Source organism: Pan paniscus, chromosome 1 (assembly GCF_029289425.2).
Source record: "Pan paniscus chromosome 1, NHGRI_mPanPan1-v2.0_pri, whole genome shotgun sequence".
NCBI lineage: Eukaryota > Metazoa > Chordata > Mammalia > Primates > Hominidae > Pan > Pan paniscus.
The window spans coordinates 99,358,184-99,480,231 of NC_073249.2; the positions used below are offsets into that span (position 1 = coordinate 99,358,184).

The following is a 122,048-nucleotide window of genomic DNA, read 5'->3' on the forward strand; positions in this document are numbered from 1 at the left end:
ACTTTGAAAACAAACCCTTGGGCTCACCTAAAATCTCTACTAAGATTTCCCTTCCCAGAACATCTCTTGGGGCTGTAGAAGAAAAACAAGCAGACACTCCCAGCCCAGCTCTTACACAACTGATATGTCAGGTCAGGGCAAAAAGAGGAGATCCGCCAAACACAGGAGCTAGTCTAGGTAGGGATGTGTCCATTTAGGTTCCACGCTAAAGTAAAAAACAAAGGGAAGGACAAAGTACTCTAAAAGAAGGTCCTAGATAACATCTGTAGAAGGAAATACAGGTTGAGTATCCTTATTTGAAATATTTGGGACCAGAAGTGTCTGATTTTGAATCTTTTCAGATTTTGGAATATTTGCATTATACTTACTGCTTGAGCATCCCTAATCTGAAAATCCGAAATCCTCCAATGAGCATTTCCTTTGAGTGTCATTTTCGTGCTCAGATTTTGGACTTTGGATTTGGGATGCTCAACCTGCATACAACTGAGGCCCACTTCTAAATAATAAAGATTTCAAATCATTTCCTAATCACTATTGCCCTTGGCAATGATTGACTATCTTCAGTGTTGTCTCATGTAGGTGCAAAGGACTGTTAGCCAGGGAGGAGGGAGAAACAGAGGAAAGGGATGCTGTCGGTCTCCTTTCTACCCATTCCAACTGAAACACCCCAAGAAAAATGTAGCAAGTTTCAAGTCCTTTTCTCTCCTCTCCCACAAATTATGTGGCAAAGGATATGAGTAATTCTCAAAAATAAGGGGACACAATGGGGATGAGGAAGATTGCTGGAATATCCAATTTACCATGACCCTGAACATGTCCAGGGTAGACTGGTTTAGCCAACTCTCAAGTCAAACACAAAAACCTGCAACCTGCATTTGTGTTTTCCTTTTGAGACGGCGTCTCACTCTGTCACCCAGGCTGGAGTGCAATGGCACAATCTTGGCTCACTGCAACCTCTGCTTCCCGGGTTCAAGCGATTCTCCTGCCTCAGCCTCCCAAGTAGCTGGGATTACAGGTGCGTGCCACCATGCCCAGCTAATGTCCCCCCCTCCCCCTACTCCGAGACAGAGTCTTGCTCTGTCACCCAGGCTGGAATGCAGTGGTGCAATCTTGGCTCACTGCAACCTCCGCCTCCCAGGTTTAGGCGATTCTCCTGCCTCAGCCTCCTGAGTAGCTGGGATTACAGGCACGTGCCACCACGCCCAGCTAATTTTTGTATTTTTAGTAGAGATGGGGTTTCACCATATTGGCCAGGCTGGTCTCAAACTCCTGACCTCGTGATCCGCCTGCCTTGGCCTCCCAAAGTGCTGGGATTACAGGCGTGAGCCACCACGCCTGGCCCTAATTTTTGTATTTTTAGTAGACAGGGCTTTGTCATATTGTCCAGGTTGGTCTTGAACTCCTGATCTCAAGTGATCTGCCCGCCTTAGCCTCCCTAAGTGCTGGGATTACAAGCGTGAGCCACCACGCCTAGTCTGTATTTGTGTTTCCTCAGTTGGCACTGAAGAATTCACTAGCCCCTCCACCCATATCTGTATTCTCAATTTTTGATTCTTCCCTAGGTGTGAACAAAGGATAGAAAAACGTAACATTTAAAAAAGGAAATGTACAGTTGGCTCTGTCTGGGGGTTCTGCATCTATGGATTCAACCAACCACAAAAGTATTCAGGAAAAGGTAATAAACAAATTAAAAGTAACACAAATTTCAAAACATACTGTATACAACTATGTACATAGCACTCACATTGTATTAGGTATTAGTAATCTAGAGATGATTTAAAATTTACTGGATGATGTGTGTAGGTTATATGCAAATACTATGCCATTGTATGTAGGGGACTTGAGCATCTGTGGATTTTGGTATCCATGGGGGTCCTGGAACCTGGTATCCTTCATGGATACCGAGGAGGGTTGACTGTAACTGCAATGATCAACTTTTACATAGATGTTGGCCTTCTTATCCTCTTCCCCTCAAACTTGTAACTAAGCAAAGCCTTCTCCTTTCCCCAGCAATTAATTAAAAGTAACTGATATTTAGTTTTACACTGCACTTGCTTCTTTGCTTTAGAGTGCTTCTATTTCCTTCTACATGGGGAAGACAGAACAGGATGTTTACTTAAGGGCCAATCTCTCTTACCGATGACCCTCTCGTAGCCTTGCCTATGCAGCCTCAGTGAGTTATTACTTAGCAATTGTGAACAGCAGCTGACCGGACTTGTCCATACAGTTACTCATAAACAAGTATGAGAAACGCCCCAATACCCCAAAACCCATTCTGATTGTGTTTGCATTGCTACGTCTACATACATGAAGGAATAACTCATCCCTGCTACACAAGATTGGCTTACATTAAAAAAAAAAATTAGGCAGAGGAAATTATGAATAACATGCCCAGAAAACCTAATGAGGAAGTCTCAAAGCTGTTGCTTCTTTAGGGGTAGATATAGAAATCAGGTGGGCAAGTCAAGGTCCCAAGAGACAAGGAAAAAAGGGTGAGCCAGATTCCAGTACAGTGGTACACCCTACCTGCTGGGTGTGTTCCCAGGCCACTGCTATTTAAGTGTCTGGTGACACATGTACGTACCTTCACATAAGCAAGGCTGCTATTTAGAGCCTTCTACCCTGCCACTGACCCAGGCCTGGCCCAGATGCAGTGACTATCCCTCTTTACCCCTTACAGCCAGCATTCCAACCCAGCCTCACTGGGTTATGAACAAGGGATGGGGTAAGACAGAAGGGTTAAGTGTGGCTTCTGCACAACAGATTGCCAATATGCAGGAAGGGCAGATGTGGGCAAATAATTGGCCAGAAGGATCCCTGCTACCACCCCAAACCCCCAATTCTATGCTTGCTTTAAAAATGCTTCTTGGCTCACAGTTGCACAACCTTTTGAAGACATGCACAAAAAATTATTAATACAGTATATCCCACTTCACCAACCACTCCCTGAACATCTAGAACTCACCTGACCCATTATCCCTTTCCAAAATTCAATTACACAAAGGATCAAACAGAAAACCCACAAGGCCATAAAGATCTTAAGAGGCTCAGATTGCCTTCAGTGACATTAAGTGCAGAAGTCAAAGGGGACATCTGGAAAAGATCAACATGAGGGGAAAAGTCAACCACACAACAAAGGAAACCATACTTTATTAAACTGGAAAACAAAATATTGGGGACAAAGGGATTAAAAAAAAAGGAACATCTGGAAGAGAGTAAAGTGCAAGTGGTCACGAAGTGGGTGGTCTGTGGTATCTCTGTGTATGCCTGAGAAATGTGTGGGCGCACACACCACTACTCCCACCCCCATACCCTTGGACCAAAAGCCAATACAACCATATCTTCTGGGATATATCCAGGCTTTTCCTTCTGCATTCTCTAGTTGGTTTCACCTTCGGCCCTGGACAGTCAGGTTGGGTCTTTGCTAGAGAAAACTTAGGTTTTCCAACCACAGGCCTGCTCCACAAAGCAGCGGTTTCAGCTCTGAGAAGTTCCCTCCTATTTGCACTCACTAGGAAGCCAGGGGCCCCTGGTCCAAGCCCGTCTCAAAGAAAAATGTCAAACCTTTCAAACTAGTTATTTTATTAAACGATATTAACACACATTTCAAAAGGATTTCATTGTTGTTGCTTCTAAAGCATGTACTTGTTTTGTTTTCCACACCGAACACGTGAGAATATCAATCCAACATATCTATTTTAGATCTTAACAGGCGCCCCCGCCCATTTAAAAAAAATAGTGGGGGAACTGGGGAAAGCAGTAATTTACAGCGGCTTCAAAACAGTAACAGCTGAAGCTCAATTCTGCAGGAACCGGTAACTTCAGGATTGAGAGTGAATATCCTGCCATTAGGAAGTTTATCGTATTCACATTATCTCGATAGGTTTGCTGGACCCATATATATCACAAACATTTTATTCCTGGTATTGGAAAGTATAAAAGTCCTATTCTCTGCTTATTTTCCCCTCCCTGGAATCAAACCAAATTCTATTTACTCTCAACTTTTGAGAGGGTAGAGGGGAGCAGGGAGAGAGCTCTCATCTAAGCTGACTGAAGAGTAAATTCTTTCAAAATATTTAAGGACCCTATTTCTGAACTGTATCACTGAACTTTAAGTGGTACTAGTGTATTCACAACCCCTACCAATTCTCTGTCTGTGATTTTACAGTGAGTACCAAGGACCTTACAACTTCTCACATTCTGCTTCCATATGAATCATGTCCTTGCTAAGACACACTATGTTATGCTTTCTTTAAAAAATATCTTGTTTATTTGTTTAAACTCAGGTTGAAATACAAAAGTCAGAGCATGGTCACGGAGTTTTAAATCACAGACACAGAAAGAATAAAACCCCTTTCTTTCATGTTATGAATACCAGAACTGTCTTTTCTGTTTCACTATATCACATATATACACATTGTCATCTTCATTTACTGATGTAAATGTAAATTTTAAGATTTCCTTAAAATTAATAGCTGACAGTCTCATACAAATCCTCACTTCCATCCTAAAACAAACATATTGAGGATTTTGTGGCTTAAAAAACAAAAAAGTACCCCACAAAAACCCAACTCCTTAAAAGCCCATCTTTGAAACTGTCCAACAAAGTCTTCCTTTCATGTATTAACCATCATACTTTTGAGGACAATTATCCCGCCCCAGCGTTCAGGAAGCCACTTTCCTGACATCCCCACATTTTCTGATAAAAATTAAATGGTCAAGAGCCTTTTCAAGTAAACACTACTTTTAGCTTAAACAAGAGCAGCAAAGAGAATTCACATTCTTTTATTCTAGAATGAAAAACATCCCATTTAATTTCTGCAAAAAAAAAAAAACCTATTTCAATTTTGAAAGTCAAATATAATTCCCCCACCTCCCACCCCATTTTCTCTTATGCTTTTCCCTAACAAATGTCTTAGGACTCAATATACTTTCTTTTCTTTGCTACACTACATACCCCATCCCACACGTAAGGTCATGGTATCATGCATTTTTGTGGGGAGAGCTACAGGGCAGAGAGGGTCGAGGAAAGAAAGAACAGTTGGCTTAAGACCAGACAGGCATTAAGAAGATGAATGACCTGCAGCATCCTAACCCCAGAACACATGGCAAGCCCAAATAAATAACAGAATAAATTACGCAAAAACTCCCAAATCATGATGTGCACCTGGTTTATGCTGCTCTTTCTCTGAAAAGTTCATTCTGAGAGAATCATTTTCTGTCACTACATTGCCCACCCTCCCCCATCTTTAATATTCTACTGGAGGAAAAAGCAACCCCATACTTCCTATAGTTAGTTCTATACTAACTTGGAAGAAAATATGAAACTTGCTAGAATTCTCTGGAAAACTAAACACATACTGTTTTACTCATCTAGCTGGAGATTATCAGTTGAGTATGCCTTGGGGTAAGACACTAAATTAAAAAAAAATGGTAGTAAAGCAACATTTACTTTTCAGTGTCCCTAGATATAAAGATATAAACACTCAAAGTACAGTGATTATCTATTTCCCAAGTACTAGATGTAGAAATACAAACAAGTCTTTCAGTCCAGGGAGAAGGAAAGCACTTATCTTGCATGTAAAACAACTAAGGGCAGAAATGGTCTTTATTTCCTATTGGGAGCGAGAGGTGGGGGTAAGACTTGAGCCTTGAAATGGGATAGACACAAGTGTATAATATAAAGGAAAATGCTACTTAATCTCCTCCTTTAAAATATCAAGAATAGGGGTGAATAACACGACTGAGGCAAGGGGAAAAGGAAGATAAAGACAAATATTTCTTTCTTTAATAGTTAACCTTTGTTGAAAACCACCAATAAATATCACTTACATTAGGGAGGCACCATGGTAAAATTAATGTCTACTTCTTATATTTAAAAATGCAGGGATAATATTTCTGTTGCACCTTTGTATCAATAGTCAACTGTAGTGACTGTCTTTCTGGCCACAGCAGAAGAAAAACTGAGGGAGATAAAGTCAAAAAAGAAAAGCAAGAGGCATGAGCTTGGTGCAAGACATGTGAAACTACCTTGAAAACATTTCCTATTCTCTTGTTTACAAAAAAACAGGCAGGTCACATCACACCATTAATGCTTCCTTTCCTTATTTTACATACTGTAGTCACTCCTTATTTTAACCTTGAGGCTGATTAAAAAAAGATTTTAGGAGAAGGGTAAAGAACTAAACTTCAACATGCCTTTAAAAACAAAACAAATAAACCTGACAGGTTCAAGGTCTCTCACATTTCCTCCCTTGCAACATCTCTTGGCTGTTAGCAGGACACAGATACACAGGGAAGGGAGCCGAGCTGGCTACAGCAGTTACTAAGCTGCCGAGAGAGGGGACGGGAATCCTTCCATTGACTACTCGATAAGCCAAGCCCAAAATAACATCCCAACATTGCACATGTGGTTATCTGTACTGATGGAAGTTTTATTTCAAATGTAATAATACTCTTCAATAGATGGGGTAAAATAAAGATTGTTTTCCTCCCCATTCCCCAACCCCCCAGCCAAATGAAGTGGCTTTGGTTGTGTTTCTTTACTTTTTTTTTTTTTTTTTTTTTTAATACAAACAACGTGGGGAAGGTAGATAAGTGCAATGGGAGGGAGGATTGAATTGAATAGTGAAACGTAAGCGTATGTGATTTCTTACTTTGGAAGAGAGGCCCTTTGTTATAATAAAAAAAAAATCGAGAAAGAGAAAACAAATAAAAACAACAACAATAAACCAAACTCCTACTTCCAATGTTCTCTAGACTGTTCAAAATGCCTTTCCCTTGGTTTCCATCAGTACCTGGGAGGGAAGAATGGGCGTTTTGGTGCAAAGAACGGAGGGCCCCTAGCAAAAGGTGGCCTGGGTCTCTTTAAACTGTGAAATGGGTCTCTGCTGAGAAAAGGTTCCCTAGGCCGAAAGTCTGGCCGGGGACTCCGTAAGATCATACCACTCCGGCTGATGGTGTCTCTGTGTGAGGGACCCAAGGGGGGGCCACTGCTGCTGTTGCTGCCTCCCCCACCTCCTCCTCCATGGGGTGGGCCCAGGTGTTCCAGAGAATGGGAGGGTAGGGTCAGGCTCTCTCGTACACGGCTAAGGCCAGGGCCGTTGAGGTCCCGTTGGGTGGGGCCCCCGTGGTCCCTGGGTCCTGGGAGTACCCCAAAATGCTCAGCCAGGGTCCCTTGAAGGAGGGAACTATGGTCCTTGGGAAATACTGCCACAGCCCCTGCCACTCCGTGCTCTGCCAGTGGTGGGGCTGGGAAGGGTACAACTCCAGAGTGGTCAACAGGGGGTGGAGGAGGGGGTGGAGTAGAAAAGGGGACACCACTCCCACCACTGCTGCTATGTTCCCCAGGAGGGGGAGGAGGAGGTGGGGTAGGGAAAGGAATTCCACTGTGCTCTCCGGGAGGAGGGGGTGGGGCAGCATGGGCCAGGGCTGCCTCCTTTGTGAAGGGGTTCGAAAGATCCACAGAGGGTAGATGAGTGGGTGCATCTCGAGAGAAGATACCACCATGATCCTTAGGAGGGACAGGTGGGGCAGATGATGGCCCCACTGGCTCTCTCTGGAAGGGTGTCCCATGTTCCAAGGGGGATGGGGGAAGATGATGCTCAAATGTTGAGTTGAAACTGTTGGAACGAAAGCTGCCGACACTCTCCTGAAATTGAGGTGCCCGTTCCTTGTATGGTGCTGTTTTAAAGCCAGTGAGGCCTCCGCTGCCCCCACCCCCAAGGGATGCCAACTCAGAGGCACTTGAAGGGCCATTGTCAAAAGAGCTACCTGATGTGCTCAGATCAAACCAACCCACCCTTGAAGCCTCACGCCCATGTCCTCTATTTCCCTTCCCAGGAACTCGGATGGACTCTACGGTCTGGATCGGCTCCCCTGACATCCTCCTATTGGATGCACTGTGATAACCCAAGGTTTCTATAGGGGCCCCCTTTTCTTCTGTGCTATCAGGCAAGTCTAAGCAGGAGGAGGAGACGCGGGTTTCTATACGGTAGTGCTCTTCTTGTTGCTGCTGATCAGTGGTGGTCAAGCTGGGTTGGGTGAGGTTTGAGAGACTGACACCATCACTTGGAGTGCCCTTGCTGGGAGCCTGGCCAAAATGCTTATCATCTGAGGGCTTACGTGAGGCGTTTTTAAGCATATTCTTAAATTCAATCGTCGACGTGGTGGAAATGGTGGAGGCCAGGACTTTCTCCACGCCTGACGTGGGTGGGTGACCCGTGGGAGCGGCAAGGGTGTTCTGCGGAGAGAAAAGGGAACGATGTGGGACTGGGTGAGGAGAGTCTGGGTACTGCTTCTGTGGCAAACTGAGATGCCCAGTGGTAGATTGAGACAAGCTATTGTGGTTGGAGTCAGGGGTGAAAAATGAATCATTCTTACTCGGTGATGGTGACCGGTCAGACCCAGGTTCATTCCCTCTTACGCTGAAGGCACCAAATAGCCCAGGGGAAGATGAGAGACGGTCACAGTTCTCACTAGAGTCCAGGAGGGCCCTTACAGATGGAGGGAAGGCAGACTTTACCCCAAATTCTTGGGCTCTGTGGCTATAACTGGACAGAATTGGCTGGTACTCGGTGGTATCAGACAGCTTGCTTGATTTCAGGATAGATTTGGCTGGTTTCTTCTCTAGGTTCATCATGGCAGAGGGTGGAGGCCCTGAATACTCAAAATCTCGGTAATCCTCATCTTCTTGGAAAGAAGTATCTGGGTAGAACTTTTCCTGTGAAGAGTCCATCAGGGAAGATGGTCTCTCCATTCCATCAGAAGGCTGCTTATAGGGAGATTCACTGCCCAGACCAAAGGGTCGATATGTAGATACAGAATTGGAGAGCTCTCGGGGGTAGCTTTCATCTCTCCCAGGGGGTGGTGATCTTGTACTGCTGGGTGTTGAGGAACCAGGGCTAATGATCTTAGAAAGCAGGGACATAGTATCTACACTGCTGGATGTGGGCTTGTCCATCATCTCATCCTGGGTGGGTGTCCCACTCCGTTCATCCCGTACAGGGGTTCCATCAATGTTGTCGATTGAGGTGCTAGTAGGGCCACGCTGGAAGTCTGAGGGATGGCTCTCTGATGGGGCGCTGGACCCCAAACTGCTCAGGATTGGGATGTTTAAGTTTAAGCCACTGAAACCAGGATTACCTTTTAAGAAGTTGTGAATCTTCATTTCCAGGCTTGGGGAGGTGGACTCTGACTCCAGCTTTGGCTTGGAGACCTCTGAAGATTGGCAGATGGTAACTTCAGTAGGTGGGGCAGCAGGGCTAGTATTGTGGGTAGCTGTAAACCCCAAAGAGTTGGAAGGTAGTTTAAAAGTAGTGCTTGGGAGCCCTGGGCTTTGCCCAATTGAGGCCTTGCTGGCTGAAGTTGAAGAGACTTCAGAAGTTGATGAGTTAGGAGAATAGTTGAAGCTTTTGGGAATAAAAGGTTGGGCACTGGAGGGCAGATTTCTTCCCTTTATGGTAGAGACTGTGGTGTTGGCAGGGGAGGCTGAAGTGCTCTGTGAGGCAGCTTCACTGGCTGGAACTGGGTTCCCAGTAACACTCTGAAGTAAAGATGACAGGCCTGTAGAAACAAAGATTAGAGGGGTTAAAAAGAACAACTCCCTATCATACAATGCAAACAATGTAGGCTAATCAGATACTCTCATTCATTTTGGTGGGAACCAGATAGACAAAGTGTAAGGCCAAAAGGAATCCAGACCAAACAAGCAATGGCTAAATGTCACAGAAAATACAGGGCCTATTTTATCAATAAAGAGCAAATCACTGAAATGTTTCCAGTACAGTCCAGAAATCAGCCCAACATGGCACAATAAAAGGCAACAGGAAGGGGGAGATTTTAATGTCAGAATCATTCATAGTTTAAGTTAGGCAAAGCAGGAAAAGAAAGGAGGCAAAGTTATTCTTAAAACAACACTTTAAGCCAGTATTTCTTAATGTTTGATCTGTGGAAGTGTTTCTCTAAATGCAAACAGATCTGTTCTACCTTTCCTGTCCAACCTTCAAACCAACCTTCAACCTTCAAACTTATTATCTCTAGTAAGTTAATATACATTGTTATTTTCAAGTGGGAGACAGGCAAATGCAAATTTCAGAAACTTATCTGAACAGCAAACACCTTTTTCAAGAAGCACCTCTTGGTAGACTGTTGTTACTTTTTGAAAAACAATGCTTTCAACCATCCGTTTTGGTTGTAAAATGTAGCTATAACAAACATACACCACAAAGACTTACAAAGACAGACCACCAGGGACACTGGTCCTTTCACAAGAAAACACACAATCCCCATTTTATAGTGTGGAAAATCCAAGGATTATTTAGTCCAGATTGACAATGATGGAATTTAACTGTGTTCACTGACAGTCAAAACTTTCTCAGAAGCACTGAGAAAGAATTCTTTGGGGCAAAGGCTGAAGTTCAACAAAGCAAACTGCTCCTGTAGAAAATTTTTTAGAAAAATATTTGACAAAAAGATAACAGAAGGTTCTATAAATTCAATCATATTTTTAAAAATTTACCCAATTTCTGGTCACAAATGAAAACTTTTGGCTGGGCATGGTGGCTCATGCCTGTAATCCTAGCATTTTGGGCAGCAGAGGCAGGAGGATGGCTTGAGGCCAGGAGTTTGAGACCAGCCTGGGCAACACAGTGAGACTCTGTCTCTAAAAAAAATTTAAAAATCAGCTGGGCATGATGGTGCATGCCTGTAGTCCTAGCTACTCAGGAGGCTGAGGCTGGAGAATCACTTGTGCCCAGTTCAAGGTTACAGTAAACTAACTATGACTCTGCCACTGCACTCCAGCCTGGGTGGCAAAGTGAGTCTCTGTATTTAAAAATAAATTAATTAAAAAAAATTTTAATATACATTTCACCCAAATTTATAGCTTTTAGTCACTGAATACACTAACATTGTTCCTTAGTAATTATATGATTAAAGAAAATATTTCATGTGATACTTCAATTAACGTTTCTTCAAAATTTCAATTTTAACCCATATTCTAACAGATTTGGCCTAAAGAATTTCAAGTCCCCTCCATCCTTGTAACATTTTAAAGCCATTTATTTCTAAATAATGTTGGATGGTCTTTATTGTTATCCAATATTCAATAATATCCAAACAACTGAAATAATGTTTACTTTAGTTATGATCCTTCTGAAGAAAAAAAAAATCCATGTTTCATTCCAAAAAAAGTTCCCTAGCCACATAATTCATCCCTCCTAATAGTTTCCTTTTTTTTTTTTTTCTTTTTTTAAGAGACAGGCTCTTGCTCTGTCACCCAGGCTGGAGTGCAGTGGTGCGATCATAGCTCACTGTAACCTCAACCTCTTGGGCTCAAAAGATTTATCTGCCTTAGCTTCCTGAGTAGCTGGGACCACAGGTGTACATCACTATGCCCAGCTAACTTTTTTATTTTTAGTAGAGACAAGGTCTCACCATGTTGCGCAGGCTGATCTCAAAATCTTGGGCTCAAGTGATTGTCCCACTTCAGCCTCCCAAAGTGCTGAGATTACAGGCGTGAGCCACCATGCCCAGCCTGATTTAATTCTTAGTAATCACTGTTCTCACAAAACCCAGAAGTCCTCAAACACTAGAATGTGATATATAATAATGTAATATGATTTTTAGAAGATATTTCAGCATATTTTTCAGATATTTTGGGATAACTTCTTCAAAAGAACATCTTTTTAAGATAGATATACTACTCAGATTTCTGGTAATAGGTAAAATTGTCTCTCACCACTAAATATTACTGTTCTCCAATCTTTTTTTTTTTAATTATTTTTAAAAATTCTTAAAAACAATAGAGATAGGGGTTTTGCTATATTGACCAGGCTGGTCTCAAACTCCTGGCCTCAAGTGATCCTCCCATCGTGGCCTCCCAAAGTGTTAGGATTATAGGCATGAGCCACTGCGCCCAGCCAAAAGTTTGCACATTAATCATAACAAGTCATACTCTGCTCCTTTGCCCACTGAAGTTTCTCTTTTTTTTGAGACGGAGTTTTGCTCGTCGCCCAGGCTGGCTCACTGCAATCACTGCCTTCCGGGTTCAAGCGATTCTCCTACCTCAGCCTCCCAAGTAGTTGGGGTTACAGCTGTGAGCCACCACGCCCAGCTAATTTTTTTGTATTTTTTTTTGGAAAGACAGGTTTACCCTGTTGGCCAGGCTGGTCTTGAACTCCTGACCTCAGGTGATCCACCTGTCCCCAAAGTGCTGGAATTACAGGTGTGACCCACCACACCGGGCCTGAAGTCTCTCTTTTGTGTTATAAATCTGTCAATACCTAGGGCTGTGGATGACACAATCAGAACAAAGTTCTGGGATTTTGTTAACAGTCTTCGAGGAAATACACCTATTTAAGTTGCTAGATACAATCCTTTTAAAAGTCAAAGAGAATTCCACATTCCATAAGGAACCTAGTTCTGTTCAAATTTTGCCTCATCAGAAATTCCACATCGGCCAGGCACGGTTGGTTCACACCTGTAATCCCAGCACTTTGGGAGGCCGAGACAGGCAGATCACCTGATGTCAAGAGTTCAAGACCAGCCTGGCCAACATGGTGAAACCCCGTCTCTAATTGCTTGAACCGGAAGGCGGAGGTTGCAGTGAGCTGAGATTGCACCACTGTACTCTAGCATGGGTGAGAAAAGCGAGACTCTGTCTCAAAAAAAAAAAGAAGGCCAGGCGAGGTGGCTCATGCCTGTAATCCCAGCACTTTGGGAGGTCGAGGCAGGTGGATCACGTGAGGTCAGGAGTTCGAGACCAGCCTGGCCAACATGGCGAAACCCCATGTCTACTAAAAATACAAAAATTAGCCGGGCATGGTGGTGTAAGCCTGTAATACCAGCTACTCGAGAGGCTGAGGCAAGAGAATCACTTGAACCCGAGAGGCAGAGGTTGCAGTGAGCCGAGATCACACCACTGCACTCCAGCCTGGGCAACAGAGCAAGCCCCCGTCTCAAAAACAAACAAACAAATAAAAATAAAAAGGGAGAAAGCATAAACATGTCAAACTCTCAAATTGTCCCTGATATTAGTAGTACAACATGTGCTGCAGTCATCATCAATTCTTTATTGCTGATGCCAATAGATAGGGGCTGTGGATTATTACTTAATACTATTTAGTTCTGTGTAACAAAATTCTTCTGCACCTCCAGACAAACTTCACTATAATATGCTTGAATGATCCACTTACATAACAGTTTAGGAAACTGTTTTACACCACTCCTTTGATAGAGAGCAGGGTTTCTCAACCTCAGCACTACTGACACTTTGGGCTAGATAATTCTTTATTGTTGGGGCTGTCTCACACATTGTAGGATATTTAGGAGCATCCTCCTGGCCTCTACTCACTAGAGGCAGTAGCACCCCTACCATTACCCCAGTTGAGACAACTAAAAAGGTCTCCAAATATTGCCAAGTGTCCTCCCTGGAGGCCTTTGGTTGAGACTACTGATATAGAGTAAATCACTACACTGAATATATTGCCCTGGTATTTGTAATTCATTTCATAATTATACTATGGTACTTAAAAAGGATTTCATTGGTATCTGGAGCATAAGAGAGTAGAGAGTAGGAAGGATTTATGAAAAAAGGTTAGAAACAGGCAGCGTCATGCACAAAACATAATTAGTAAAGCTGAACAGAAAGGGTCAAATGAGAGAGATTATAGGTAGGTGAAAACAAAAATACTACATCTAAGACTCTAATAAAATAATAAATAAAATAATAAATAATGAAGCCTCTATAAAACATTAGGACAAAAAAAGATATATTCATGTCTCAGAAAATTTCTTTTTTTTTTTTTTTGAGGCAGGGTCTCATTCTGTCACTTAGGTTGGAGTACAGTGGGGTGACCACAGCGTACTGCAGCCTTGAACTCCCGGGCTCAAGTGATCCTCCTGCCTTAGCCCCCTGAGTAGCTGGAACTACAGGCATGCACCACTATGCCCAGCTAATTTTTTTTTTTTTTTTTTTGAGACAGAGTCTTGCTCTTTTGCCCAGGCTGGAGTGTAGTGGGGCAATCTTGGCTCACTGCAACCTCCGCCTCCTGGGTTCACACCATTCTCCTGCCTCAGCCTTCCAAGAAGCCAAGACTACAGGTGCCCGCCACCACGCCCGGCTAATTTTTTGTATTTTTAGTAGAGTCGGGGTTTCACTGTGTTAGCCAGGATGGTATCGATCTCCTGAACTCATGATCCGCCTGCCTCAGCCTCCCAAAGTGCTGGGATTACAGGCGTGAGCCACCGCGCCCGGCGCTAATTTTTAATTCCGTTGTAGAGACAGGGTTTCACTATGTTCCTGAAGCGTCATAAAAAAATTTTTTTTTTTTTTTTTTGGACTGAGTCTTGCTCTGTCGTCCAGGCTGGAGTGCAGTAGCGTGATTCCGGCTTACTGTGATCTCAGCACACTACAGGTGTGTGTCACCACACCCGGCTAATTTTCATATTTTTAGTAGAGATGGTATTTCACCATGTTGGCCAGGCTGGTCTTGAACTGCTGACCTTAGGTGATCTGCCCGCCGCAGCCTCCCAAAGTGCCAGGATTACAGGCGTGAGCGACTGCACCTGGCCATATTTTTTGATAATAAATGGACCCTTCCTACTGTCTTTAGCTTTGGTTAACATTGAAATTAATACAACTCAACATATATAAACCTGTATTAAAAGCTGGGACTAATGCAGCCCCTAGGGTGTCATGGTGTAGGTGAAAGAATATTGAACTCCAGTCAAGAAATCTGGCTTTCAGTCTTGGCTCATACTGAATAGATAGATAGGTATGTGACCATAAGCAGATCTTTTCACCTTACTGAGCCTTAGTTTCCTTACCTGAAAAGTAAGGGATTAGACTAGATAATACTTAGTCTCTTTCAGCTTTGACATTTTATAATTCTTCAGATGTCAGCTCATAGATGATAAATATAAAAAAAATAGGAGGGGTGCAGTGGCTCACGCCTGTAATCCTAGCACTTTGGGAGGCTGAGGTGGGTGGACTGCCTGAGGTCAGGAGTTCAAGACCAGCCTGGCCAACATAGCAAAACTCCGTCTCTACTAAAAATACAAAAATTAGCTGGATGTGGTGGTGGGCACCTGTAATCCTAGCTACTTGGGAGGCGGAGGTTGCAGTGAGCTGAGATTGGGCCACTGCACTCCAGCCTGGGCGACAAGAGTGAAATTCTGTCTAAAATTAAAAAAAGGATAATGACGACCAGGCATGGTGGCTCATGCCTATAATCCCAGCACTTTGGGAGGCCAGGAGTTTGAGACCAGCCTGGCCAACATGGAGAAACCCCATCTCTACTAAAAATACAAAAATTAGCCAGACATGGTGGTGTGGGCCTGTAATCCCAGCTGCTAGGGAGGCTGAGGCAGAAGAATCACTTGAACCAGGAGGCAGAGGTTGTAGTGAGCCGAGATCACTCCACTGCACACCAACTAGGCAACAGAGTGAGACTCCATCTCAAAAAATTTAAATAAATAAATAAATAAATAAATAAGAATAATGAATTAACTGTGTTATACATTTTATGGCTCTGGATTCATCAGAAATGGAATCCAGGATTAATTTAAGCCAGAGACAAACATTCACAATTCGAGTCCCTCTGGCACATGTCAGTTACCTTGCAGTGCAGGGGCTGACTGTGTCTGGGTTTTGGAAAGTGCAGACAGAATGCTCTCTGGGGTGATCTCCACCTTGGAGAGGATATTTGCCAGAGGGTTGTGAGATGTTGTCGTGGCAGGTGCAGGTGTTTTCAGGCCACTGGTGAGGTTGCTGGGGCTGGTGGGCATTCCTGGAGAAGGTCTTGATGCAGGACTGACCCCTGGTGGCAGAAAGATGAACTCAAGAAAATGCAATTCAAAATGACTTCAATTTCCGATACTTCCCCTCACTTCAATGAGTTTGATATATTTAACAGGAATTCTTCTGTGGTTGATCCACAAATGGTCCATCATAACATGACATGTACAAAAAAAAAAAAAAAACCCTGAAAAGATTATCTCCTTTTACTTGGAACACCATTAAAACAAACAAGTATTGGCCGGGCGAGGTGGCTCACACCTGTAATCCCAGCACTTTGGGAGGCCGAGGCAGGCGGATCACCTGAGGTCAGGAGTTCGAGACCAGCCTGACCAACATGGGGAAACCCTGTCCCTACCAAAAATAAAAAATTAGCCGGGTATGGTGGCAGGCACCTGTAATCCCAGCTACTCGGGAGGCTGAGGCAGGAGAATCATTTGAACCCAGGAGGTGGAGGTTGCAGTGAGACAAGAGTTGAGACACAGTGAGACTCCGTCTCGAAAAAAACAAACAAGTATTAAGTGATTTTCATAGTTTTGAGAGCCCCAATATTTCTTATTTATTTTTAAAAAATAGAGACAGGGTCTTGCTACATTGCCCAGGGTGGTCTTCAACTCTTGACCTCCAGTGATCCTCCCAGCTTGGCTTTTCAAAGTGCTGGGAATTACAGGCATGTACCACCACACCTGGACAATCTTTTTTCTCCACCAAATGGCACCTACAGTTCAGAGCCCTGTAGGTGCTCAATAAATACTGCTGGCTGACTGGATGCTGAAAGCCACTGCAGTTGTATAACTCAGCCACTGCATAATTTCATGTGACTGGTAAGTTATATGCTTTTGAAATAGCTTTTAAAATGAGATTATTTAAGAAATTTCCTTTATATTTTTACATTTAAAAACACTGGGTTGATCTTTAACACAGGAAATAAAATATATAAAGAGAAAAACATTTGTTATTTTAAAAAAGATAAATATGAACAGATATTTCACAAAGAAACAAGTGAGAAGCAAAGGAAAAAAATTTTTAACATCTTTCATAGAAGAAATGGAAATTAAACAACTTTTTAAGGCTGGATTTGTAGACTGCACAAGGCAAGTAACTGGAGAAGGTAAGGAACAACAGAAGCTTTCATATATTAGTCATATAAAATAGCACTTTTTTGGATATCAATTTAGTTATATATTAAAATACTTTATTTATTTTTATTTAGTTTTTGAGATATGGTCTCACTGGGTTGCTCAGGCTGGAGTGCAGTGGACATTCACAGGCGTGATCACAGTGAACTACACATCCTGGAATTCCTGGCTTCAAGTGATCCTCCTGCATTTGCCTCCCGAGTAGCTGGGACTACATGGTATCCCACCTTGCCTGGCAAAATTTATTTAAAAAATTTCGGGCTGGGTGCAGTGGCTCATGATTGTAATCCCAACATTTTAGGAGGCCAAGATGGGAGGAACACTTGAGCCCAGGAGTTCAAGATCAGCCTGGGCAACATAGTAAGACACTGTCTCTACCAAAAAACCCACAAAACTTAGCCAGATGTGGTGGTGCACACATGTGATCTCAGCCACTCAAAGGCTCAGGTGGGAGGATCACTTGAACCCAGAAGTTTGAGGTTACAGTGAGCCATGACTGCACCCCTGCACTCCAGCCTGGGTGATGGAGTGAGACCTTGTCTCAAAATAAATAAATAAATGGCCGGGTGCGGTGGCTCACGCCTGTAATCCCAGCACTTTGGGAGGCCAAGGCGAGCAGATCACGAGGTCAGGAGCTCGAGACCATCCTGGCTAATATGGTGAAAGCCCGTCTCTACCAAAAATACAAAAAATTAGCTGGGCGTGGTGGCAGGCACCTGTAGTCCCAGCTACTCAGGAGGCTGAGGCAGGAGAATGGCGTGACCTGGGAGGCGGAGCTTGCAGTGAGCTGAGATCGCGCCACTGCACTCCAGCAGCCTGGGGGACAGAGTGAGACTGTCTCAAAATAAATAAATAAATAAATAAATAAAAATAAAAAAAATTCCATTAAAAAGGTTTTATATACTTAACCCTTGCAAAGGGTTATTCATAAAATTTTTATAATTTACAGGTTTTTTTTTTGTTTTTTGTTTTTTTTTGAGACAAGAGTCTCGCTCTGTCAACCAGGCTGGAGTGCAGTGGCTTGATCCTGGATCACTGCAACCTCTGCCTTCTGGGTTCAAATGATACTTACGCCTCAGCCTTACGAGTAGCTGGGATTACAGGTACGTGCCACCACAGCTGGCTAATTTTTTCTTTTTTTGAGACGGAGTCTTGCTCTGTTGCCCAGGCTGAAGTGCAGTGGCGTGATCTTGGCTCACTGCAACCCCCACCTCCCAGGTTCAAGCGATTGTCCTGCCTCAGCCTCCCAAGTAGCTGGGACTACAGATGCATGCCACCATGCCCAGCTAATTTTTGTATTTTTAGTAGACAGGGTTTCACCAAGTTGGCCAGGCTGGTCTTGAACTCCTGACTTCAGGTGATCCGCCTGCCTTGGCCTCCCAAAGTGCTGGAAATACAGGCGTGAGCCACCAAACCTGGCCTAATTTTTGTTTTTTGTTTTTTTTTTTGAGACGGAGTATTGCTCTGTCGCCCAGGCTGTGCAGTGGCGCGATCCTGGCTCACTGCAAGCTCCGCCTCCCGGGTTCAGGCCATTCTCCTGCCTTAGCCTCCCGAGCAGCTGGGACTACAGGCGCCCGCCACCATGCCCGGCTATTTTTTTGTATTTTTAGTAGAGACGGGGTTTTACCATGTTGGCCAGGATGGTCTCGATCTCTTGACCTCGTGATCCACCCGCCTCGGCCTCCCAAAGTGCTGGGATTACAGGTGTGAGCCACCACGCTCGGCCATAATTTTTGTTTTTTTAAGTAGAGATGGGATTTCGCCATGTTGTCCAGGTTGGTCTCCAACTCCTGGCCTCAAGTGATCAACCTGTCTCCACCTCCCAAAGTGGTGGGATTGCAGGCGTGAGCCACCACACCTGGCCCTATAGTATTCTTCATAACAGTAAAAAACTGGAAACATACTAAGTGCCTAATAATAAAGGATTAGATAAGTTACCACATGCTATGCAGCTATTAAAAATGATGTAGAGAAATATTTAATGATTCATAAAAACATTTAAGATATGTAATTAACTTTTAAATAGCTAGTTTTGAAACAGTATATGCAATACACTTAATTACTTTTTAAAAAATTGTTATACATATTTAATTCTCCAAAACATTCATATACAGATATACTTTTAAGGGTAAACACAAGTGGTTTCCTTTGGGGTAATAGGATTATAGATATTTATTAAAAAATTTTTTTCATTTAAAATTTTTTATTTAGAGATAGGGTCTCACTATATTGCCAAGGCTGGTCTTGAACTCCTGGCCTCAGGCAATCTACCATCTCAGCCTCCCAAAGTGCTGGGATTACAGGCATGAGCCACCATGCCTGGCCTAGATATTTATTTCATTCTCTTTGCTTATTTTCTAATTTTTCTATAATGACCCATTATTGGATTATTTTTTAATTTAACAATTAATTTAGCTGGGTGCGCTGGCTCACGCCTGTAATCCCAGCACTTTGGGAGGCCAAGATGGGTGGATCACCTGAGGTCAGGAGTTTGAGACCAGCCTGACCAACATGGTGAAACCCTGTCTCTACCAAAAATACAAAATTAGCCGGGCATGGTGGCACATGCCTGTAGTCCCAGCTATTTGGGAGGCTAAGGCAGAATTGCTTGAACTTGGGAGATGGAGGCTGCAGTGAGTGAAGTTTGCACCATTGCACTCCAGCCTAGGTAACATGACTGAAACTCCATCTCAGAAAAAAAAAAAAAAAAAATCATTAATTTAAAAAAATCAACAACAGACTGGGCACGGTGACTCACACCTATAATCCCAGCACTTTGGGAGGCCGAGGTGTGTGTATCACCTGAGGTCAGAAGTTCAAGACCAGCCTGGCCAACATGGTGAAACCCCATCTCTACTAAAAATACAAAAATTAGCCGGGCGTGGTAGCAGGTGCCTGTAATCCCAGCTACTTGGGAGGCTGAAGCAGCAGAACACTTGAACCCGGGAGGCAGAGGTTGCAGTGAGCCAAGATTGCACCACTGCACTCCTGCCTGGGAGACAGAGCGAGACTCTGTCTAAACAACAACAACAACCCCCCCAAAAACAGATTAATGATTCAATTTAAAAAGATGGAAATTAACTTTTTATCCTCCTTACTGGGCTTACTTACCAGTATTTTTCATGACTGATGTTAAACTGCTAAGGATGGAACTGATCTTTGCCAGATCCACATTAGCCAGGTTTGGCAAAGCCAATGCTGGGGAAGGGGAAAGAGAAGTATTCACAGGCTTTGGAAGAGGTGGAGTTGCTGTCATGGTCACAGGCACTGGGGTACATGAAGAGGCCTTTGAGATATTTTCTGTTGGCTTTGTAGGTACAGAAGTGGATACAGCTGACTTCTCTGCAGGTTTTTCCTTCCTGTCCTCGACTGTTTCAACAAAGAAAAGAGATATTACATCCTACTACTTTCCAGACTTTCCTTCCTATATGAAATAACATGTCCTAATATTTCCGGACTTGGGGGAAAAGGCACTACTTTAGAGAAAACAACGACTCAAGCTTCATGCTTTTTTGAAAAAGTCATACTCTTCATAATTTATGATAATTCCCACCTTTAATATCTGCTTAAAAGCAATTTCCAGCTGGGGACAATGGCTCATGTGAGGTCAGGATTTCGAGATCAGCCCGGTCAACATGGTGAAATCCTGCCTCCACAAAAAATACAAAAAATTAGCTGGGTGTGGTGGCAGGTGTCTATAATCCCAGCTACTACAGAGGCTGAGACACGAGAATCGCTTGAACCCAGGAGGCAGAGGTTGCAATGAGCCGAGATTGTGCCACTGCATTCCAGCCTGGGCAACAAAGCGAGACTCCCGTCTCAAAAAAAAAAAAAAGCAAGCAATTTCCAGAATTTATCTTGTATCTTACTTTTCAATGATTCCTTTGCATTTTCTTAGTATTTGTGTATTAAATCTATACAATTCAAGAAGCATGTTATTATTTGGTACACATTTGTGTTCTGTCTTTTGGAAATGATATTTTTCATAAATTGTCCTGTGTTTTTCTTTTCCATTAACCTGAGAACTTTCTAAGAACTTCTGTTCTTAGAAACAGAACCTCTATAGTGTTCATTGTATTTTCCCCTGGCTTCCTGAAATTGCCCTATTGGGGGGTGCAATCAGGCACTAACTAATTTGAAACTACAATGTTTTAACTCTCGATCACCTTGAATAATTATTTTTAATGTTTTAAGGGCTGTATCAATAGTGCATTGAATTCAACAGGAGTCAAACTATCTAATAAGATTTATAAAGGCTGGGGATATAAGAGAAACAATTCACCAGATCAGGTTATTTCTGAAAGTGTGATTAACAAACTGACTTTGGAATTCTTGATGGTCAAAAGTGACAGAGAGTAAGGAATTCCAGTATAAGTGACCCCTCATCCCAAAACAGTGCTATTTAACATGAATACAATTTAAGCCACATATGCCACATATGTAAGTTTAAATTTTCTAGCAGCCAAATTAAAAAAAAAAGAATCAGGGCCGGGCATGGTGGCTCAAGCCCACCTCCCAGCACTTTGAGAGGCCGAGGCAGGCGGATCACTTGAGGTCAGGAGATCGAGACCAGCCTGCCCAACATGGTGAAACTCCGTCTCTAATAAACATACAAAAAATAGCCGGGTGTGGTGGTATGCACCTACAATCAATCCTAGCTACTCAGGAGGCTGAGGCAGGAGAATTGTTTGAACCCAGGAGATGGAGGATGCAGTGAGCCAAGACTGCGCAACTGCACTCCAGCCTGGGCGACAGAGGGAAACTCTCTTTTTCTCTCAAAAACAAACAAATAAAAAGAAACAGACACATGTAATTTAAAAATTCTATTTTATTCATCCTAATATATCCCAAATATTTTCATTTCAGTGTTATAAATATAAAAATTATTAATGAGATATTTTAACTCTTTGGGAGAGTTTCTGCCACCATGCTCGGCCTAGTTTCTGGACTCCAATGTGTCTGTTTTTTTTTTTTTTGGAGAGAGGGTCTCCCTCTGTCATCTAGGCTGGAGTGCAGTGACATGGTCTTGGCTCACTGCAACCTCCGCCTCCCAGGCTCAAGTGATTCTCCTGCCTCAGCCTTTCCAGCAGCTGGGACTACAGACGCATGCCACCACGCTGACTAATTTTTATATTTTTTGTAGAGACGGGGTTTCACTATGTTGCCCAGGCTGGTCTCAAAGTCCTGGGCTCAAGCAATCTGCCCGCCTCAGCCTCACAAAGTGCTGAGATTACAGGCATGAGCCACTGCAACTGGCCTCAATGTGTATTTTATACTTATAGCACATCTCAAGTTGGACAAGCTTCATTTCAAATGCTTAGCCACAGGTAGCTAGTAGCTACTTTCCCCCGACCGTCCCCCCAAGACGGAGTCTCGCTCTGTCTCCCAGACTGGAGTGCAGTGGCATGATCTCAGCTCACTGCAACCTCTCTCTCAGGTTCAAGCGATTCTCTTGCCTCAGCCTCCCGGGTAGCTGGAATTACAGGTACCTGCCACCATACCCGGATAAGTTTTGTATTTTTAGTAGAGACAGGGTTACACCATGTTGGCTAGGGTGGTCTCGAACTCCTGACCTCAGGTGATCCACCTGCCTTGGCCTCCCAAAGTGCTGGGATTACAGGCATGAGCCACCGCCCATGGCCTAGTAGCTAGCATTTTAACAGTGCAGATACTGAGCAATGATTCTTAACACATTTGGCATATCAAATCCTCAACAACTGCTCTAGAGATTATAATGCTACCTTGGTGTTCTATCTTTTAAGAAATGAACTATCTTTCAATACCTGCCTGTGATGTATTCATTGCTGAGAAGGCAAAACAGATAAGGAATAAGTTGTCTATTAATCACATAAAGACATACCAATGATTTTTGACCCATCATCTTCCACATCTGAGAGTTCCATGTCTTCCACATCACGATTATCTGTCACAGGTTCAGGTGTGGCAGATTTCTCACTCTCCATGGTTGGTGACTGGGATTCCTCACCTCCCATTCCCTGAAAAGGAGACTCAGAACCAGTTGGGGAGGGAGCGTCCATGCTTGGGGAAGGAACTGGTGATTCTTCAGGATCTGGAAGGGTTGACTTCAATTGATCCAACTTCTTCTTTAAATTGTTTACTCGGTTAGCAAAGGTTTTATATGCCTAAAAGAGAAAAAAGGAGTTTACTCCTTGGAAAAAGACCAGAAAGTTAACATTTTTTCTTTTTGAGGCAGAGTCCTCACTTTGTCACCCAGGCTAGAGTGTAGTGGCACGATCTCGGTTCACTGCAACCTCTGCCTCCTGGGTTGAAGTGATCCTTCTACCTCAGCCTTCCAAGTAGCTGGATCCACAGGAACACATCACCATGCCTGGCTAATTTTTGTATTTTTAATAGAGATGGGGTTTCACCATGCCTCCCAAAGTGCTGGGATTATAGGCATGAGCCACCAAACCCAGCCTCTTCTTTTTTTTTTTTGAGAAGGAATTTCGCTCTTGTTGCCCAGGCTGCAGTGCAGTGGCATGATCATAGCTCACCGCAACCTCTGCCTCCTGGGTTCAAGTGATTCTCCTGCCTCGGCCTCCCGAGTAGCTGGAATTATAGGCGTGCACCACCACACCCGGCTAACTTTTGAATTTTTAGTAGAGACGGGGTTTCACCATGTTGGCCAGGCTGGTCTTGAACTCCTGATGTCAGGTAATCCATGCACCTCGGCCTCCCAAAGTGCTGGGATTACAGGCTTGAGCCACCGTGCTCGACTGCTTTTTTTTTTTTTTTTTAATAAAATTTTATTTTCTTAAATGAGAGATGAGGTCCTGCTATGTTATCCAGGCTAGTCTTGAACTCCTCGGCTCAAGTGATCCTCCCACCTCAGCCTCCCAAAATGCTAGGATTGCAGGCATACACCATCATCCCTGGCCACCCGTTTTGACTCTGATTAGATTTTCTATTATTAACCACGTACATTGCTGGCACAAAACAAGATAATATATCATCTGTCAAGCATGCAGTAGTTTCTAGTTTCTGCTTTTTATACTCCCTAAGTGAATATTACCATCCACACAGTTGCCTGAGTTAGAAACCTAGCAGTTATCTGTAATTTATATTCCCTTGCTCCTGTTTATCTATCCAACCAACCAATATTTATTGAGAGACTAAATGTATCTTCTAGGTACTGGAGATACAGCAAGAAATGAGACAGACAAGAAAAAAAAAAATCAAATCCAAAAATAAAGCAAAGCCTGGGAGGTCAGATGCTATTGTTTTAAAAAACAGGGGCTGGGCCTGGTGGTTCATGTCTGTAATCTCAGCACTTTGGGAGGCTGGGGCAAGGAGGATCACTTGAAGCCAGGAGTTCAAGACCAGCCTGGGCAACATAGGGAGATACTGTCTCTACAAAAAAATATAAAAAAATTAGCTGGGCATGGTAGCATGCGCCTGTAGTCCCAGCTGCCTGTAGTGCCAGCTACTTAGGGGGCTGAGGTGGGAGGACTGCTTGAGCCCAGGTCAGGGCTGCAGTGAGCAGTGATCACACCACTGCACTCCAGCTTGGGTGACAAAGCGAGACCCTATCTCAAAACAAAAATAGTTTGTTGTAAAAGAAGTTTTAGGTGTTAGAAAATCATTGCAAAGATAGTTCCCATATACCCTATATCCAATTTTTCCTATTATTAACATCTTATATTAGTATGATACATTTGTCACATTAATGAATCAATATTCATAATTATTAACAAAAGTCCATACTTTAGATTTCCTCAGGTTTTTTTTTTTTTTTTTTTACCTAATGTCCTTTTCTAACCTAGGATCCCATCCAAGATACCACAGAACATTTAGTAGTCATGTCTTCTTTCTCCTTAGACTCCTCTTGTTTGTGACACTTTGCTGGACTTTCTTTCTTTTTTTTTTGAGATGGAGTCTCGCTGTGTCGCCCAGGATGGAGTGCAGTGGTGTGGTCTTGGCTCACTGCAACCTCTGCCTCCTGGGTTCAAGTGATTCTCCTGCCTCAGCCTCCTGAGTAGCTGGGATTACAGGCGTGCGCCCCCACACCTGGCTAATTTTTGTATTTTTAGTAGAGACGGGGTTTCACCATGTTGTCCAGGCTGGTCTTGAACTGCTGACCTCATGATCAGCCTGTCTCGGCTTCCCAAAGTGCTGGGATTACAGGCGTAAGCCATCGCGCCCGGCCTGGACTTTCACTGGTTTTGATGATCTTGACAGTTTTCAAGAGTACTGGTCAGGTATTTTGTAGACTGTCAATTGAGATTTGACTGATATTTTTCTAATGGCTAGACTGGGGTAATGAGTTTTTGGGTGGAAGGCCACAGAGGTAAACTGCTACTGCGATCACACCATATCAAGGGCACATACAATCAATACGACTTACCACTGTTGATGTTAATGTTGACCACTTGGCTTAAATCCTATTGATGTCCTGATAGTCTTAATTGCTAATGTCTTAAAGATATCTTTTGAATTTTTCATTTTTTGAGAGTCGATGACCATTAGATTGTGTTATTATTTTGTTTTGTAAATTCAAGAACCTTTATTTTATTTTATTTCAGACAGGGTCTCGTTCTATCACCCAGGCTTGAGTGTAGTGGCACGATCATAGCTCACTGCAACCTCCACCTCCCAGGTTCAAGCGATCCTCCCACCTCAGCCCTCCAAGTAGCTGGGACTACAGGCACATACCACCACTCCTGGATAATTTTTGTATTTTTTGTTGAGACAAAATTTCGCCATGTTGGCTAGGTTGATCTCGAACTCCTGACCTCAGGTGATCCGCCTGCCCCAGCCTCCCAAAGTGCTGGGATTACACGTGTGAGCCACTGTGCCCAGCCAAGAAGCATTATTTTTAAAAAGATATGAATACATTAGAATCTAGCTTTTTGCTTTTGATATAACTCAGTAGCTTATAGTAGACTAATGCTCCCATCAAGAACAAGTAGAAAAGCCAGATACACAGACACACTTGTTTGAATGTACTGGAGAGTGCTAAGGCCACCAAAAACTAAGTGGCAAATACTATCAGAGGGAAAGCATGGAGAGCTAAGCTGACATTATTTTCTCTTAGGATTCTGCTGATTCTGGGGAGCTAGGCAAGAACCTGAGAATTAAGGCAAAAAGGACAAGAGAGGGCCACTATTAAATAAAGAGAAAAAAAGCAGAGCTTTTAACAGTCTTGCTGGTCTTAACAGGCAAAAATTAGAGGACTGAAAGGCCAAGATTCTGATGAAAGAGAGAACTGGCTCAACAATTTTTCCTTCAAGATATGTGCTGAATTCTGAAGCTGCTTGAGAGGGAAGAAGCCAAGCAGAAAACCTTGGAAAAAGCAGTGGTCTCATAGTGATGAGGAAACAAGGACTAGACAGTTCAAATCATGCCATGGAGAAGGGGGCTTAGTGATCATTCCAGGCCCTCTGTGGGAAAAATCTACATTCCAGAAGCTGGAGTGAACCAGAGGTGGAACAAGGCTTGCTTAAACTGCAATTCAGCCTCAAGTCAGTTAGGTTTCAGATTTAATTAATATGACCAGCCTCAATATCTGCCTAGCAAAACAAGGGTGAACTGTCTCTAAAGGAAGAAAAATCATCCAGAGACTCCATAATCTTTTAATGTTCAGCATTTGATAAAAAATTAGCAGGCATGCTAAGAGATAGGTCCAAATGGCTAAAAAGAAAATGCAGACACTACATTAGCAGCTACCTCTGGGCACTAAACAAAACAAAACAAAAACACCAAACACCACTAACATACCCGTAACAGGTGAAGCCAATATTGGAACTATATGACAAAAACCAAACAGCTATGATTAATATGTTCATGAAAATAGTGAAAAATTTCTTTCCCTTCCTCTGTGAGCAATTTAGTCCACAACCCATTAGCTGGAGCTGAGGGAAGAAACTCAGTGGCTTAGAGAGAATGGACCCAAAAATGAGAAAAATGTCTGCATGGGAGGGAGGCATTGCAAAGGATGTTGGAGTCTAAGCAGGATAAAAAGAAAACCCATAAAGGTGGTTGGAGAGAGATGGAAGTGCTGGGAGACTGGCCACAACTGATTAAGTAAAAATACTGAGGCCAGGCGTGGTGGCTCACGCCTGTAATCCCAGCACTTTGGGAGGCCAAGGAGCGCAGATCATGAGGTCAGGAGTTCAAGACCAGCTTGACCAATATGGTGAAACCTCATCTCTACTAAAAATACAAAAATTAGCTGGGCGTGGTGGTGTGCGCCTGTAGTCCCAGCTACTCAGGAGGCTGAGGCAGGAGAATCGCTTGAACCCGGGAGACAGAGGTTGCAGTGAGCCAAGATTGTGCCACCGCGCTCCAGCCTGGGCAACAGCACGAGGCTCCATCTCCAAAAAAAAAAAAAGTAAATATATTGAAGACAAGGGAGCAAGGTTTTACACTGTTAGAAAAGTAATTAGTAGCGTAAAAAAGTGGTGCCAGTGGCTCACGCCTGTAATCTCAGCACTTTGGGAGGCAGAGGCAGGCGGATCACCTGAGGTCAGGAGTTTGAGACCAGCCTGGCCAACATGGTGAAACCCCATCACTGTTAAAAATATAAAATTAGCCAGGCGTGGTGGCGAATGCCTGTAATCCCAGCTACTTGGGAGGCTGAGGTAGGAGAATTGCTTAAACCTGGGAGGCGGAGGTTGCAGTGAGCCGAGATCGTGTCACTGCACTCCAGCCTGAGCAACAAGAGTGGAAAGTTCGTCTCAAAAAAAAAAAAAAAAAAAAGGGGGGGGATATGTCAAAAGAACACAGAAAGGAGCTCACATTGACCAAAACTTTGTCAAACTGAGCATCAAAGTAAATATTAGTAGTAATGAATTAAAACAGTGAGTAAATAGGATTCAAGTCCATTCATATAAATAAATGAATACATCGAAAGTCTGGTAAGGAACAAGATATTTACATAGTTTCAAAATACTTCCTCGCAAAACATTCATTAATTGCTATATTAGTTTCTTAGGGCAGTGGTTAATTAAGTACTACAAAATAAGTGGCTTAAAACAACAGAAATTTATTGTCTCTGAAGGCTAGTGGTCCAAAATTAAGATGTCAGCAGGCTGTGCTCTCTCTGACACTGGGCAGAATTCTTCCTTGCCATTTCCTGGTTTCTGGTGGTGGCCATCAATCCTTGATGTTTTTGGCTTGTAGCTGCATGGCTTCAATATCTGCCTATGCTGTCACATGATGTTCTCCCTGTGCTTTTGTCCAGTTTCTCAGTTTCTCTTTTTTTTTTTTTTTTTGAGACAGAGTCTTGCTCTCTTGCCCAGGCTGGAGTGCAATGGTGTGATCTCGGCTCACTGCAACCTCTGCCTCCTAGGTTCAGGCGGTTCTCCTGCCTTAGCCTCCCAAGTAGCTGGGATTACAGGCACCCGCCACCATGCCTGGCTAATTTTTCCTATTTTTAGTATAGACGGGGTTTCACCATATTGGCCAGGCTGGTCTTGAACTCCTGACCTCAAGGGATCTGCCTGCCTCAGCCTCCCAAAGTGCTGGGATTACAGGTGTGAGCCATTGCACCCAGCCAGTTTCCCTCTTCTTATATGGACACCAGTTATATTGGATGATTAAGGCCCACCCCAGTGAACTCATTTTAACTTGATTATATCAGCAAAGACCCTATTTCCAAATAAGGTCACATTCACATGTACTGAAGGTTAGGGCTTCAACACATCTTTTTGGGGTGGATGATTTTTTTTTTTTTTTTTTGAGACGGAGTCTTGCTCTGTCTCCCAGGCTGGAGTGCAGTGGCACCATCTCGGCTCCCTGCAAGCTCCGCTTCCCAGGTTCACGCCATTCTCCTGCCTCAGCCTCCCAAGTAGCTGGGACTACAGGCACCTGCCACTGCGCCCGGCTAATTTTTTGTATTTTTTAGTGGAGACGGGGTTTCACGATGTTAGCCAGGATGGTCTCGATCTCCTGACCTCGTGATCCACCTGCCTCGGCCTCCCAAAGTGCTGGGATTACAGGCTTGAGCCACTGCGCCCGGCCTGGGGTGCATAATTTAACCCATAACAATCACCAAGGGAAAACTTTATAATGGACAAGCCTGGAAGATGCCACATTAATCAGAATATCAAGGGGAACATTACAGGTAGTGAGATAAACCAAACCTGTGTGCCATCTGACAAGACGAAACATGAAGAACACAGAATCACTTCTGTGATATTCCTTCTAAAGATGCATAACCTCAATCTGATCACAAAGAAATATCAAATAAACTCAAACTGGGAAACATTATACAAAATATTTGACTTGTAATCTTCAAACACATTTAGGTCACGAAAATCAAGGAGAAAGCTAAGAAACTGTTCCAGATCAAAGGAGAATAAAGAGAGATGACAACCGAATGCAACTTGTGATTCTGGATAGGATCTTTTCCTATAAAAACTGGCCAATATGAATCGGTTCTGAGGATTAGATTATAAGTGTGTCAAAGTATCAATTAATTTCCTGATTATATAACTACACCTGGAGGGGCACGGTGGCTCACGCCTGTAATCCCAGCACCTTAAGAGGCCGAGGCAGGTGGATCACCTGAGGTCAGGAGTTTGAGACCAGTCTGGCCAATATGGCGAAACCCCATCTCTACTAAAAATACAAAAAGTGGTGGTGGGCGCCTGTAGTTCCACCTACTCGGGAGGCTGAGGCGGAAGAATCGCTTGAACCCAGGAGGCGGGGGTTGCAGTGAGCCGAGATCGCGCCACTGCACTCTAGCCTGGGTGACACAGTGAGACTCGTCTCTAAATAAATAACTTTTTTTTTTTTTTTTGAGACGGAGTCTTGCTCTGTCGCCCAGGCTGGAGTGCAGTGGCGCGATCTCGGCTCACTGCAAGCTCCGCCTCCTGGGTTCACGTCATTCTCCTGCCTCAGCCTGCAGAGTAGTGGGACTACAGGCGCCCGCCACCACGCCCACCTAATTTTTTTTTATTTTTAGTAGAGACGGGGTTTCACCGTGTTAGCCAGGATGGTCTTGATCTCCTGACCTCGTGATCCACCCACCTCGGCCTCCTAAAGTGCTGGGATTACAGGCGTGAGCCACCGCGCCCGGCTAAATAAATAAATACATACATACACCTGATGGTTATGTAGGAGAGTATGTCCAGTAGGAAATACACACTAAAACATTTTGGATAATGGGGTACAAGCAACTTATTTTCAAATAATTCAGGAAAAAAAGGTCTTCATACTGTACTTAAGATCTTTCATAATGGTGAGATTTAAAAAGATGAATAAATTTTACCAGAAAATTGAACTCTTTCTTTAAAAAAATTCAGTGGCAATTCTAGAACTGAAAAGTAAACCAACTAAGAATAGATGGGTTTGGTTTAATCATAGATAAGATTCAACAGAATAAAGTATTAATGAATTACAAGACTAGTTAGTAGAATATCTAGAAGGAAGCAGAGAAGAGAAATAAAAGATGGAAAATTCAGAAAGGATTATAAAAAAAGGCATTTGGAACACAACAATGAGATCCAATATACATACTAATGTGAGTTCCAAGAGGAGAGGAGGGAGATGAAACAGTAACAATAATTGAGATCTATAGCTGAGAATTTTTGAAAATTTATAAAAAACACGAAGCCATTTGTTATGGGTGAATTATCTATCTCTGCACCCCCTGACTCATATGTTGAAGTCCTCACTCCTAGTACCCCAGAATTATTTGAAGACAGGATTTCTACAGAGGTAATCAAGTTAAGTGAGGTCATCAGGATGGGCCCTAATCTAATATGACTGGTATCCTTATAAAAAGGTGAAATCTGGGAGATGGAAGGAGGGAGAAAGAAGGAAGGAGGGAGAGGAAAGGAGGGAGGAAGAGGGAAGGAGAAAGGAAGAGAGGAAGAGAGAGTACATGCAAGCAAAAACAGGAGACAAAACAGAAATCTAAAAATTATTTGATTAATTAAAAAAAGCAAAAAAGGAGTAACAAAGAAAAGGACACATAGGACAAATAGAAAGATGGCAGACTTAAACCCAAGCATATCAATAAGTAGACTAAACACTGCAAAGTCAAAGATTTTCAGACTAGATCAAAACATAACAATAAAACTAAAACAAGATCCAACTATATGCTCTTTGCAAAAGATATACTTAAATATAAAAACTCATGGGATGCAACTTAGAAGGAAATTTACTGTATTAAATGTATACATTTCCTAAAAGCTGAAAATCAACCTGCTTATATCCATTAGCCAATTTGGGGTTGGGCAGGGGGAGAAAATCAATGATCTAAGACATTTTAATGTACTTTTCCTTTTCTTTCTTCTTTTAATGTACAGAAGGGTCTCACAATGTTGCCCAGGCTAATCTCGAACTCCTGGCCTCAAGTGATCCTCCTACCTCAGCCTCCCAAAGTGTTGGAATTACAGGCATGAGCCACTGTGCCCAGCCTAAGACATTTCTAAATATAAGGTCAGACAAAATTTCCCTCTCACAAACACTTTTTTTTGGGAAATTACTTGAGACTGCTCCAGTACAATGATAGAAACCAAGAAAAAAAGACATGGAATCTGGAAAATAGAGGACTCAACTCAGGACAACAGTTAAGAGCTATTTTAGCCTGAGACTTAGGGAATAACCTAAACTGGGGACGGAAAATGAAAATTCAGGTAGGGAGGACCCAGGGGGAAAAGGGAATTCAGAATAGCTGGTGTGATGGAGAATTTAAAAAGGCTATGCAAGGGCAAACAATAAAAGAGAAAACAAAACTCTAGGAAAAAACAAAACTTCTAGTACAACTATAGTTACCACAAAACCTTGCAATGAACAATGTTTACAGAGTTATAATGTAAGCTTTTTGAAAAATTGTTTTTCAACCTTTAGAGTAGCAAAGAGTAATTAAGTATGATTATAGAACAGAATGTAAATATTACCAACTTTGACAATACAGAAGTAAATATAGTTGGCTGGGTGTGGGGGCTGATGCCTATGGTCCCGTCACTTTGAGAGGCTAAGGTGGGTGGATCACTTGAGGCCAGGAGTTCAAGACGAGCCTGTCCAACATGGTGAAACCCTGTCTCTACTAAAAAACCAAAAACTAGCCAGGCATGATGGCATGCACCTGTAATCCCAGCTACTCGGGAGGCTGAGACAGAAGAATCACTTGAACCCAGGAGGTGGAGGTTGCAGTGAGGCCAAGAGTGCGCCACTGCACTCCAGCCTGGGTGACAGAGCGAGACTCCATCTCAAAAAAAAAAAAACAACAAAAAAAAGTAAATATAGTTGATTGAAGCTGGAAAATTGAACGGATAGATGAAAACTAATGGGAGCAAATAGGGATGCTACTAACCAAATTTTACGAAGTAGGGAGTCTAGTGTTAATGGTCAAAAAATAGTAAATACAGTCCTTTAATTTATAGATAACAGATTTGAAACAGTTATACAACAAAACTGGGAGAAGGAGAAAGGCGGGTGAGTATAAGCTAAATCCACATCTGTCATATCAGGAAGTTAACAGCTATTTCTAAAATAGGATAAATCAAGAAAGAATAATATGGGCAAATCATTTACAAATATGGGAGCAAATGCCAGAAAAAAATAGCAAAATTCATTAAAAGGGATTGCTTCTACGAAGTAGGACTGGTGGGACCTACAGTACCATATGCTTTTACGACGATACACAGTGATTAAAACTTAAAAAAAATTCATTATGGAACAGTTAGTTTCTTTCAGAGGTCATTAGACACATGCCCATTCATCACCTCTCTCCCTTTCTTGGGGGAATAAAAAGAAGTTCCCTGGCTGGGTGTGGTGGCTCATGCCTGTAATCCCAGCACTTTGGGAGGCCGAGGTGGGCGGATCACCTGAGGTAGGGAGTTTGAGACCAGCCTGACCAACATGGAGAAACCCCATCTCTACTAAAAATATGAAATTAGCTAGGTGTGGTGGCACATGCCTGTAATCCCAGCTACTCAGGAGGCTGAGGCAGGAGAATCACTTGAACCCGGGAGGCGGAGGTTGAAGTGAGCCGAGATCACGCCATTGCACTCCAGCCTAGGCAATAAGAGGGAAACTCCGTCTCAAAAAAAAAAAAAGTTCCTTAATTCAGTCAATTTACATGAAATTTGGTAACAGGATGTTTCCATCCAGTTTTCTGGTTAAGAAAAAAAGTAAGGCCAGGGACGGTGGCTCACACCTGTAATCCCAGCACTTTGGGAGGCCAAGGTGGGCAGGAGTTCAAGACCAGCCTGACCAATATGGAGAAACCCCATCTCTACTAAAAATACAAAAATTGGGCCGGGCACGGTGGCTCCTGCCTGTAATCCCAGCACTTTGCGGGACCAAGGCAGGTGGATCACCCGAGGTCGGGAGTTTGAGACCAGCCTGACCAACATGGAGAAACCTCGTCTCTACTAAAAATACAAAATTAGCCGGGCATGGTGGTGCATGCCTGTAATCCCAGCTACTCAGCGGGGCTAAGGCAGGAGAATCGCTTGAACCCGGGAGGCGGAGGTTGCTGTGTGCTGAGATCGCACCACTGCACTCTAGCCTGGGCAACAAGAGCGACAAACTCCGTTCCAAAAAAAAAAAAAAAAAAAGACCCAGGTCTTATTCTACCACTTACTAGCTGTATTACCTTGTACAAGTTTACTAATCCTCATAATTTCTTCTTCTATTTTTTTTGAGACGGGTCTCACTCTTGTTGGCCAGGCTGGGGTGCAGTGGCGTGATCACAGCTCATTGAAGTCTGAGATCACGCCCAGATAATTTCTGTACTTTTTTGCTAGACACACGGTTTCACCATGGTGCCCAGGCTGGTCTCAAAGTCCTGGGCTCAAGCAATCCTCCTGCCTCAGCCTCCCAAAGTGCTGGGATTACAGGTGTGCACCACAGCACCTATCCCAAAAGTAATTTCATCTGCAATAAGGAGATAAAAATGCATATCCTAACAGAGTTAGATAATGCATGTTAACAATCTCTGAAATATAGTAACAAGCATTCAGTATAAGACAGCTTTAATTATTACTTACATTAGCCACCACTTTTACTTCTTTGTATTGTGCTTCATAGAAAATTCCAGCATTTTCCAGTGCTTCTGTTAATGAGGGTCCATTTTTCACCTGCTTATCTAATCCATTCACAAATTCTTCCAGCTTGGAGCTTGCCTCTTCAAATTCTTTGGAGAACTTCTTCCCACCTGTTTTATCTAAAATGACATGGGAAATATTCATTTCAGGATAAAATAAAAAATAAAAAAATTTAGTCTTTTGACTTTTGAAGAAAACCTCTCTTTGTGAACATACTCTTGCTGCCTTACTGTGCAGTACTCTAATACTCTTAGTTTCATTTTTTTTTTTTTTTTGAGACGGAGTCTCACTCTGTTGCCCAGGCTAGAGTGCAGTGGCGCGATCTCAGCTGACTGCAAGCTCCGCCTCCCGGGTTCACGCCATTCTCCTGCCTCAGCCTCCCGAGTGGCTGGGACTACAGGCGCCTGCCACCACGCCCGGCTAATTTTTTGTATTTTTAGCGGAGATGGGGTTTCACTGTGTTAGCCAGGATGGTCTCGAGCTCCTGACCTCGTGATCCGCCTGCCTGGGCCTCCCAAAGTGCTGGGATTACAGTTGTGAGCCACCGTGCCCGGCCTCACAATTTTATCTTAAACAAGTTTCTCCAAATCACAAAATCACAAAACAGATTATTAAAATTCTTTACAGAACAGACTCATGTGAACCTGCCAGAGTGAAGGCACTTGTAATTAAGGTAAAGAAAAGAAAGTTCAACTAAAAGAGTTTGTTGATTAATTATTTTCTTCACAAATTGGATTCCACACCGCTACTTACTTAGGAATAACAGAATGAAGCTCAACTGTATTCGCTTATACCATAACTTTTGCATTACAGAAGGTAGTAAGATGTTATCTCTTAAACGAGAAAAGTAACGTTCAGAAAAGTAAAAATAAAGTGACCTCTGTATGCATCACAATAAAAGTTCTTCTTTCCTATCTGAAAAATATTCGTGATAATTCAGTATATCTACTTCTTTCCCAGTGACTGGCAGAATATGGCTTTGGATATGAGTATAAAGTTTGGCTTTGCCTCTTATCAGTTGTGTAACTTGGGTAAGCTACTAATCTCCTTACAAGACCTCAGATCTCTCGTGATAAAATAGAGATTTTTAGTATGTTTTCTGTTATGAGGATTGAATTAGGTAATATATGTTAAATTGTTTGTTTTTAAAAAATTTTTCTTTAGAGACGGTCTCTTCTGTCACCCAGGCTGGAGTGCAGTGACATGATCAGAGTTCACTACAGCCTCCTGGGGTCAAACAATCTGCTTGCCTCAGCCTCCCAAGCAGCTAGGACTACAGGTGTGTGCCACCAAGCTCATTAATGTTTTAATTTTTTTGTAGAGACAGGGTCTCACTATGTTGCCCAGGCTAGTCTCAAACTCTTGGTCTCAAGCAGTCCTCCTGCCCTGGCTTCCCAAAGTGCTGAGATTACAGGCACTGTGTCTGGTCTGTTAAATTTAAAGTACGGTACAGGAATAAAATTGGTGCCAAAATTAATAGCTAGTAGTCATTTACTTATTATTTCAAAAATATTCATCAAATATCTATTATGTGCCAAGCATTGTTCTAGGTGCCAGGGTATAGCAATGAACAAATCAATATAATTTCTGCCTTCATGAGGCTTACATTATAATAAATTATTAGTATGATTTACAATTTACAATGCAAGGAAACTAGATGGTCTAACTAGATTTTATGAGGCATTAGAGTGACTTCATTAAAGAGCATACCCATACCAATTAACCATACATGTGAAATACAACTGTCTATATATAACCTAGTACACCAAGAAAGTACTAGAAATGAGAACAACAGAATTTACTTATGAAATTTATATGCATGAAATAACTACCTGGGAAACCAGAGGTGCCACAACTGCTTTCTACCCAAGGATCTCCTTATGAGGTAAACCAGTATGATTACCGGAAAAATGACACATATGGAAAGAAAATCTGACTTACTCTAAAAGGATGTAAGCATTACCTTTTAAGCATTTGAGAGTTTCTGTGCTGCACACATCCACCCTCATAGTTGACAACTGCTTTTCCTTCAGTTCTATCTGATCTTCTGAGCGCTTGTATAGCAACAGCTCTTCAATTAGGGCCTGAGACTAAACACAGACCAGAGTCATATTTCATTTACAAGATCATTCAATTATTCTCATTATCTCTCTCCTCATTTTGTAAAACAAAACAAAACAAAACAAACAAACAAAAACCCTAAAGCTTAACAAAACCCTGGGAGGAAAAAAACTTTTCACTTTTTCTCACGGTGACAGATATTAATGATCAATTATCATGTCAAAACCATGTTTAGTTATAGACTTCATTTATTTATTATTTTTTGAAATGGAGTCTCGCTCTGTTGCCCAGGTTGGAGTGCAGTGGCACGATCTCGGCTCACTGCAAGCTCCGCCTCCCGGGTTCATGCCATTCTCCTGCCTCAGCCTCCTGAGTAGCTGGGACTACAGGCGCCCGCCACCACGCCCAGCTAATTTTTTTTTTTTTTAATTTTTAGTAGAGACGGGGTTTCACCGTATTAGCCAGGATGGTCTCGATCTCCTGACCTCGTGATCCGCCCACCTCGGCCTCCCAAAGTGCTGGGATTACAGGCGTGAGCCACCGCGCCCAGCCTAGTTACAGACTTTAAAAGATCCTTTTCCTTCATTACACAAAGCTAATTTATGGATACAGAATTAAGACTAAAACAGACAAAGGTCCATTTATATAGCCTCTTTAAATTTTAATTACATAAACATAGCCTTCTGTTATTCTAAGCAAATTCTAATTTAGAAAGAGTTTCACAGGAAAATAAACTCTCTTGCTGGCATAAATTGAATATGGAACTCAGCTGATAATAGATATACTGGAAGAAGGTTATTTCTACCATTAGGGGAACAGATAAAACGCCAAGCAATCTAATCCCAATCTGGGTTCCTTTAGAACAGTTCATGCATGTTTAAAACATGACATGTGTAATTGAATACAGATAAATCTTATTGGACTATACAGGAAACTATAATACAAAAGGGGTGAATAATACTTTGCTATATTAAACAAATTCTGTAACTTACTCGAAATTCAGCAACTATCTTAGACTTGAGAGCAGCTTTTGGATTTGTAGATGCTGTTGGAATTAAACAAAAGGTCATTAAGAATACAGACACAAAAAGTTGACTAACAGGAAAAATTTTAGCTCTATAGTTGAAGATATACTCTGAACATATGGCAAACATGCACATTTAAGTCATAATTCCTAAAATAAATAATGGACTAGGAAATTTGAACATTCCTAAATGTGGTCAATGTAAAAATACGCTATTTAGACAGACCTAACCTACTTACCTCCAACAGACCCTTCAGGTCATAAAGTCCTAGAATTATTGATTTGGAGACACCGAGATACATCAAGTACCTTTTTTTCCTAGTCTGGGTGTAACAGGATCTAAATACCTCAAATTAAGAGTGTTCAGGAACAGGACATCCAATTAATCCTGAGCACTGGCTGAAGAAAATTGGTGACAAATAACTCTATTCCTATAAATTTATCCTTTGAATTTCTTTTTCTGCTGACTCAATTCATAGCAAAAATAGGCAAGGAAACTTCTAGGTATATTAATACTGTGGTTGAACTTTGGCTGAAATGACGACTCCTGTTGTTCCTAAGCATGCAACTTATGACCAAAAAGATGTCTGAGGACTCCCTTAATCATGATGGATATCATATGCTCGCTGGAGCAAAACCATCCCAAGTATCTCGTTTCACCTCCCAATTCTCACTGTCTTTTACTTTGTTCCCTCCACACCTTCAAGTCTCTCTCAATATTCCTCAGTTTGCCCACAGCAGCCTATCACATGCAGTATTCCATTCCCTTGATCTCATGCTGGGTAAATACGATAAATATAACAGGAGCTCCCATTACAGAATGAGCTTCTGGCCAGGATCTGAGGTCCATGTCTAATTTGGTAGAGTATATCCCCCAAATCTGGAGATTTCATGGTTCCCACAGAAATGCTTCTTAATGCCTAGTCTCCTCTTCAGATCTGTTGTTTAATGCCAGCTGCCTCTAACATCATATATTCTTGAACCTGAAAATTATCCTGGACACTATCAAGTATTTTTTTCTTCTTTCAATCCCCCAACTACTCTTGAATCTTCACTCAATTAAACCCTTTTCTGCATTTCCTTTGTTTTAAAGTGTAGTTTTTGTTTGCTTTTTTTTTTTTTAGAAGTATCTCCATGATGGCTTGTTTAGCATAGGTCACTGGGAGCCTCCCAGACCTGGAAAACAGGCTTGCCCATGGTTTATGCCAGGTACGATGTCAAATGGTCTACATTTTCTTCTGCTCCAAAAAGAGGAGGTAATTTTATATTAGTTGAGATTTTGTTCCTTACTTTGTGATTTCTTCCACTGCTTATTCGGTTGTTTGTTCAGATTTTCTTTCAGCTGCTTCTGAGTTTTGAAAGTGGTACCTGGAAAACATTTCAGTTTTTGCAATCTGGCATTATGGGAAGCTGTTCTGTCTGTCCACTTCAGTGCCAAAGTTGCAGCATGAAAAAAGGCAATCCGAGACTGTGTGTTGTTTCTTTCTTTCCTTTTCTTTCATTTTTATGAAAAAATAGAAATTCCTACCCGATCTAAGAAGCTGTCAAATAAACACGATTTTTATCATCAGCAAAATTACCAATTCTGAAAAGAATAGGGGAGGAGGCTTAAAAATACCAATTAACAAATTAAAATGAAGAATTTAACAGCTTCTTAGAAGATGCCATTTTTAAAGCAAATTTCTAGTAAAATGACGGTCATGGTAGCAGATTATCACAAACTTCTGTTCAATAACTTAATTACATGCATATAATACATAATTCCTTTTAACAAAACAGTACACAACTTACTGTAAATCTAAATCAAAAGACAGTCTAAAGACTGCTGATATATGCTTACTACCAAACAGCTTAGTAAGAACTGACACCCTGTGCAAAAATTCTCCAACAGTAAGGGCACAGGGCAGTATTTATTAACACAAACAATGAACCATTTGAAACACTCAACGCAAATGCAGGAAAATAACCAGATGGCTATTACCACTTAACATGCTTGACTTTTGTAGTCACTAAAAAACAAAATCCGACCCCATCCCTAAAACCAATTCTACTTACATTTTAATTCAAACAGATCTAGATTTTTCATAAATATTTAACTTTAAACAAATAGGGCTAGATTCAAAACTTAATTTTTCACTATTATACAACATGACCAGATCTATAAAATTATGTAATTGTAAAGACTGACTCAAAATTTTCTTTTGGGAGAGAAAAAGACACTTACTCAAAGCTTCTCTCAATGCCACAATCATTTCTTCTGGGTATACATTTCTATCTTCCCAGATTTTAAAGATTCGTTCTACAGACTTAGAGACAGATGGATCCCTGAAAACAAAGAAAAAGTAATACAGACTATAAAAACCTTGACTTCTACTCCAAACTAGAAATCTGAAAATAAAGTTATCAATAAAATTATTTTCCAAATTTCTTCTGATGTTTATTTCAAAACCTTTTTTCTATCCAGGACTAAAGAAATCTTAAACTTTAAGATTATTTTAACTTAAACTTAAAATAATTACCAATTCAACACTTTTATAAATGACATAGATGAAGCTACAGATGACATACTGACAGCTTTGATGGATATGAACTTGAGAGGGCTGGGAATGTGCAGACACAACTGGCATTCTAAAACACAATTACACTAGTACTGAATGAGAAGACAAGGTTTAGCAATGCTATATTTTTTCATTTTTTAAAGGTTTAGAAAAAATCATGAACCAATCACATACTGTAACATGTTTTCTAAAAAACTATTACATAATACTATGAGAATACATAGTAAGAATGAGGGAAGTAAAGGGTATTGGTTTATTCTGTTTGGTTCACAGATGAGCTTCAGGTTCAAGTTGGCTACCTAACTTTAAACAATGTTGGCTGGGCACAGTGGCTCACGCCTGTAATCCCAGTGCTTTGGGAGGCCGAAGTGGATGGATTGCCTGAGGTCAGGAGTTCGAGACCAGTCTGGCCAATTTTGGGAGGCCGTAGTGGATGGATTGCCTGAGGTCAGGAGTTTGAGACCAGTCTGGCCAATTCTGGAAGGCCGAGGTGGGAAAATCACTTGAGCTCAGAAGTTTAAGACCAGCCTGAGAAACAGAGAGAGACCTTATCTCTACTAAAAATGAAAAAATTAGCCACATGTGGTGGCACACATTTGTAGTACCCCCTACATGGGAGTCTGAGGCAAGAGGATCTGTACTGTACTGACTGGTGATCACAACACTGCAACCCAGCCTGGGCCACAAAGCAAGACCTTGTCTCAAAAAAAAAAGTGTTAAAGTAGAAGTGAATGAGAAATAATTACCAATAAAGTTAATAATTTAAGTAAAGATTTTAATTATGTCTTACGTGAAATGCAGAAGAAATAAAAAACAATGCAGGAAGGGCGTAACCATTGTCAGGGAGAGGAATCAAACTGGTGTGATCTCAGGAAGCAAAACAAGGACAAAAGTATGAAGCCGTAGAGAAAAGAAATTTTATTCTAGCAGATCTGCCAAAGAACAGAAACCATTCTAATAATTTCATAGATCTATCAAAAGACAAAACAGGAATATAACCTCTCCTTAAGTGAATCCACCAAACCATATGGAGATTGAAGACAAAAAAAAAAAAAAAAAAAAAAAGCTATGTCAAACTTAAGGCCTCTTTCAAGGATGAGAGCCTATGAATCCATAACATCATGTGTTCACAAAGAATTTTTTTCTTGCCTAAGAATGGCTTATGTAAGAAACAGAGAAAATTGTATTAAACCTTACAATTTTCTTTTTTTTTGAGACAGGGTCTCACTCAGTTGTTGAGGCTGAACTATGGTGGCGTGATCTTGGCTCACTGCAGCCTCAGCCTCCTGGGCTCAAGCGATCCACCTGCGTGTGACATGCTTTATTGCAATATTTGCTTTATTGTGGCGGTTTGGAACTGAAATCTCAATATCTCCAAGGTATGCCTGACTATGTGTGTGACTGGTTTCAAATACAATACTAACATTTATAGAAGAAAAAGACTGTAAGATAGTAATGCTGAAATTGTTATCTTGTAAATCTCCATTTGGTGAAAGTGAGTGGATTTTTCTTTATACTTTTCACAATTTTCTGTGTTCTATAATGTTTAGATACAGCCGGGTGTGGTGGCTCATGCCTGTAATCGCAGCATTTTGGGAGGCCGAGGGAGGCGGATCACAAGGTCAAGAGATCGAGACCATCCTGGCCAACATGGTGAAACCCCCGTCTCTACTAAAAATACAAAAATTAGCTGGGTGCGGTGGCACATGCCTGTAATCCCAGCTACTCGGGACGCTGAGGCAGGAGAATTGCTTGAACCAAGGAGTCGAAGGTTGCAGTGAGCTGAGATTGCGCCATTGCACTCCAGCCTGGAGACAGCGTGAGACTCCGTTTAAAAAAAAAAAAGTTTAGATATGTACTTACCATTGTTATAGCTGCCTATAGTATTCAATACAGTGACATGCAGTGCAGGTTTACAGCCGAAGAGCAATAGGCTACACAACATAGCTTCGGTTTTTAGTAGGCTATGCCATCTACGTTTATGTAAGTACACTCTAGGATGTTCAAAGGATAAAATTTCCTAATGACACATTTTTCAGAACATACTCTTTTTTTTTTTGGAGACAGAGTCTTGCTCTGTCACCCAGGCTGGAGTGCAATGGTGCGATCTCGGCTCACTGCAACTTCCGCCTCCTGGGTTCAAACGATTTTCCTGCCTCCGCCTCCGGGATAGCTGGGATTATAGGCGCCTGCCACCACGCCCAGCTAATTTTGTATTTTTTTTTAGTAGGGACGGGTTTCACCATGTTGGTTAGGCTGGTCTTGAACTCCCGACCTCAAGTGATCTGCCCGCCTTGGCCTCCCAAAGTGCTGGGATTACAGGTGTGAGCCACCGCACCTGGCCTCAGAACATATTCTTGATGTTAAGCAACGCATGACTTTTTTTCTTTTCTTTTCTTGAGATGAGTCTTGCTCTGTCGCCGGAGTGCAGTGGCACCATCTCTGCTCACTGCAACCTCCGCCTCCCAAGTTCAAGCGATTCTTCTGCCTCAGCTTCCCAAGTGGCTGGGACTACAGGCCAGTGATACCATGCCCGGCTAATTTTTGTATATATATATTTTTAGTTGAGATGGGGTTTCACCGTATTGGCCAGGCTGGTCTCAAACTCCTGACCTCATGATCTGCCTGCCTCGGCCTCCCAAAGTGCTGGGGTTACAGGTGTGAGCCACGGTTCCTGGCTCAACTTTTTTTTTTTTTTCTTAAATAATGACAGAAAGAATCTCAGCATAAAAAATATAAGAAGTGACAACAGAGTCTGTTCTTTCTGGTTAATAAACCTCTAGAAAATTGTAAGGTTTAGGCTGGGCACGGTGGCTCACGCCTGCAGTTCTAGCACTTTGGAAGGCTGAAGCTGGCGGATCACCTGAGCCCAGGAGTTTGAGACCAGCCTGGGCAACGTGGCGAAACCCCATCTCTGCAAAAAATACAAAAACTTGCCAGACGTGGTGGGGCACACCTGTAGTCCCAGCCACTTGGAGGGCTGAGGTGTGAGAATCGGTTGAGACTAGGGGTTCGAGTCTGCAGTGAGCCCTGACAACACCACTGCACTCCAGCTTGGGTGACAGAGTAAGACTCTGTCTCTAAAAACAAACCAATAAATTTTTAAAAAGTTACATTTACACTATACTATAGTCAATTAAGTGTGCAATAGCATTATGTATTAAAAACAATATCCATATGTTAGTTAAAAAAATACTTTATAGCTAAAAAACTCTTAACAATCATCTGAGTCTCCAGCAAATCATATTCTTCTTGCTGGTGGAGGGTCTTGCCTTGATGATGACTGATCATGGTAGCTGGGACTGCAGGCATGCACCACCACACCCAGCTAATATTTGTATTTTTAGTAGAGACAAGGTTTCACCATGTTGGCCAGGATGGTCTCGATCTCTTGACCTCGTGATCTGCCTGCCTCGGCCTCCAAAGTGTTGGGATTACAGGTGTTAAAAGCCACCATGCCTGGCCTTAATGTTGATATTTTGACCTCTCCCTATGAATCACAAATGTTCTTCATGCCATCTAGAATGGTGAATCCTTTCCAGAAGGTTTTCAATTTCCTTTGCCCAGATCCATAAAAGGAATCATTATTAGCAGCAACTATAGCCTTACAAAATGTCTTTCTTTCTTTTTTTAATAATAGAGACTATGTCTCGCAATGTTGCCCAGGCTGATCTCAAACTCCTGAGCTCTAGAGATCTTCCCATCTCGGACTTCCAAAGTGCTGGGATAACAGGCGTGTGCCACCGTGCCCAGCCTGTATTTTTTCTTTTTATTTGAGACGGAGTTTTGCTCTTGTTGCCCAGGCTGGAGTGCAATGGCGCGATCTCAGCTCACTGCGACCTCTGCCTCCTGGGTTCAAGCAATTGTCCTGCCTCGGCTTCCTGAGTGGCTGGTATTACAGGCGTGTGCCACCATGCCTGGCTAATTTTTATTTTTAGTAGAGACGGGGTTTCACCATGTTGGCCAGGCTGGTCTTGAACTCCTGACCTCAAGTGATCCATCCACTAGCCTTGGCCTCCCAAAGTGCTGGGATTACAGGTGTGAGCCACCATGCCCAGCCCTGTATTTCTTTTTTTTTTAATTGAGACGGAGTCTTGCTCTGTTGCCCAGGCTGGAGTGCAGTGGTGATCTTGGCTCACTGCAAGCTCCACCTCCAGGGTTCACCCCATTCTCCTGCCTCAGCCTCCTGAGTAGCTGGGACTACAGACGCCTGCCACCACGCCCAGCTAATTTTTTGTATTTTTAGTAGAGACGGGGTTTCACGGGGTTAGCCAGGATGGTCTCGATCTCCCGACCTCGTGATCTGCCTGCCTCGGCCTCCCAAAGTGCTGGGATTACAGGCATGAGCCACCATGCCCGGCCGGTTTGTATTTCTTAAACAACAAGAATTGAAAGGTCAAATTACTCCTTTAACCATGGGCAGAATAAATGTTGTGTTAGCAAGCAAGAAAATAACATCAATCTCCTTATACATCAGAGCTCTTGGGTGACTGGGTGCATTGTCAATGAACAGTAATATTTTGTAAAGAATCTGTGTTTTTTTTTTTTTTTTCCCTGAACAAGAGCAGGTCTCAACATTGGGCTTAAAATATTCAGCAAACCACACTGTAAACAGATGTGCTGTCACCTGGGCTTTGCTGTTCCATCTACAGAGCACAGACAGAATAGATTTAGCATAATTTTTAACAGCCCTAGGATTTTCAGAATTGTATATGAACACTGGCTTCAACTCAAAGTTGCCAGACAGCTGTATTAGCTCCTAACAAGAGAGTCAGCCTGTGCTTTGAAGCAAGGACTGACTTCCTTCTAGCTATGAAAGTCCTACATGTCATCTTCCAACAGAAGGCTGTTTCATCTACCTTGAAAATCTGCTGATTACTGGAGCCACCTTCATGAGTGATCCTAGCTGAAGCTCTGGACAACTTGCTGCTGCTTCTACATCAGCACTTGCTGCTTCATCTTACACTTTTGTGTTATAGAGATGACTTCTTTCCTTAAATCTCATGAACCTATTTCCACAGCTTCCTCACCTCTCTCAACCTTCATAGAATTGAGGAGAGTTAGGGCCTTGCTCTGGATTAGGCTTTGGCTTTATGTTGTATCTGGCTTGATCTTCTATCCAGGCCACTAACTTTCTCCATATTAGCAATAAAGCTATTTTGCTTTCTTATCATTCATGTGTTCACTACAGTAGCATTTTTAATTTCCTACAAGAACTTTGCATTCACAACCTGGCTAACTGGTGCAAGAGGCCTAGCTTTCAGCCTATCTTGGCTTTCAACATGCCTTACTCACTAAGCTTAATCTTTTCTAGTTTTTTATTTAAAGCGAAAGATGTGTGACTCTTCCTTTCACTTGAAAACTGAGAGGCCACTGTAGGGCTATTAATTGTTCTAATTTCAATATTGTGGTGTCTCAGGGAATAAGGAGGTCCCAGGAGATAGAAAGAGATGGGGAATGGTGGGTTAGTGCAATCAGAAAACACACGACATTTATCAATTAAGTTCACTGTCTTACATGGACGAAGTTAGGAATATGTAAAAACAATTATAATAGTAACATCGCTGATCACAGATCACCATAACAGATACAATAAAAATTTGAAATGTTGCAAATATTACCAAAATGTGACACAGAGACATGAATGAGCATATGTTGGAAAAATAGCACCAATAGGCACAGGGTTGCTACAAACCTTCAGTTTCTAAAAACAACCACATTACCTGCAATGCACAATGAAACAAAGTATGCCCTCTCTTCACACAAAAAAAATTCTATTCTATTATTTTCACTTAACAAACATTTCCCCATGTTCCAATCAACTCTTTATAACTATTCCTTTCTTTCTTTTTTATTTCTATTTTTGGAGATAGGGTCTCACTCTGTCACCCAGACTGGAGTGCAGTGGCGTGATCTTGGTTCACTGAAACCTCCACCTCCCAGGCTCAAATGATTCTTCTGCCTCAGCCTCCCGAGTAGCTAGGATTACAGATGCACACCACTACCACCTGGCTAATTTTTGTATTTTTGGTAGAGACAGGGTTTCACCACGTTGTCCAGGCTGGTCTTGAACTCCTGACCTCAAATGATCCACCCGCCTCGGCCTCCCAAAGTGTTGGGATTACAGGTGTAAGCCACAGTGCCCAGCCCTAAACATTACTTTTAATGACTACACAATACTCCATTAGTATTTATAAATTTATACTTAACGTTCCTAAACTTTATTCATAAGGGTTTCTCATATTTTCTGTTAAGGCTGTTCTTAAATATCTAAGAACAGCTTTAACTGTTCTTAAAATTCTTAAAAACCGTTTACATATATATATACATAGACAGTCTCGCTCTGCCGCCCAGGCTGGAGGGCAGTTGCACGATCTCAACTCATTGCAACCTCCGCCTCCCAGGCTCAAGCAATTTTCTTGCCTCAGCCTCCCCAGCAGCTGGGATTACAAGGCATGCACCACCATGCCCAGCTAATTTTTGTATTTTTTGGTAGAGACAGGTTTTGCCACGTTGGCCAGGCTGGTCTTGAACTCCTGGCCTCAAGTGATCTGCTCGCCTCAGCCTCCCAAAGTGCTGGGATTACAGGAATGAGCCACCATGCCTGGCCAGATATTTCATGTATTTTACTGCTAGCATGACTCACCATCCTTATTGCTAACTTCTCAGAGTAAAACTCACTTATTAAGTCTATTGATGGTTCAGTGCTTCTTCTTGGTTAAAAAACAAATTATATGCCTGTGTGTGTGTGTGTGTGTGTGTGTATACACACTATATATACATACATATATATGTATATATACACATAATATATAACTATATATAACATTATGTATATCTAACATATATATAACATATTATGTATATTACATATACATATTATATATATTGCTAACTTCCCAGTGTAAAACTTATTTAGAAGTTTGGTGATGGTTCAGTGCTTCTTGGTTAAAAAAAAAACTATGGTAATCCCAGCACTTTGGGAGGCCGAGGCAGGCGGATCACGAGGTCTGCAGATTGAGACCATCCTGGCTAACACTGTGAAACCCCATCTCTACTAAAAATACAAAAAATTAGCTGGGCGTTGTGGCGGGTGCCTGTAGTCCCAGCTACTCGGGAGGCTGAGGCAGGAGAATGGCATGAACCCGGAAGGAGGAGCTTGCAGTGAGCCGAGATTGCACCACTGCACTCCAGCATGGGTGACAGAGCGAGACTCCGTCTCAAAAAAAAAAAAAAAAAAAAAAAAAAAATTATGTCTCTGTGTGTGTGTGTGTATATATATAGTGTATATATAATATATATTATATATTATATATACAGACAGAGAGAGAGAGGGTCTGTTTGTTGATGGTAAATTTCTGTTTTTGTTTCTGTCTTTATGTTTTCCTGGTTCTTGAAAGTAGTTTTGCTTTGTATGCAAATCTACACTGACAGCTACTTTCTATCAATGCTATAAAAATATTTTTCACAACTGCCTCTGGCTTCCACTGCCGCTGCTGAGAAGTCTGTCATCAGTTTAATTGTAGTCCTTTTTAAAAATTAAAAAAAATTTTTATGGGTACATAGTAGGTATGTATCTTTTGGGGGTACATGAGATATGTTGATATAGTGTGTAATAATGACATCAGAGTATATAATAGGGTAGCCATCACCTCAAACATATATCATTTCTTTGTGTTACAATCATTCCAATTATACTTCTCCCCCAACCCCCTCACCTTGAGACAGGGTCTCACTCTGGTCCCCCAGGCTGGCGTACAGTGGTGCAATCTCGGCTCACTGCAGCCTTAATCTCCCAGGCTTAGGTGATCCTCCCACCTCAGCCTCCTGAGTAGCTGGGACTATAAACACATGCCACCACACCTGGCTAAATTTCGTGTTTTTTTAGAGACGGAATCTCACCATGTTGCCCAGGCTGGTTGCAGACTCCTTGGCTCAGGCAATCCTCCCACCTCAGCCTCCCAACTTGTCAGGATTACACGTGTGAGCCACCATGCCCAGCTCCAATTATTACTCTTTAATTGTAGTCCTTTTATACTGATCTTTTTTTTTTGGGGGGGGGGCTGCTTTTTTTTTAAATCATTTTCTTATTGTGATTAAATATATGTAACATAAAGTGTGCCATTTCAGCCATTAAATGTACAATTCGGTGGCAGTAACTACATTCACAATGTTGTGCAATTCTCACTACTATTTCCAAAATTTTTCACTACCTCCCTTAGACCTCATCACCTCCCAAAGGCTCCACCTCTTAATACTACCACATTAAGGACTAGGTTTCAACATATGAATTTCGGGGGGACATAAATATTCAGACTACAGTACTCCGTACCAATAACTCCCCCTTACCTCTTTTTCCCAGCTCCTGATAACCTTTAATCTCTCTCTATGGACCTAACAATTCTAGGTATTTTGATAAATGTAATCATACAATATTTGTCCTTTTGTGTCTGGCTTATTTCAGCATGTTTTCACGGTTCAACCATTTTGTAGCATTTATCAGACTTTTTTTTTTTTTTTTTTTTTTTTTAAGATTTAGGGTCTTGTTCCATCACCCAGAAGAAAGTGTAATGTCATTCCTTTTTTAAGGAAAACTGTGGTAAAATACACGTAAAATTTACCATCTTAACCATTTTTTTAGTGTACAGTTCAAAAGTTAAGTACATTCACACTGTTGTACAACCAAACTCCAAAACTTTATTCTCCCAAATTGGTATACTATATCCACTAAACAATAACTCCCAATTCTCCCCTTTCTCCAGCAACCATGATTCTACTTCCTGTCTCTGAATTTGACTACTGAAGGTGACTGATGTAAGTGGCATCATATAATACTTGTCCTTTTGTGACAGGTGTGTTTCACTTAGCATAATGTCATCAAAGTTCACCCATGTTGCGGCATGTATTAGAATTTCCTTCCTTTTTGGCCGGGCGCAGTGGCTCACGCCTGTAATCCCAACACTTTGGGAGGCTGACATGGGTGGGTCACCTAAGGTCAGGAGTTCAAGACCAGCCTGACCAACATGGTGAAACCCTGTCTCTACTAAAACTACAAAAATTAGCTGGGTATGGTGGCGCGCGCCTGTAATCCCAGCTACTTAGAAGGCTGAGGCAGGAGAATTGCTTGAACCCAGGAAGCGGAAGTTGCAGTGAGCCGAGATTGTGCTGTTGAACTCCAGCCAGGGCAACAAGGACAAAACCCCGTCTCAAAAAAAAAAAAAAAAATCCTTCCTTTTTAAGACTGAATAATATTCCATGTTTGTATACATCACACTGTTTATCCATTCATCCACTGACAAACATGTAGACTGTTCTTCCTTTTGACTACTGTGAATAATGCTGCTATGAACATGCCTATACAAATATCTGTTTAAGTCTCTGTTTCCATTTCTTTTGGGGTATATATCTAGAGGTAGAACTGCTGGATCATGTGGTAATGCTATGTTTAATTTTTGAGGAACCACCAAACTGTTTTCCACAGCAACTGCACCATTTTACATTACTACAAGAAATGTAAATGGGTTCCAATTTTTCCACATCCTCTCTAAGCCTTGTCATTTTCTAGTTGTTTGTTTGTTTTGAATTATAGTTACCCTAGTAGATGTAAACTCTGGATGCTTTTAAAACTGCTTGTTTTATAATTTCATTACAATAACTAGGTATAAAATTTTTATTTATGCTATTTAGTATATGTTATTGCTTCCTTTATCTTAGATTCATATTTTTCATCACTTTTAGGGTGTTCTCAGCCCGTGTTATCTTTTTTTTTTTGAGATGGAGTTTCGCTCTTGTTGGCCAAGCTGGAGTGCAATGGCGCGATCTCAGCTCACCGCAACCTCCACCTCTCGGTTCAAGCGATTTTCCCGCCTCAGCCTCCCGAGTAGCTGGATTACAGGCATGCGCCACCAGGTCTGGCTAATTTTGTATTTTTAGTACAGACGGGGTTTCTCCATGTTGGTCAGGCTGGTCTCGAACTCCCAACCTCAGGTGATCCGCCTGCCCCAGCCTCCCAAAGTGCTGGGATGACAGGCGTGAGCCACCACGCCCAGCCAGACAGTGTTATCTTCTAAAGAACTCAAAAGTTCTCTCCTTTTGTACAAAATCTCCCAGGCTCAAATGATCCTCCCGCCTCAGCCTCCTGAGTAGCTGGGACTGTAAGTACACACCACCACGCCTGCCTAATTTGTATTTTTTTTATAGAAATGAGGTCCCACTGTTGCCCAGGCTGGTCTTGAACTCCTGGGCTCAAGTGATTCTCCCACCTTGGCCTCACATGCTGGGATTATAGGTGTGAGCCACCACGGCTGGCCTTCATTTTTCATTTTCCCCACTCCTTATTTCTCCTGTTGCACTCTGATTTCTTCAGAACTACATTCTTGTGTATTCTCTTTCAAGAGTTCCTATAGATTATTTTTTTCCATCTGTCCAAATATCTTACCTGTTGTTCATTTTGTTATTCCATTTAATCTTTCTCTAACATTTCATATACATTGCTCTACACATTCTGTCTGATAATTCCAATCTCTGAAACTCATTTGGGAAGGAACTAAATCGACGGATTCTCAATTGTGGTGGTCTGTTTTTCTGTGTGTTCAGAGATCTTTCACTGTGAGCACGTTTGTTTTTAACCTATGGGATTCCTTGTGGCCTAAACAGAAAATGTGTTCATATAGAGAAACTATATCTCAGAAGCCAGGGGGAGCTAATTACACAAGAGCACATTTGCCCTTCTCCAGAGCCTAGTTTAAATGCCAAGATCACATAGTATTAATGTTATCGGCATGCTGGTTAATGTTAGCTTTGCCATTCTAATACATCCACTGTTTTTGGTTCTGCTTAAGTTTTGTCAAGGATGTAGTTATTTTATAACAAAATGACTCCTTGGAATAGATGGTTGACTATTCTGCCAGAAGTCAAATCATAATTATATACAAACAACTGTTTCTTCAACTAGACTACAGAACTTCTTCAAAACAGTGATTATAACTTATTCGTTGTTGTTTCTTTGCTGTTACTAAATAGTAGCTGAATGAATGACAACAGGATATTATTTTCTTTCTTTTTTTTTTTTTTTTTGAGAAAGGCCTCGTAGTTTGGTAGGTCGAGGTGGGAGGATCGCTTGAGGCTAGGAGTTCGAGACCAGCCTGGGCAACATGGTGAAACCTTGCCTTTACAAAAAATACAGAAATTAGCCAGGTATGGTTGTGCGTGCCTGTAGTCTCAGCTATCTGGGGAGCTGAGGTAGGAGCACTGCTTGAAACCCAGAGGTCAAGGCTGCAGTGAGCCGTGATTGTGCCACTGTACTCCAGCCTGAGAGGTTAAAAAGCCACTACTGGCTGGGTGTGGTGGCTCACACCTGTAATCCTAACACTTTGGGATCAACTGAGGTTGGGAGTTCGAGACCAGCCTGACCAACATGGAGAAACCCCATCTCTACTAAAAATACAAAATTAGTCAGGCGTGGTGGCGCATGCCTGTAATCCCAGCTACTTGGGAGACTGAGGCAGGAGAATCGCTTGAACCCGGGAAGCAAAGGTTGTGGTGAGCTGAGATCGCACCACTGCACTCCAACCTGGGCAACAAGAGCAAAACTCCATTAAAAAAAAAAAAAAGCCACTACTGACCACAATGTCAATTTTCACAGAATTTACAATCACCACAAACCATGTAACATGCTTAGTTACATAACCTTTTCTTCTTTGATTTTTAAGTTAAAAAAAAAATTGGCTGACCTTGTAGAACTGCTAGGATGTTCAACAGCGACCTTATAGAATTGCTAGGATGTTCAACAGATGCTTTCTTTGCTAATGACACCCCCCTTACTCTTGTAACAGGAAGGTACTAGCAAATTATTTTAAAGGGGAAAGTTGATAAAGTACAAGAGGAGGTGTCCAGATGTCACAGTTACATAAAACTAAACACCACAATCTTGTACCTCACTCAGAGGGGTCTCTTTCCTTTATCAATACCTCATTACTGGGAAGTCATCAGAATAATGTGCTGTCTTACAGGTCCTTAGTAACATTTGCTAATTGTCTGAATAAAAGACTAAGTAATGGGTTGACTCAGGCCAGGTAGCACACACCCCTAGCGCCAGCTACTTGGGAGGCTGACGCATGAGAATAGCTCGAGACAGGGAAAGGGAGGGAGGAAGGATCACCTCAAGAGAGAGGCAGTCAATACTTAGTCAAAAACCCTTGAAGCTGAAAAACAGTGAATGAGGATAGATTTTTTTTTTTTTTTTTTTTTTTGAGACAGAGTCTCACTCTATCACCCAGGCTGGAGTGCAGTGGCGTGCAATCTCGGCTTACTGCAACCTCTGCCTCCCAGGTTCAAGCGATTCTCCTGCCTCAGCCTCCCGAGTAGCTGGGATTACAGGCGCCCGCCACCACACCCAGCTAATTTTTTGTATTTTTAGTAGAGACAGGGTTTCACCATGTTGGTCAGGCTGCTCTCGAACTCCTGACTTCAGGTGATCCACCCACCTCGGCCTCCCAAAGTGCTGGGAGCCACCACGCCCGGCGAGGATAGATTTTCATTCTAAAAATTCAAAAATTTGCCACTCTGTATCTCCTAACATAATTCCCATTCATATAACTTAGTCTACGACAAATATCTTCCCTAATGTACCACTTTAGTTTTATGTTATCTTTTGTAATGCAGAAGTTTAATTTTTATGTAATCAAACTCAAATATTTTTATTACAGTTTTTTGTGTCTTAAGAGCCTTTATTCCCTATAATCATAAAAATATTTATATTTTCTCCAAATATTTTAAAGTTTTGTTTTACACACCAAAGTAATTCACTTGGAATATATTTCTGTGTACAGTGTAGGAAATCATTTATTTTTTCTATACAGAAAGTGTTATACCCCAGAATCCTTTATTAAAGAGTTCATATTTGGGACAGAGACTCGCTATGTCACCCAGGCTAGAGTGTAATAGCATGATTATGGCTCACTGCAGCCTTGACCTCCTGGGCTCAAGAGATCCTCCCGCCTCAGCCTCCTGAGTAGCTGGAAACACAGGCACGCACCACCATATCCAGATAATTTTTGTATTTATTGTAGGGATGGGGTCTTGCCATGTTGCTTAGGTTGGTCTCAAACTCCTGGGTTCAAGCAATCCACCCACCTTGGCCTCCCAATGTGTTCGGATTACAAGTGTGAGCCATCACGCCACACCCAGATACCTTAACATTTTCTTTTCTTTTCTTTTCTTTTTGAGATAGAGTCTCGCTCTGTTGCCCAGGCTGGAGTGCAGTGGGGCAATCTCGGCTCACTGCAATCTCTGCCTCCTGGGTTCAAGCAATTCTCCTGCCTTAGCCTCCCAAGTAGCTAGGACTACAGGCACGCGCTACCACGCTCAGCTAATTTTTGTATTTTTAGTAGAGATGGGGTTTGACCATGTTGGCCAGGATGGTCTCGATCTCCGGACCTCAAGTGATCCACCCGCCTTGGTCTCCCAAGGTGCTGGGATTACAGGCGTGAGCCACAGCACCCGGCCTTTTTCTTTTTAAAAACTTTTTATTTATTTATTTATTGAGACTCAGTCTCACTGTATCACCCAAGCTGGAGTGCAGTGGCGTGATCTCGGGTCACTGTAACCTCCACTTCCCGGGTTCAAGTGATTCTCCTGCCTCAGCCTCCCAAGAAGCTGGAACTACAGGCTACAGGCGCATGCCACCATGCCCAGCTAATTTTTGTATTTTTAGTACAGATGGGGTTTCACTATGTTGGCCAGGCTGATCTTGAACTCCTGACCTCATGATCCACTCGCCTTGGCCTCCCAAAGTGCTGGGATTACAGGCGCGAGCCATAGCACCCGGCCTATCTTAACCATTTTCAAGTGTACAATTAAATGGCATTAAGTACATTCGTATTGTGCAACCATCACCACCATCCATATCTCCAGAACTCTTCCCATCCTGCAAAACTGAAACTCTATACCCATTGAACAATAACTCCCCATTCCCTGCCCCCTACCCCAGTCCCTGGCAAACATTATTCTATTCTCTCTTACAATGAATTTGACATTGAAAGTACCTCACTGTGTATTTGTTTTTTATTTAATTAGTTTCTGCTCTTATTTTATTATATCCTTCCTTTCTTGGGCTTATTTTGCTCTTCTTTTAAAACTTCTTGAGATGGATACTTAGCTCACCGATTTTTAGAGCATTTTCATGTTCCTTTATAATGCTTTACATATATTAGCCTATTTAATCCTCACAGCATCCCTAAGAGACAAACTGTACTATTATTCTCATTTTACAGATGGGAAAACTGAAGCACAAGAAAGTTAAATAAACTACTCTACCAAGTAAGAGATCCAGGATTTAAACCCAGGCAACCTTGCAAGTTTGACTCCAAACCTTGCATTTTTAACCTCTAAGCTCTGCTGCTTCCCAAGGAGGAAGAGCTACTCCATGAAGAAAAATTCATAAGCACTTATATTAAGATACACAGTATGAGCGTTTGGCTAGAGCAATGTCTCATTACTGGGATTCAGGAGAGCTGGTGGTAAGGATGGGAAGACTGAGATTTGACTGTAGAAGGCTTTAAGTGGCATCCCTTTTTTGCTTGTTTGTTTGTTTGTTTGAGACAGGGTCTCACTCTGTCGCTCAAGGCAGAGTGCAGTGACACCACCACAGCTCACTGTAGCCTCCACCACTCAGGCTCAAGCGATCCTCCTGCTTCAGCCTTCCAAGTAGCTTGGACCACAGGCATATGCCACCACACCCAGTTAATTTAGTAGAAATGACGTCTCCCTATGTTGCCCAGGGTGGTCTCACACTCCTGGGCTTAGGTGATACTGCTGCCTTGGCCTCCCAAAGTGCTGGGATTATAGGCATGAGCCACCACACCCAGCCCTCTCTTACTTTTTAATGTTCAGTTTCCTATCTCCAAGTAGATTTATATGATTTATTTGATCATCAGTATCCTCATCTGTAAAATGAGGATAATAATCTTTGCCCCTAATTATATCATATATTTGATTTGAGAATCAAAGAAGATAATAAAGATGGAAGGAAATTTCTTTTTCTTTTTTTTTTTTTTTTTGAGACGGAGTTTTGTTCTTGTTGCCCAGGCTGGAGTGCAATGATGCAATCTCGGCTCATTGCAACCTCTGCTTCCCAGGTTCAAGCAATTCTCCTGCCTCAGCCTCCCGAGTAGCTGGGATTATAGGTATGTGCCACCACGCCTGGCTAATTTTGTATTTTTAGTAGAGACAGGGTTTCTCCATGTTGGTCAGGCTGGTCTCAAACTCCTGACCTCAGGTGATCCACCTGCCTCGGCCTCCCAAAGTCCTGGGATTACAGGCGTGAGCCACCTCACCCGGCCAGAAATTTCTTAAATCATAAAGCAATATAAAAATATATTTTAAAGGTTTTCAGAGTATGCCTTGCTAATATTAATTTGTTAATAATAATAATGGCAGTAGTAGGCACAGTCATCTTCCTCATCATAGCAGCAGCTAATATTTATTGTTTATTAAATGTCAGTTACTGTTCTAAGCCCTTTATATATATTATTAACTCTTTAGTTTCCACACTTTATGAAGTATGTACTATTACTGGATTCATTATACAGACGAGAAACTAATTTTATTTACCTAAAGTTATAGAGTTATGAGGTGGCAGAGCCAGAATTCAAATCTATGCACACTGGTTCCAGAGACTATGGTCTTAAACCATTGTATCTCTAGACATCTGTGTGTATGTAGTCTGAAGTGAATGAAAAAGGTAACACAAACCGGGAAACTAGTTAGCAGGCTATAATATTAATATAAATATATCAAACAGAGCAACAATAACAGAAAATTGAAAGGCAGAGAGAAAAGGAGGAAGAAACTTTAACAGAAGAATCAGTCCCTGGTAAGTGACTAAGAAATAAGAAAGAAAAATTAAAGATTACTAAGGTGCTGTTATAAAATGAAAAATTGTAAGTTAGATTTAGGAGGGCTATTTGGCAGAATAGAAATAATAGAGGACTGAGAGTCAGAAAAATCTGGGTTCTAGTCCCAGGACTTTTACTAAATTGTCATTTTCCTTTGGGTGGTATCTTAACTGCTCTGGACTTCAGTTTTTCTCATTTTGTAGAAAGAAATAATAAAATCTGGGCCGGGTGCGGTAGCTCATGCCTGTAATCCCAGCACTTCAGGAGGTCAAGGCAGGCGGATCATGAGGTCAGGAGTTCAAGACCAGCCTGACCAACATGGTGAAACCCTGTCTCTACTAAAAATACAAAAATTAGCTGGGCATGGTGGCGCTCGCCTGTAATCCCAGCTTCTCAAGGCTGAGGCAGGAGAATCGCTTGAACCCAGGAAGCGGAGGTTGCAGTGACCCGAGATCGTGCTGCTGCACTCCAGCCTGGGCGACAGAGTGAGACTCCATCTCAAATAAAAAGAAAAAAAAATAGAAATAATAAAATCCAATCTGCTTATCTGCAAAGTTAGTTACCATTTATATAGCAATTTTCAATTTATATTGAACATATTTTCACATAAATTGAAACTGTAGGAGTAGGACTTTACACAAAGTAAGGCATGTTAGTGTTTCAGGCATTCTGAACTGAATATGGACATATAACATTTAAGTAGAAATTCTCAACTGGCCGGGTGCTGTGGCTCACACCTGTAATCCCAGCACTCTGGGAGGCCGAGGCGGGTGGATCACCTGAGGTCAGGAGTTTGAGATCAGACTGACCAACATGGAGAAACCCCGTCTCTACTGAAAATACAAAATTAGCCAGGCGTGGTGGCGCATGCCTGTAATCCCAGCCTCTCAGGAGGCTGAGGGAGGATAACTGCTTGAACCCAGGAGGCGGAGGTTGCAGTGAGCTGAGATCGCGCTACTGCACTCCAGCCTGGGCAATAAGAGCGAAACTCTGTCTCAAAAAAAAAAATTTTTGTTTTCAGATTTCGGAATATTTGCATTATCCTTACTGGCTGAGTATCTCTAATTTGAAATCCAAGATGCTCCAATGAGCATTTTCTGTGTGCATCATGTTGGTGCTCAAAAAGCTCCAGATTTTGGAGCATTTTGCATTTCAAATTTTCAGATTATGGGTATTTAACTGGTACCAAGCTCATTATTTCCTCAAAATCTGTCATGACACCTTTTCCCAAAAAAGGTCATGCATATAATTCTCTATACACCTTTAAGAGTCAATAAAATCACATTAAGCTCTTATATAACAACTAGCATAAATTCATTTTTCAGTTCAATTAAAGATGAAAATGTATAAGCACAAATAATTGCCTTTTACGAAAACGTGGGATAGGGACAGGATTTTGGAAAGCTCTACCCACATTAAAGATATACCTACTCTTACACCACCCTGACACAATACAAGCAAACCCTCAGTTCTTAAAGGGATTCTTCTATAATCTATATATAACTTATTGAAGTCGTTGCTGGTTGCAGAGTAGTCCACAGTTTCCCAAGTGTAACTCAACTCTGACATTCATAGACACTTTTCCTGTGCTTCAAATTAGTGTTTCAACTATTCCGGTCTCATGGTGATGTATATTCAGATAAACTGGCATTTCTGTCCCTTAGCTAGGACCTCTAGGACACAAATGGCAAATACCAGGTTGGTTTAACTTTCATTTTTACCCCTCCCTCTCACATACATATTTTCCTACAATAATAACTAGTATATCTAAAATACAATCTCCAGGTTTCCAGCCCATGGAATTTCCAACCTGGGATGGAAAAGATAAACTGAAATTTAATAAAAAGAACTGAAATAACTGGATAAGTACTAGAGAAAATAGTTTCCCAACTTATCTGAAAGTCCTACTTTCCCTTATTTGGGCATCTCTTTTAACATGTGGCCGTTGAGTCCACCCCATACCAATTTTTAATCAAGTGAAATCAATAAACACCTTAAAGGCATTCAAGGAATAAAATTAATGTCCCTAATAAGTTGCCCATGGTTCAATATGATCATCAAATGTGTTTTGTCAGCAATATTATTTTTTAAATCTGACAATGTCACACATATAAAAATGGTGTGACTTCATATAAAAATCCAAATTTCTGTCCTGGTTTAAAAGCGAGAAAAGTTTGGCAGCATATGTTAATGTTGGGCTTATATTTCTTCATGGCCATCAGCCTAGGACTGAGTAACTGCTGTCCCTATTAAGTGGATTTTTTTCTCACACTCAACCTACTTCACTCATCTATATTACCTGCCAGGAACTTCTAGACATTTGCCCCCCTTGAATTAAAGGAATCAAAATAGCCTTAAGAGAAAAAAATTCAGAAAAGGAATCAGTGTATAGTAGTATTGTGAATAAGAGTTTTATTTTATTTTTTATTATTTTAATTTTATTTATTTTTTATTATTATTATTATTATTATTTATTATTATTATTTTGAGACAGAGTCTCGCTCTGTCACCCAGGCTTTAGTGGCATGCTCTCGGCTCACTGCAAGCTCTGCTTCCCGGGTTCATGCCATTCTCCTGCCTCAGCCTCCTGACTAGCTGGAACTACAGGCGCCCGCCACCACACCTGGCTAATTTTGTGTGTGTGTGTGTATGTGTGTTTTTAGTAGAGACGGGGTTTCACTGTGTTAGTCAGGAAGGATGGTCTCGATCTCCTGACCCTGTGATCCACCCTCCTTGGCCTCCCAAAGTGCTGGGATTACAGGTGTGAGTTTTAAAAGGGGAAGTGGTGGTTAGGATGGGGCTATTTAAGGAATACTTAAGTTCTGTATTTGTTTATTTAAGAGATAGCGTCTTGCTCTGTCACCCAGGCTGGAGTGTGGAGTGCCATGGTATGATTATAATTCACTTCAGTCTTGAATTCCTGGACTCAAGAGATCCTCCTGCCTTGGCCTCCTGGTAGCTAGGACTACAGGCACATGCCACCACACCTGGCTAATTTTTAATTTTTTTTGTAGAGACAGGGTCTCGCTATATTGCCCAGGCTGGTCTCAAACTCCTGGCCTCAAGTGATCCTCCCACTTCAGCCTCCTAAAAGTGCAAGGATTACAGGTGTGAGAACCATCACACCTGCCATTAAGCTCTTATTTTAATATCCTCTGATTTACCATATACTTTATAATTTATTTATTTATAAGCAAGAGTATATTCTGTTTCACTAATACAATCTGCTATTCCTGCTTCCATTATTGTTTTAAGATATATTTGATAACCGGTAGGGAATTTTAACCTTACTTTTCTTAAAAAAAATTACCTTGGATATTTATCCTTCCACAGGAAATCCTACTGAGATTTTGATTGGGATTACAGAGTATAAATAACATATTAGGAAATAAATGTATTTTTAACAATACCAAATCTTTTCCTTCAAAAAACCCTATATATCTTCATTTATCCAGATCTTCTTTAATATCCTTTAAATTTTTGAAATTTTATAAAAGCCTCACATACTTCTTATATTTATTCTTGGGTGGGGTTTTTCTTTTATTTTTTGTCTTGCAAGATAAATCTTTCTTCCTAATTACAGTTTAAAATAAGTTGCTGCTGGCATACATAGGAAAGCTACTGATTTTGTATGTTCAACTTGAATCTGGCTATTTAGCTGAGTTATCTTATTAGTTGATCATCATGACTTTCTATGTAGGCTAAGGGCTGGCAAATTATGAACCTCAGACCAAATCTGGCCTTCTGCCTATTCTTATTGGAAGATAGCCATACCCATTTGTTTCTGTACTGTTTGGTGCTTTCATGCTAGAATGGCATTGTTAAGGAGCTGTGACAGAGACACTATGGCTCAAGAAGCCTAAACTACTTAACTATCGACCCTTTACAGAAAAGGGTTGCCCCTCTGATGTAGATAATTATATTACCTGCAAGTAATGACAATTCTGTCTCTTCTAAATGCATTTTATTTATTAATTCATTCCTTTTTTCTTTTTCTTGAGACGGGGTCTTGCTGTGTCGCCCAGGCTAGAGGGCAGAGGCATGATCTCAACTCACTGCAACCTCCACCTCCCAGGTTCAAGCGATTCTTGTGCCTCAGCCTCCCGAGTAGCTGGGATTACAGGTGTGCACCACCACATCCAGCTACTTTTTGTACTTTTACTACAGATGGGGTTTCACCATGTTGGCCAGGCTGGTCTTGAACTGCTGACCTCAAGTGATCTGCCTGCCTCGGCCTCCCAAAGTGCTGGGATTATAGGCATGAGCCACTGCACCTGACCTATCTATTCATTCATTCATTTCTAAATAAATGGAACCTCCAGCATAATGATCAATAGTAATGATAAAGAAGGACTTCTGTCTTGGAATGCTTTGTTTCATCATTACGTATGATGCTTACTACAGGTTTCTGAAGACATGTTTCATTGAGTTAAAACATTCTTGGGGGCTTAAGGTTTTAATTTAAGAACTGTACTTTATTCCGAGATTATGTCCTTCTCACTTTTTTCCATGAAACAATGGTAGTAACACACAAAGTAGTTGTTTTTAAACATATCTTTACATGGTTTAAAAAAAAAAGGTTGACAACTGTATATTAATCCATGAAATAGGTCATGAAATTCAAGTCAAGGAAACACTAGGCTAAGTTATAGATACTACAGTGATATTTATAGCAGAAACTCTGGTGTATTGTTGTTCTTATTCACAATTATACTGGGTTTTATATATAAAGAGGCAGCATGGATTAGTGGTTAAGTGGCAAACAACATGGGCTTTGGATTTAGATAGCCTGAAGTGGGAATCTGGCTCTCTGCCTCCAGGCAGCTCTGAGAGCTTAGGCAATTTACCTAATCTCTCCAAGCCACAGTTTCTTCTTCCTTAAAATTAGGGTAACAAGGCCAGGTGCGTTGGCTCACTCCTGTAATCCCAGCACTTTGGGAGGCGGAGGCAGGCGGATCACCTGAGGTCAGGAGTTCGAGAGCAGCCTGACCAACATGGAGAAACCCGTCTCTACTAAAAATACAAAATTAGCTGGGCGTGGTGGTGCATGCCTGTAATCCTGGATACTCGGGAGGCTGAGGCAGGAGAATTGCCTAATTGCTTGAACCCAGGAGGCGGAGGTTGCGGTAAGCCGAGATTGTGCCACTGCACTCCAGCCTGGGCAACAAGAGCGAAACTCCATCTCAAAAAAAGAAAAAATTAAGGTAACAATAGTGCCCACGGTATAAAGTTGTTCTCAAAATTAAATGATAAAGCACTTTGTATAATATTTAGTCAATTATAAATATCCAACAAATGGTAGGTGTTATTATTTTATGCACTTATTTACTTAGTACATTCAAGTAGTACCATATTTTAATCTTTTCTAATAGCAAGGTAGACATTTTAAGTTAACAATCCTATGGAAGGAAGAGGGATCAGTCAGTTCTTTTGTTTTATTTCTTATTTTCAATATATTCCATAATTTGACAGGATCATTCAGTTCTGACTGGGTTAATACTAACAAATGGGTCAATGATAATAAATATATAATCTGAGGAAGCATTTAGCTATTATGGTTGTTCCATATAACTGTTTATATATTGTTCTATATATTGTTTATCCTGTAACTGTGTGTGCCTCTTATAGAAAACAATTTACAAATATGGATGCAACACAAAGAACACAGTATTAATACAGGGCAAAAATAAGATCAGATATAAGTTTGTACTGTATATACACCAGAATTCTCCCCGAATGTGGGGATGTTCGATAGGCATTCAAAAAGAAGGGCCCATGGTCAGAGTTTAGGAAATGCTGTGGTTTTGTTTTGTTTTGTTTTGAGACGGAGTTTCACTCTGTCGCCCAGGCTGGAGTGCAGTGGCGTGATCTCGGCTTACTGCAAGCTCTGCCTCCTGGGTTCAAGCCATTCTCCTGCCTCAGCCTCCTGAGTAGCTGGGACTACAGGTGCCTGCCACCACGCCCGGCTAATTTTTTTGTATTTTTTAGTAGAGACAGGGTTTTACCATCTCTTGATGGTCTTGATCTCCTGACCTCATGATCCACCACCCGCCTTGGCCTCCCGAAGTGCTAGGATTACAGGCGTGAGCCACCGTGCTCAGCCAGGAAATGTTTTGAAATTAGCTTTGTAAAGCTCCAAAAAGAAATAAAATTATTGATATGGTAATGTGAACTCTGAATCTTCAGGAAAGGAAAAGTAGTATGGATCATTTTCTAAACTTTTTTGAGCACAGAACCCTTCTTCCTCTGATCATTTCATAGGAATACACTGTGGGAAGTGCTGGATCCAACTACCGCTAAAAATGAAGTTAAATCAATATGGAGTTGGGAGTATGACGGTGGGAAATAATTTCCGTTTCTCTTTACAGATTTCATGGAGGGAAAAAAATTTCAGTAAGACTCAGAAAGAGGAAATGAAATGTGTTAAAACAAACAAACAAAACAGACACAGCAGTTAGAAGGAAGCACATTCAGAGATTATCACCAGGAGACATACATGGTCAAATAAGGATAAACAGGAGACCAGCTTTTGAAAACAGAAGAGAGAGCTTTTAAAAGAAAAACATGGCCAGGCACAGTGGCTCACGCCTGTAATCCCAGCACTTTGGGAGGCTGAAGCAGGTGGATCATGAGGTCAGGAGATTAAGACCATCTTGGCTAACATGGTGAAACCCCATCTCTACTAAAAATACAAAAAATTAGCCGGACATGGTAGCACGCACCTGTAGTCCCAGCTATTTGGGAGGCTGAGGCAAGAGAATTGCTTGAACCCGGGAGGCGGAGGTTGCAGCGAGCCGAGATCGCGCCACTGCACTCCAGCCTGGGCAACAGAGCGAGACTCTGTCTCAAAGAAAGAAAGAAAGAAAGAAAAGAAAGGAAGGAAAGGAAAGGAAAGAAAGAAAGAAAGAGAGAGAGAGAGAAAGAAAAGAAAAGAAAGAAAGAAAAACGTGTGTTAACAAGAAAGTAATAATCAACCATTTAGGCAAATTATCCTTAATCTTCAAGCATGTTCAATTATTACAGTTCTTAATGGGCTAAGAAACTAAAATTCTAAGTTGTCTAAGTTTAGATCCCATAGAGCAATAAAGATTTACTTACTTCACTAGAGCAGCTGCTTCAGGAAGTACATCAGCAAATGATTCACGGAATATGATTGCATTTTTCCTTTTACAGTTCTGTATGACATCATTGGCAAGGTAAAAGAGATTCAAACGGTGGGGATATGCAGCTAGAGATGACAAAAGACAATAAATAAAACCAAATGAGTCAATTTGCACTTAGTTCAACTTATTCCAAATACAGTGTTCTCAAACTGTAACTGGTTATTTTTTTTTCTTACATGGATATAAAAAGATGAATGTAATTACATGGATGGAAGGGAGGAAGGATGGATGGGTAAACCGACAAATGAACTAATGGATGGAAGGGAGGCTGGATGGATAAACTGACAAATGAACTAATGGATCAGTTTACCAAACATACTAAAAACCTTGACTACTTCACGTTAAGTTTCTGTTCAAGGTACTCCTCAAGGACATTTCTCCCTCACTTTGTAGATGTTTGGCACTAAAAAAAAAGACCCAGTAACTCTGGAGAAGCTAAAATAAAACAAAATTATAGTCTCAAACATCTGAGAAGACAAAAAAAAAAAAAATGAGTTGAACATGCTCAACTTGTTGCAGAAATACCAAGGTTAGTAGAAAGAGCATGGGCTTTGTAATCAAATCAGAATGTGACCTCAAGCAAATTGCTTAACATTTATTACAGATAGACCCTCTCCCCATCAACCAATCCAGATACTACTCAGATACGTCTTAGTCTTCCCATCTGCTGGAGGGAGGCTCTGCTGCTGCTTTCATCACTAGACGAATGTCCTGCAAAATAATATGATCCTATGTATGCATCTAGGTTAAGCTTTTCTTCTTCTTCTTTTTGTTTTTTTTTTTTTTTTTGGAGATGGAGTCTCACTCTGTCGCCCAGGCTACAGTGAAGTGGCGCAATCTCAGCTCACTGCAACCTCCGCCTCCTGGGCTCAAGCAATTCTCCTGTCTCAGCCTCCCAAGTAGATGGGACTACAGGTGTGCACTACCACGCCCAGCTAATTTTTTTGTATTTTTGGTAGAGATAGGGTTTTATTATGTTGGCCAGGCTGATCTCAAACTCCTGACTTCAGGTGATCTGCCTGCTTTGGCCTCCCCAAAGTGCTGGGATTACAGGTGTGAGCCACCACGCCCAGTCGGTTAAGTTTTTCAATGGCTCATGACAAAGCCCAATCAATGTACTATCTGGAACCCTGAGCAAAGTCACCTTAAGTTTCATTATTATGCTGGGTAATTTCAATGTCTATATGGATGATCTACCATGTTTTCTTGTCTCTCAGTTCCTTGACCTCACATTCGGTGACCTCCAAGAACCACTCCTTTGTACATTTTAAAATCTCCTTCTCTGATCACAACCTCCCACTCCTATTATACTTGTTCTTCAATTTCATCAAGATCTCAGCTTTTTATTTTCTCTAACTCTACATTCTCTTCTCAGTACTCAATTCTTCATCAATTCCAGAGTCTCTGTCCATTATTTAAACCAATATTTTATTAAAACCCTCATACTCTTGTCCTTCTCCCTAATTCAGCCTTCTATCTCATGTGCTCAACGAAATCCCAAATTTGGATCAATCTAACTGCATTTACTGCACCTTTATTTCTGCTGCTGGGTTCTAAAATCACACACAAAAAATTAAATCATACGAATTAAAAGTCTCCTTCTTCACCTGGGCCCGCAATGCTACATACAGTCCCTCCACATGTGCTTAGTCAGCATCCTCTCTCAAAGAACTATTTCAAATTTTAACCACTTGTCAGGCCCGAATCTTTACACATCTCTTCTTCTCACTCTCAGGAGATAAGCTTATATGGTGTTTCACAGAGAAGGCAAAAATCGTTAAATGGAAATTATCTTGTCACAAAAAATGTATCCACATTTAAACTCACCTAGATCAATTTACCTAGTAAAAAGCATCACTCCTATTAAAGAGTAATCCTTCCACTACGTACTGTTTCCTAGACTCTATTCACACCTTGAGAACCTTATGCTCCATTAACTATGCTTGCTTCTTTTTTTGTGTTTTTTGTTTATTTGGAGACAGGGTCTCACTCCTGTCACCTAGGCTGGGGTGCAGTGGTGCGATCACAGTTCACTGCAGCCTCCTTGGGCTCAGGTGATCCTCCCACCTCAAGCCTCTCGAGTAGCTGGGACTTCAGGCATGCCACCATGCCTGGCTAATTTTTTTTGTATTTTTAGTAGAGACAAGGGTTTGTCATGTTGCCCAGGCTGGTCCTGTACTCCTGGGCTCAAGCAATCTGCCCGCCTCAGCCTCCCAAATTGCTGGGATTACAGGCATGAACTACTGCGCCTGGCTTATCCTCGCTTCTTGTATTTTAATTTGATTCTTATTTGTATTTACTTATTAATTATTATTATTATTATTTTTGAGACAGTTTCACTCGTCGCCCAGGCTAGAGTGCAATGGCACAATCTTGGCTCACTGCAACCTCCGCCTCACGGGTTCAAGCTATTCTCCTGCCTTAGCCTCCCGAAGTAGCTGGGATTACAGGCACCTGTCACCAAGCCCAGCTAATTTTTTTGTATTTTTAGTAGAGATGGAGTTTCACTATGTTATGCTGGCAGGCTGGTCTTGAAATCCTGACTTCAGGTGATCCACAGGCCTTGGCCTCCCAAAGTGCTGGAATTACAGGCATGAGCCACCGCACCCGACCTCTTCTTTATATTTATATATTTATATTGTATTCCTTCAGGCTGTCTCTCAACATATGTATATGCAAGTCTCTCCTATCTTAAAGTTTTCTTGTGACCACCTTAGGTTACCCCTAGCCTTTCCTTCCTTGCCTAATGTTAGTTAAGACCTTTTAGGGTGAAGAGTCTGAAAGAGTTTTGTATACTCACTGTCTACACTTTTAACTCCCATTAACTCCATAATTATAGGAGCCACTCTTTTATTGCACTTAAAAAATATGCAATCTACCATGCTAAGAGCTTTTTATAAATTGTTATCTCATTTATGTTGCGAACAGTTCACTCAAACACCAATTTTCAAGGTTACTAACAAACTCCAATTTACTAAACTCAATGGAGATTTTTTTTTAATGTTATTTCTTTATAGCTTTGGCGTGCAGAATAATCTGTCACAGTACTTTCTCCTTTGGCTTCTCTCTTAACCACTCTCCTGGTTTTCATCCTACCTCTCCGGGTCCTCCTCTAGAATCATGTATAGGTAGCCAGTCTGGCCGTGATCATCCTCATTTAAATGTTGATGTTCTCCAGGATTCTCTCCTGAGCACTCTTCTCTACTCATAGCATAGTGTTTTAAGATTTCAGGCTGTAAGTCAATCTTTTCCATTTCTGGCTCTGTCACTTGTTAGCTTTGGAGTCTTTTACACTACTTAACTCTTCTCTATGTTGCTTTCCTTTGTAAAATGACAACCTTACAGGATTGTTAGAAGAACTAAATAAAACAATGTATGTAAAACAATTAAGATAGGGCTTAATACACAGCAAATGGAATGCTATCAGCATAATCACCTCCTTCCAGTTGCTTTAACTACTTCAACCTATGTATCAATGACTCCCATATCTGTAGATATCAAGCCTGGATTTCCCTTTACCAGTCAATGTACACATCCACTTCAAAGTCTCCGAGGCACCCTGAGCTTGATTTTAATTTTTTTTTTCTTCTGTCACCCAGGCTGGAATGCAGTCACAATCTTGGCTCACTGAAACCTCTGCCTCCTGGGTTCAAGTGATCCTCCCACCTCAGCCTCCCAAATAGCTGGGACTACAGTCACATGCCACCATGTCTGGCTAATTTTTTTTTTTTTTCTTTTTGAGATGGAGTTTCGCTCTTGTTGCCCAGGCTGGAGCGCAATGGCACGATCTCAGCTCACCGCAACCTCTGCCTCCTGGGTTCAAGCGATTCTCCTGCCTCAGCCTCCCGAGTAGCTGGGATTACAGGCATGCGTCACCATGCCTGGCTAATTTTGTAGTTTAAGTAGAGACGGGGTTTCTCTATGTTGGTCAGGCTGGTCTTGAACTCCTGTCCTCAAGGAATCCACCAGCCTTGGCCTCCCAAAGTGCTGAGATTACGAACATGAGCCACTGCACCTGGCTGATTTTAATATTTTATTTTATTGTAATTTATTTATTTATTGAGACAGAGTTTCACTCTTGTTGCCCAGGCTGGAGTGCAATGGCACGATCTCAGCTCACCGCAACCTCTGCCTCCCAGGTTCAAGCGATTCTCCTGCCTCAGCCTCCTGAGTAGCTGGGATTACAGGCATGCGCCACCGCACCCAGCTAATTTTTTTGTATTTTTAGTAGAGCTGGGGTTTCTTCATGTTGGCCAGCCTGGTCTCAAACTCCCGACCTCAGGTGATCCGCCTGCCTCGGCCTCCCAAAGTGCTGGAATTACAGGCGTGAGCCACAGCGCCTGGCCTTATTATTTTATTAATCATCTTCCTCTTTTTCTATCTGTTACTACTCTTTAGTCAGAATTTTAGCAATTCTGACTCCTTCTCCTCCTTATCCCCCTACACCTATTAATAAATCTCCAAACTCTAGCCAATTTTGTCTCCAATAATATTTCTCAACTTTATCCCCTCTTGTCTTTCCCTTCCTACTATTGCTGTTTTCTGGGTTTCATCGCCGTTGACCTGAACCACCCCTGCAACAGGTTCCTAGTCATCTGCCCCTAGACTTGCTCCCCTTAAATTTCCTCCCTATATTGTTGCCAAATTTATTTCTTTTCTTTTTTTTATCTTCCTTCCTTTTTTTTTTTTAAGAAAAGATCAGATTTATTTGGAGAAAACAAAAAACCCACAGCCCAAAGGATGCGATTTTATATCTCAAGACATCTCCCAGGTATTAAGTCTACAGATTACAAATCATTTTCATAGAAAGTATTTTTGTATAAATTTTACATGCATTCAGGAGTGGGACATAAATCAATCCCCATTTCTATTTTAACAGGGGAGCAAGGTAGGGAAGTGGGAGCCAAATTCATTTTCAAATATGCAAAATTGTCCAATTATTTATCATATCAAATCTGTCAATGATTTCGCACTGCTCAATGGAAAAAGCTGAAACACTTTAGCTTCCTTTATAATCTGCATCCTGCCTTCTCTTCCAGTCTCATTTCTTCCCCCTCAAATTCAAAGTTCCATCTTTAATGAATTACTCACAATTGCCAAAAACCCTGCTACCTTGTGTTTTCTCTTTTAGTCAGAATTTTCCTTTTCTAGGATAACTCATCCTAAACCGTTTTCAGTGGTTTTCTACTCATCCATAGGAAAACGTCCAAAATTTTAAATTTAACTCATGTCAGTTTCTGACCACCCCCATGTTAAATCTCTACTTCTTCCCGCAAACCACCCCAAACTATTTTATTACTACTTCTCCTCAATGCAAACTCTCCACTCTAGTCAGAGCACTTTGGAAATTCTGGAGGAATGAAAAAAAGTGGTTGAGGTAATCTGGGAAAATGCTTAAAGGCAGTGGTCTTTAAGCACCCTATACTTTTACCTACTATAGCATTTATCACATTGTAGTGTACTTGTCTGTATCCTCACTGGATTATAAGCATCCAGAAGACTGGAATTTCTCTTGTTTACTGCCTTGTTCTTTTTTTTGGAGACTTAGTCTCACTCTATCGCCCAGGCCAGAGTGCGGTGGTGCAATTTCGGCTCACTGCAACCTCCGCCTCACAGGTTCAAGCGATTCTTGTGCCTCAGCCTCTCCAGCAGCTGGGATTACAGGCGCTTGCCACCATGCCCAGCTAATTTTTGTATTTTTAGTAGACAGGGTTTACCATGTTGGCCACGCTGGTCTCGAACTCCTGACCTCAAGCAATCCACCCACCTTAGCCTCCCAAAGTGCTGGGATTACAGGCGTGAGCCACCGCGCCTAGTCTAGTGCCTTCTTCTTTTGTTTGTTTTGTTTTTTTTTTTTGTTTTTTTTTTTTTTTTGAGACAGTCTAGCTCTGTCGTCCAGGCTAGAGTGCAGTGGCGCGATCTCGGCTCACTGCAACCTCCGCCTCCCAGGTTCAAGCAATTCTCTTGCTTCAGCTTCCTGAGTAACTGGGACTACGGGTGCGCATCACCACGGCTGGCTAATTTTTGTATTTTTAGTAGAGATGGGGTTTCATCATGTTGGTCAGGCTGGTCTAAAACTCCTGACCTCAGGTGATCCACCTGCCTTGGACCTCCCAAAGTGCTGGGATTACAGGCGTGAGCCACCGCGCCTAGTCTACTGTCTTCTTCTTTTGTTTGTTTCGTGTTTTTTTTTGTTTTTTTTTTTTGAGACAGTCTAGCTCTGTTGTCCAGGCTAGAGTGCAGTGGCGCGATCTCGGCTCACTGCAACCTCCGCCTCCCAGGTTCAAGCAATTCTCTTGCTTCAGCTTCCTGAGTAACTGGGACTACGGGTGCGCATCAGCACGCCTGGCTAATTTTTGTATTTTTAGTAGAGACGGGGTTTCATCATGTTGGTCAGGCTGGTCTAAAACTCCTGACCTCAGGTGATCCACCTGCCTTGGACCTCCCAAAGTGCTGGGATTACAGGCATGAGCCACTGCGCCCAGCCTATAATTTTTAACTTATTTAATACTTTCTATATGCCAGGGACTGTTTAAAGAGGATACAGATATTAACTTACATCCTCACCACAATTCTATGAGGTTGGTACCAGCCTGAGCAACACAGTAAGACGCTATCTCTCCAAAAAAAAATTTTAAGTTAGCCAGGCGTAATTGCATAACTGTAGTCCTGTTACTCAGAGGCTGAGGTGGGAGGATCACTTGAGCCTGCGAGGCTGAGGGTGCAATGAGCCACAATCGCCCCACTGTCTGTGTGACAGACTAAAGCCAGGAAGGAGCCCTGAGCCCTCACCAGAGACCAAACTGGACCTTGATCTTGAACTCTGCAACCTCTAGAACTGTGAGAAAATCAATTTCTTTGTTTAAGCCACCCAGTCTGTGGTATTTTGTTATGGCAGCCAAGCTGACTAATGCAACTGTTTAAGGAATATCCTTGTTTTTAAGAAATGAACACCAAAGTACTAAATAGGGCAGCATGTCTGCAACATATGCTCAAACAGTTCAGAAAAAAAAAGGGTGTGTGTGCCTGTAGAGAGAGCAGTAAGAGAGATAAAGCAAATATGTTAAAATGTTAATAACGGGAATCTGAGTGGAAAGTACACAGAAGGTTTTTGTAATACTCTTGAAACTTTTTTAACATCTGAAATTATTCAAAAATAACAAGTTTAAAAAACATATACAGACTCCAACCACTACTTACTACCTCCATCACTGCCTGTGGTCTAAGTCACTATCATCTTTTGCTTGAATTATTGCAGTAGCCTCCTACCTAGTCTCCCTGCTTCTACCTTTGCCTGGCTTCAGTCTAATCTCAACTCAGAAGAGAGGGTGATCCTTTAAAAATATAAATTGATCATATTATTCTACTTCTTAAATCCCTCCCATAATGGTCCCCTCTTTAACAAGAGTAAAGTTCAAAGTCCTTACAATGGCCTAGAAATCCTAAACAATCTGGCACTGTGTTATCTTCCTGACCTAATTTCTTCATCACCACTGATTCCATTGTAGCCACAGAGGCCACCTTGCTGTCTTTACAAGGCCTCCAACACACCTGGCTGAGTCCTTGCTTCACGGTCTGTTAAGCTCACTGTTCTGGAACTTTCTTCCCCCGTTTTTCTCATGGCTAGTTCAATCACCTCTTTAAATCTTGCTCAAATGTTCCTTTCTCAGTGAATATGTTCCTGACTACCTTACTTAAAACTGCAACATCAGGCCAGGTGCGGTAGCTCACGCCTGTAATCCCAGCACTTTGGGAGGCCAAGATGGGTGGATCACCTGAGGTCAGGAGTTCAAGACCAGCTTGACCAACATGGTGAAACCCCCTCTCTACTAAAAATACAAAAATTAGCCGGGTGTGGTGGCATGCATCTGTAATCCCAGCTGCTGAGCAGGCTGAGGCTGAATCGCTTGAACCCAGAGGCGGAGGTTACAGTGAGCCAAGATTGCGCCACTGCACTTCAGCCTGGGTGAAAGAGCAAGACTCCGACTCAAAAAAAAAAAAAAAAAAAAAATTGCAACATCAAGCCAACAACACTCTTACCACCCTTCTTTGCTTTATTCTCCCAAATAACACATAATTGTCCAATATACTATACAATTTATTTTTTGCCTATCTTCCCCACGAGAATATAGGCTCATAAGGGAAAGGATTTTTGTCAGTTTTATTTACTGCTGAATTCTCAGCACCTAGAATAGTGCTTAACACTTAGTTGGCATTCAGTAACTACTTCTTGAATAAATAAATTAGGAAAAAAAAAGAGAAGGAAGAAAAGAAAAGGGGAAAAATAGAGTAGTCCTCTATTCAGTTTGGCTAACAATCCCCTAAGACTTCTCTGTAAATGCACAGCATTAGGTGCTAGGGGCTAGGTACAATGAGGTTTTCTAGGGGCTGTTGCAGAAGTTAATCTAGATATAGTCAGTGTTCTCACAACATCAATTCCTCAACAATCTACAAGCTAAGCATTCAGCTTTAATTATTATGCAGAAGGGGAAAGGAATTAACAATAGGAAACTGGAAGGTTACTGATTTAAGTCTAAGTACCTACAAAATAAAACTGTTAACTTGGTAGGAGACGGGTTAGATAATTTTTAACTTGAATTATTTACATTTTATGTCTACCTTGCCTTGTTCCAACAATGGGCTAAGACAGCTGATACATAGTGTTTTCAATCCATGTAGTCTTTACAGAAAACAAGCATTATGGTATAATGGAAAGGGCATCAGCACGAGAGTCCAAAGATCTGAGTTGTAACCCCTGAAAAAGATTCATTTTCATTAGCTTAGGTCTGTCTTCATTTGCAAAACAGGCTGTAGAAAGGAAAAACAAAAAGAAGAAAAAGCCACATGGACAAAAATGTTATTTATAGTTGTAGAAAAACTAGAAGCAACCTAAAGAATAGTAACAGGGGAATAGTTAGGTAAAGGTGCATCCATATTATGTGGATAATAAGTACATGTCTATAAATAACATGAAGATGCTTGCATGAGAGTTAGTGAAAACACAGGAAAGAAAAATGTACATATACCATTATGTAAATTATGTAATACACTATTTAAATGTATATATAAAGGTACATCCATATTATATGGATAAGTACATGTCTGTAAATAACATGAAGATGCTTGCATGAGAGTTCGTGAAAACACAGGAAAGAAAAATGTACATATACCATTATGTAAATTATGTAAATACACTATTTAAATGTATAGGCGGGCCGGGCGCAGTGGCTCATGCCTATAATCCCAGCACTTTGGGAGGCTGAGGCGGATAGATCACCTGAGGTCAGGAGTTTGAGCCCAGCATGACCAACATGGTGAAACTAAAAATACAAAAATTAGCTGGCCGTGGTGGCGGGTACCTGTAATCCTAGATACTCGGGAGGCTGAGGCAGGAGAATCGCTTGAACCTGGGAGGCAGGGGTTGCAGTGAACCAAGATTGCGCCATTGCACTCCAGCCTGGACTACAGAGTGAGACTCTGTCTCCAAAAAAAAAAAAAAAAAAAAAATTATATGAATATTTTAAAATAAATGTTATTTTCTAAACTTTCTATGTTACAATTATAATACCTTTATATAAAAAATAAAAGCATAGGCCAGGTGTGGTGGCTCACACCCATAATCCCAACATTTTGGGAGGTCAAGATGTAAGGATCGGTTGAGCCCAGGGGGGTCAAGGCTGCAGTGAGCCATAGTTGTGCTACTATACTCCAGGGTGAATGACAGGGCAAGGTCCTGTCTCCACACACACAAAAAAACCCATATGAAATAACTAGTTTAGATTAGATCGTCCATAACATACCCTCTGGCTTCAATATCCTATGATTAAATAAATATTTAACTGTAAGGACACTCAGTACAAATAATGGCAGTGTCACTTGAATATTTAAATAGAAGAAAACAACATCTTTTTTCAAAGAATCTACATCTTCTCTTTAAAAAGATAAATCTTCCAACTTCCTTAAAATCACTTAGTTGCTTTGTTGAGGGTTAACAAGAAAAAATTATCTGAAAAAGTATCAAGGTAGCAGAAAGAACACTGAACTACATAGAAAATCTGAGTGCCATACTCCTCCACCACTATGTGAGGATGAGCACATTATCATTCAAACTGTTACATTTTGAGAGTGAAAGGGCATCACATCAGGACAGGTGGTCACATACGTTAGGCTGAGCTAAGACGCAACTAGCCTAAGTCTATGTAAAATGAATGTACTCAAAAAAGTTTCTAAGGCCCCTTTTGGATCTAAATGTTATAATTTTATTTCTTTTTTAAGAACTGAAAATACTGAACAAATGGTGCTGTATGTATAGAAGTCAGAGATGCTTTGTTTACTAAATAATATATTTTTTAAAGGAGTACCTTAATTTCTTGCTTAGGGATTCAGACTCACAATTAAGTTTATCTGGGGAGATACTAATGAATGAACTTAAAATGTACCTTAAACTCCTCTGATGAGATGTTCTTGTTGGGACTGAGAAACAATGAGAACCCTAGCACTGTATGTGCCATACCCAATAACCAAAAGTATTATGTGAATACCATATGCTCTACAGAATGAAGTACAAAGAATATACTAACACAGAAATTAGAGACATCAAGAGATGTACATTACTAGAGGTCATATCATATTCGAACTTACAAGAATTTACTGGCTAGGCATGGTGGCTCACGCCTGTAATCCCAACACTTTGAGAGGCCGAGGCGGGCGGATCACCTGAGGTCAGGAGTTCGAGACCAGCCTGATCAACATGGAGAAACCCTGTCTCTTACTAAAAATACAAAATTAGCCGGGCGTGGTAGCACATGCTTGTAATCCCAGCTACTCGGGAAGCTGAGCCAGGAGAATCACTTGAACCCAGCAGACGGAGGTTGCAATGAGCCGAGATCACGCCATTGCACTCCAGTCTGGGCAACAAAAGCAAAACTCCGTCTCAAAAAAAAAAAAAGAATTTACTTGTAAGTACTTGGCAGGGCATGGTGACGCATTCCTGTAATACCAGCACTTTTGGAGGCCTAGGCGGGAGGATCATTTGAGGTCAGGAGTTCAAGACTAGCTTCACTAACATGGTGAAACCCCATCTATAGTAAAAATTAGCCAGGCATGGTGGCAAATGCCTGTAATCTCAGCTACTCGAGAGGCTGAGGCAGGAGAATCACCTGAACCTGGGAGACAGAGGCTCCAGTGAGCTGAGATTGTGCCACTGCACTCTTGCCTGGGCAACAGAGAGAGACTCTTGTCTCAAAAAAATTTTTTTTACCTGTAAGTACTAAGCCAGAGTGTGAGAGAGAAAACAATTAACAAGAACCCTAAACAAATATTCAGGGGTAAAGGCAATTACAGTAGTCCCTCCTTAACATGGGGGTATATGTTCTAAGACCCCTAGTGGATTCCTGAAACCAGACAGTACAGAACCTGACTGCTGTCAACGGAAACACATATCTGTTCATATATTCCACCAAAAATTTAATGCCCTTTTCATCTTAACCAAGAAGTTAATCAAGCACCGTGGCCATAACTTTTGCAGTATGAGGTGCAACAGCAAAACTAGCACGAATTTCTTTTTCCTTCTTCATCATTTCACAGATAGGAGATTCATTCTTATCACAGATCTTAGCAACTTCAGCATATGATTCATTGTCTTATTAAGAACTTTAACCTTTTCACTTAAAGGAAGCACTTAATGGCTTTTCTTTGGCATATCCAAATTAAAAGCATCACTATTCTTGCGCTTTGGGACCGTTATTAAGTAAACTAAGGATTACTTGAACACAAACACTGCAATACCCTGGCAGTCAATGTAACAGGGGCACTAATGGGTGGGAAGCGTCAACAGCATGGATACAAAGGACAAAGAGAGGATTCCTGTCCCGGGCAAGATGGCATGAGATTTCATTATACTACTCAGAATGGTGCACAATTTAAAACTTATGAACTGTTTATTTCTACAATTTTCCACTTAATATTTTAGGCATGGTTAACCAGGAAAGTGAAACTGTAATTATCAGAAAGACATCTGAGGCCATAGAGAAATACTCACTGATGAAGAACCAGAAGAAATATTATCTTCATAAAGATGATGAGAGAGAGAGAAACCAGGAAGTTTGACTCTCCCTAAATCGGCTTCAAAACATTCAGCTGATTTACTCTCTTAATATGATTCACCCTACGGAATTATATGCTACCAAATATAGCACAAATCATGCATATATATATTTCTGTACTAGGCTGTTTACCAAAAAAAATAAAAAATTTTGTCATTACTAAAAATTTCCAGTATTTTCAAGCCTAATTTCCTTTTATGTACTGACTTTAGAAGCCAAGTCCTGAGTAAAATAACTTCAATATACACTGAAAGAGCCATATCTAAATTAAAAATCTGAGTAGTATGTTAACATTCATAAGGTATCAATCCACCAGTTACTTAATTTACTACTCATTTCTGTTAAACATTGTTACATATGATTATCTAGAAATCTACTAAATCAAATAGTATACATTTTCACCCAGGATCTGCGAATCACAAAAATCAGTAACAAACCATACCAAATCCTCCAAAGGAAAAACTCCAAGCATCAATTTTTCTCTATCCTGCAAACAACCCTCAGCGATACTTGACAAAGTCCGTGAAATATTGGTAGATTCAATAAATTTTCATGAACTACCAGCTTCATGCAAAGCACATGCTATAATAGGTAAGAATAAGTAAGATATGGTAGTCTGAATTCAAGGGACTAATAAGCACTGAAATAACAATATGTAATAATGGAGAGACATGCACTAAAGGTGCAATAAATATTAAAATGAGGTCTAAAACCAGACTGAATTCTGGATAGGAACTCTTGAATGTAAGTTATACAGATTTTTAAAAAATATGTGATGAGGCCAGGCACAGTGGCACACACCTGTAATCCCAGCTACTCAAGAGGCTGGGGAAAGAGTACTGCTTGGGCCTACGAGTTCAGAGTTCAAAGTCTGAAGTTTGAGACTAGCCTGGGCAACATAGGGAGACCCCATTTCAAAAAATTTTTTTTTTATCTGGATGAGATCTGATACAGCCTAGCAAAGACATCCACTTTAGCTATAAGAAACAGACTTCTTAGGCCAGGTGTGGTGGCTCACACCTGTAATCCTAGCACTTTGGGAGGCCGAGGCAGGAGGAATGCCTGAGCTTAGAAGTTCGAGACCAGCCTGGGCAACTTGGTGAAACCCTGTCTACCAAAAATACAAAAAATCAGCTGGATGCGGTGGCAAGCACCTGTGGTCCCAGCTACTCGGGAGGCTGAGGTGGGAGGATCACTTGAGCCTGGGAGGCAGAGGTTGCAGTGAGTCAAGACTGTACCACTGTACTCCAACCTGAATAACAGAGTGAGACCCCATCTCAAAAAACAAAAACAAAAACAAAACAGCCTTGTTCAAAATTTTGAGCCTAAAAAATTATTTCAAACTAATATTTAACCACAAAACACGCATTAATAAAAACAAACACAAACACATAATCACACAAGTGTGGCTGCTAAATCAGCTGGGTCTTAGGTCTTTTTCAGGTTTTCTACTTCTCCTGGAGTCAATAGGGTTAATATTTTTATGGACACTTTCTCCATTTCCTCTAGGCTTTCAAATTATTAACGTAAAGTTGAACATTTATTTGTCTATAATTTTAAAACTCTCTAGACCTACAGTAAGCTTTAAGAAAACATTGGGTAAAAGAGGCCAGGTGCAGCAGTGGCTCATGCCTGTAATCCCAGCACTTTGGGAGGCCGAGGTGGGTGGAATACCTGAGTTCAGGAGTTTCAGGCCAGTTTGGGCAACAGGGCGAAATCCCATCTCTACTAAAAAAACAAAAATTAGCACACCAGTAGTGCCAGCTACTCGGAAGGCTGAGGCATGAGAATTGCTTGAACCTGGGAGGCAGAGGTTGCAGTGAGCTGGGATTGTGACACTGCACTGCAGCCTGGGCCAGAGCAAGACTCTGTCACACACACAAAAAATATTGGGTAAAAGAATGTGGTCGCATACAATGGAATATTATCCACCCATAAGAAGGAGAAAATTCTGACGTACGCCATAATATGGATGAACCTTGCAAAGTCATTATGTTATGGAAATAACCCAGTCACAAATGAACAGATACTATATGATTCCACTACCATGACGTACCTAGGAGTAGAAAAATTCAGAGACAAAAAGTAGAATGGTGGTTGCCAGGGGCTGGGGAATGGAGAGTTATTGTTTAATGGGTATATGCGTTCAGTCTGGAAAGTGAGACGAAGTTCTGAGGATGGATGGTGGTGATGGCTGCGTAACAATGTTAATGTTCTTCATGCCACTGTACCTACACTTCAAATTGGTTAAAATGGTCAATTTTATGTTATATGTACTTTACCACAGTTTAAAAAAACTGATAATATATATGTATGCAAGTATTAAATCACGCTATAAGAATGTAGCAGACATTATTCAAAATGGAACTGTGTATGTAGAGAAAGAAGGTGAAGGGTAGCTTTTCATTTTATAACATATACTTAGGTTGGTACATTTATTTCACTGCAGTAAAAGATTTCACTATGAATATACCACAGTCTTATCCATTGAGCTGCTGATGGACTTTCAGGTTGTTTCCACATTTTCTTTGCTTTTCTGAAACGGGGAATCTCTTTTTTTTTTTTTTTTTTTTGAGGCAGAGTTTCGCTCTTGTTACCCAGACTGGAGTGCAGTGGCGCGATCTCGGCTCACCGCAACCTCCGCCTCCTGGGTTCAAGCAATTCTCCTGCCTCAGCCTCCCGAGTAATTGGGATTACAGGCCATGTGCCATCACGCCTGGCTAATTTTCGTATTTTTAGTAGAGACGGGGTTTCTCCATGTTGGTCAGGCTGGTATCGAACTCCTGACCTCAGGTGATCCGCCCACCTTGGCCTCCCAAAGTGCTGGGATTACAGGCGTGAGCCACCGCGCCCGGCTGAAACGGGGATCTTGATTTGCCACATTGTTGCCTAGGCTGGAGTGTAGTGGTGCAATCACACTTCACTGCAGCCTCAACCTCTTGGGCTTAAGTGATCCTTCCATCTCAGTCACCTGAGTAGCTGGGACCACAGGCACGTGCCACCACATGTGGCTGTTTTTATTTTTTTGTAGAGACAAGGTCTCACTATGTTGCCCAGGCTGATCTCAAACTCCTGGGGTCAAGCGATCCTCCCATCTTGATGTCCCAAAATCTGGGATTACAGGCGTGAGCCACCACACTTGGCTTGTTCTCTACATTTTTATATGATAAATAAAGCTGACATGAATATTTTAATATCTGTATTCTGGGGCACATGTGCAAGAGTAGAACTGCTGAATTGAAGATAGGTATGCAAATGTTTGACTTTACAATTGCCAATGTTTCCATTTAAAACCCCATCAAGGCCTGTAATCCCAGCACTTTCAGAGGCCGAGGCCAGTGGATCACAAGGTCAGGAGTTCAAGACCAGCCTGGCCAAGATGGTGAAACCCCGTCTCTACTAAAAATACAAAAAATTAGCTGGGTGTGGTGGTGGGAGTCTGTAATCCCAGCCACTCGGGAGGCTGAGGCTGAGAACTGCTTGAACCTGGGAGGCAGAGGTTGCAGTGAGCCGAGATCGTGCCACTGCACTCCAGCCTGGGTGACAGTGAGACTCTGTCTCAAAAAATAAAAAAAATAAAAAAAAAAAAAAAACCCCCACTGGGCACGGTGGCTCACGCCTGTAATCCCAGCACTTTGGGAGGCCAAGGCAGGCGGATCACGAGGTCAGGAGATCAAGACCTTCCTGGCTAATACAGTGAAACCCCATCTCTACTAAAAATACAAAAAATTAGCCGGGCGTGGTGGCGGGTGCCTGTAGTCCCAGCTACTCAGGAGGCTGAGGCAGGAGAAGGGCGTGAAACCAGGAGGCGGCGTTTGCAGTGAGCCGAGATTGCGCCACTGCACTCCAGCCTGGGTGACAGAGTGACACTCCGTCTCAAAAAAAAAAAAAAAAACAAAACCATCAAAAGTACTATGAAAGGGGTAATCCTAGCATGTTGGGAGGCCCAGGCAGGTGGATTGCTTGAGTCCAGGAGGTCAAGGCTGCAGTGAGCTACGATCATGCCACTACACTCCAACCTGGGCAACAAAGTAAGACTCTGCCTTTCTTTTTTGAGACGGAGTCTCGCTCTGTTGCCCAGGCTGGAGTGCAGTGGTGCAATCTCAGCTCACTGCAACCTCCGTCTCACAGGTTCAAGCAATTCTTCTGCCTTGGCGTCCTGAGTAGCTGTAACTACAGGCTTGCACCACCATGCCCAGCTAATTTTTGTATGTTTAGGAGAGACAGGGTTTCACTATGTTGGCCAGGCTGGCCTCAAACTCCTGACCTCAGGTGATCCACCTACCTGAGCCTCCCAAAGTGCTGGGATTACAGGCATGAGTCACCATGCCCAGCTAAGATGCTGTCTCTTTTTTTTATTTTTATGAGATGATGTCTCGCTCTGTCGCCCAGGTTGGAGTGCAGTGGCGTGATCTCGGCTCACTGCAAGCTCCACCTTCCCGGGTTCACACCATTCTCCTGCCTCAGCCTCCCGAGTAGCTGGGACTACAGGTGCCCACCACCACACCCGGCTAATTTTCTGTAGTTTTAGTAGAGACGGAGTTTCACCACGTTAGCCAGGATGGTCTCGATCTCCTGACCTCGTGATCCACCCGCCTTGGCCTCCCAAAGTGCTGGGATTACAGGCATGAGCCATCGCGTCCAGCCCTCTTTTTAAAAAAAAAAAAAAAAAGTACTATGAAAGGCTCAATAAAATTCAACATTCATTTATGATAAAAAGTCTCAGAAAACTAGAAATATAAGGGAACTTCCTCAAACAAAGGACATTTATTAAAAACTTACAGCTAACATCATATATAATCGTGGAAAACCAAAAGCTATCCCCCCAAGAACAGCGGAAAAGGAAGAATGTTCACCCTCACCCTTCCTCTACACAGGGTTTCCCAACCCCAGTGGCCTATTAGGAACTGGGCCACACAGTAGGAGGTGAGTGGTGGGTGAGCGAGCATTAACCCCTGAGCCCCAAATCCTGTCAGATCAGTGGCATCATTAGATTCTCATAGGAGCATAAACTCTATTGTTAACTGCGCATGCCAGGGATGTAGGCTGTGCACTCCTTGTAAGAACAACGCCTGATGATCTGAGGTGGAACAGTTTCATCCCAAAACCAACCCCATCCCAGTCTCTTCCAGTTGGGGACTGCTGCCACCATCATCCTAGAAGTTTCAGCCAATGCAATAAGGCAAGGGAAAGAAAGAAAAGGTATATAGATTAGAAAGGAAGAAACTAAACCATCTCTATGTATAGACATGATTTATCCATATAGAAAAATCAGAGACCCTACAAAATAGGTACTTGAACTAATAAGTAAGTTTAGTAAGGTTGCAGGATACCAAAGTCAACTATATTCTTACACAGCAACAAACGGGGAAATTAAATTTTTCTTTAAAGAAAGTAGTACCATTTATAAGAGCATGAAAGACTTAGATTATCACCTAGTAAAATACATGCAAGATTGCTATGCTGAAAAGCATACAAACACTGATAAAAGAAATCAAAGATGACCTAAATAAATGGCGAGATATACCATATTTATGAAAGACTAAACATATTTAACAATTCTGCCCCCAAATTAATGTCCACATTCAATTTAGTCCTAATCAAAATCCCAGCAGGATTATTTGTAGAAATCAACAAGCTGATCCTAAAATTTATAAGGAAAAACAAAAGACCCACAATAGACAACATAGTTTTGAAAATTTTGTTAGAAGACGCATACTACCTGATTTCCATACAAGCTACAATAATCAAGGCAGCATATATATACGTGGGCAATCAATTTTTTTTTTTTTTTTGAGATGGGGTCTCACTCTGTCACCCAGGCTGGAGTGCAGTGGCGTGATCTCTGCTCACCGCAACCTCTGCCTCCTAGGTTTAAGCAATTCTCCTGCCTCAGCCTCCCAAGTAGCTGGGATTACAGGCGCCCACCATCACACCTGGCTAATTTTTGTATTTTTAGTAGAGACGAGGTCTCACCATGTTGGCCAGGCTGGTCTCGAACTCCTGACCTCAGGCGATCCACCCGCCTCAGCCTCCCAAAATGCTGGGATTACAGGCATGAGCCACCGCGCCCAGCCAGCAATCGATTTTTTACAAAGGTGCAAGATGCATAGACAATTTAATGATGAAAGGACTGGCTTCTCAATAAATGGTGCTCGAACAATTGGATACCCATTTTAAAAAATTGATCCATATCTCATGCTATTTGCAAAAATTAATTCAAAATGCATTATAGACCTAAGGTAAAACCTAACTATAAAACTTCTATGCCTGTAATCCCAGCACTTTGGGAAGCCAAGGTGGGAGGATTGCTTGAGCCCAGGAGTTTGAGACCAGCCTAGGCAACATAGGAAGACCTTTCTCTATAAAAAAAAAATTAAAAGATAACCGAGGTGAGGAGGCTTGCATCTGTGATCCCAGCTACTCCAAAGGATGGGGTGGGAGGATCCCTAGAGCCTAGGTGGTTGAGGCTGCAGTGAGCTATATGGCACCACTGCACTCCAGCCTGGGTAACCAAGTGGGACCCTTTCTCAAAAAATAAACTAATTAAAATAAATAAAACTTCTGTAAGAAAATATAGGAGAAATTCTTTACGACTTTGAATTAAAGAAGGATTTCTTATATGTAACGAAAATATAATCTGTTAACATTTTAAAAATAAACTGGACTTCATCAAAATTAAGAAATTATTGCTTTTTTAAAAATGCTGTTAAGGCCGGGTGTGGTGTCTCATGCCTGTAACCACAGCACTTTGGGAGGCTGAGGAGGGTGGATCACTTGAGGTCAGGAGTTCAAGACCAGCCTGGCCGACATGGTGAAACCTGGTTGCTACAAAAATACAAAAATTAGCTAGGCATGGTGGTGCACACCTGTAATCCCAGCTACTCCGGAGGCTGAGGGAGGAGAATGGCTTAAACCCAGGAGGCGGAGATTGTAGTGAGCCGAGTTCACACCACTGCACTGCAGCCTGGGTGACAGAGTGAGACTCTGTCAGAAGAAAGGGAAAGGGAAAGGAAGGAAGGAAAGAAGGAAGGAAATAAAGTAAAATAAAATAGGCCAGGCACGGTGGCTCACGCCTGTAATCCCAGCACTTCGGGAGGCCAAGGTGGGCAGATCACGAGGTCAGGAGATCGAGACCATCCTGGCTAACACAGTGAAACCCCGTCTCTACTAAAAATAGCTGTAGTCCCAGCTACTCAGGAGGCTGAGGCAGGAGAATGGCGTGAACCTGGGAGGCAGAGCTTGCAGTGAGCCGAGATCGCGCCACTGCACTCCAGCCTGGGCAATAGAGCGAGACTCCGTCTCAAAAAAATAAAATAAAATAAAATAAATATAAAAACACAAAAATTAGCCAGGCATAGTGGCAGGTGCCTGTAATTCCAGCTACTGCGGGGTGGGGGTGGGGTGGGGTGCTGAGGCAGGAGAATGGCTTGAACCTGGGAGACAGAGGTTGCTGTGAGACAAGATCATGCCACTGCACTCCAGCCTGGGCAACACAGTGAGACCCTGCCTCAAAATAAATAAATAAATAAAATTAAAGATGCTGTTAAGAAATGTTTGTGTGTTGCTCAAGGCCCACCTCTACTAAAAACAGAAACAAATTAGCTGGGCATGGTGGTGGATGCCTGTAATTCCAGCTACTCCGGAGGCTGATTGAGGCAGGAGAATCGCTTGAATCCGGGAGACAGAAGCTGCAGTGAGCGGAGATGGCGCCACTACACTCCAGCCTGGGCAACAGAGCCAGACTCTGTCTCAATAAATAAATAAATAAGAAATGTTTATGGTGGCTTTATTCATAATTACCAAGAACAAAACAACCCAAATGTCCTTCAACAACTGTGAAACATCCTTAAAATGGAATACTATTTAACAACAAAAAGAAACAAAATTTTGCTATGTATGTTTTACTACAATTGCATCATGCTAAATGAAAGAAGTCAGACTCAAAAGGTTACATCACTCCATTTACATGACATTCTGGAAGAGTCAAAACTATAAAGTCAAATAGTGGGTCACAGACGAAAGGGGTTCAATAAAAATGGGGAAGAATTTGGGGAGTAACAGAACTTATATAAGTTCCATATGTTAATTGTGGCGGCTACACAATTATAAATTCATCAAAATTTATAGAACTGTACATTTAAAGGGTAAACTTTGGTGTATGTAAATCATAACACAATAAACCTGACTCCCCACCACCCAAAAAAAGCAAAACACCAACAGAATCAATGAGACTTGCTGTTGTGGCCGGGTGCAGTGGCTGACGCCTGTAATCCCAGCACTAACGGAGGCCGAGGCAGGTGGATCATGCGAGGTCAGGAGTTTGAGATCAGCCTAACCAACATGGTGAAACCCCCTCTCTACTATAAATACAAAAATTAACTGAAGGTGGTGGCAGGTGCCTGTGATCCCAGCTACTCAGGAGACTGAGGTAGGAGAATTGCTTGAATCTGGGAGGCAGAGGCTGCAGTGAACTGAGATCATGCCACTGCACTCCAGCCTGGGCGACAGAGCAAGACTCTGTCTCAAAAATAAAAATAAAGAAAGAAAATTTTAATTTTAATAATGCTGAATTTATATATTTATTATGGTAATCATTATTTTTATTATGGCTAGCATAGTGTGTCTCGTTTGAGAATTCTTTCCCTACATTATTCTGTTCCATTGGTCTATGTGCCTATTTTTATGCCAGTACCATGCTGTTTTGGTGACTATGACCTTAGAGTATAGTTTGAAATCAGGTAATGTGATGCCTCCAGATTTGTTTTGCTTAGTTTTGCATTGGCTATGTGGGGTCTTTTTTGGTTCCATATGAATTTTAGGGTTGTCTTTTCTAATTCTGTAAAGGATGATGGTGGTACCAATTGATCTTTGACAAAGCAAACAAGATAAAGTGGGGAAAGGACACCCTATTCAACAAATGATGCTGGGATAATTGGCAAGCCACATGTAGAAGAATGAAACTGGATCCTCATCTCTTACCTTAAACAAAATAAATTAACTCAACATGGATCAAGGACATAAATCTAGAACCTCAAACTATAAAATTCTAGAAGATAACAATGGAAAAACCCTTCTAGACATTGGCTTAGGCAACTATTTCATGACCAAGAACCCAAAGGCAAATGTAATAAAAACAAAGATATAAAGCTGAAACTTAATTAAACTAAAGAGCTTTTGAAGAGCAAAAGGAACAGTCAGCAAGAGTAAACAGACAATCCACAGAGTGGGAGAAAATCTTCACAATCTATACGTCTAACAAATGATTAATTTCCAGAATCTATAATAAACTCAAACAAATTACCAAAAAAAAAAAAACAAAAAACACACAGACGATCCCATCAAAAAGTGAGTTAAGGACATGAATACACAATTTTCAAAAGAAGGCATACAAATGTCAAACAAACATATGAAAAAATGCTCACCATCCCTAATGATCAGGGAAATGCAAATCAAAACCACAATGTGATACCACCTGACTCCTCCAAGAGTGGCCATAATCAAAAAATCAAAAATTAATAGATGTTGGCATGGATGCAGTGAAAAGGGAACACTTCTACACTGCTGGTGGGAATGTAAACTAGTACAACCACTATGGAAAACAGTGTGGAGATTCCTTAAGGAACTAAAAGTAGAACTACCATATGATCCAGCAATCCCAATACTGATTATCTACCCAGAGGAAAAGAAGTCATTATATGAAAAAGATACTTGCGGCCGGACGCGGTGGCTCACGCCTGTAATCCCAGCACTTTGGGAGGCGGAAGCAGGCAGATCACGAGGTCAGGAGTTCGAGACCAGCCTGGCCAACATGGTGAAACCCCGTCTCTACTAAAAATACAAAAACTAGCCAGGCGTGGTGACATGTGCCTGTAATCCCAGCTACTTGGGAGGTTGAGCAGGAGAATTGCTTGAACACGGAGGCAGTGGTTGCAATGAGCCAAGATGGTGCCACTGCACTCCAGCTTAGGTGACAGAGCAAGACTCCATCTCAAAAAAAAAAGATATTTGCATACACATGTCTGTAGCAGCACAATTTGCAATTGCAAAAACGTGAAATCAACCCAAATGCCCATCAATGAGTAAATAAACTGTGGTGCTGTGATGTACACACACACACACACACACACACACACACACACACACACACACACACAATGGAATACTACTCAGCCATGAAAAGGAATGAATTAATTGCATTAGCAGCGACCTGGATGAGATTGGAGGCTACTATTCTAAGTGAAGTAATTCAGGAATGGAAAACCAAACATCATATGTTCTCACTCATATGTGGGAGCTAAGCTATGAGGATGCAAAGGCATAAGGAAGACACAGTGGACTTTGGGGACTCAGGAGGAAAGAGTGGGAAGGGGGTGAGGGATAAAAGACCACAAATTGGGTTCAGTGTATACTGCTCAGGGCATGAGTGCACCAAAATCTCACAAATCACCATTAAAGAACTTACTCATATAACCAAATACCACCTGTTTCCCAATAACCTATGGAAATAAAAAAATTTAATTTAAAAAAAAGAATTATTTCCCTATACTATGGTCATAAAGATGTTCTTTATTTTCTGATAAAACCTTTGTTTTGTTAGCCTTTTGTATTTGCCTTTATCCTATGCAGAAGCAATTTTTGTGGCCAGGTGCTGTGGCTCACGCCTGTAATCCCAACACTTTGGGAGGCCGAGGAGGCAGACTGCTTGAGCTCTAGAGTTTGAGACCAGCCTGGGCAACATGGTGATACCTGGTCTCTACAAAAAATACAAAAATTAGCCAGGCATGGTGGTGTGCACCACCTACTCTGGAGGCTGAGGTGGAGAATTGCTTGAACCCGGGAGGCTGAGGTTGCAGTGAGCCGAGATCATGCCACTGCACTCCAGCCTGGGCGACAGAGCAAGACTTCGTCTCAAAACAAAAACAAAACAAAAAAAAACTCCACAAAAAGGTTGAAAGTTCAGTAAACATTCCTATATTTTACCTACATTTAGCAATTGTTAATATCTTGCCACATCAGCTCTATCTCTCTATATATACAACATTTAGTTCTCTTTTGCCAAACCATCTTAAAGTAGATTGTAGAGAGCAATATAATTTATCCCTAAATATTTCAGAAGGAACATTCTCTCATACAATCATAGCAGCATTATATCTTAAAAAAACTTAATTCAGGCCTGGTGCAGTGGTTCACGCCTGTAAACCCAGCACTTTGGGAGGCTGAGGCGGGCGGATCACCTGAGGTAGGGAGTTCAAGAACAGCCTGACTAACATGAAGAAACCCTGTCTCTACCAAAAATACAAAATTAGCCAGGCGTGGTGGCGCATGCCTGTAATGCCAGCTACTAAGGAGGCTGAGTCAGGAGAATCGCTTGAACCCAGGAGGCGGAGGTTGCAGTAAGCCGAGATCGCGCCATTGCACTCCAGCCTGGGCAACTTTTAAGAGTGAAATTCCGTCTCAAAAGAAAAGAGAAGAAAACAACAACAACAACAAAAAACATTAATTCAGCAACACCAGCCGATATAAAGCTCATCATCAAATTTTCCCAACAATCACCAGACTGTTTATAGTTGGGTTTTTTTTTTTATATACTGTTATTTTTACCTTTGTTTTTTTCACTCCAAGAACCAAAGTTCTTATGTTTGGTTTTCATTATCTCTCAATGTAGGAGAGTCCCTTCACCTCTCCCTATTCTTCATGACTTTGATGATCCAAGCCAGATGTCCTGCAGAACATCCCACATTTCAGGATTCATTCATTTTCTCAAGAGTAGATTCAGGTTAAACATTTTTGGCAAGAATACAACTTCGTTGGCATTGTATACCACCCACTACCTTCCATCAAGAGACATATAATTTTCATGCCATCCCACTACTATTGATGCCAAATTCTCTCTGCATTATAAATGCATGTTTTTCCCTCTATAATAAAGTAATAATCTATAATTATCAATTTGTAACTCATAATCTATGGGGTGATACATTCACACTGTAGGAATACTATATACTGCTCCTCAACAGTCTTTCACCCAATTTTTTTTTTTTTTTTTTTTTTTTTGAGACAGGGTCTCTCTGTCGCCCAGGCTGGAGTGCAGTGGCAGATCACACTTCACTGCAGCCTCAACCTCCTGGGCTCAATCGATCCATCCACCTCAGCCTCCTAAATAGCTGGGACTGTAGGCATGTACCATGCCCAGCTAATGTTTCTGTAGATGCGATTTTGCCATGTTGCCCAGGCTGGTCTTGAACTTCTGGGCTCAAGCGATCTGCCTGCCTTACTCTCCTGAAATGCTGTGATTTACATGTGTGAGCCACCGCACCCAGCCCTCTTCAATAATGTTTTGGTTTGGGTCTTAACGCCTTTATTCATGCAGCTACTATAGCGGTATGTTTTTTATTGTTTTTGGTTAGTAACTGCCTTTTAACTTTTCTATTTTAGATATGTCTCTCTATATAGCCACATTAAAAAAAAAAATCTGAACTGATCATCCCTATCTTTTAACTGCTAAAATTATTCTTTTATGTTTAACTGTGATTGATATATTTGAATTTGTTTCTATCATTTTATGTTGTGCTTTTATTTGCCCTGCCTTTTTCTATGCTTCATACTTCTTTATTCCCTTCATACCTCTGTGCCTTTTGGGGAAGTTTTCTTTTCTTTGTTTTTTTTTTTAGACAGGGTCTTGCTCTACTGCCCAGGCTGGAGTGCATGGCGAAATCATAGCTCACAGAAATCTGCAACTCCTGGGATCAAGCAATCCTCCCTCCTCAGCCTTTCCAGTAACTGGGACTACGGGTACTTGTTGTCACCAGGCCCAGCTATTTTTTATTTAGTAGAGACGAAGTCTTGCTATGTATGTTGCCCAGGCTAGTCTTGAACTCCTGGCTTCACGCAATAGTCCTGCCAAAGCGCTGAGACTACAGGGATGAGCCATGGCCAAGAAATTTATTTTTTAAATTGTTCTCCCCCTTCTAGTGGCTGAAAGTTATACATTCTATTTTTACCCAATTTTTTTTGGAGTCTCACTGTGTCACCTAGGCTGGAGTGCAGTGGCGCGATCTCAGCTCACTGCAGCCTTCGCCTGCTGGGTTCCAGCAATTCTTCTGCCTCAGCCTACCCGATAACTGGGATTACAGGCATGTGCCACCACGCCCAGCTAATTTTTGTATTTTTCGTAGAGATGGGGTTTCACCATGTTGGCCAGACTGGCTGGAACTCCTGACCTCAGGTGATCCACCCATCTTGGCCTCCCAAGTGCTAGGATTACAGGCGTGAGCCACCGCACCCACCCCTAAATCACTCTCTTCTTCTCTCTCTTTTTTTTTTTTTGAGATGGAATCTTGCTCTGTCGCCCAGGCTGGAGTGTAGTGGTGCGATCCTGGCTCACTGCAACCTCCGCCTCCCGGTTCAAGCGATTCTCCCGAGTAGCTGGGACTACAGGCGCCTGCCACCATGCCTGGCTAATTTTTTTCAATTTTTAGTAGAGATGGGCCTTGAGCAACACACAAACATTTCTTAACAGCACACCACCATGCCCAGCCCACTCTCTTCTTGAACTACAATACCGAACAGAGATAGTTTTGTCCTTTTTTTTATTTTTATTTTTTGAGATGGAGTCTCATTCTGTTGCCCAGGCTGGAGTGCAGTGGTGCGATCTCGGCTCACTGCAACCTCTGCCTCCCACGTTCAAGTGATTCTCCTGCCTCGGCCTCCCAAGTAGCTGGGATTACAGGTGCCCACCACCAGGCCCGGCTAATTTTTGTACTTTTAGTAGAGACAGTGTTTCGCCATGTTGGCCAGGCTGGTCTCAAACTCCTGACCTTAGGTGATCCGCCCACCTCAGCCTCCCAGAGTGTTGGGATTACAGGCGTCAGCCACTGAGCCCGGCCTGTCCTGGCTTTTTAAACTATACTAATTAAATATCTCATACAGGAAATGTTCATTCAGATTTACTCTTATGGTTACCAATTTACTTGCTTAGCACTGCATTTTATCTCTTAGATTTTTTTCTGGGATTATTTTCCTTTCCCTAAAGTATATGTCCTTTTAAAGGTCATTAACGGGCCAGTGTGGTGGCTCACACCTATAATCCCAGCACTTTGTGAGGCCAAAGCAGGAGGATCACTTGAGCCCAGGAGTTTGAGATAAGCCTGGGCAACACATGAGACCCTTATCTCTACAAATATAAATAAATGAATTAAATAAAATAAAGGTCATTAGGTGAAGATCTGTTGGTTTCTAGCTTTTGTCTTTATGGAAATGTCTTTATTTTGCCCTTGTTCTTAAAACTTAGTTTTGCTAGGTAGACAATTCTAATTTGATGGCTGTTTTCTCTCTGCACTTTGAATATTTTATTCCAATGTCCTCTTGCTTCCACAGTTATCAATCTGTCATTCCTTTGTAAGTAATTAATAATCTATAATTATCAATTTGCATTTCATGATCTGTGCAGTGATAGTTTCATACTGTAAGAATACTGTATACTGAGGATAGAATACCCATCCTCTCCTACTGTTTTTAAGAGCTTCTCTTTGACTTCGATATTCTTCAGTTATCTATAAAGTATGTACAAGTAGATTTCTTTTTATTTAACCCCCTTCCTTCATATGCATTATGGTCCCTATATTTATATATTCACATATTTCATCAATTATTCAATTTTCTCCATTATTCCTTTAAAATATTGCCTGTTCTTAATTCTCTCCTTATAAGACTTCAATCACACATGTTAGACTCATTATGCTCTTCCTTTTAACTTATTTCTTAACATTACATTCTGGGAAATTACTTCAGATCTTTCAGTTCATGAATTATCCCTTTGCCAATGGTCTTATCTGTTGTTCAAATCATCCACTAAGTTTTCAATTTCAACAGTTATACTTTTATTTCTAACATTTCTCTTTGGTTCTTTTTCAAATTTGCATAACTGTCTAAGAGTTGTTCCTTGATATATTTTAGATTCCTTTATTAATTTAAATATTTTATACATGGTTCTTTTTATTTATTTATTTATTTTTTGAGACGGAGTCTCACTCGTCGCCCAGGCTGGAGTGTAATGGCATGATCTCGGCTCACTGCAACTTCTGCCTCCCAGATTCAAGTGATTCTCCTGCCTCTGCCTCCCGAGCAGCAGGGAGACTACAGGCATGTGCCACCACGCCTGGCTAATTTTTTAATATTTTTAGTAGAGATGGAGTTTCATCATGTTGGCCAGGCTGGTCTTGGAACTCCTGACCTCAGGTGATCTGCCTGCCTCGGCCTCCCAAAGTGCTGGGATTACAGGCGTGAGCCACTGTGCCTGGTCAGTTGTTTTATATTTCATATCTTATTATTTCAATAGTTTAAGTCTTTGGGGTTTGTTTCTATTAAATCTCACCCACAGTTGTTTATTTCTTTGTGTTTGGCAATTCTTTTATTGTAAGCTTATATTTTGTTGAATTTTATCTATGGGAATTCTGAAAGCCTAATCAGAGAAAGCTTTTTCTAAAAATGTATTTGCATTTACTCTGGCAGAGAGTTAAGGGCAGTAGTGACCCAGGTTCAATTCAGCATCTTTCTCAAGGGGCTTTTCAACTTTTCTGGGGGCCCAAGGCTTAGTCTCCCATTACTGCTGATGTGAGCGTTTGCCTTCAGGAAAACGTTGCCAGTCTTGTTTGCTCACAAGCTTACTCACTGCTCCTGTTTCAGCAGACTCTTTACTTCTGTGAATGAACAGACCCTTGGAAACCTCCCTTACTCTTTTAGTACACCCAGAAATGCATTAAAATGTGTGCTTGTTAATGTCTACACAGAATTCTGAAAAATTTACATAGATGCTGCCTCCTCAAGGAGGTAGACAGCATAACTCCCCTAAATTGTGGGCTGTGCAGTGACTTCTTTCCAAAGAGTACAATGTGTAAGAGGCTTCAAAAAAGAAGAAATCTGAAAAAAACTATCTCAGCCAGGTGATCAAGGTTAGTATCATTAGCGGTAAAACATGTTGATAGGATGGACACTCTTGATATCATGTGATGAAAATGGAACTTTACCTCTGTGTTCTTCCTCCAAAGAAACAATAACCCCAGCTAATCATTAAAACAAAAAACAACCACAAAAAAACAGACAAATCCACACTGAGGGACATTCTACAAAATATCTGACCAAATCTAGGGAAGCTTAAAAGAAAACTGTGGACACAGTGGCTCACACCTGTAATCCCAGCACTTTGTGAGGCCGAGGCAGGCAGATCGCTTGAGCTCAGGAGTTTGAGACAAGCCTGGGTAACATGGTGAAACCCTGTTGCTATAGAAATTACAAAAATTAGCCAGGTGTAGTGGTGCATACCTGTGGTGCACACCTATAGCCCCAGCTACTCGGGAGTCTGAGGTGGGAGGATTGCTTAAACCCGAGAGGTCGAGGCTGCAGTGAGCTGTGATTGTACCACTGCACACCAGCCTGGGCGACAGAGCAAGACTCTGTCTGCAGGGAAAAACAAAACAAAACAAAACAAAACTGTCAAAATCTAGAGGAGCCTAAAGAGATAATAATTAAATGTGGAGTTATGGAGAAAACAACAGTAGGTAAAAACTAAGGCAATTCATAAAATATGGACTCTTAATAATTACATATTAGGCCGAGTGCAGTGGCTCACGCCTGTATCCCAGCACTTTGAGGGGCTGAGGCAGGCAGATCACGAGGTCAGGGGTTCAAGACCAGCCTGGCTAATATGGTGAAACCCCGCCTCTACTAAAAATACAAAAATTAGCTGGGTGTCGTGGTGTGTGCCTGTAGTCCCAGATACTCAGGAGGCTGAGGCACAAGAATTGCTTGAACCCAGGAGGCGGAGGTTGCAAGATCGCACCACTGCACTCCAGCCTGGGCGACAGAGTGAGACTCCATCTCAAAAAAAAAAAAAATTACATATCAATATTGATTCATTGGTTTTAATAAACGTAACATACTAATGTAAGATGTTAACAACAAGGGCAACAGGATGCAGGGTGTATATGTGTGTGTGTGTGTGTGTGTGTGTGTGCGTGTATATATATAGTGTATGTGTATATATGCATATACATATATATGTGTGTGTATACGTGTATATACGTGTATACATGTATATATGTATATGTGTGTATATATATACACACATGTATATACACATACATATATACACACACATACAAGCACTCTCTGTACTATCTTCACAACTTTTCTATAAACCCAAAACTACTGCAAAGCTAAAATTTTATTTAAAAATTATGTCTGGGCCAGGTGCAGTGGCTCATGCCTATAATCCCAGCACTATATGAGGCCAAGGTGGGTGGTTTGCTTGAGCTCAGGACTTTAAGACCAGCCTAGGCAACATAGTGAGACCCCGTCTCTACAAAAAAATACAAAAATTAGCTGGGCGTGCTGGTGCACCCCTGTAGTCCCAGCTACTTAGGAGGCTGAGGTGGTAGGATGGCTGAAGTCTAGGAGGCAGAGGTTACATTGAGCTGAGATCACACCACTGCACTCCAGCCTGGGTGACAGAGTGAGAGACACTGTCTCAAAAAAAAAAAAAAGAGAAAAGAAAAAAAGAAAAAAATGGCCAGGAGCAGTGGCTCACGCCTGTAATCCTAGCACTTTGGGAGGCCGAGGCAGGCAAATCACCTGAGGTCAGGAGTTCAAGACCATCCTGGCCAACATGGTGAATCTCTGTCTACTAAAAATGCAAAAATTAGCCGGGTGTCATGGTGCCTGCCTGCAATCCCAGCTACGGGGGAGGCTGATGCAGGAGAACAACTTGAACCCAGGAGGCAGAGGTTGCAGTGAGCCAAGATCACGCCACTGCACTCCAGCCTGGGTGACAAGAGTGAAACTCTGTCTCAAAAAAAAAAAAAAAAAAAAAAAAAAAGGTCTATTGCAACTTCTGTAAGATTTAGTTGTATTTCTGGTGGAAGGATCCTGCAAAATATCTAGCCTGTCACATGACTAGAAACAGTACAGTTTCACCTGCAACCCAGTACAATCATGCTCCTTCCCTCTGGCAAACTTTCTCTTCTCTTAGTTTCTGAGAAACCATTTTGTTCTGATCCTCTCTCCTTTCCCTAACACACCTGTTTTTGCACTAACCTTGAAACTCTGGTGCTCCCAAGGTTCTTTCATTGGCCCTATTCTCTTCTCACTTAACACACTGTGGTCTGAAGTGCTTATCCATTAACTAGTAAACATATGCTTAGACAGATGACCCTTGAACAACACAAGTTTGAACTGCACAGGTCCCACTTATACGTGGATTTTTCAATAAATACATTTTCAAAATTTTAGGAGATTTACAACAATTTGAAAAAACTCACAGATGAACCATGTAGTCTAAAAGTATTTTAAAAATTGAGAAAATTAGGTATGTCATGAAAGCATAAAAACTATGTAGACACTAGTCTATTTTCTCATTTACTACCATTAAATATACACAAATCTATTTTTAAAAGTTAACATCTATCAAAACTTATGCACACACTTAAAAGACATACGTGCAGCCATCCAGTTGAGAGTAATGTAAACAATCATAAAAATTCAGTATTATATCATAACTGAATAAAATTCACTACTGTACATACTGTACTGTAATAATTTTGTAGCCATCTCCTGTTGCTACTTCAGGGAGCTCAAGCATTGTGAGTATCCACTCAAAACACCCTGTGATGCTAATTATCTCTATGTAAGCAGTTCATCTCTCCAGAAAATTGCATATGTCAGTAAAAAGTGATCTCTTGTGGTTCTCATATTTTTCAGGTTTAGTGCAATATTGTAAACCTTAAGTAAACACCATGGGACCCACACAAAGTGCCACTAGTGATGTTAAAAGTGCTCCAAAGAAGCAAAGAAAAGTCATGACATTATCAAAAAAAGTTGGACTGCTCAATATGTACCACAGATTGAGGTGTCCAGCCGCAGGTGCCCACCATTTCAGATGGTTCATTTTGTAAAAAGTGACATAAACTTATGGTATTGATAAATGCAGCACCACCAAGCCCAGCTAATTTTTTTTGTATTTTTGGTAGAGATGGGGCTTTGCCATGTTGCCCAGACTAGTTTCGAACTCCTGGGCTCAAGCAATCCACCTGCCTCGGCCTCCCAAAATGCCGGCATTACAGGCATGAGCTACCACGCCTGGCCAACTGTGCTATTTCAAATACCAAAATACAGGCCGGGTGCGGTGGCTCATGCCTGTAATCCCAACACGATGGGAGGCCAAGGTGGGAGGATCACTAGAACCCAGGAGTTCGAGACCAGCCTGGGCAACATAGTGAGATCCCCCACCATCTCAAAAAAAGTAAAATAAATAAATAAATAAAAATAGATAAGAACCAAAATATGGTATTTTTCTTGGCATAATACAAAATCAGCTTTATTTATCTTTCTTACCTTAATGTCTTCTCTCTATCTAATCATACACCACACCCCTCTCACTTTCAATACAAACTCTACCCTACTTACCTACGATTTATTACTCAACTCAGGAAACTCCCCTAACTCATTCCCCTCTACCCTTGTCACCACCTACTTAAAAGATTGAGAATATGCACCCAAGGGGGAAAAAAGCCCTCTATAACAAAGGATTTCTCCTTGGGGAAAGAAAATATTCAGATTTCTATTAGGGCATCTTAGTCAAGTTGGCCAAGAGAAAAATTAAAAGTTCAGCAATTTTGAACCACTCAACAGAGACAGTTCTGAAAGCACTACTCAGGGGAGTTAAACATGGCAAGATGATACTGAAGTCCAACCTAACCAGCTACATCACATATGACAACACTAAGGGTACCTCTAGCAAAAAGACCAAAGTCAAATGACATGGCAAAGCCAGTAGGAGCTAATGATTAGTATTATGATAACCCATACTTAATATTTACATATTTACAGTTTTGTAAATTTATATTTTGATTTGATATTCTAGAATGATAATACTTAAAATATTAAATATATTACCTACTTATTTATTTATTTAAAGGCAGGATCTTGCTTTGCCGCCGAGGCTAGAGTGCAGTGGCACAATCATGGCTCACTGTAGCCTTGACCTCCTGGGTTCAAGTAATTCTGTCTCAGCCTCCCGAGTACTTGGGGCTACAGGCACATGCCACCACGCCTGACTAATTTTTTTTTTTGGTGGGGGTGGTGCGGGGTTAGATATGGACTCTTAAATATGTTGCCCCAGCTGATCTCAAACTCCCAGGCTCATGCAATCCTCCCACCTCAGCCTCCCAAAGTGCTGGGATTACAGGCATGAGCCACCGCACATCCAGCTACTTCACTAATTTCAATTTATGAATTTCAAAAGCTTTGAATAAAACCCAAATGTTATATTAATACTAGTATTACAAAAAGTAATCTTGGCTCAGTGTTACAATCACCATTTATTGTAGCTTTTATGTGTACATGTAATTACCTTTTTTAAGAGATGGAGTCTTGCTATGTTGCCCAGGCTGGAGTGCAGTGGCTATTCACAGCCAGAATCATCATGCCTTATAGCCTTTAACTCCTGGGCTAAGTGATTTTTCTGCTTTAGTCTCCCAACTAGCTGGGACTTCACACGCCACCACCACACTCAGCTAGTTACCTTCTTTTAAATATATTCCCCTACCACAACTCTTAATGTCTTAAAAATCATGCCTTTTGGCTGGGTGCAGTGGCTCACGCCTGTAATCCCAGCACTTTGGGAGGCCGAGGCAGGTGGGTCACCTGGGGTCAGGAGTTCAAGACCAGCCTGGCCAACAGGGTGAAACCTGGTCTCTACTAAACACACACACACACACACACACACACACACACACAAATTAGCCAGGCGTGGTGGCAGGCGCCTGTAATCCCAACTACTTGGAGGCCGAGGCAGGAGAACTGCTTGAACCCAGGAGGCGGAGGTGGCAGTGAGCAGAGATCGTGCCACTGCACTCCAGCCTGGGCAACAAGAGCTCCATCCCTAATAATAATAATAATAATAATAATAATAATAATAATAATGATGATGCCTTTTATTCCTTCTCTGTGTCTTTTCCATTCTCACTTAGCTATGCATGCGTGCCTTCTGGTTATGACTCCTCTCTGATTCTTTCACACTTTTGCTTATATATCAGATGTCTTCTTTCACCTGTTTCACATAGTTTTTGAAAAACCGTTTCCTCCATGAAGCCTTTCTTACTGTATACAGATATAAATTGGTACTCCCTGCTCTGCAACTAGGATTTTCCCAGAAACTCTTACATTACCAAAGTTTTCCCCAAGCATGTTCCAGGAAACAGTAGTCACATGAGATGGCTAAAAACGAAAGGGATTCCATGGTCAAATAAGTTTGGAAAATGCTGAATATCCTACCCACCCCTTCCAGAAACTCATAGGTCTTTGTATTAAGGGTACTAAAGTCCAGCAGCATGAAAGCAGGTTTAACTTTAATTTGGTAGTTCCTAAACTTTGACAGTGAAACCCTAAACTATCACCACTTTTTGGGAAATTCTGTTGTACAAAGTACAAATTTGTACTGTTATTTTTGTTCACTACTATAGTATGGTATATTTTCTCCATATCTTATCACATTTGTCAGTTGATGCATATGTGCTACATATGGCAATCTGAGAAGCCTAAGAGGACAGAAGTGAATTCTTATCCTAGTTGATACTAAAAATAGCATGCATGTGTGGGGATGTCCTATGAATGAATTTCAAAAGCTCTTCACTTTTCTATTATCAGGTTTTTTAAGTCTTCTTAAAGTGAAATTGTTTTGTACTCCTTGTTTCTATTATTTATTTTTAAAAATCCAGTAACACCAAGAATACTGATGTCCTTTTAAAATCTCTTCTTTGGCTGGGCACGGTGGCTTACACCTGTAATCCCAGCAAGTTGGGAGGCCGAAGCAGGTGGATCACCTGAGGTCAGGAGTTCAAGACCAGCCTGGCCAACACGGCAAAACCCCGTCTGTACTAAAAATACAAAAATTAGCTGGGCATGCTGGCACGTGCATCTGTAATCCCAGCTACTCAGGAGGCTGAGGCAGGAGAATCGCTTGAACCTGAGAGGTGGAGGTTGCAGTGAGCCAAGATCGCGCCACTGCACTGCACTCCAGCCTAGGCAACAGAGCAAGACTCCGTCTCCAAAAAAAAAAAAAAAAAACCTCTTATTTGAGGCCAGGTCTCGTGGCTCACACCTGTAATCCTAGCACTTTGGGAGGTCAAGGCAAGAGGATAGCTTGAGTCCAGGAGTTCGAGACCAGCCTGGGCAACATAGCAAGACATCATCTCTACAAAAAATTTTAATAGTTAGCTGACCATGGTGGCCTGCACCCATAGTCCTAGCAACTCAGGAGGCTGAGATGGGAAAGATCACCTGAGTCCGGGATGTCAAGGCTGCAGTGAGCCGTGATCGCACCACTGCACCCCAGACTGGGTGACACAGTGAGACTCTGTTTCAAAAAAATAAAAATAAAAAATCCCAGCCGGGCACAGTGGCTCACTCCTGTAATTCTGGCATCTTTGGGAGGCTGAGGTGGGCAGATTGCTTGAGCCCAGCAGTTCTAGACCAGCCTGGGCAACGTGGTGAAACCTTATCTCTTATTCATTTATTTTTAAAAACTAGAAAGGTGTCTTCCTATGTTGACCAGGCTGGAGTTCAGTGGCTATTAACAGGCATGATCAGGGTGCACTGTGGCCTCAAACACCTGGCCTTAAGTGATCCTCTCATTTCAGCCTCCCAAGTAGCTGGGACTATAGGCAAGTACCACCGCACCCAACAAGATGCATTTATATTAGCACAATAGCTATAGGCCAGGTGCAGTGGCTCATGCCTGTAATCCCAGCACTTTGGGTGACTGAGGCAGGCAGATTGCCTGAGGTCAGCAGTTCAAGACCAACATGGCCAACATGATGAAACCCCGTCTCTACTAAAAATACAAAAATTAGCCGGGCATGGTGATGGGTGCCTGTAATCCCAGCTACTCAAGAGGATCACTTGAATCCGGGAGGCAGAGCCGAGATCGCCACTGCACTCCAGCCTGGGCAACAGAGCCAAACTCTGTCTCAAAACAAACAAACAAATGAACAAACAAAAAAGCTATAAAAACATAAAAAATTCTTAAGTTCTCAATGAATTTCTAGAACTACAAGATGTTGCTATATGAATAGGTCCTTGAAATAATCAAAATAGGAAAACAGCTTCCAAATTATATGTTCTTTTGCTATTTGCTAATATTAATAAGAAAGGGCTCAAAAAAAGCCATGTCCACTCCTTTACATTATTAACCTTAATTAACATTTCACATAGAGTATGCAGGATTAATCGGAAGAATTTAAAAAGCTTATGCAGACAGGCCTGCATAAAACGTTATAATAACTGTATAACTGCATTTTAAATGACAAGTTATCATTTGCTGAATTTTCTAAATGTCAGGTAGTTTGCCAAACACTTCATATGAAGCATCTTATTTAATTCCACCAACAATCATATAAGGTGAGCTATACAATTATTATCCCTATTTAAAAGCTTTCAGAGGTTAGTAGCAACCATAATGTCTATTTGAGATCGAAGCCCATGTTCTTTACCAACTAACCAACATACAACAGTACAATACAGTATGTCTCCCTACATACATAAATCTAACAAAAAAATTGTGTCCTGTGGCCGGGGCGGTGGCTCACGTCTGTAATCCCAGCACTTTGGGAGGCTAAGGCGGGCGGATCACGAGGTTAGGAGATCGAGACCATCCTGGCTGACATGGTGAAACCCCGTCTCTACTAAAAATACAAAAAATTAGCCAGGCGCAGTGGTGGGCGCCTGTAGTCCCAGCTACTCGGGAGACTGAGGCAGGAGAATGGCATGAACCCAGGAGGCAGAGCTTGCAATGAGCTGAGATCACGCCACTGCACTCCAGCCTGGGCGATAGAGCAAGACCCTGTCTCAAAAAAAAAAAAAAAAAATTGTGTCCTATTGCAGCAGTTCTCAACGTGTGGTCTGGGGTCACACTTAAGGAAGATTCATTGATTAAGCGCTTTTGTGTTTTTGGAGCCAGGGTCTTGCTGTTTTCCAGGCTGGAGTGCAGTGGCACAATCACAATTCAGTGTAGCCTCAACCACTGAGGCTCAAGCAATCCTCCCACCTCAGGCTCCTGAGTAGCCAGGACTGCAGGTATGCGCCACCATGTCTACCTATTTTTTTTTTTTTTGTAGAGATGGGGGTCTCACTATGTTGCCCAGGCTGGTCTCCAACTCCTGGACTCAAGCAATCTTTCCACCTTGGCCTACCATAGCGCTGGGATTACAGGCATAAGCCAGCACACCCTGACAATTACAGCACTTTCTATGTTCCATGCCTTCTTCTAGGTGCTGAGGATGCAGTGGTGAACAAAACAAATAATCTGTTGTTAGCAGTTTACATTCTTTTTGGGGGTGAGGGGGGCCATGTGTCTCAATAAATAAGCAAATAAATAAACAAGGCAGTATCTTATAATGAGAAAAGCCATAAAGAAAATAAAGGCCAGGCGTGCTTCACGCCTGTAATCCCAGCACTTTGGGAGGCCAAGGCGGGCAGATCACAAGGTCAGGAGATAGAGACCATCCTGGCCAACATGGTGAAACCCCGTCTCTACTAAAAATACAAAAAAGTTAGCTGGACGTGGTAGCGAGCACCTGTAATCCCAGCTACTCGGGAGGCTGAGGCAGGAGAATCGCTTGAACCCAGGAGGCAGAGGTTGCAGTGAGCCGAGAGCACGCCATTGCACTCCAGCCTGGCGACAGAGAGAGACTCCGTCCCAAAAAAATAAAAATAAAATAAAATAGGAGCCGGGTGTGGTGGCTCACACCTTAATCCCAGCACTTTGGGAGGCTGAGGCAGGTGGATCACCTGAGGTCAGAAGTTCAAGACCAGCCTGGCTAATAGCAAAACCTCATCTCTACTAGAAAAATACAAAAATTAGCTGGGCATGGTGATGTATGCCTATAATCCCAGCTACTTCAGAGGCTGAGACAGGAGAACTGCTTGAACCCATGAGACAGGAGAATCGCTTGAACCCAGGAGGAAAAAAACAAAAAAAAATAGGGTAATGTGATAAGAGAATGATGGGCGAGGGAAAGAGGTGGGCTCTCAGACAACCACCATAAGGTCAACCTCCAAGGAGATGACACCTGAGCTAAGATCTGAAAGACAAGGACATCAAAGCAAATTTTTCAAATAGCTAAATTTATGTAGTTTGAAGGTTTATCCTTTATTCTGAGAAAATGTCCTTCTAACACTTTTGGAATTAAAGTATAACCTTTTTTTAATAAAGTGATAGTTTATAAAATGGTGGGTAGTGATGCTATAAATGTAGTATATTTTTATGTCCATTTTTGGCAAAATAAAAAGCTAACAAACTTATGATCTCACAAATTAAAAATAAAAATTAACTGGTTGATAAAATAAAGCCTAGAGACCATCGGGCAATATGCGATGTTAAGATGAGAGACAATGGATATCTACATTGCAGAAAATTGACAAAGGTCATTCTATATTTTGGTTTCAGAAACCCTTTATATTGGTAAAAATTACTGAGGACCTCAAAGAGTTTTGTTTTTGTGGGTTATAGCTATGGCTAGTTACTATATGAAATTAAACCTGGCCGGGTGCGTTGGCTCACGCCTGTAATCCCAGTACTTAGGGAGGCCAAGGCGGGCAGATCACAAGGTCAAGAGATCGAGGCCATCCTGGCCACACATGGTGAAATCCCATCTCTACTAAAAATACAAAAATTTGCCAGGCGTGGTGGCTAACACCTGTAATCCCAGTGCTTAGGGAGGCCGAGGCGGGCAGATCACCTGAGGTTGGGAGTTCGAGACCAGCCTGACCAACAGGGAGAAACCCCGTCTCTACTAAAAATACAAAATTAGCTGGGCATGGTGGCACATGCCTGTAATCCCAGCTACTCAGGAGGCTGAGGCAGGTGAATCACTTGAACCTGGGAGGCGGAGGCTGCAGTGAGCCGAGATGGCGCCATTGCACTCCAGCCTAGGTAACAAAAGCAAAACTCAGTCTCAAAAAAAAATACGTAAATAAAAATAAAATAAATAGAAATTAAACCTAAGAATTTAAAAACATCCATTAACCCATTAAAAACAATAAATCCATTACAATTAATAAATTATTTCTTTTCTTTCTTTTTGTTTTTTTTTTGAGATGGAGTCTCGCTCTGTCGCCCAGGCTGGAGTGCAATGGCGTGATCTGGGCTCACTGCAACCTCCGCCTCCCAGGTTCAAGCAATTCTCCTGCCTCAGCCTCCTGAGTAGCTGGGATTACAGGCGCACGCCACCATGACGGTCTAATTTTTGTTTTTTTTTAGTAGACACAGGGTTTCGCCATGTTGGCCAGGCTGGTCTTGAACTCCTCACCTTGTGATCTGTCTGCTCGGGCCTCCCAAAGTACTGGGATTACAGGCATGAGCCAATTCAGCTGGGCCTTTTTTTTTTTTTTTTTTTTTTTTAATGAAGTCTCACTCTGTTGCCCAGGCTGATGTGCAGTGGCACCATCTCGGCTCACTGCAACTTCCACCTCCGGGTCCAAGGGATTATCCTGCCTCAGCCTCCCAAGTGGTTGGGATTACAGGCGTGCACCACCATGCCTGGCTAAGTTTTGTATTTTTAGTAAAGATGGGGTTTCTTCATTTTGGCCAGGCTGGTCTCGAACTCCTGACCTCAAGTGATCCACCCGCCTTGGCCTCTCAAATTGCTGGGATTACAGGCACTCAGTGAGCCACCCTGTCTAGCCAATAAATTATTTCTTAATTAAAAATAACTATATTTTGTAAAACAAAAATTTAGTGGGAGCAAGTTATTTTTCATTTTTGCAAATCTGTTTAATGGTCTGGCTTAAAAGGAAAGAAGTGTGTTCTTCTACTTGCTTCTATATGAGAATGGACAGGTGCAAGGCTGTTTGGGAACTTTTATCCTGTATATACCACACTGTCCATGGAACACTATAAAATACCAATATACTCTGAAAGAAGCAGGAAGCCGTCTACCATAATGGTAAAGTGTAGGCCTTGGAGTCAAGACTGCTTAAGTTTGCAACCTGGCTCTATTGTTCATTAGTTGTGTACCTTGAACAAGTTATTTTAACCTCACTGAGCCCTCAAGTACTTAATTTATTGTCATTTATAGGGTTTATTATTTTACCTGTCACCAGTGTAATTTACATATACATCACTAATAGATTTACTCAGTAATAATATATTAACTAATGAATTGTTAAATGAAATCACATAAGAACTCAGTAAATGTTATTTTCTTACTAAACTATTAGTGTTATGTTTGTAAAATTAACTACATTAATGACTGGAAATATAAGATTATTAAGTAATAACAACATACTTGTAAGCAACTTGGGCTTTGAATCCACCGTATTTCTTTTCTTTCTCCCACTTACCTTCACGTGACTTCTGCTTATATAAAACAAAATTAAGCTTATGCTTAGCCACCCTGAAACCAGGCATGTTTCCTTTTCCTACACTATAAATGTTCTGACAATTTCCCCAAAATAATCAATTTACTTCTCTGAGACTCAATTTATAAATTTTTAATAAATTTATAAATTCAACTGTTACACATTTATATTTTATAAATTCATATTTTTTATAAATTTACAAATTCATATTTTGCAGAGCTGACATCAAGATTATAGGTAATACATGTATGATAGCTAGTAAGGATCCTCAGTAAACAATAAGGATCCAGCAATCCAACCGAAGTGATAACTATTCTAAACTGTTAGAGCATATAAAACTCATATTATACTTCCCAGAACCAGTTATATGTGTTCAATTCCTATCTTACTTACTAAATGTTTTTTTTTTTTTTTTGAGACGCAGTCTTGCTCTGTCGCCCAGGCTAGAGTGCAGTGGTATGATCTCGGCTCACTGCCAGCTCTGTCTCCCAGGTTCACACCATCCTCCTGCCTCAGCCTCCCGAGTAGCTGGGACTACAGGCGCCCGCCACCACGCCCGGCTAATTTTTTGTATTTTTAGTAGAGACGGGGTTTCACCGTCAGCCAGGATGGTCTCAATCTCCTGACCTCATGATCCGCCCGCCTCGGCCTCCCAAAGTACTGGGATTACAGGCGTGAGCCACCGCGCCCGGCCCATTTACTAAATGTTAAGTTCCTTATAATTCCATCTCTTTCAGCACCCAATACAGGGGTTTACATAGAGGAAGTACTCAATATTTCCTTTCTTTTTTTCTTTTTTTTTCTGGAGATAGAGTCTCGCTCTGTCACCAGGCTGGAGTGTAGTGGCGTAATCTCAGCTCACTGCAACTGCTGCCTCCTGGGTTCAAGCAATTCTCCTGCCTCAGCCTCCCGAGTAGCTGAGACTACAGGCACATGCCACCACGCTCAGCTAATTTTTGTATTTTTAGTGGAGACAAGGTTTCACCATGTTGGCCAGGCTGGTCTCAAACTCCTGACCTCAGGTGATCTCCCCACCTTGGCCTCCCAAAGTGCTGGGATTACAGGCGTGAGCCACAGCGCCCGGCCAGCACTCAGTATTTCTAAGTTCATTTTCTCATTCTGTATCTTTAGGCATAACATATTATAAGAGAATTTTAATCTTTCAAGTAATACTGCCTCCTAGACACAAAGATCATCATTTTAAAAGACTGTATCGGCCGGGCGCGGTGGCTCACGCCTGTAATCCCAGCACTTTGGGAGGCCAAGGCGGGCAGATCACGACGTCAGGAGAGCGAGACCATCCTGGCTAACACGGTGAAACCCCTTCTCTACTAAAAATACAAAAAATCAGCCGGGCGTGGTGGCGGGCGCCTGTAGTCCCAGCTACTCAGGAGGCTGAGGCGAGAGAATGGCGTGAACCCGGGAGGCGGAGCTTGCAGTGAGCCGAGATGGCGCCACTGCACTCCAGCCTGGGCAACAAACAGAGCAAGATTCCGTCTCAAAAAAAGAAAAAGAAAAAAAAAAAAAGACTGTATCATGCTACACTCTAAAACTATGATGACAGTAAAGGAACACAAAAACAGCTCAGGATCCATTCTAGGTTTTTTAAAACAAAAAATGTTAAGTTATAATCCCAAACATTAAAAGATCCTTTTTTCCTTTCACAGTGCAACTTTTACTAAAGGGTAATAAAGAATCACTCTATCTCTCTGCTAATGGATTCCAGAGAACTAGAAAGTGCAAGTAAGTGAAATTAATTATAAGAGAAAGAAGTGAAGAAAGAGAGATCAAGGCCTCAATCAAACACTAGTAAAATTTAAACCCAGCAAACCAAACATTTTCATTTCCTTCATCAAAGAGCCTCTATTTCAATATTTCTCTAAAAACAAGAGAATAAGAATGAAGCATTTTTAAAAACTATCTTTATCTTAGCCAGAAAAGCTTTAATATTTCAAAGCACAGATGGAATTGTTGCCTTTTCTCAAAAGGAATAACTAGGTTCTACTACTTTCTCCCTAAGATGTACATTCCTCCAGTGTTCTATAATTAATATCTGTGGGGGCAGTGGAATTTGAAATCACTACGAAACACAACTACTTTTTGTTTCCTTGACAAATAGATGAGAAAGTCAGTCAAGCTGGTTTGTAAATTGTTCTGTTCTTGGGTAATTTCTATTAGGGTCTCTGAGTTCCTTCAACAAATTAAACCTCATGTATCCTTAATTCTCAATTGAAATTTTAAAACAACTGACCAAAATCTCCCCTTTTGACTTTTAAAAGTACTGCTGTAAAACAATAAACACCTGGAAAAAGTGGGAGGAAAAAAGAGAACATAACTGACAAAAGCCTAGGAGGAAGAAAGAATTTTGATGCCACTATTATTTATTAGTTTAAGAAAGGCAGGAAGCCAAATCATTAAGAGTAAAATCATTCAACCCAAGGAAGCTGATAACAACAAAAAAGAATAAAATCAGTAAGCTTCTACTCCCTAAAAAATTACGCACATACATACACTCATCCCTCCTCTACAGACAAAACTAACATTAAAGTAATTCTGGGTGGCCTCTGTAAGCAAATTTTAATATTAGTGTTTTTCCACTGCTATTGTAATTTTCCTTTCAAGATACCTCCATGTCACAGAACCATGTGAAGTTTGTCAGCAGTGTTTCACACTTTTAGTTATGGGAATGTTTATTTGCTACAAAATTTACTCTTTAGCTTACTATGGAATTTGGTATAGTAAAATTATGTTTTACATATTGCTTCAAACCCACCTAAGGCCATGGATGAAATCACCCTTCTGCTCTAAGAGACTAAGCAGCTAAAAGGAAGAACATAACAACTGCTTGGAAAGTCTCACAATACAGACAAAAAGGCTTAATATATACCATTACAATAATTATAGTTTATAATTAAGACAGTTCCATGTTTCGAAACATTGCCAGAAACCTGGAAAAATACCACCTATAACTCTATGAACCTAGAGCAATGGAATGAAAAAAAAAAAGGTGACTTAGGCATCTAAAGGGGAGGGAGAGGATGGATAATAACGCAATTATAACAGAGCTCCTGCTCAATGAATACAGAAATGCCATTAAGCGTAAACCAAGAGTAAAAATATGCAAGAGACCAAAATAGATTTATTACTTCTTTGGGGGGCTGAGACAAAGTTTACCTTGAACCTCAAAAAGAACCTAAGCCAATAACACAGTAGACTAAGTAGAAAGAGTCATCTAAAATACTAGAATGCCCCAACAGCCTTCTGAGAATAGAGGAATAAACAAACTTAAAAGTGCTTTTCCTATATTCTCATTCAACAATCAACAAAGACTTCTTTGACCAAATGTATGAGAGTTCTCCCCACACACACCAAGCAAGCAATTCTGCAATGAACACCAGCTAGGTGCCCTCCAATTCAATTCTGACACTGGAAGAGAGCATCAGATCCCACAGACTGAGTGCTCAGTCTCACAAGACTGCCCCCCACTTCCCATGCCAATCACAAATCTCAGGTTAACATTTGCTCTGACCCAACCACCATAAATCGGGGCTCACACAACCCCCTTCTTGGGTTCCATTAATTTGCTTGAGCAGCTCACAGAACTCAGGGAAACACATTTACTGGTTAATTATAAAGGACATAACAAAGGACACCAATGAACACCAGATGAAGAGATGGAGGGGGCAAGGTAGGGCTAAGAGTGCAGAGCTTCCAGGTTCTTTCTGGGCATGCCAACCTCCAGGAACCTCCATGTTTTGCTGTCTAGAAGCTTCCCCAAACCAGTCCTTTTGGATTTTTATGGAAGTTTCATTATGAAGGCATAATTAATTAAACCACTGGCCACTGGTGTTCAATTTACCCCTTCAGCTCTTCTCCCTTCCCCAGAGGTTAGATGGTAGGGCGGAAAGTCACAACCTCTAGTCCTGCCTTATTCTTTCCAGTGACCAGCCCCCATCCTTAGGCTACCCAGGGGATGCCAACCATCAGTCGACTCATTAGCATACAAAATGACACTTATCACCTTGAAGACCCAAGGATTTTTGAAGTAGTATGCTAGGAAATGGGATAGAGACCAAATAGAGATTTCATAATACCATAGCCTTCTCTCTGGACCTCTTCTCTATCTGTACTTGCTGCTCTATCTTACTAGACTTACTTCCCTATCTACACTCTCTCTCTAGTTGATCTCTTCCAGCTTCCTGGCTCTAAAAACAATCCATATACTAGACACCCTATGGTGATTGCTGAACAACTCTATGAATATACTAAAACAATTGAATTGTACACTTTAAATGAGTATATTTTTTGTGAATTATATCTTTAAAAAGATTTCTTAAAATAGACATCCCAAACCTAACACATCCAAAACTAAATTTCTCATCTTCTTCCCAAAATCTGCTCCACTCACAGCCTTCCCCATATCAACAAATGTCAACTCTTATCTTTCTAGTTGCTCAAGCTAAAAAAAAAAAAAAAAAAAAAAAAAAAAAAAAGTCATTCTTGATTATTCTCCTCCTCTCTCACCCCACATTTAATCCACCTAGAAATCTGGCTGGACCTACTTTCAAAATAGATCTAGAATTAAATTACTTATCACTTCCGCTGGCCATAACCTGGTCCAAGCCATCAATATTTTACACTGGATTACAATAGCCATCTAATTGGTATCCCTGTTCCAGCAGAAACAAGAATAACCTTTTAAAAACAAACGAGTGCCAGGCGTGGTGGCTCACGCCTGTAATCCCAGCACTTTGGGAGGCTGAGGCAGGCAGATCACTTGAGGTCAGGAGTTCGAGACCAGCGTGACCAATATGATGAAACCCTGTCTCTACTAAAAATACAAAAATTAGCTGGGCATGGTGGCATGCACCTGTAATCCCAGCTACTCAGGAGGCTGAGACAGGAGAATCGCTTGAACCCGGGAGGCAGAGGTTGCAGTGAGCCGAGATGGTGCCATTGCACTCCAGCCTGAGCAACAGAGCAAAACTCTGTCTCAAAAAAAAAAGAAAAAAAAAGAGTTCATCTCCTTTTGCTTAAATGGCTCACCATCTCACTCTGAATAAAAACCAAAGTCCTTACAATGCCTATAAAACCCTTGGTGAATCCCATTTCGCCCCTCCCCAACACCACCCACCATAATCTCTTTGAACTCATCCACTAATCATTTTAACAACTCCTTTCCAGTCACAGAAGCTTTCTTGCTGCTCCCTAAACTCACCAGGCACACTCTAACCTCAGGACTTTTGTTTTTTCTGTTCACTTAGTCTTGAACATGCCCACCTCATACCCTCATGTCTATATTGCTTAATATCATACCTCCCTACTCAGATGTCACCTTCTCAGTGAGGCCTTCCCTTACCATTTAATGTAAAACTGCAAACCCCTCTGTTTCCCCCTTCCCTGCTTTCTATTTCTCTAGAGCATTTATCGCCTTCTATTATGTTTAATATTTTACTTATCTGTTTGCTGTCCGTCTCCCCTTACTAGAGTATATGCTGTCTTTGTGTGTGTGTGTGTGTGTGTGTGTGTGTGTGTGTCTGTGTGTGTGTGTGTTTCTTTTTTCAGACGGAGTCTCACTCTGTTGCCCAGGCTGGCATGATCATGGCTCACTGCAACCTCTGCCTCCCGGGTTCAAGCAATTCTCCTGCCTCAGCCTCCCGAGTAGCTGGGACCACAGGTGTGCACCACCAAGCCCGGCTAAATTTTAAGCTCTGTGAAGGCAAAAAATTTTGTTCATTTTGTTCTCCTGCTGTATCCCCTGTGCCTAAACAATGCCTTGCACAGTAGGTGTTTGATAAATATTGAAAAAACTGAATGGAAACTAGGGATTTATAAACAAATTTCATCTTAGAGCTCAAAGTTAGGGTCTGTATCTACCCACCTGTATTACTAATTTGTTTATGTATGATATGTGATTAAAAAGCTGTATGCCTATGGCAATACTGTTACACTCTACAGGTCATCAATCTAAATGAACCTTACATTTAGAAAGGTTTTTACCTAGACGATAGCTTCAATAATTATGTTCCATTTTTTTCCCTTTTTTTAATTAATCAAAAACATAAATAAATGCCTATCAGAACTTCAAATCACTAAGAGATAGTTATGCCACAGAGGGGGAAAAAAACAAAAAACACAAGAATTTAAACTCTTGATAGTCTAGTTAATCTATATAGTCTAAATCTTGAATAAATAAGCAAGCTATCAAAATTTTCTTGCACTGTAGAAAATATTTTATCAATAAGAAAGGCTGTGTAGGATGGTGGGTAAGAGTGTATACTGTAGATCAAGAATGCCTGGGTTTGAATTCTGTCTCCATCTCCACCACCTATTAGCTCTGTAACCATGGGCAAGTTACTTAACCTCTTGGCACAGCCGGGCACGGTGGCTCATGCCTGTAATCCCAGCACTTTGGGAGGCCAAGACGGGCGGATCACGAGGTCAGGAGATCGAGACCATCCTGGCTAACACGGTGAAACCCCGTCTCTACCAAAAATGCAAAAAATTAGCCAGCCTGGTGGTGGGTGCCTGTAGTCCCAGCTACCAGCTACTCAGGAGGCTGAGGCAGGAGAATGGCGTGAACACGGGAGGCGGAGCTTGCAGTGAGCTGCGATCGTGCCACTGCACTCTAGCCTGGGTGACAGAGCGAGACTCCGTCTCAAAAACAAAAACAAAAACAAAAACCTCTTTGTGCCTCTGTTTTCTAATCTGTAAAATGGAGATCATAATAATACCTAATTAAAAGAGTTGTGAGAACTGAATGAATGAATACACGTAAAATGCTTAGAACAGTGCCTGGCATATAGTAAGCACTTAACAAAAGTTAGCTATAAAATTATTACCAGCTTCATGATCCATCTAAGGATCTCGATATCCAAACTGAGAAACCATTGGCATACATTAACCGTACTTTGTAAATTCTCTGCAAAACCAAATCCTGTATGAAGAGATTTTTTTCTAGTCCATGTTTATATGTTTCATTTTGAAAAACATACCAGCTTGCATTGAGATTTACTTCAAAGTACTAAGGGAGAGGAGGTAAAGTGAAGGAGATAGGCGAAAAAAGACTGTTATGTGATAACTACCGAAGTGGGGAGATCAGTAGAAAGGTGGTGTGTCATTACCCTTCTATTTTTATACATAAAGTTTCTATGAAAAATAGCTAAGAAGAGTGCGGTGGCTCATGCCTGTAATCTCAGCACTTTGGGAAGCCAAGGAGGGTGGGCTGCTTGAGCTTAGGAGGTTGAGACCAGACTGGCAAACATGGCAAAACCCCATCTCTACAAAAAAATACAAAAAATTAGCTGGGTGTGGTGTGTGTACCTGTAATCCCAACTACTTGGCAGGCTGAGGCAGGAGAATCACTTGAACCCAAGGGGCAGAGGTTGCAGTGAGTCAAGATCATGCCACTGCACTCCAGCCTGGGTGACAGAACAAGAATATGTCTCAAAAAAAAAAAAAAAAAAAGACAAAATGGATGTCATTAACACAATATTTTCCATTTTGTCCTACTAGTTCTTCAAAGCATATGCTAATTTACTACAGAGAGGCTAGTCCAATTCGTCTCTCACAAACTGGGAATGTAATTTCCAGCACTGTGCCAAGGTGCCCAAAACAAAATTCTGATGTAATTATTTTGAATACTCTGGATCTTAAAACTGTTTCTATCTGCATAAATATCATCATCATAAATAATACATAATTTGAATGTTTTCTATGTGCTAGGGCCCAATGATGAAATACATGCATTATCTGCTTAAATCTAGCCAAAAGCCCTGAGAGATCATAGGATTCCTCTACAAGTAGACAGAATTATCTCTACTTGTAGAATGTAGAATTTTCATCTACAGGTACAGAACTACTTATAGATGAAAAACTGAGGTTCACAGTTTAAGTACTTTGCAAAGTGTCATCCAGTATTAAGTGACCGGAGTTAACATGTTAACACAGGCCTAACTCTTTTATATTTTTCCATATTGATTCCCATTTTACCATTAAAAATGGGAAAGAAGGTCTGGGCCTGGTGGTTCACGCCTGTAATCCTACCACTTTGGGAGGCCAAGGCAGGCAGATAGCTTGAGCCCAAGAGTTCAGCCTGGGCAACATGGCAATACCTCGTCTCTACAAAAAACATAAAAATTTGGCCGGGCGTGGTGGCTCACGCCTGTAATCCCAGCACTTTGGGAGGCTGAGGTGGGCGAATCACTTGAAGTCAGGAGTTTGAGACCAGTCTGGCCAACATGGTGAAACCCCATCTCTACTAAAAAATACAAAAATTAGTTGGGCGTGGTGGCATGTGCCTGTAATCCCAGCTACTCAGGAAGCGGAGGCATGAAAATCACTTGAGCCCGGGAGATGGAGGTTGCAGTGAGCCGAGATTCCGCCACTGTACTCCAGCCTAGGCGACAGAGTGAGACTCTGCATCAAAAAAAAAAAAAAACAAACATAAAAATTAGCCAGGTGTAGGCCGGGCACAGTGGCTCACGCCTGTAATCCCAGCACTTTGGGAGGCTGAGGCGGGCGGATCATGAGGTCAGGAGATCCAGACCACGGTGAAACCCCGTCTCTACTAAAAATACAAAAAAAAAAAAGAAAGAAAAAAATTAGCCGGGCGCGGTGACGGGCGCCTGTAGTCCCAGCTGCTCGGGAGGCTGAGGCAGGAGAATGGCGTGAACCCGGGAGGCGGAGCTTGCAGTGAGCCGAGATCGCGCCACTGCACTCCAGCCTGGGCGACAGAGCAAGACTCTGTCTCAAAAAAAAAAAAAAAAAAAAAAAAAAAAATTAGCCAGGTGTGGTGGCATGGTTCCAGCTACTCAGGAGGCTGAGGTGGCAGGATTGCTTGAGCCCAGGAGGCGGAGGTTGCAGTGAGCGGAGATCATGCCCTGCACTCCAGCCTGGGCAACAGAGCCAGACTCTGTCCCTCCCCGACCTCCCCACAGAAAAGAGAGAAAGAAGAACGAAGTACAGAAATGATAATCTGGGCAAATTGCACATCAAGTCCATATACCTCCAACTACTGTACCTGTAATTTCTTTCACTAAATTATAAATGCTTCCTTCTGATAAACAGAAATTAAAGCAATTCTGTTCCTTAAGTTCTTGATTAGCTATTTCGCATTATGTTGGCAAACATTTACTGATTGCTAACTGTACGCCAGCACTATCCTAGTTGTTTGGGGACAGGGCAACAAATAAGACAACCTTGTCATCTGGTGGAGGGAAGCCAGACAATAAACGTGTAACAAACAAGGTAATATCATATACTGAAAATAAGATGATATGACAGCAATTGAAGGCACTACTTGAAATAAAGCGAGGCTGGGTGCAGTGGCTCACGCCTGTAATTCCAACACTTTGGGAGGCTGAGGTGGGTAGATCGCCTGAGATCAGGAGTTCAAAACCAGCCTGGCCAACATGGTGAAACCCTGTCTCTACAAAAAATACAAAAATTAGCCAGGTACCGGGTGCGGCGGCTCACACCTGTAATCCCAGCACTTTGGGAGGCTGAGAGGCAGGTGGATCACCTGAGGTCCAGAGTTCAAGACCAGCCTGGCCAACATGGTGAAACCCTGCATCTACTAAAAATACAAAAATTAGCCAGGCATGGTGGCGCATGCCTGTAATTCCAGCTACTTGGGAGGCTGAGGCAGGAGAATCACTTGAACCTGGGAGGCAGAGGTTGCAGTGAGCTGAGATCGTGCCATTATACTCCAGCATGGGTGAAAAGAGTGAAACTCTGTCTCAAAAAAAAAAAAAAAAAAAAAAAATTAGCTGGGCTTAGTGGTGCACGCCTGTAATCCCAGCTACTCAGGAGGCTGAGGCAAGAGAATCACTTTGACCTGGGAGGAAGAGGTTGCAGTGAGCTGAGATCACGCCGCCGCACTCTAGACTGGACGACAAAGCGAAATTCCATCTCAAAAAAATTAAATTAAATTAAATTAATTTAAAATAAATAAAAAACAGATACATGTAATTTTAAAAAATCTATTAAGACTCCGTATCAAAAAAAAAAAAAAACAAGAAATAAGGTGATCAAAGTAGGTCTTTCTGAGGAGGTAATATTTGAGATTTGATCTAAACAATGAGAAGGAGGCAGGATGTGAAGAAGCTCGAGGTAGGCAGAGCAGATGGTACAGGACTTACAGATCAATGTAAAAGAAATTCAGATCTTCAACTTGTTGCAATGGGATATCACTGCAGGGTTTTAAAGCAGAGGAATGACATTTGTTTATGCTACAGAAAGACCACCTTAGAAAATGATGGTCTGAGGTCAGGAGTTCGAGACCACCCTGGCCAACATGGTAAAACCCTGTCTCTACTAAAAATACAAAAATTAGGGGGACGTGGTGGTGCGTGCCTGTAATCCCAGCTACTTGGGAGGCTGAGGCAGGAGAATTGCTTGAACCCTGGAGGTGGAGGTTGCAGTGAGCTGAGATCGCGCCACTGCACTCCAGTCTGGACGACAGAGCGAGACTCCATCTCAAAAAAAAAAAGAAAAGTAAAGAAGGATAAAATAAAAATATCTCTGGAACATATCCTCAGATAGCCTATTTCTCTAAATTATTTCCTTTTATATGAACAAAAGTCTCATTACACACTGAAATAAAGGATAAAATTAAAATATCTCTGGAATCTAATAGTTACTTAAATTTATACTGAGATCTAAATATAAATATAAATTACTAAATAATGGATGTCAGAAGAAAAAAGAGAAGCAAAGTGGCATCAGGAAAATGGACAGAAAGGCTGGGAATGCCAAAGATACCTGCTCCACAATTTTTCCTAAAGCTGACTTAGAAACCAAACTCAAAGTAAACTAAGTATAACTGTAAAGAAATAAGAACTTAAATGTAAACAAGGCCCATGCATAAACTGTTTTCATTGCACCCCACACCATTCTGCTGAATATTTCTCTCAAAATGCTTTATTTACAATGAGACCAGTGAAGTTCATTAAATGTAAATACAAAACGACTAAAATCACCCTTAATCATTTTAGAAAGTTAAATTCCATTCCACTAGAAAAACAACATCATATTTAGCCAAAAGCACTTAACTATATAAACTATACACAATGCACTTCAACTGACACACTGCCCTCCTGGAGCATTCATTTTTTCACTCTTAAGATATCAATAAAGGAAATAAGCTCAGGCACAATAGCAACAACAACTGAGGTAAAAAATTCTGGCTTCATTTTATCTCATTATTGCTGACTAGAAAAAAAACTGTAATTGTCACTTGTGATCCCACACAGCAGAGACGGGACGGGGACCAACTTATTCTTGCAAATGATGTAACCATACAGTTAAAGCCCCAGAGCCCAAGGTGAGGAAATGTAAAATGCTTGCATAGTTCAGTAAAAATGTTTTAAAATAGGGTGGAGAAGAGGTTCTCTCACTCACATTAGAACTGCTTGCAATATATCACTGGTATACCAAGTACGTTAAACATTATTTTACAAAGTTAATGATGAAGTCAAACCCTAACCCCACCATTTTACTGAGTAACCTTAAGCAACTTAATTTCCGAGTCTTAGTTTCCTCGTTTGTAAATCAGTGATTAAAAAATCTACTTCTCAGACGATTTTAAGGTACAATGAGATGACTGGGCACATAGCAGATACTTAACATGTGAGTCTTCAATGATGACTGTTAGCATATTTGATGTTTTTGCACGTTATAATTTTACCTCTGGGCAAGAAAATAACTATTTGATCGGTTATTGGTAAACACAGGTAATTCTGTCCTGTATCTACTAATTTCTCTGCATTATTATTCAAAGAACCACAAAACATCCCTCCCAAAACTTTAAACACAAATAGTTCGAAGCATGGGGCCTATAATTTTGCAAGTTTTATCTATCTGTTCTCTAAAAGGTAAACAAATCAAAACACTACAGGAGCAATGGCAGAAGTGGAATAAGGCAGAATAACTGGATGATGGGTCTCACTGGTGAAATGCCGCAGGCAGGAAGCAAAGAAAAATTCTAATAGATGTATATGGAGTATGAGTTAACCCTCTCTTCTCAGCAGGAAACAGTAACTTCTCCACACTTCCTCCTATAAGATTTGAAACGTTCTGCAAACAATCCATGCTTTAACAGAGCTCGTTTCTGCAGTAAAGCAGCAAAATGGAAAAATCTCCAGGATAAAGACAAAAAAAACATAACTGGAGAAAAAGGTACTACATATTCAAAAAGCACATTTCCTGTGCACATTACCCATGAGATCAACTCAATTGTGTAAAAAGGTATTTCAGGTAATTAAAAAGTAACGGGGCCGGGCACGGGGGGCTCACGTCTGTAATCCCTGCACTTTGGGAGGCCGAGGCAGGTGGATCACCTGAGGTCGGGAGTTCGAGACCAGCCAGGCCAAAATGATGAAACCCCATCTCTACTAAAAATACAAATAATTAGCCGGACATGGTGGCGGGCGCCTGTAATCCCGACTACTCGCAAGGCTGAGACAGGAGAATCGCTTGAACCCGGGAGGTGGAGGTTGCAGTGAGCCGAGATCGCGCCACTGCACTCCAGCCTGGGCGACAAGAGCAAAACTCCGTCTCAAAAAAAAAAGAGGAACTGGACACGCTTTATATTTGAAGGTATTAACGATGATACTGACTACTGTATCGCAGTTGTTTCTGGTCAGTATCCAAGAAACCTGTATTTTATTGCAGCAAACACAGGTACAGGGAAAACCCGGTGGTGCCTCAGATCTATGTAGAGCTCATGCTGCTTCTTAACATTCATCCAGGTAAGGCTCTCCTTACTACACATCACAAGTTTTAGAAACATTCATCCAGACAAGGCACTCCTCATTAAACATCACTGGATTTACTACTGCTTAAAACCACAGCTCGCCTACCATCAGGAAAGCCAGAAATCATTAACACGTCAAGGCCTGTAAGAAATAAACAGACGCTACAATTTCCGCGAAGGTTCGGAAAAATCAATACACCTTACAAGGCTCTGAAATATTAAAAACAATATACGTAAATCTCCATGGATCTGGGCCCAACGGCCCAAGGTCACAACAATTCAATGGCTACAAAACCCAAGAAATGAGTCTCCTGCAATTCAGGACAATCCTGGCTAGGAATGGAGTCTGGGTTTGGGACCACTGGGGTCGAACCTTTAATGTGAACAACCCCAACCAAATGCTGCGGCTCCGTGGGAAAACCCCAAGCGTTTCAGGCCACACTTCCATTTCCCCAGTCTTCCCTTCCCTAGTCACCCCCAACACTCACATCTCCGGAGCCACTTCATCCAATGATAGACGATAGTACTGTGGTGTTTTTTGTTCTCTATACACCAAGACGACAAGCCTTGAATGGACTCCATGGTGTTGGTTACCGACTGGAATTTTCGATCCAACGAGGACTCCAGAGCCCCTGCCGAAGAGGCCGACGAGGAGGAGGCCTTACTGCTGCCTCCGCCGCCGCCGGCCGCCATCTTCCCGGTTTGCACAAGCGCTGCTGCTCCTCTGGCGGCGGCGGCGGCGGCGGCGGCGGGAGCGGGCAAAACAATCACTGCGAGTGCGTGAAAGCCGTAGGTGGGGAGGGAGGCCAGGGGGTGGGGATGGTGCACGCGCTGGGCTCTTCTGGAGGTACGGACGGGAACACCAGCTGCTGGGCACGCTGGCAGCTCCTACACGCTGCAAGGAGGGGCTGCGGGTCTCGGAGGTTTTATCAATATTGTTCAAGGGGTCGTGTTTAAACCAGTCAGTAATCACGGAAAAATTACGCAGAAAACAGGACCTGCAAAGCCTTTCAAAACGCCTGACGCCGAAACTAATCGTTTTATACTTTCCAGCTCTCAATGCTAAGGCCCTTCCCCGCCCCTGTTCCCACACTCCTGTGAGCCAGGTCGGGCGTTAATATCTTAAATGTAATACTACCCGACTGCCCCTTCAGTTGCAGAAATCTTTCTTTCCTTTAGACTCGCTAGCACAGAAAAGGTCCAAGGCTACCTAGTCAGGATTTTTTTTGCAACGCAATAGCAGCAAAGGGGCAGCAACAGTATCGCGCACGCGCCACTTGGCCCCACCCCCCTACCCCTGCTTCCTTCTCAACCTTGAAAGCAGAGGGAGGCGTGATGGCGGGGCAACCTGACCAATCAGGAGTGGAGAACCACAAGCGCGCGCAGGAGCTCTGAAGCCCCCAGGGCCCAGGAGGCGCTACGATTATTTTTGCGCCTGCGCAGAAGATCAGCGTGTAAGGGGATGGAAGGAAAAACTGGGAGGGATGGGTGAGGGAGTTGGTATAACTAAGGTTAGCCGGATGGGGGGGTTCCCCTGCCCCGCCCTTTGCTGCTTTTGGCCGCGCTCTTGGGTGTGTTCAGCTCACACAACAGAGACAGAAAATTCCCACCACTGAGACCACTGTTAGTCTTCAGGGGCTGCAGCCATCGCCCCCAACTCCTCGGAGCAGCAACGCGCGACAAAATGGCTGGCAGCCATCTTGCAGCACCACAAAAGATGCGCATGCGCCAGATCCAGTGAGCCATTCACTACGCAGACTCCGACACCAAACCGTATTTCTTGCTGCCCATGGAAGATAACATTCACAGCCGCTTGACCATTTAGGTTACAGGGAAAGGAAATAAATGAGGAAGTTAAAGGAAATTTTCCTCATAAAATTTTTCGAGGCGAAAAAAGAATGGCAAGATGTGACCTCATTTTCGCCAGCTATGATACAATCTTAAAATTGCATAATACATTACAGTTTTCAAGAGTCTTACATAACTATTATATGAACCTTATAGGAACCATTTTATCGCAGGTATCTATGTAAATCCTCTGAGCTAATTTAAAGGCTCCTGTGTTCCCACTAAACATATACAGTTTTATTTTAATTCTTTTAACGTCTCCTCACTGCGGCCATGCCTCTTGAGGCAGGGAACCTGTTTTGTCAAGTTAATGTCCACTATTCATTAATTCAACGAGTTGTTGAACCTCTTGTGCCAAGTACTGTTTTAGATCATGGGGAGCAAAACAGACAAAAATCCGTTCCCTCCGGGATTTAGTGGCAGGACACCACCAACAAGTACATTTCAGACAGTATTAAATTCTGTAAAAAGGTGAAGCAGGATAAGGGAGAAAGGGGTGTGTGTGTGCGCGCGCGTGTGTGTACGTGTGCACGGCACGCACGCGCCAGTATAAGAATGGTGGTATGGTGAACCAGGAAGTCTTCTCGAAAGAAATAACTCGATCTGAACACTGAGAAAAAAGCAACCAAGCAGATATGCGAGACGGGGAGCGGAACATGCTGGCATTAGGAACAGCAAGTGCAAAGGCTCTAAAACACAGTCTCGCTCTGTCCCTGCCAAGGCTAGAGTGCAGTGGCACTATCATATCGCACAGCAGCCTCAATCCCCCAGACTCAAGTGGTCCTCCTGCCTCAGCAGCTCAAGTAGCTGGGACTACAGGCCTGCACCACCACACCTAGCTAAAAAAACAAAACAAAACAAAACAAAACAACAACAACATTTTTTTGAGAGGGGGAGTCTCCCTATGTTGCCCAGGCTGGTCTCAAACTCCTAGCCTCAAGCAGTCCTCCTGCTTTCAGCCTCCCGAAGTGCTGGGATTATAAGCTCAAGCCACCATGCCTGGTCGTGACCCCACATTTTTTTTTTCTGTAACTCTAGCCAAAGACCCACTTTTTTATAGACTATTTTTGAGCAGTTTTAGATTCACGGCAATTGTGTGGAAAGCACAAGGAATTCCATATACCACCTGCCCCCACACATGAATACCCTCCCCCATTATCAATGTCACGCACCAGAACGATACATCTGTTACAACTGACAAACCTACACTGACACATTATCACCCAAAGCCCATAGTTTACATTAGGGTTCGCTCTTGGTGTTATACCTTGAGTTTGGACAAATGTGCATGTATCCACCATTACAGTATCATACAGAACAGTATCACTGCTCTAAAAACCTCTGTGTTCCACCTATTCATCCTTCCCTCCCCCTTATTCCCCTGGCGACTACTAATCTTTTTACTGTCTTCATAGTTTTGCCTTTTCCCGAATGTCATATAGGTGAAATCATTCAGTATGTAGCCTTTTCAGACTGGCTTTTTTCACTTAATAATATGCATTTCAGGCGGGGCACGGTGGCTCATGCCTGTAATCCCAGCACTTTGGGAGGCCGAGGTGGGTGGATCACGAGGTCAGGAGTTCGAGACCAGCCTGGCCAACATAGTGAAACCCCCGTCTCTACTAAAAATACAAAAATTAGCCGTGCATGGTGGCGCACGCCTGTAGTCCCAGCTACTCCGGAGGGTGAGGCAGGAGAATCACTTGAACCTGGGAGGCGGAGGTTGCAGTGAGCCAAGATCAGGCCACTGCACTCCAGCCTGGGCAACAGAATGAGATTCCACCTCAAAAAAAAAAAAAAAAAAAATGCATTTCAGTTTCTTCCATGTCTTTTCATGGCTTGATAGCTCATTTCATTTTAGTGCTGAATAATATTTCACTGTCCAGATGTGCCAGTTTTATTTATCCATTCACCTGAAGGACATCTTGGTTGCTTCCACATTTTTGCAAGTATGAATAAAGCTGTTACAAACATCTCTGTACAGCTTTTGAGGTGAATATATTTTCAACTCCTTGGGTAAACACGGAGGAGCACAACTGTTACATCATATGGTAAGAATATGTTTACTTTTGTAAGAAATCATCAACCTAAGGCCGGGCGCGGTGGCTCATGCCTGTAATCCCAGCACTTTGGAGGCCGAGGCCGGTGGATCGCCCGAGGTCAAGAGTTAGAAACCAGCCAGCCTGACCAACATGGTGAAACCCCATCTCTACTAAAAATACAGGGCCAGGTGCGGTGGCTCACACCTGTAATCCCAGCACTTTGGGAGGCCAAGTGGGGTGGATCACAAGGTCAGGAATTAAAGACCAGCCTGACCAATATGGCGAAACCCCCTCTCTACTAAAATTACAAAAAATTAGCCGGGCGCAGTGGCACATGCCTGTAATCCCAGCTACTCAGGAGGGTGAGGCAGGAGAATTGCTTGAACCTGGGCAGCGGAGGTTGCAGTGAGCCGAGGTCGCGCCACTGCACTCCAGAGTGAGATTTTGTCTCAAAATAAGTACATACATACATACATAAAATGAAATAAAACAAAGCAAAATTAGCTGGACATGGTGGCAGGCGCCTGTAATCCCAGCTACTTGGGAGGCTGAGGCGGAAGAATTGCTTAAACCTGGGAGGCAGATGTTGCAGTGAGCCAAGATCACGCCATTGCACTACTGCCTGGGCAACAAGACTGAAACTCCCTCTCAAAAAAAAAAAAAAGAAAGAAAGAAAGAAATCGGCTGGACGCAGTGGCTCATGCCTGTAATCCCAGCACTTTGGGAAGCCGAGATGGGCAGATCACCTAAGGTCGTGAGTTCAAGGCCAACCTAACCAACATGGAGAAACCCCGTCTCTACTAAAAATACGAAATTAGCTGGGCATGTTGGCGAATGCCTGTAATCCCAGCTACTTAAAAAAAGAAAAAATCATCAACCTACCAAAGTGGATTTACTATTTTGCATTTCCATCAGTTCTACATCCTCACCAGCATTTAATGTTGTTAATCTTTTGGATTTTGGCCACTCTAATAGGTGTGTAGCAGTATCTAATTGTTGTTTTAACTTGCATTTCCTTAATGACATATGATGTGGAGCATTTTTTTATTTTTTTGAGACGGAGTTTTGCTCTTGTTGCCCAGGCTGGAGTGCAATGGAACGATCTTGGCTGACCACAACCTCTGCCTCCTGGGTTCAAGCGATTCTCCTGCCTCAACCTCCTGAGTAGCTGGGATTACAGGCATGTGCCACCACGCCCAGCTAATTTTGTATTTTTAGCAGAGATGGGGTTTCTCCATGTTGGTCAGGCTGGTTTTGAACTTCCAATCTCAGGTGATCCACCCGCCTCAGCCTCCCAAAGTGTGGGGATTACAGGCATGAGCCACTGTGCATGGACTTTTTTAATTTTTGAGAAGGAGTTTTGCTCTTGTTGCCCAGGCTGGAGTGCAATGGCATGATCTTGGCTCACTGCAACCTCCGCCTCCCAGGTTCAAGCGATTTTCCTGCCTCAGCCTCCCAAGTAGCTGGGATCACAGGCATGCGCCACCATGCCTGGCTAATTTTGTATTTTTAGTAGCGACAGGGTTTCTCCATGTTGGTCAGGCTGGTCTTGAACACCCGACCTCAGGTAATGTGCTCACCTTGGCTTCCCAAAGTGCTGGGATTGCAGGTGTGAGCCACTGTGCCCGGCCTGATGTGGAGCATCTTTTCATATGTTTATTTGCCATCTCTGTATCTTTTTTTGATGATGTGTCCGTTAAGGTCTTCGGCCCACTTTTTTTTTTTTTTTTGAAACGGAGTCTCACTCTGTCCCCCAGGCTGGAGTGCAGTGGCGCCATCTCGGCTCATTGCAAGCTCCGCCTCCTGGGTTCACGCCATTCCCCTGCCTCAGCCTCCCGAGTAGCTGGGATTACAGGCGCCTGCCACCACACCCAGCTAATTTTTTGTATTTTTAGTAGAGACGGGGTTTCACCATTAGCCAGGATGGTCTCGATCTGACTTAGTGATCTGCCTGCCTTGGCCTCCCAAAGTGCTGGGATTACAGGTGTCAGCCACCGTGCTGGGCCCTTTTTTTTTTTTAAACGGAGTCTGTCTGTTGACCAGGCTGGAGTGCAGTGGCAGGATCTCAGGTCACTGCAACCTCAGCCTCCTGGGTTCAAACAATTCTCCTGCCTCAGCATGTCAGGTAGCTGGGATTACAGACATATGGCACCATGCCCGGCTAATTTTTGTATTTTTAGTAGGGACAGGGTTTCGCCATGTTGGCCAGGCTGGTCTGGAACTCCTGACCTCACATGATCCGCCCACCTTGACCGCCCAAAGTGCTGGGATTACAGGTGTGAGCCACCGTGCCAGCCCCACTTTTTAATTGAGTTGTTCATTTTCTTAGTGTTGAGTTTTAGGAGTTCTTCGTATATTTTGGATAAGTCCTTTATCAGATACATCTTTTGCAAATATTTTCTTCCAGTATGAGGCCTTTTTTTTTTTTTTCTGGTGATGGAGTCTTGCCCTGTCGCCCAGGCTGAAGTGCAGTAGCGTGATCTCGGCTCACTGCAACCTCCGCCTCCTGGGTTCGAGCAATTCTCATGCCTCAGTCTCCTGAGTAGCTGGGATTACAAGCGCCCACTATGATGCCCGGCTAATTTTTTGTATTTTTGGTAGAGACGGGGTTTCACCATATGGGCCAGGCTGGTCTTGAACTCCTGACTTCAAGTGATCCGCCTGCCTCAGCATCCCAAAGTGTGGGAATACAGGCATGAGCCACCACACCCAGCCCTTCTTTTCATTTTCTTGACAGTGTCTTTTGCACAGCAGAAGTTTTCATTTTAATTAAGTCCAGTTTATAATTTTTTCTTTCATAGATCATGCCTTTGGTGTTGTTTCTAAAAAGTCAAGGCTGGCTGGGCACGGTGGCTCACGCCTGTAATCCCAGCACTTTGGGAGGCCAAGGCAGGCGGATCAGGAGGTCAGGAGTTCGAGACCAGCCAGGACAACTAAGTGAAACCCCATTCCTACTAAATATACAATTAGCTGGGTGTGGTGACACACACCTGTAGTCCCAGCTACTCGAGAGGCTGAGGCCGGAGAATCGCTTGAACCTGGGAGGCAGAGGTTGCAGTGAGCAGAGACCACACCATTGCACTCCAGCGGGGGTGACAGAGTGAGACTCCATCTCAAAAAAAAAAAAAAAAAAAAAAGTCAAGGCCAACCCCAAGTCAGCTACATTTTCTGTTATCTACTAGGTGCTTTACAGGTTTGCATTTTACATTTAGGTCTGTT

General features: G+C 42.0%; 1 protein-coding gene across 13 annotated transcripts; it reads right to left on the reverse strand.

The window, feature by feature from the left end:
* Nucleotides 1–3,565: 3,565 nt before the first annotated feature.
* RPRD2 (regulation of nuclear pre-mRNA domain containing 2) lies at nt 3,566–116,284 on the reverse strand. 13 transcript variants are annotated; one of them, XM_055101806.3, is made up of 12 exons: nt 115,428–116,284; nt 62,600–62,729; nt 39,272–39,372; nt 38,338–38,415; nt 37,016–37,068; nt 35,926–36,052; nt 33,906–34,081; nt 22,799–23,081; nt 20,050–20,307; nt 15,621–15,821; nt 8,383–9,564; nt 3,566–8,242 (listed from the first exon to the last, which is right to left on the reverse strand). In XM_055101806.3, the coding sequence occupies exons 1-12, from the start codon at nt 115,630–115,632 to the stop codon at nt 8,154–8,156; spliced, it is 2,883 nt and encodes a 960-aa protein (XP_054957781.2). In that variant the 5' UTR covers nt 115,633–116,284; the 3' UTR covers nt 3,566–8,153. The 13 variants fall into 13 exon arrangements, with proteins under 13 accessions (XP_054957781.2, XP_054957802.2, XP_003817358.3 ...); XM_055101827.3 differs by having other exon boundaries at nt 9,145–9,564; nt 115,428–116,202; XM_003817310.6 differs by having other exon boundaries at nt 3,566–9,564.
* Between the last annotated feature and the right edge of the window lie 5,764 nt (nt 116,285–122,048).

Coding starts and splice junctions, on each gene's coding strand:
- RPRD2 (XM_003817310.6), bottom strand. CDS start 115,632: ATGGCGGCCGGCGGCGGCGGAGGCAGCAGTAAGGCCTCCTCCTCGTCG. Junction 34,082..35,925: donor AACTCTCAAATGCTTAAAAG/GTAATGCTTACA, acceptor ATGTCATTTTAG/ATAAAACAGGTGGGAAGAAG. Junction 9,565..15,620: donor GTCAGCCCCTGCACTGCAAG/GTAACTGACATG, acceptor TTGTTTCTACAG/GCCTGTCATCTTTACTTCAG.